Source organism: Megalobrama amblycephala, linkage group LG8 (assembly GCF_018812025.1).
Source record: "Megalobrama amblycephala isolate DHTTF-2021 linkage group LG8, ASM1881202v1, whole genome shotgun sequence".
Lineage (NCBI taxonomy): Eukaryota > Metazoa > Chordata > Actinopteri > Cypriniformes > Xenocyprididae > Megalobrama > Megalobrama amblycephala.
Window position 1 is genome coordinate 20,136,442 of NC_063051.1, and position 144,179 is coordinate 20,280,620.

Sequence of the window (144,179 nt, forward strand, 5' to 3'; positions counted from 1 at the left end):
TTGGATATCCTGACCTTACAAGCTCGGGTCCTCTCGGTATGATACAGCGGCCTCTGTCGAGCTCCGCCTCATGCCATTTCGGGAGTTAGCTCCCCTTTGCAAGTGTAACACATGGGTTCGACGGCTTCGGCCTTCTCACTTGTCCGCTGGTTCCCCTGCGGTGTCCAAGACAAGTTCAGTCGTTCCCTGCCGTGGCATGGCGCGGTTGAATTTATTCCCCATACACAGTACGAGTGAAGTATCAAAAGGGAACGTACTCGGTTACTAACGTAACCCCGGTTCCCTGAGATACGGAACGAGTACTGCGTTACTTGCCGTGCCACGAGGCTGCGGCTTCAGTGTCGTCGCTTCAGTCGAATGACCTGAAATCCCATGGTGAAATGCCCGCTTATATAGAGACACCACAAACATGAGGACAAAAAAAAAACCTAGATTTAACCGTTTTGCTCCTATAGTGTGTGGTTTGCCATGATGTGACAAACAATATAAACATGACATATGATAGGTAGGAAGAAATTGCGTTGATGGTGTTCTGAATGATTTTGGCATGTTTTACTGGACACTTTGTATAAACTTGTTCTGTTGCCACAAATTGACAAGCTGATCCTCAATCTCTGCTGTCCAAATCCATTTAACCTTGTGCTGTGCCATGACTGCATTTGTTATGATTCCGTCTGTCAGCTCGCTTTCTGATTGGATATTGTTTCGTTTCACATGATAATCTCCAGAGCGTGCGCACATTTGTCCTTGGAGTTACCCCCACACATCAGGACTTCTGATCGTAAATATTCAACATGTTGTATATTTACGATTCGCGATCGGGGCGGCTCCGACGATCTTCCAAGCAGATTCAGTCTCTCTTAACACACCTCACACCACAGGAAAATCTGATAAGATAATCTGAACCATCAAGATAATCGGGACATTACCTAGGATTGTCGGAAGGGAGAAATCGGCCCAAAATCAGCCCGATTATCTTGTGGTGTGTACCCAGCATAAGACATACTGCTGCTGCACAAATAGCAGATACAGGTGTCACCGGTAGGCTTGCAGGATTCAAACGCACGATGAAGGAGATATCTTCAAGAACATTTAATGGGGTAATCTGAACAAAGAACAGGGAAAATCACCAGGAAAGTAACCTACAAACACCAAACAAAGCTAGACAAAGGACAGACAAAAACTGAAGGCTTAAATACACAGCAAACATAAATTAACAAGACACACCTGAAATTAAGACACTAATCAGTAACCAAGGAGACAAACAGGCAGGCACACAAGGAGAACTGAAACAATTAAACTTATATATGAACAGAACAGGGAAACAGATCAAAAACCAACTCAAAACCAACTCAGGTGGATCTGGGATAGGTGAATTGTTTTTGGAAGCATGCTGCAAACTTCTACAGCAAACACTGACCAAGTATTTCAATGTTGAGCAGCAAACATTCAACTGCGGAATGTAGAGAGCAATGGTGGGATGAGTTAAGAACCTATCTGCCTGTGATATCTATAGTTTCATGACAGAACTTTGTGAATAATTAGCATATATATATATATATATATATATATATATATATATATATATATTGCCATGACATTCCCATATCATTTCTTCTTCCAGTGAAAGCTTGCATAATGTAATGCCTTTTATTGTACATCACAATTTCTCTGAGCACAGCAAAGGTCACTGATTTTGCTGATCATAAGCTGAGATACCTAACAGACATCAAACACTTCCTCCATTAATGTGCATGAAGAATAACTCCACAGATGAAGGAAGATGAAAGTCAAGAGACTAATAAAAGGAACTCATGCGTCAGTTTGTTGCACACTTCCCAATAAATGCTGACATCTTCTAACAGAAAAGTGCTGATTTTATGGTAATAGCACTCAGTGCATGTTTGAACTGTTAACAAAGTGAGAGATTTGAGAAGGTTTTTATAGGTGGCACATTCCACATATTTTACGGTTCTGAAAATGAGTTTAAATTGACAATGATGAGAACAGATCAAGGACGTCAATGGAAGAGATGTTTCTTTTGCGCTAGTATGTAGCCTGCTCACGAAGCCTCCACAACACTGGATATTTTTTGGGTGCTTTCCTTATTTACCATCTCTATTCAGGTTCACCATATCTAATAATCATCAGGTTCACCATAACGCAAACAGCTTAAAGGGATATTTCCCCCAAAAGAAAATTCTGTCATCATTTACTCCCCCCTCAAGTTGGATCCAGTGAAATCTGTTTGCTTCTCTTTAAGTAAAGATTTGTTCCGAAGCCTGGGCCAAGCCCCACTACAAGACATCGATACAGTTGTTGAGGTAACTGCCTATCTGCAATTTAAAACCTAATTTAAACTTAACTTAATAATCAACTCTGAGATGTTTGTCATCTTGTATGGGAAACAACATCTTCACTGTGTCCTGGTCCACCAAATCTCATGCAAAACATATTCTGGATCCTTCATATAATTTCTGATCTGCTTCAGGCCCATTGTACATCATTACAGTCATATTAAATTTATTGTTAGTGTTAAACTCTCTGTTCTTTTCGACATGCCTTTAACATTAGTTGACATTTTACACATACACATTTTTTTGTGTAAACATTCCCTTTCTTTAATGTAATTTAACTTTCAGTATATTTTTTCTCAGTTAAATCAATCAAATGTGCACCACTTGTGAGCCCAATAGGATACTGATAAATATCTGATCAATGCAATAAAGACCATTGACAGTGACCATTCACAGAAGTTATTGCGGGTTGGGTAACCGAGACTGGAAGGATGTTAACTTCAGTATTAACTAATCATTATTCAAATCACCATGTAAATATATATCCTTATTTTCAAAATACAATGTATAAGTTCAGATGTTTAACTTTCCTATTATCTTTTTTTCACATTTGAATGGGAACTAAATGGGAATTTAGGGTACAACGAGGTTAAGGTCAATCAATCAATCACAGGTGTTGATTGATTGATTGATTGATTGATTGATTGATTGATTGATTGATTGATTGATTGATTGATTGATTGATTGATTGATCGATCGATCAATCAACCTTAACCTCCAACCAACCAGTCAGTCAGTCAGTCAGTCAGTCTGTCTATTGAAATTTAGAAATGAAAGTGTATGCGTAAGTTCTACCAGAAAGACTCTAATGCCATGTCATTAATTCGCAATCTGGTGTAGCCAATCACAGCTCGACATCGAATATAAATAGACTGATCTTACCATACTACTTTGCTGCCCATAGGTGTCGTAGTGAAGTTCCCGCTTTATAGTACATCTCATACGCAGCCACTATGTCGCACAAAGCGATTGTAGACGTTGACCTTACCGATTCAGACGACAATCAAGTTCCGCCTTCTCCTCTGTCAGTGCGCCAGAGTACCCGTATTCAAACTCGGGAATCCCCCTGGTCCCAATGGCCCTCAGAGAAAATTGTTGCCATCCTGGAAGAGGCCGGTATTCCGGTCAGTAACGACATTTCAGGCAACGATCTCATCCTCCTGGCATTCAACACCCTGGGCAGCTCCGCTGTCACAACCACGGATGAAGGCAGGCAGGAAGCGGACCGCCAAAACTTCCCCACCAATTCAAGCTAAAAGGCCCAAGTTTCCTGTTGCAACGTCACTTTCGCCTACTCATGGAGCAGAAGCATTCAATGCACAGCTCCTTAAAGCTGTTCAAGGACTAACCGAAACCGTCAAAGGATTTGAAAGCAGACTAGGAGTGTTTAAGTCCGCTTTCGCCACGAATGCAGCAGGATTTTCCATGCCTTCAACGTCTTCCGGTCATTACACTAACCTCTCATCCTTTCCTGGCGTAGCTGATCTGTCTACGGAACCCTCTACATCCGTCGCTCCGGCCTTCGCTCCATCCATGGATCGAGCTTCACATCTAAAGGCTGCCACGTCAGCGTCTACGCAGCAATTTAATCTCTCTACGGCTACTCCAGCACAAAATTTCGGTAGGCGATTTGTTCCTCCTGCTGCAGTCTCAGTGTCTCCAAAAATGAGATCGGACATAATCTCAGGTAAGGATATTAATTTGGCTGCTTTACTGCTTCCATCGCCAGCAGTCGATAGGCAAATGGTTGACTCCGGTGACGTGGCAGTCTTCCTGAAAACCTCCGATCCCAGACTACAACATAACTTGTCGTTCGGCAAATTTGTCATCGCTTTTGGGATATATAGAGATATTTTGTGTCAATCCTTCCCCGACCGTAGGGGAGAATTAGATCTCTACCTGGTTATGCAGGCAGACTTTAATCAGCGTTACGGAGGCACGCTGTTCTACGAATATCACAAATCTCTCGCGGCAAAATCTGCTTCTTTCATTACACTGTACAATACTAGACTGGACTGGTCTGTGACCGATTCCGAACTTTTGATTCGTCACTTCGGGGGTCAACGAGCCTTGGCCTGCGTCGTGTGCAGCTCGCACGGGCACTCGGCCGCTTTCTGCCCTAAAAGCCTAGAAACACGGGAGTCGACCGCCGTCCATGGTGCTGATCCTGCACACGCCCCACTTGATGTAAAAGGTAGACCTATAATCGGTCTTCACGGCAATCCTCTGTGTAACAATTTTAACAAATCTGTATGTAATTATGCTAAGTGTAAGTTTTTGCATATTTGCAGTTTTCTGCAGAGACCCGCACCCCAAATCTGTCTGCCCACACCGCTTCAGACCAGCGTCCAGAGGAAGAGCACACCCTCAAAAAAAATTCTAAATGGTCACCCCTCTACTCCCATTCACATAGATATACTCTCTAGCTATCTTTCTTCTCACCCTGATTCTACTTTTGTCGATTATTTAATCACTGGGCTCTCTCAAGGATTTCGGGTCGGAGTTTGTTCCCCTCTTTCCACCCCTTACGTAGCTCAGAATCTGCAGTCTGCTCTAGCTGAACCTGACTTAGTCTCAAGCCTCCTTGATAAGGAGCTAAATAAAGGATATATTATCGGCCCTTTCAGCTCATCTCCTTTTTCCTTGCATCGAGTCAATTCCATCGGCATAGCTACACGCAAATATTCAGGGAAAAAGCACCTGATTTTTGACATGTCCTCACCCCATTCTAATAATCTCGCAAGCTTTAACGAATGCATTCCTCCAGAGTTTTTTTCGCTGTACTACGCTTTGGTAGACGATGCTATTCATCTAATTAAGATTGCAGGGTATGGCGCTCAGCTAGCCAAAGCAGACATCACAGATGCCTTTAAGATCATGCCCATTCATTCTTCCGATTGGCCTCTTTTCGGCGTTAAATGGAGAAATCTGCTCTATTTCGCAGTAAGACTCACTTTTGGGTGCAGAAGTAGTCCACGCATCTTTAATTGCTTATCAGAGGCCTTGTGTTGGATCCTGTTGAATGTCTGCAAGCTCCCCTTCGTGTTACATCTACTGGATGATTTTTTGCTAATAGATTTTCCCTCGTCCCAAAGCTCCGTACTCGAAACACTAAAATTCCTTTTTTTCGAGTTAGGCGTGCCCCTTTCAAACGAGAAAACTATGGGTCCGTCAACCTCACTCGAATTCCTTGGTATCGTTCTCGATTCTGTTCAGATGCAAGCTTCTCTTCCTAACAATAAACTTCTCAGAATAAGGTCGTTCTTAGATTCTTTTCTCGTAGCTCCTACAGTTTCTAAACGGGACATGCTCTCTCTACTCGGACATCTCAATTTCGCTATGCGAATTATCCCTCAAGGTCGCTCCTTCATTTCTCGTCTGCTTACACTGGCCCATTCCGTCAATAGCCTGATTGACTCGATTCACTTAGATGACGGGTGTTGATTAACAACTGCTTAACAACTGGAACGGCATTTCTTTTTTTTACAACAACGTTTTTGAATTATCAGCTGCACTCGAGTTATTTACTGGTGCAGCCCCTTCCATTGGTTTTGGGGGTTTCTTTCAAGGGCAATGGTTTGCAGAGAAATGGTCGGATGAGTTTACTTCCTCGTTCGCAAGTTCCTTCTCAACGGCTCTTTACGAACTATACCCCATCGTCGTAGCTAGTGTCCTCTTTTCGTTCAGAATCCCTATTCTCCCCATTTTAATTTCTACAATTTGTGCATTCGTAGTTCATTGTTTCGAATCCCGTAATCTGAAGATCGCTACAATATGTAAACTGCTGGCTGGCATTCAATTTCACGCGCGATTCCATAATCCCAACTATCCAAGTATTTTCTCAACGCCCGCTATTCGGCTTTTACTCAAAGGCGTAGAAAAATCTGCTCAAAAGACACCAGACAAACGTCTCCCCATTACGCTAAATCTTCTGCACAGACTTTTTTCTTCTCTAAGTAACAGTTCATTTTGCAAGTACGTAAACATTCTTCTTGAGGCAGTGTTTCTGTCACGGGTGCACAAGAACAAGATGTAACAGATCCAAGTGCAGCATAAGTATTTATTGGGGAGTCCAGAAACGTAATCCAAGGCAGGCAAGAGGTCAAAATCCAGGTAATCAGTCCACAAAACAACAAGCCAGAGATATAAACAGTGCACGTAACAAATACAACGAACCACAACCAGGGACAGACACAACTGAGATTAAATAGACAAACACTAATTAACAAACACAAAACAGCTGGGTGCAATGATGAATGGTAATTAGTCCAGGGAGTGTATATGGGAAATGTAGTTCATGAAATGAGTGAAACAATGAGTCCGGGAAGGAGTGCCCTCTAGAGGCTGAAGGCACTCTCACAGGTGATCGTGACATTACCCCCCCTCAAAGGAGCGGCTACCAGACGCTCCACCAGACAAAAAACAAAAACACAAAAAAAAAAAACTCAGGAGGGAGGTGGACAGGAGGAGGATCAGGGGGAGGGATGGTGGGCCATATCCAGGGTCCCCAACTGATAGCCAGGGTGGTGCTGGAGGAACTGACCAGGCTGGTTCCAGCGGTTCTAGAGTCCTGGCTGGATGCCAGGGTGGTGCTGGAGGAACTGACCAGGCTGGTGCCAGCGCCTCTGGAATCCTGGCTGAGTGCCAGGGCGGTGCTGGCGGAACTGACCAGGCGGGTTCCAACGGTTCCAACGGCCGGGGCAGTGGCAGCAGGGCAGGAAGCCTGGACGACGGTGGCAGGACAGACGGCTTGGTTGACGGCGGCAGGACAGAAGATCTGGGCGGTGGCGGCAGAGCAGAAGGCTTGGACGGCGGCAGGGCAGTAGGCCAAGGGTGCTTCATGGCCATATCAGAGAGAGCGGACAGCTCGGTGACGGCCTCCGTGGCCGTATCAGAGAGAGCGGACAGCTCGGTGACGGCCTCCGTGGCCGTATCAAGGGGAGCGGACAGCTCGGTAACGGTCTCCGTGGCCGTATCAGGGAGAGCGGAGGACTCAGGGACGGCAGCGGGCTCAGACTGGGGCTGCTCTGGGACGGCAGCGTGCCCAGGCTGGGGCTGCTCTGGGACGGCAGCGTGCTCTGTAGTAGACTCACTGGCTGGAGCGGGCTCTGTAGTAGACTCACTGGCTGGAGCGGGCTCTGTAGTAGACTCACTGGCTGGAGCGGGCTCTGTAGTAGACTCACTGGCTGGAGCGGGCTCTGGAGTGGACTCACTGGCTGGAGCGGGCTCAGTAGTAGAGCCACTGGCTGGAGCGGGCTCAGTAGTAGAGCCACTGGCTGGAGCGGGCTCAGTAGTAGAGCCACTGGCTGGAGCGGACTCACTGGCTGGAGCGGACTGGCTGGAGCGGACTCACTGGCTGGAGCGGGCTCTGGAGTGGACTCACTGACTGGAGCGGGCTCTGGAGTGGACTCACTGACTGGAGCGGGCTCTGGAGTGGACTCACTGACTGGAGCGGACTCACTGGCTGGAGCGGGCTCTGGAGTGGACTCACTGGCTGGAGCGGACTCACTGACTGAAGCGGGCTCTGGAATGGACTCACTGACTGAAGCGGGCTCTGGAATGGACTCACTGGCTGGAGTGGACTCACTGGCTGGAGTGGACTCACTGGCTGGAGTGGACTCACTGGCTGGAGTGGACTCACTGGCTGGAGTGGACTCACTGGCTGGAGTGGACTCACTGGCTGGAGTGGACTCACTGGCTGGAGTGGACTCACTGGCTGAAGCGGGCTCGGGCTGTTCTGAGTGCATCCTCCAGGCACGCAAGACAGCCAAAATATAAAAAGTGAAGACAGCCCTCCTGGCCATCACGGGACTGACAGGGAGAGCATGCGAGACTGGAGTGGACTCACTGGCTGGAGCGGGCTCTGGAGTGGACTCACTGGCTGGAGCGGGCTCTGGAGTGGACTCACTGGCTGGAGCGGGCTCTGGAGTGGACTCACTGGCTGGAGCGGGCTCTGGAGTGGACTCACTGGCTGGAGTGGACTCACTGGCTGGAGTGGACTCACTGGCTGGAGTGGACTCACTGGCTGGAGTGGACTCACTGGCTGGAGTGGACTCACTGGCTGAAGCGGGCTCGGGCTGTTCTGAGTGCATCCTCCAGGCACGCAAGACAGCCAAAATATAAAAAGTGAAGACAGCCCTCCTGGCCATCACGGGACTGACAGGGAGAGCATGCGAGACTGGAGTGGACTCACTGGCTGGAGCGGGCTCTGGAGTGGACTCACTGGCTGGAGCGGGCTCTGGAGTGGACTCACTGGCTGGAGCGGGCTCTGGAGTGGACTCACTGGCTGGAGCGGGCTCTGGAGTGGACTCACTGGCTGGAGCGGGCTCTGGAGTGGACTCACTGGCTGGAGCGGGCTCTGGAGTGGACTCACTGGCTGGAGCGGGCTCTGGAGTGGACTCACTGGCTGGAGCGGGCTCTGGAAAGGCCTCCGGGTTTTGGGGAATGGAAGCCTTCCTCCTCCTCTTCCTCCTTTTAGATGTGGGAAGCGGAGACTCAGTGCCAACCTCCTCTGAGGCCTCTGAAGCGGATTCACGGGCTGGGACGCACTCATGGACTGGAGCAGGCCTTGGAAAGGACACACGGGCTGGAGCGGGCACACGGGCTGGAGCGGGTGCTGGAGGTAGTCGAAGCGGCCCATTCCCACGCCGATGCAGGTAATTGGAGAAATTCCAAAAGTTTAACCCCCTTACCAGCTCCATCTCCCACTGCGGCAGAGGTCTATCCAGACAGTTATTAATAGTGTCTTTGAGGACCGTATCAGAGAGACCATACCCCTCCGCCCGTGACCAGAACTTCTGGACGAATGCCCGCACTCCCATTCTCCTCTGGCGGAGAGTCGCCAAAAGGGCCTGAGCCTCCTCAGCCCCCACTGATGACCGGAGTCTCCTGCTGCTGGATCCTTGCATGGTGGTGGTTCGTTCTGTCACGGGTGCACAAGAACAAGATGTAACAGATCCAAGTGCAGCATAAGTATTTATTGGGGAGTCCAGAAACGTAATCCAAGGCAGGCAAGAGGTCAAAATCCAGGTAATCAGTCCACAAAACAACAAGCCAGAGATATAAACAGTGCACGTAACAAATACAACGAACCACAACCAGGGACAGACACAACTGAGATTAAATAGACAAACACTAATTAACAAACACAAAACAGCTGGGTGCAATGATGAATGGTAATTAGTCCAGGGAGTGTATATGGGAAATGTAGTTCATGAAATGAGTGAAACAATGAGTCCGGGAAGGAGTGCCCTCTAGAGGCTGAAGGCACTCTCACAGGTGATCGTGACAGTTTCTATCTGCTTTTTATGGGTTTATGCGATTAGGGGAATTCACCTCTGATTCAAAAATCTTTAATTCTGCTCGCGGCTTATGTCTCTCCGATTTGCGTTTCTCTTCTTCTTTATTTAATTAATTTATTAAATATTCTAAAGCTGATTCTTCCGGTACAGGTGTCACAATTACTATCTCAAAAATTAATAATTTTTTTCTGCCCTTACACATCTATGGTCAGGTACCTCAAAGCACGTCCTCGCACTCCAAAAAATTCACCCCTATTTATATTGCCTTATAGACTCCCAATGACAAAGCAATGGTTTAGAACTCATCTAGCTTCCGTCTTAACACTTTCCGGTCTTTCTCCACATCTATACACCGGGCATTCCTTTCGCATCGGAGCTGCGACAACAGTAGCTGAATGCGGCGTTCCTGACTCGACCATCCAAATGTTAGGCAGATGGTCGTCCACGGCATACAAGATCTACATCAGATCCGACAAGCAAACTCTACTTAACGCTCAACAAGCTCTCTCAACCTACAATCAAGGTACCTTTTCGCTAGCTACTGGTGGTGGTTAACTGCAGCCTATTGCTTCTCACGTTGCATTTGCATCTTTCTCTTTTGTGCTGCGCGGCCCATCGGGGCTTTCGTCCTTATCCCAGCAATTCACTAAAGGAGCTCTGATCGTGAACTTTATGTCTCATGGCTAATCGTAGCCCAGGTCACGCCCCTCGCGGCATATGCTCTCACTCGCCTCTTATCAACTAACTGACTTCATAGTTTGTGATTTCGTCATGTTAATATATATTTTATTTTTATTATTTGTGACCCGGGTTTATTCATGCCTATCGTGGCTTAATTATCATGTTATATGGCTAATCGTAGCCAGTAATTTATGCCTATCGTGGCTTAATTATCACATTATATGGCTAATCGTAGCCAGTAATTTAAGCCTAACGTGGCTTTTATCTATCGTGTTTTTTTCATGGCTAATCGTAGCCAGTAATTTAAGCCTAACGTGGCTTTTATTTATCATGTTTGTTTCATGGCTAATCGTAGCCAGTAATTTAAGCCTAACGTGGCTTTTATTTATCATGTTACTTCATGGCTAATCGTAGCCAGTAATTTAAGCCTAACGTGGCTTTATTTATCATGTTTGTTTCATGGCTAATCGTAGCCAGTAATTTAAGCCTAACGTGGCTTTTATTTATCATGTTACTTCATTCATGGCTAATCGTAGCCAGTAATTTTAGCCTAACGTGGCTTTTATTCATCATGTTTGTTTCATGGCTAATCGAGCCAGTAATTTATGCCTAACGTGGCTTTATTTATCACCATACCATTCATAAGTTCATAACACAATGTCTATATCGTCTTACTCATTCAGCTCTTTCCACTTACAAACAGCTTCTTAGGTAAGCCTGGATTATTTCCCTTCTTTTGGGGGGTAGGCTCCACCCCTGCCTTTATCTTCAGGCAGGACCTACCAGCTAACTTCAAGACCTGGACGAAGGACGGGGGTCTACGCCAAAGAACTTTGAGACAGAGCTCGTCGAGGGTTTTTATTTTATTTTTTATTTTATTTTATTTATTTCATCTGATCTTGTACCAAATAAATCATTCATATTTAAATTCTCCCTCTGTGTCTTTTTGGTAGAAATGAAAGCGTATGCATAAGTTCTACCAGAAAGACTCTAATGCCACGTCATTAATTCGCAATCTGGTGTAGCCAATCACAGCTCGACATCGAATATAAATAGACTGATCTTACCATACTACTTTGCTGCCCGTAGGTGTCGTAGTGAAGTTCCCCTCCATCCTCCCCACCACCACCAGGATGGTCCCTGTCCACTCGTACGGGGGGGTATAGGCTCTGCCCCTGCCTTTATCTTCAGGCAGGACCTACCAGCTAACTTCAAGACCCGGACGAAGGACGGGGGCCTACGCCAAAGAACTTTGAGACAGAGCTCGTCGAGGGTTTTTATTTTATTTTTTATTTTATTTATTTCATCTGATCTTGTAACCAAATAAATCATTCATATTTAAATTCTTCCTCTGAGTCTTTTTGGTAGAAATGTCCTTTTCCTAAAAAATTGATATTTTTCTATATTTCCCCATTTTTGTTAATGTCACTATACTTTGGATTTTATGGAATCTTCAGATGAATGAGAATATTTTTTTTCTTCATGACTTTCACATTTTGGCTCTTAAACTCTGGAAAAGCCTTCCTGGTAATGTTCGAGGCTCAGGTGCACTCTCCCAGTTTAAAGACACATCTATTTAGCCAAGCATTCACATAATGCATCTCATAACCTTGCACTCCAGTTACTTCAGATCAAATGTGCATGACGTTCTATATCTTGAAATGTTATGATAATCAGGTTTGCTAATTATTTTCCCATTTGCTTTCTGTTTTTCGGGATTCTAACTAGAGATTACGCCAGCTCCGGTATGGATCCAGACTCTTACGAAGATTTCAGATGACGAAACACCTGTGAAGAGATGATTCCAACTCCTGCGAGGACTTCAGATGACGCCACCTCTGAATCAACATGCACCACTGCCAAATTTTCTATATATTGTAATTGTAATCATTATGATCACAACTTGTAATAATTGTTTTAATGAGCTCATTTTTTTCTGCATGAATGATGTTAGCTAACTACATGATTTGAATTATTTTAGAATTCTACATTTCTGACATATGGACATTACTTGGACACAGTCACCTCTGAATAACAGATTACTTTAAATTGTAGAAACGTGCATTTTTTGTAAAGCTGCTTTTCACAATATGTATTGTGAAAAGTGCTATACAAATAAATGTGAATTGAATTTAATTTAATTGACTGAGATGTGTTTGTTGTTTTGCTATATATAGAGAGTAAAGAACAAAAGAGTGCAGAGTGGGAGAGAGATTTTTCTGTTTGTCTATGAAAAAGTCTGAAAATTGCATCTGGCCATTAGTCAGAGAACTGAGTATTTATCACACAGCACAATGAATGTTTACCACATACTATTGGTCAGTATGTTTAAATCAGCTTTCCTTTGAGGACAGCTGTGGTGGGAATGAATGTTTATCTGCTCATCTGTTCTTAAAACTAATTCAATCTCTCACTTTTTCTCTCAGCATGACAAGGCAGCTGGAAGCAATGGGGGTCTGCTGTCCAGCTAAGAAAATGTTTTCCCTAGCTGGATAAAGACATCAAATACATATGCAAATTGTTATTTCCCTCAGGGACAGCCAAAGAAACACAGATGCTCAATTGTGACAAAGTTGACTTTTGATAGTCCCATCAGTTCATTAAAAATGCATAACGATCAGTCAAACAAGACGATCACAGTTTAACAATGAAATTTAAAAAGGCTAAATGAGGGTAATGAAAAGACCTGGGAACTAAAAAAGAAAAAATAATTTGGGTATGGGGAAAAACAATAGAGACTATCAATAAGAATAAAACTGTGAGAAGCATGCATAATTTATCACAATGTGAGCTCACATAATTAACTGACCAATTACTGAGATGAGGTGAAGGACTAATCTTTCATCTTTCTTGTTCCACCTCAAATTACAATAAATAAATAAATAAAAACTCTCACCAGAGCTTTTGTTATAAATTTGTGCTCTCATTGGTTTACTCCTCATATCGTTCATGAATTTTAAATTTGATCCAGACCTTGCAGTGCATCAACTTTGCACTGTAAACCCCAATAACTTGGCAAAACTAAAAAAAATTGAGGTAATCAGTTACATCAAAATGTTTAAGTTAAGAAATTCAAAGTTTAAGTAAGCAGAACTGGCAGATTATTTTGTACTCATACATTTTAATTGATCTTAACAATTTAACTTAACTTAAAATTATCATGTAATCTCAACCTAAATATTTTTAGTAGCAAAAACTTGGCTAGCTTTAATTAGCTAATTCAATAAATGCTAACTTGCTCATTGGTAACACAATGCTTTGATAGCATTAGCATAACATTTTCACACACGCACACACACACACACACAAAAACACTTAATTTTAGCATTTACTCTCCCTTTCGAGTGTTTCGAGAAATCCTAGCCCAGTTTCTATTAAATTTAAGTTTGTCTAAATTAAAATAAAAAAGTTCATAAAACTTAAAACAATGAAACAATTCAGATTACTTAAAATGTGTCAGTTTTGTGAAAAAGAAAGTTCTAATTACTCATAAAAGTTAAATGTCATTGTAAAAATGTAAATATTTACAGAACAAATTTTACAATTTTACAATTTAAAACTGTATTTTTTTTTTCACTGTAAATTGTTCTATTGTTTTTTAACTTAAAAAAATGTACATTTTACAGTTTTTTACTGTAAAATTTCACAAAATGTAAGGCTAGTACAGTTTCCGTATATAGTATGGAAACTTACTGTTAACCAATTAACAGTTTTTTACTGTCACATTTTTTACAGTCTTTTACAGTTAAAATTACAATAATTTTTTACAGTGTAAATATATTTTTTTTTATCTTCCACTGCTTGAAGGAAATCCCACAATAATTTATTATGGCTTTGCAGTAATAACAATAAATATGATATTTTATTTAATGATATGATTAAGCATATGTTTTGGGGGTTTTTATATGATAGTTTCATTATGGTGATTCTCTCTAATGTGGAATCCCAGCTTAATAAATGAATTTGAGTCATGACATGCCAACAAATGGAAAAGTTATTTTTACCAAAAATATCATACTTTTACATATTCTTCAGTTATTGAAAAACTGTTTAATTGAAAAACTGATTTAATTATAGGCCTACCTTGAACAAAATAATTAATAAGACCTTTGCCTCAAAATATATTCGTAATATTATCGATTCTCATTTGATAGATAAATCTATTGATTTTAAGAAAAAAAAAAAAAATTAAAGATTAGAATATAAAGAATTAGCACAGAATCAATTTTGTGTTGCTGCACGCGATATCCTCACGGATCGGCCCAATTTCAACGTGCATATTGAAAAGTGCTGCGATGAGTTTTTATGCCATCTAGTGGTTTAGAGGAGAATAAATTCAAATGTGCATCTTTCATATTTGTTCCAATCAACCATTCAGATTTAAAGGACAAGTTTGTTATGTCAAGTTTAGGTTTACAACCAAGGTTAAGTGCTTCTACATCAGTGTTAATCACCTATCATTTCCTTCTGATTTTATCATGGGAAGGGTTAGGTTTAGGGAAGTGGATATGTTTAAGATTAAATTTTCGATGGGATGTTGTTCCAGAATGAACAAAATATGTTTACCCAGGAACGCGTCTAACTCAGCAAAATCTAATAAATGACCTGTAGAAAATCAATAAATTGCATAAATGTCTAGGGCAGAGGTTGTCAGACCTCTTCTGGAGTATCACCAGCCCTGATCTATCACACCTAATTCAACTCATGAACTCATTAGAGTCTGCAAAACCTGAAACGGGAATGCCAGATAATATAGACATACAAAATGTGCAGGGTTGGTGGTAGTCCAAGACAGGTTTGAGAACCACTGGTCAAGGAAAATATATTTAACAATAGGCTATAAATAATAATATTTTACTCAGTTTAACTGTATTTGAGGAATTCATAATTTTAACTGGAGCTAGGCTACCTGCTGTGAGGTAACAGTTGGTCTACGCTCATTCTCTCGAGACCAGTTTGGCTGGTATTCGGTTAAAAACCTTTTGTTTTCTCTCAAACAGTTGTAATAAAAACCACTGGAAATCAAAGATTATCTAATGAGTTTAGTCACTAGCAGTTTAGCAAGCTGGCGAACTCATTTTTAGCGTAAAGGGGAGGCGCACCATGCCTTCATTTCGCCACGCGCGCCACTCTCCAGCCCAGTGTGTGCTGGGAAGTCACAGCGACAGGTTGTTTACGGGCTGTTATGAGGAAGAGACACATGATTCAATTACAATTATTGCGAGCTTTATAAGACATGTAGGACTGAGCGTTTGAGCTGAACGACAGCGCACAGTATGGTTGGAGACATCGAGACTTCTGGAAAACATCCAGAGATCTAACAGAGGCTTCTGCGTTATTTGGTTAGACAGTAACAAACTTCATTCTTTCCCATTATACCGGAGTCCTAATTATGTTTCCCTTCAGAACTTGGTCAACCATTAGACTGGTCGCGGTTTTACTGAGTTTGGGGATTCATCAGAGCATCTGGAAAGCAGTAAGTTATCTATGTGAGATCCTGTGTGCTTTGTACATTTAGCCTATACAAAATATTGTAATATTTTACTATAGTTATTGTTACCGTGCGCAATATACATTGTGCTTTTTAAATTGAGATGGGTGTTCAGTGTAGTGGTCGTGATTTTCTCATCTTTGATTATAGACTTAAATTAAGAAGTCAGAGCAATTTGATTAGCCTTTATACACTGTGGCCAGTGGATTCTGTTTTGGGCTAGAATAGAAAGAAAAAAAACTTCTAAATGTCAGAAATGAAATGATAGATGTTAAAAGATTTTTTTTTTTTTTTATGTCCCTGACATTAAAATACATTTGGCTTGTAGTTGCATAACATGTCCATGGTCTTTTTAATCAATAATAATGTATATAAAGTATAATGTTATAAGTTTTTCACCATCTTTTAATCACCTTTTGTGTGACAAATTAATTTTAAAAGTACAAATATTCGTAATTAATATAAGGTATTAAATGCTGTACGCATAACTGTAAGATAATTAAAACATATTGTTTTAATAACATGTCGACTTTCCTAACGTATTTCATGGCAAATTTTAGCATTTGCCTCCAGATTCAGGTGAGATTTCCTTGAGAGATATTTGCATATTTATTTTTGAAGGCACCACTTAGTGTATGCTGTTTGAATGACAGGTCACATTAAAAGTGTTTTATAATGGCCCTGACATTAAAGTTTATTGACATTTGCCTCCAGATTCATATGAGATTTTATTTTGAGAGAGATGGCACTGCACCACTGAATTAGACATAGTACATCGTATGCTGTTTGAGTTGCATGTTATAAAAGTTAAGAGTTTATAATACCTGATTTTTAATACCTGAGATTTCCTTGAGAAAGAATAAATATAAATAGATATACACAAAAGATACATTTATTTTAAAAGACATCATGCTGAGCTAATGATGTAGATGAAGTGTAATCCATGCCGTTTGATTGCCACTATTTTCTCTTGGGATCAGTCCAGTGCTATATTTAATGTGCTGATGTGTCACAGATGTTGATTTGATTAGCTGTACTGACCTGAGATCCTGGTCTCCTTTTAATGATGTTTTGATGACCATTTCCAGTACAGGAACATTGACATATTTTAACTCAAGTGGCCAAATCAGGTTCCCATCATGAAAATTAAGCACGCAATTTAATGCGACTTATTGGCCTTCTAAAAAAAAAGTCCAAGGTGGATTACTATTCCAATTTCTGAGGAGCACAGGCCACAAAGAAGAGTGCAAATCAATGTTGTAATTAAATGTAGTTGTTGTTTGGTACTCCCTCTAATGATATGGCTTTCCTTCCCTGAATGGATATTCATTTCCTATAATAATGATTCCATGTGTTCATGAGTCTCTTCCTGGGGGCCACTGGATGCTATTTGACTGATAACAGGATCCTTATCGGTCAGTTATTTTTCTTTCTTTATTTGTCCTCTCAACATGTTTAACATTTCTGATCAGGTCACCTGAGCAGTTTAGTGCAGAGGTTAGAGTGATTGAAGACAACAGGTGCCTATTTACCTAAGATATTTAGATATGCAGCCATAAAGACAGAGAGAACAAAAAGGGATTTTTTTAGCTTATTGCAGCATTTTTGGGCCAATAATATACACTTTATCAGTGCAAAAATGTAAATTTGTGGGGCGACATATGGAGGTGACCTTGAGCAGCCTTTATCGGCAGATGTGCCATAATTGGTTTTGGCAAGATAGGAGACTTGACTTTTTGGGGACCTTTAGTGCCAAATGGATGCAATCAAAAGTCCCATGGACAGTAGTTTAATTGAAGTGCTTTATTGCCCAGGTTTGTCACCAGTAGGGTGACAAACCTACTGTTTATTTGAGGTTGAGTACTTAATGACAGAACTTTAATTTTTGGGTGAACTAACCCTTTAAAATCACCTTTTCTGTGCGTGCACTCTGGATGTGTGTGCAGCACAGAAAATAGCGTATGGGTCTTCTTGCGCTTGAATGGTTTAGTCATTAAAATGCACACAAAGGCATAAGAGGAATCAAAATTTTAATTTTGTAACAAGTATCCTGACCTCAACCTACTGTTTATTTTAATGATTCAGATTCTGCTTATCAATTTAGATTCTTATCAGTTTCTAATTTTGAATCCAATAAAGTTAAAAAACAAAACAAATAATAATAATAATTAAAAAAAACAAACGAAGATATTCACATTTATTCTAAATCTTATTGCAAAACATTGCATTATTGCTGAATACCATGATCAAAAATCAACAGGCTAAAGAACACTTACACTTTTGCATATGGTTTAAAAATACCATAGCAAAAACTAGCCTAACCATTATAAATTTCAAGCAATATTAAAGACAAGTAAACTCAGTAATCAAAAATGAACAAATTAGCAATCGCACAAATAAATACAACTGAACAAAGATACGATTGAAATAGTGTTTTAAGGTATTCAGGTACAGAAACTGTGATCAAATGTAAAATAACACTGCACTTTATAAAGTATACATTACATATATAGTTACAAAAGTTATTCAGACAAATCAGCGAGTGAATTTTCTCTTTTCCTTTGTTTGTTTAATGTTATTATAGAGATGGCAACAGGAATATTAGGCTGCTGTCACTTTAAGAGCTGCATGGATCCAATATACTGTTGCACATGTTTTCTTTTTCAACTGTTTACGTTCACTTAAGAACTAACCGACTTTGTTTACGAGGATATTTTGACATTTTTGTGTGTATTTGTCTGTTCCACTGCAAAAAGACACGGAAGAGAACTCAGATCAATATCTTAGGAGGATCGCTCTCTGCTACTTATACTGAAATTAATACAAATACCTGTGTACCGTTTTGTTTTTGGCTTGAATTTAAATATTCACGTTCTTCATCTTATCGTTTGCAGGGAAGAGAAGGTATTTTATAGGGCTGAACCAGAATATTCAATTATTTGAATATTCGTTTGGTAGGTTGGTATTCGACTTTCAAATTTGAATATTCGTTTTCTTTTGTTGTTTTTTTTGCACACCTGGCATCCCCCTCGCGAAACGGTTCTCATTCGCGCTTGAATATGTTTACACTATAAAATCTGGTGAAATACAATACAGTATTTTTTTTTTTTTTTTTTTTTTTTTTTAGCCTAGCCATTTTTAATATTATGGACAGTTTAAGGAACCCAACCTTTTTATACTTACATATATTTGCTTCTTAGCCTACTGTGTGTTCCCTGCAACAAAATGTTTTAGCCTTTTTACGTGTTATTATCAATCTAAATGAATCTACTGCGAAATATAGGAGCTTGTTACAACTCAAACGTGAGATTTTACTGGTACAGCGTGTTCTTTATTTATTACCGTTCGTTCATTTATTTTTAGTTCTTTGTTTATTTAAATAGCCTATCCGTTACTGTGTCAGTAATTACTGTGCTGCTCATTTCTGATTTGGGAGTGATTTGTTTGTCAGAAAAACGTTAGGCTACCTTTTTAAAAGTATTGCTCTTGTCTTAACAGACCTGTGTTTTATATCACTAGTGCATGATTCCTAGTGTAGAGATTCCTGCTGTAACACGTTGTGTACGAAGCAAATAGGGATAGCTCACTTAGATTGAGTTATTGATACCAGGCAGACTTCACGTAGGCGATTGACATTTCACAACTGGCGCTTTATTCCCCATGAAACTTGTGTAAATGTCCGTCGCAAATGTTATGGCGTCCATTACTTAATAAAGAAAATAACTTTAAATGAGCAACAGAAAAACAGATAATTTTACAGTATGTTGTCACTGAAGTTTTTTAGAATTCTGTTCACAATGTACAGTATCTGGTTACCATGAAAACTGTGTCACACGCTGGGCGCTTACTGCTGCTTCAACCATCACATGGTAGAAATGTCCAAATAAAACTGTGTTCACAGAACACAGAAGTCGATCCATTTTGATCCAATGTTTAAGTGTAACTGAAGTTTTTTTGTTGTTATTGTTGTTGTTGTCATTGTAAATATTCATTTTCCCATGGCCACGGAAGGGAATCAGAGATTGTGGGACACACATTCAGTGGACAGACACTGACACACTATTTTTGTAAAAATATATTTATTTCAACAAATGACAACCAAAATCAAATTCCTAGAAGCTTGTGAACAGTTTTGCAGTGGCTGCAAGCAAGTTATGCTATAATTCATAAGCTAAGTGACAGTCGTACTCGCAAGGTAATGTTAATTATTAAACCAAACAAAATACAAAACACTCAGCAATGTGATTATTTTATTGAGTGATAGGCAGAGGGTATAATCAGTGACATTAATAGATTTGCTACTCACTCAGCATCTTCTTTCCTGCTTTCCTTGGTGTTTTTACATGTACAAAAGGCCAAAAAAAAAAAAAAGTCCAGTTTTCTCCCTGAACGATGATGTGAGTTACTATGGGAATTCTCGATGTAGCGGGAATGACTTACAATGAACTACAACAGTCAAAATCCTGCCCTAAACTCACTAGCAGAAAGATGGTGCAGTCCTCCCAATATGGCGTCTAAACAAGACCGTTACCCAGAACTCAACACGTGACATCGGCTTAATGTTCTCTATACACCTTACAGTGTTAGAGGCAGCTTAATGTGCACACGCTTTGGATGTGTGAGCAGTACAGAAAACAGTGTGAGTCTTCTTGCGCTTCAATGTTTAAAATCACATTTAAGGGTTAGTTCACCCAAAAATGAAATTTCTGTCATTAATTACCCTCATGTCATTCCACACCCGTAAAACCTTCTTTCATCTTCGGAACACAAATCAACATAAATTTCATTCAAGATCCAGAAAGGTATTAAAGACGTTGTCAAAATAATCAACTTGACTACAATGGTTTAACCTTATTGTTATGAAGCGATGAGAATACATTTTGTGCGCAAAAACAAAACAACGACTTTATTCAACAATTTCTTCTCTGCCCTGTCAGACTCGCACGCAGTTGACGCAGTGAATGCAGTTCAGTGTTTACGGCCGAACGCTGGCTCAGTATTGGCCAGCTCCTGCGTCAGCATCACACGCATGTGTTCGTGCTCCTCATGTGAACAGGCGTCGGCCAATACTGAGTCGGCATTCTGACATAGAACCTGGAAGTGCTGCAACAAAAATAGCATAGGAGAATGATAAGACAAATTTGTTGAATAAAGTTGTATTTTTCTTTTGTTTCGTGCACAAAGTATTCTCATCTCTTCATAACATTAAGGTCGCTATAGTCATGTTGACTATTTTAACAATGTTTTTACTACTTTTCTGAATCTTGAATGTGGTAATTTCATTGCTTTCTATTGAGAATAAAAAAATAACTCTTGGATTTCATCAAAAAATATCTTAATTTGACTTAGGAAGGAACAAATTTAATATACTTAATGACAGAACTTTAATTTTTGGGTGAACTAACCCTTTAAAATCACCTTTTCTGTGCATGCACTTTGGATGTGTGTGCAGCACAGAAAATAGCGTATGGGTCTTCTTGCGCTTGAATGGTTTAGTCATTAAAATGCACACAAAGGCACAAAGGCATAAGAGGAATCAAAATTTTAATTTTGTAACAAGTATCCTGACCTCAAGTAGCCGATTCCAGAATTAGAATCAATATTCGATTCCCAACCCTAGTCACCAGTGCTTCATTCTCACCCTGACACTCAAATGAAATTTGTTGTAGTGCATAGAGGCCTTTCCTCATTACTATTCCCCTCACAGTTTCTGTATGTCCAAGATGAGCCTTGGCCTTGATTTGAGCAAATGCCAGGGAAATTTGTAGTATCTGCTTGGGTTTAATATGATTACATGCAACTCTTTTACATTGTGTAGGCAAAGAGGTTATTGTGCATTCATTGGTGTAAAAAATTTCACTAACCGCAGCAGTTTATCTTGCCAAATTTTCCCACACAAATCTCCATCAGTCTTTTGAATATTCAGTCTCTTTTTACACATGCTTAGGCAAACTTGAAAACACAATGTATCTTTTTTTTTTTTTTTTTTCTCAAACCATTGCTTTTTTCAATGTCTTCACAAATACTCAACCATACAAATATACAAACAAGTCTCATTATGAAGTAAATTTTTTAGGAGAGATTTAAGAATTGCTAAAATTGAAAGTGCAACTTTATTGTGTGGTGTTTAAATGCAAAAACTTATAGTTTATTCCTTAACAGCCAAAAGTCCAAATTGACCAAGTACTTTCTTCTAATGCAAATGATATTTTTCTAGAACGCAAATGTAAAAATATAAAGGTAAATTTTATACATTCAAATTATAATTTGTTTTATATCTGAGCAATGCATCTCAGTCTAGCTATTTTTATCCTATACAGTACCACCAAATGTTACTCTAGTGCCGTATTCAGCTCATATCAGAGTAATCGATTCGTTTACCCACGGATAGGCCTTTTTGGGTTTATCATTAGCCAAGAATAAACTTTTAGGGTTTATGATTTACTCACCCTCATGTTGGTGAAACCCTGTCTTCTATGGAACACAAAAGGATCTAAAATAACAAAAGCAGTCCATTCTAATGTGCAACACATTTCAAGAATTCCAAAGCCATATGATACGTTTGTGAGGAACAAATTTAAGTTGTTAATCCTTGAAAATGTTCCTTTCTGACACCGCATTCAAATCTCATTTAAAAACTTTCTCCAAGTTTGATGTTAATGACATAAAATTCCTTTGACACTCATGTACAATGTCTTGTGACCAATAGCAACACGTTTGAATGTACTTTCGCTGTGCTTTCAAATGACTTAATAGGAATAGGATTGGAAAGGACTACTTTTACTTTGCTTTTTTTTTTTAATCATTATTGGTTTAAATGATTGACTGTATACATTAATCTATATAACATATTTATATTGTGTACAATGGTTAGATGCTGAAAAATCCATCTAATATAATTGGTGGAAAATCACCCCAGCAGTGTTTTACATAGATAATTCATTCAGATATTAAGTCCTTTCAAAGCATCAGCCAATAATATTCTTTAAATTTATGCTCCGATAACAGCACTAAATTGCATAATGTTATTATTTAAATAGTTTTTCTGCTTTATAAGATGGGTGTTTAGGCTAGGTATTTGAAAGCAGTTTTCCATCCTGAAGATTCAAATTCAGCTTGAAATGTGCAAGACATGTTTGTGAGAGTCTTTTCTTTTGTTGTACAAATGCACTCTAACTAAACCTGAGAAAACTTCCCGAACTCATTCACGATGTCTCCTCTCTTATCTTGCCTGCCAGCATGCGACAGAGGTCACTGAAACCAACAGTGCAACCATCTGTTCTGGTTTTGAATTTGGAGAGAACATAAGCACTAACAAGCACTTGCAGGCAAATAGACAAGCAAACACGCAGATTTTTCTAAACACACTCACACTGGCGTTCTCACTCATTGCATCAACTCGTGTCCTGATAACATTCATTTCTGCTTGTTAGCCCAGTGAAAGGGACATACACAACGTCAACCACTGGATGAATAATAGTCAACATAGCTGGAATGTTTACCTTGATTTTCATACTGACGTCATACTATTGATTTGATTTACACATAGAGGATGACTGATATGACACACAGACCCCTGAGGCGTCCCTCTAGAATAAATACAAGAATTCACGTTTTCTAGTATTGTTGTGATTCACCATCTCTATTTTCCTTTGGAGATGCGTAGTCTGTTTCAGGAACTCTTGGATCTGTTTCTACTGCTCGTTCCACTATAACCTCAGGCTTAATCGGATCATTAACATTCACCCACCTCTGACTCTCTCTCATTCCTCTCAGGAATAAGTGGGTGGCCATTACAGGTCTTTTTATGCAGCAAAGAGGTGAAACAGAAGCAACTTTTCCTTTTTATGTTGTCGATGAGACAACATCCCACACCTCTTATAATATAGTCATTCTCTCTTTATTTCTCGCTCCATCTCTAATGCATTTAATTGTAGTAAATGTTGGCATAAGAGGCTCAAATGGGTTCAATGGCTGCTTCAGATATAATGAGATTTTATAGACAAATTTTGGTTTGTGGCTGGGGCTGATTGATGAGATCTTTCTAAGTCTCAGTCTGATAAATATTTAGATCCTCTAAATAGATAGGGTATACAATGTATTTTGAATCTTTTAACCCGAAAAATAACTTTCCTCCTTTTGTCTTTTCAAACGCATGTGATCTTTATTCTGTGGAACACAATTGGAGTCTAAACAAATGTCCAAGCTGTTAGCAAATAATGTTTGAAACAAATGATTTTTCCTGATTTCATTGTCAATTTGACTGAATTGCAAGTGACTTAAATTATGAAATTGCTTTTTCACCATCTTTCTGTAATGGGCTCAGCATGTTTATGCGGTTTCTTAATATGTACTGCAGTTTGTAATTTCATTTGCCTCACACTTTTTTTTTCTTTTATCAACATTCACAGGTGGAAACGATTCATCCAGCATGTGCTCTGGTGGCTGAGCATATGAAGGCTCAAGAGCAATGCATTCGCACACAAAGGCAAGAGGCCCACAACAGCAACAATATCACAGGTGAGCCCACCCATCTGAACTACTTCATTCCTTACTACTTTACATCTCCTTATGTCCTTAATATCTATCCATTTGCTCATTGGTAATAAGACACTTTTTGAGGTGAACATGATTTAAAAGAATCTCAGACTAAGAGTGTTTCTGATTGGATGCTGAAAACTAGGTTTACAATTTTAAGCATTACACTTTCCTATATGGGTCAGGTCAGGCAAGGTAATTATAGGATGCAATCAAGTGTAGAGATTTAGGAGATTAAAGGCAGTAACTCAAACAGAAGCTGTTCGATTCTGGCTGCTGATGAAGGGTGAGGATCAGGAGAAGGGATCAATACAACTCCTTTCATTGTACTTTCATTGTCAGAGATCAAGGGATAATGAATCATATTTTAAGCATAATTCTATTCACTAAGGTTTTTAGATACATCATATGTAATATTTGTAGACAGTGGCTCACTGTTTTTCAGAGGTATTGAGTTTTTGTATTTTCCTAACAGCCTAGTCAACTTTGTCATTTTTAAGGTTCTTCATGGATAAGCATACTTGTTTATTTATTTATTGTCATATTTATAAATACAAACCTGATTCCAAAAAAGTTGGGACACTGTACAAATTGTGAATAAAAAAGGAATGCAATAATTTACAAATCTCATAAATGTTTATTTTATTCACAATAGAATATAGATAAAATATCAAATGTTGAAAGTGAGACATTTTGAAATGTCATGCCAAATATTGCCTCATTTTGGATTTCATGAGAGCTGCACATTCCAAAAAAGTTGGGACAAGTAGCAATAAGAGGCCGGAAAAGTTAAATGTACATATAAGGAACAGCTGGAGGACCAATATACAACTTATTAGGTCAATTGGCAACATGATTGGGTATAAAAAGAGCCTCTCAGAGTGGCAGTGTCTCTCAAAAGTCAAGATGGGCAGAGGATCACCAATTCCCCCAATGCTGCGGCGAAAAATAGTGGAGTAATATCAGAAAGGAGTTTCTCAGAGAAAAATTGCAAAGAGTTTGACGTTATCATCATCTACAGTGCATAATGTCATCCAAAGATTCAGAGAATCTGGAACAATCTCTGTGCGTAAGAGTCAAGGCCAGAAAACCATACTGGATGCCCGTGATCTTCGGGCCCTTAGACAGCACTGCATCACATACAGGAATGCTGCTGTAATGGAAATCACAACATGGGCTCAGGAATACTTCCAGAAAACATTGTCGGTGAACACAATCCACCGTGCATTGCGTTGCCGGTAAAATTCTATAGGTAAAAAAGAGCCAATCTAAACATGATCCAGAAGTGCAGGCGTTTTCTCTGGGCTCATTTAAAATGGACTGTGGCAAATGGAAAACTGTTCTGTGGTCAGACAAATCAAAATTTGAAACTTTTTGGAAGATGGGACGCCATGTCATCGGACTAAAGAGGACAAGGACAACAAAGTTGTTACAGCGCTCAGTTCAGAAGCCTGCACCTGATGGTGGGGTTGCATGAGTGCGTGTGGCATGGGCAGCTTATACATCTGGAAAGGCACCATCAATGCTGAAAGGTATATCCAAGTTCTAGAACAACATATGCTCCCATCCAGACGTCATCTCTTTCAGGGAAGACCTTGCGTTTTCCAACATGACAATGCCAGACCATATACTGCATCAATTACAACATCATGGCTGCGTAGAAGAAGGATCCGGGTACTGAAATGGCCACCCTGCAGTCCAGATCTTTCACCCATAGAAAACATTTGGCGCATCATAAAGAGGAAGATGTGACAAAGAAGACCTAAGACAGTTGAGCAACTAGAAGCCTGTATTAGACATTCCTATTCCTAAACTTGAGCAACTTGTCTTCTCAGTCCCCAGACGTTTGCAGACTGTTATAAACAGAAGAGGGGATGCCACACAGTGGTAAACATGGCCTTGTCCCAACTTTATTGAGATGTGTTGATGCCATGAAATTTAAAATCAACTTATTTTTCCTTTAAAATGATACATTTTCTCAGTTTAAACATTTGATATGTCATCTATGTTGTATTCTGAATAAAATATTGAAATTTGAAACTTCCACATCATTGCATTCTGTTTTTATTCACAATTTGTACAGTGTCCCAACTTTTTTGGAATTGGGTTTGTAGGTTATCAGATTAATGTTGTAAGTTTTGTTTAAGATTTAACCTCTTTTGTTAATCTTATTTTAGTAAACTTAATGACCACTGTCTTCTTGCACTTGACTGTTAGAAGATTTATTTTTTTCTATTTAATTTTTTTTTCAAATTTGCCAGCATGTAGTTTTGCTTTTTTTTTTTTTTTTTTTGGTTTTCATTGTTTAACAAAACAAAAATCTGTTAATCTGTTACGAAACAGATGTTAGACAAACAGAAAAAAAATCCAATCAATCAATCAGAAAATGTAGGTAGAAACATCAAACATCGAAGTCATGGGTGTAGTACAAATTTTTAAAGTAACATTATCAATTTAATTCTCAATTTTCTAAATATTTATCATTTCCAGTCACATTTGAAAAGCTTATGAATTTAGCCTTTACTTTGTTGTCCCTTCCATTGTTGGACAAAACTGATAAGAGTACAAAGAATATTTCTTTCATTCCAAGTGAATATTCGATGCTGCTTAATATTTAGTTTTGTTTATTAAATATAAACACTGTAGACCCACTGGACACAGCCTTCTATTGTATGTAAATAAAACTCTTGTCCGCTGAGTGGCTTTAAAGTCTGAAAGGATTTGAGACTAACAATAACTTATTATGCTAAACCATTATAAATCCTCATATTAGCCACATGCTGCGCTTGTATGCTCTGAGTAACCTAATTGTGTAGACTTCAAGCAGAATTTCATTATCATTTCTCTCTGTTGGCATTGAAACTATATTTAGCATATATAGTCTCATATAAAAGATTCTGAATTGCTCTGAAAACGGATGTGCCTAGGGAATGTCTTTCCAGTAATTTTCACTACCACAATCTGTCTTTAAAGATCTGTGATTTTAATGCAACAAAATTGATTTTTCTAAAACATCAACTGTGTATCTTATAGTTTCTCAAGAGACACTATTTGGCAGAGTAAGAAGTGACCCAGTTGCTGTCTCATACCTGCAAATAAAAGTGAACAAATGAGAATGCAGCCTCTGTGGGCATGACAAATGTCAATGAGACAAATTCCTTTCTTAAGTTAGTGGAGCAAACATAATATAAGAAATTTAAATGGATATCGTTACGAGTTTCCAATATAAAATCAATCAAATAAACTGAATATTTGAAGTTTAACATATATTATATATAGTATTTTACAACAATATTTGAAGTGATATAAATGGTGAAACAGTTCCTGTGGTAATACTGGTATAATATATTTCATGGCTGGAAATACCTCTCAGCCAATCATCGAGGACCAGAAGTAACAGTAGTAAGTAAATATAAATGTATATATTTCTGTTTTGCTAAAGCATACTTTCCATGGATGATCATTAGAAAAGTATCTGTGTATTCTAAAGAAATAAATTTATTTAATGATTAAAATTATTTATATAACACATTATTCATTTCATATCTTATATAACATTAAAGAAGACCTATTATTCCCCTTTTCCCAAGATGTAATATAAGTCTCTGGTCTCCCCGTTTTTGTGTGTCCCTTTAAATGCAAATGAGCTGCTACTCCCAGCCTCCTTTCCAGAAGAGAGTGGAGCTTTAACAGCTCATGCTTCGGATACTCAACAATATCCGACTGTAATGAAGAGACTCAGGAAAAAGTTACAACTTTTAGAATGCAACTGGATGTTCCTGTTAGGCTGGCCACACACTTGGGAGATTTTAAGCCCGATTTGCATCCCAAACAGTCTGGGGGGGGGCGTGGCCCAATTTGAGGCTTGTCGCAAATTGATTTTTTGTCCAAAAAATCCTCTATTGTATGGTGTCATTACGATTAGTTAACTGCTCCCGATCGAGACAGAGCATCCCCTATCTCAAATTGTAAATATCAAACATGTTTGATATTTACGACTCTTGATTAGGTTGCCTCTGACGTGATACCCACAATAGCCAATGAGAGTGAGCAAGCGTCACTTACTGGATGGTTCGTGCTTCTTTAGCTGAAACTTGACAGCCACAAACATGCCACGAAAGTGATTGAGAAAGATCACCCATACTCTTTTTTTTTTTTTTTTTTTTTTTTTTTTTTCTGTTTTGTTTTTCACTGTAAAGCAGAATGTGGCAGGAAAGCCTGCTGACAATGTCGATTGTCCTCCATTTGTTTTTCTTCTCAAGTCATGTTTGATCTCGCGAGTCTCTGTGAGATCTCGTGTCACTGAATTTTGTGGGTAGAATTTTACCATTATAGGCTGGTTGTTTACCCACCCTGTGGACAAACATCTGTGGATTCAAACTACTTATAAAAATTGAATTTTGTATAATAGGTCCCCTTTAATATTTTTATAATATTATAGTATATAATATGTTTTAGAGGGCTCTTAAAAGTGTAAAATGGACTTATATTTTCCTTATATTCTCCTGCTGGACTATGAACTTTCTTGTGGTATCATCAGCCAATTAACGTTGTGATTACTAAATTTCCTGCGGTGGAGTAATTAATCAAATCTATGGTTCAGACGATTGGCTCAAAACAAGCTGGGTGAAGAACTGATAGGGATGAGATGAATGTGAATACTAATGGATAGCTTTCTTCAGGTATTAGACCTCCCTGGCCTGATGAGCCAGTATTGGCATCTTGTTTCCATCTTGACTGAGTTTGTAGAGCATTGTCGAGTTCAGACATATTGAGAGGTTTTTAGAAGTCAGTACCGGAATCAGTGCAGGTGTAAATGTTGTCCTTGAGTCCCTAATAGAAACCCACGTTGCTCTACTTCCTGCTCCACATAGACTTTAATTAACACTGAGCTTACAGAGGGGAGGAGGGCAGGCGCCATGTCCCTCTTTTGATGTATTACAGTGCGGACTGAGCTTGACACTAAGTTAGAGAAGAAAGCGGCAGGGCAGGACTCAATGGCAACTGCTTAAAGGTCAGGTGGGTGTTCAGTCAATATGTTCCCCTGTATGAAATTACTGTCTATAAAGAATAATACAGAATAAAAATAATGAAAAAATTATACCAAGAAAATGTTTGAAGAAACTGTAAAAAAATGAAATTGAAATTTTCTACACTCTTAGAAAAAAGGATTTTATATAGAACCTTAAAGGATTCTGTCAGATGCTTCCGATAGAACCATCATGTGATGGATTTAGTTCCCCTTTTTAAAGTAGAATTTTGATGCTGCGTCATGGAGTTGATGCTATGGGGAACGGCATCAGCAAGACAGGTGTCTGAAGCATGTGTGCTTGAGTATAAAAGGGTGCCTGCAACACACATCTTCATCTTTTTTTTTTTTTTTTGTCTTCTGTGCTTTTGTGGCTGTATAGGGCTGAGGCCTGGCCCACAAAGGGAGGAAGGCATAACAGCCGAGACTTCCCCTGCTTTAGGGCATAGAAGCTCAGGGATCTTTTCTATTGGAATTATTGGCTTAGGGAGTAGTGCCACTATATGACTCACATGTGATGCACCCATGGAGTTGACACACTTCTGACTCCGGTTGAGTAATTTGTAGTGTCATACCAACTATATCCACTATGTTTATGCATATTCAGAGCTTAGTGAGGCAGCATGGTGTAGTGGGTATTGGTTCCCCATAGCGTCAACTCCCCCTTCTCAGGGAACCGGGTTGCATACGTATGTAACCTGAGATGTTTTAAAGGGCACCTATTATGCCCCTTTTTACAAGATGTAATATTGGTCTTGGGTGTCCCCAGAATGTATTTGTGAAGTTTCAGCACAAAATACCCCACAGTTAATTTATTATAACCATTTGAAAATGTCATTTTTGGGGCCTGTTTTAAAAAGAGCTGTTTTGGTGTGTACCACCTTAAATATAAATGAGCTGCATATCCCCGCCCTGCCTTTGGATGAGGGCGTAACTTGCATACCTATGGCAATAAACAGTCGTTAGAAGCAGAATGGCTGAGAGTGAGAGACCCGCTGTTTTGAATTTTAATCGCGTCCCCTTTGCAATTATGGATGTGCAACACACACACACACACACACACACACACACACACACACACACACACACACACACACACACACACACACACACACTGTGATAACTACAAACTACAAACACAAATACTGTGATAACGTTTGCTAAGTAAACATACACAGTTTTTAATACAATATCTTTAAAAAATATATATATATACGTGTGGATACACACTATACAAACAAGGTTTAAATTATATACACAGACATTCTATGACGACGACAACAACTTTAGACGCATTTGTTATTGAATTGGCTGACATCGACTGAAATGACTATTTGCTCAAAAAACATTAAATACACTTACTTCTTCTGGAGGTGACGTTGGATCGCGAACAGTAGGCAACGATCCACACTTGAGGATTAACTTTGAAGCAAGACCTGCTTTGAATTGACCCTCGTTCTCAAAACAGTCAGTCAAAAAATGATTCGCGCAAACATAAACGTATTTTGGAATTTTGAGTGGCGCCTTTCCTTCGTAAATAAAATCCATCCACTGCGTTTTCAGTGGCTCTGATGTCGGAAGTAAGTGAAAACTACTATGTTCATTATTACATCCCACAACAGAACACTTTACCACATTAAAGTGAGACAGAGACATTACCGGCTGTCGTTGAAACAATGGAGGATGGTTGACCGATCACCAAGGGCGGGGTCTATGCCAAAACCAGATTGTCAATCAAACCACGTGGGTGGGGCTTAGCGCAATTCTACGTCACAGTGAGAGCAATCTTAGAACAGGGCGTTCTGAGACAGTGCTTATGAATTATTGAGATTGTAAAAAAACCACTGGGTGGATTTTTCTCATTCTAGGGTGGTTTTGCTCACACACTGCCAACACACATTTATGGTCAAACACCATGTAAAAGTGAATTTTGCATAATAGGTGCCCTTTAATAAATTAAGTTTAATAAATTTTTAATTAATAATGAAATTTTATAAATTAAGCAGTACATTTTATGAATTAAACATACTTTATCACTAGAAACATGAGAGTATTATGCAATTTTTTTTAAAGACATTTCTCTTACATAGAACTTAAAAGTGTTCTTTAAAATTGAGTCAAGAACCCAGGGCATCCATGTAGCGTGGGCGTCCTTTTTTTGAGTGTTGTGATATTTCAAATGTCCTAATTGAATTTCTGAACTGACTTCTATCATTTGTGGCAACAGTCTGTTAACTTTGGCTCAATCAGAAATTATATTTTGAGAATTTAATTGACCAAACTGTTGCAGTAGCAATCATTTATTTTTCACTGTCTCAAAAGTTAAAATGTATTGACAAACAAATACATTAAACAAAATATAGACCACATTGAGTTGACATATCACATAACTTTATTAACACAGAAACTCCAACACAGGATATTTAAAGGGGGGGTGCAATGCTATTTCATGCATTCTGACTTATTTACACTGTTGAAGAGTTGGATTTTCATGCTAAACATGGCCAAAGTTTCAAAACACGAGTTGGACGTGTGACTGAGTATTTCTGTGCCAAATGACTACTTCTGATTTCGGTACAGGTTTCAGAGAGTTTTTTTCTAGTATGGCCCTTTATCACGTAATAAAGGGCAGAATTCCTTGTATAGGCACTTCTCCCTGATAAGCGTGCGCACACACATCACCCAGAACAAGAGCAAGAGCACACCCATCAACGTGTTTCGTTCATGATACAGAAGCCGAGAGATTTTTCAACAATGGCTGTGTCCCAATTCAGGGGCTGCACCCTTTGAAGGCTGCACCCATCATCGAGGCAGTCTCATTTAAGAAAAATAACCCCTAGATTGCAACATAAGAAAGAAATTACAGTATTTTACACCTCACAATGAATATCAGTCAATTTTATTACAGTTACTTTTCTTAAATATGATATCCTTGATGAAGTATTCAGCCTTCAAATGTGACCTCTGGAGGACGCAGCCTCCGAAATGAGACGCAGCTCCTGTCACCAAAGGAGTGTGTTTTTGGTTGTGAGGGAAAGATGACATTTTTCAGCTTCCCAAAGAACCCAGCGTTTAGGGAACAGAGGATGACGTTTATTTTTCCAGGGCAGCAACAGAGTTGTGCACGTATGTTTGTTTGTTCCCGGGATTTCGGTGATGAATACTTTATAAACAAGTCCCAGTTCGGCGCTGGATTTGCAGATCACGGGTGGTGAGTAAAGCTGCATCAGATGTCTGTGTTTTGTTGGCAATCGGTGCGCAAGTGCATAATAATGTAAACAACACGAATGTTTTTGTTCCTTTTTTTTATTTATAATGATGTCACAGCTAGCATGCGATCTCTACACAGAAGCTGCACGCGCTCATGACTCTTTAGCTCCGCCCACGGCACTGACGGCAGGCACGCCTCCAGGATCTCTGTTTTTTTCCGGAAAGACTCGGTTTAGCGTGTCTATCTTTTATAAACATGACAAAACTAAAGACTTTTTGGAGATATGAAGGATGCAGAAACTGTGTGTGATACTCCCCCTTTAATGAAAATACTTTATTTAAATAAAGGAAAACACTGAATACATTCAAGAAGTTCTCTGAATGTAGAGTGAACTCCTTCAGAGAGAAAAATAAAATAGAAAGACCTGCACTTTGAAAGTATTTTGTTATAAAATATCAAAAATCATTCTGCTGATTGATGTAACAGCTAATGATTGGTTCAGTGATCTGTTGTAGCATATTTCTCCAAATATCCCATGCTTCTCCTTGATTTATCATTCATGTTTGAATACACTTACACTTTCGTGACTTTGCAGAAGGCCATGTTCATTGCTAATATCATTCTTTCAAGCTTTTAAAGACAAGAATACTTGATGATTTGAGTGAAGGTAATATGAGAGTTCAGCAGAAATGCCATATTTCATAAGGACCAATACAGTATATTGCAGATTTAGAGTGCACTCACATTTATCCTTGAGATTATGTTGATTTGTAGCTCTGTTACACAACTAAGTTTGATTGAGTTCCAATAATGCATCCAATCTGTACATGTTGGAGTTTTAGTAGGGCTGGACGATTAATCGAAAAGTAATCGAAACCGAAATTCAGAACCTCTAACCGACGTAATTTTCCCATGTCGGTTATTTCGGTTTTTTAATCCTGTTAATACTTCCCCCTTAAAAACATAACTGCGTGTGTAGCCACGTGACTCCGCCCCGTCCAGTCAGTGGCATAAAAGCAAAACACGGAGGTGAACGCCGGTTCAACACATAGTGATGGCGCGCGAGCGGTGAGCCTTGCGTCTTGCGTCTTCAGTCTTCACTAAACTTTGTCAGTTGTATTTGTTTTATGGTTTGGACATTCAAGCGATTAGACGATCGGATGTGTATTATTATATTGAGCTACCGCGCTCGCAGTCTATGATATATACAAACATCTATGCCGCGCTCGCGCAGCTGCATGTGGCACGAACACTCATACAAACAGCTGCGCAAAACGTGAAGATCGCGCGCACACAGAGGAACGCAGAAACTTGTTGTCAGCGCTGTCCTGTGATTTATCACTAAAATAGCTTAGAAACTCAAAAGTTATAGCATCTATTTTTTCTACTTTTGAAGGAACTATTTACAACCCACAGCTTCACAATTAATAGAGAGACGGTATGACTAATTCACACACGCAATCACTACTACTGGTACTGTGCTAATTTATCTTTATCTGATTTACAACGAGCAAAAACCTGTAAGAAATGTTACAAACCATAGATAAAATAACTGCTGATAGTGAGCTATGATGTCAGATCACTCTTTCAACAGGAAAAAAAATATCCCACCTTAATAGTCAATCATAGGCTATTTACAGTGCAAACCTTGTCAGTGAAAAAAAAAAATCAGAAATAAAATAATCGTTCATTAATCGTAATCGAGGTAAAATGCTCAATTAATCGAGGTTTTGATTTTAGGCCATAATCGTCCAGCCCTAAGTTTTAGATATACATTATAGATACCCAGAACCTTCTATAACAGCAGAATCCATATTAAAGGGTGTTTTTTGTTTGTTTTGTTTTTGTTTTTTTATAAAGGTCTTCATATATTTAACAATCATCTTACAACTGTACTCAAAAAGTCTATGTACAATTTTCATATTTCATAAATCATATTTGATAAATCTCTACTTGTCCTGGCAACACAGGCAGTCAGATGGCCTGCCCATAAAAAATAAATGTGTAGCTTTTTTCAGTGGTGCTTTGATAATACTTACATTTAATGAGGTGGCATCAGGCCTTCAAAGTCTTTCTCATTCCTGTGGGGGCCAGCCCAAGATTCCATAAATGTCTGTGTATGCCAGAGAGTTTCACACTCATTCTCCTATACTTTCCCAGCTCTCACTATGATGTACAGTCTTATCTCTCTCTCTCTCTTAAATATTTCTCCATTACTTCAAAGGATGTTGTTGGCTGGCTGATGTCAGGTGTTGTTATGGACTGATTGTGATCTTTTTTTTCTTGAATGTGATCAGTGAATAAATTATTTTAATAACGGTAAGACATTTTTACTCTATAACAGTTTTCCAGATTAATTTATATTATCTGGAAGCAACAGTTTTTATTGAGCTTGAATCTGTTTTCCAATGAAATGCCTCTCATGTCAGCAGGTGTACAGTAGGTCAGTGTTATTTTAGTATTCATATACTATTATAGTACATATTTAAATTAGCTTTTATTTTTATATTTTCATTTTATGTTTTAGTAACTTTGTGATACTAACTTTGTGATACTTATTTTTTTAAATATTTCTATTTAGATTTAGTTTATTATGTTTATAATTTCAATATTAGTGATTTTATTTTATTTTGTTTCAATTCATTACTTTTTTTTTTTTTTTTTTTTTTTTAGTTTTAGTTTTAGTTAGTACATGCACACGTACACCAGTGTTGTTATTGAGTATATAGATCTACGAGCAGTGGAAATAAGATCCGTGGCTTAGACATGGCAGTCATATTTATGACCAAATATGATCCCTGTGGCTCTCATTATGCTCAAAGTCTTCTTCGTTCATTCAGCTTCGGTTTCCACTGTTCTTAGATTCCTCAGACAGATGCTCACCCGTGAACAGTGGAGATGCTTATCTAACCCTTTTTATAAATTCTATGCGAGAGAGTGTCTATGCTCTATGTCTGTATGTCTGTCTAACGGGGAACATTCTTACAGTTCTGGAAAGGTTATTTATACATAATTCATGGGACTTTTTTGGACATTCATTTAATGTTTTTTAAATGTTATATTTGTTTCTGAATTTTCAGAGAACATTCAAAAGTAACGCTCCCATTGTCATATTTAGTTTATAGACTTCTGTTTCAAGGACTCTTATTTTGATTTTCATTTCGCTCTTTGGTTCCTGTGTTCTTAGGGTACATTTACACGACTCACAACGTTACATGGAGATGATAACGGTATCGTTTTCAAAAACTTGCACTTTGAAACTGATTTTCAGAAGTTTGCATTTTCAGGCCCTCAAAATGGCATTGTCGTATAAATGTACGGACAAAACTCATAAGACGTTTTCAGTTGAAAATGGTGTTGTGTAAATGCCTGTGTGTGTATGTGTTTAGTTCCTGTTTTGTCATATGTGCTCATTTGTTGCTATAGTTACCATTTTAGTTCACCTGTGTCTTATTTAGTTGCTTGTTTATACCATATATCAGAGATGGGCACTCGAGTTAGAGACTCGGACTCGAGTCGCATTTTAACAGACTTCAGACTCTGACTCGGACTCGACCTGAAATGACTTCAGACCTGACTCGACTCGGCACAAAAGACTCTGAATATTTTAAAAACGACTCAAGTCTTTTACCCATAACTACTGATATAATAAATAAAGAATTTGTGTTGTGTTTAAATGGTTTTATAATATCTGCGTCACATATATTTCCTTACGTGTCGTGGTAGATTGGACTCTTGCCATAGAATTTGATTACGTATGTCCGTGCGCATAAACTCGCATAAAATAATAAGAGTCCTATGCAACATTACTAGAGCCACCGTACCATATGTTCTTTCGTTTGGGTTTATTATCACGTCAGATCAGCTAGACGCACAGAATATTGGAAAACAATTAATGACACCGGAACAACATCATCAAATTTTATGAGACATCGCATCCACAAACATTAACTCACAAAACTAGCTATTACTCTGTGGTGTAGCTGCATGGCTCATTTGAATTGCCAGCCTGGTAAAATATGAACAAAAAAAATCTAGCCTTAAAACCTAGCACTACGTTTTATCAAATCTTCGTATTATTTGCAGCTTTTCTATTTCTTAGTTTCTTCTTCTGTGTGTCCATAAGAGAGGGAGATAGAGATGTTACTTAAAGCTCATATTTTAATGTATCACATTCAGCATGTGTAGAGTTTTCAATTGACATTCTTAAACATTCCGAGGTTTGATATTTTCTGATAATGACTGTTGTCAATAACAACGAAGCTGTATAACAAACTGCTGTATAACAAACTGTAGGCGTTTCTCAATGTCAAGGAAGGATCCAAGGAAGCCAGAATTCCGAGGATGCTATGTCATCGACATCCGTCGAAGGACTGTTCCAATGTCGAGGATCCTCGGAATTTCAAACAAGGACTGAGTCCTTCGTTCGAAAAATATCCCATATACAGGAAAGGATGCATATGTGTAGCCTTCGTGCTCTTCGCGCTCTAAAATCACCCACAATCCTATGTGCGCAGCTTTGCGATCTTGTTCAAAAAAAAAAAAAAAAAAATGTTGGACGTTAGCGGGCAATATGCTTTCAAACGTAAGTATATTTACGTTACCAAACATTTGTTATAACTGTAGTAAATATGTCAGATAAATAAAGTTTAACTTTTAAATGCCAGTACAAATTACTACCATATTGATATTATAAATTATACAAATACAAATTACGTTATTAATGGCTAACTGAACCGGACCGTCCTTTAAAAATTGTTAGCTTGGTTGCCGTCACCGGCATTTCTTTTACCTTTTCACTGACCGACGTAATGATGCAATGACGTGCACTTGCTAGTCTGTTCCATTTACGTGTTCTCCGAATGCTAAAGAGGAGCCTCGCCTAGCCTCTGAAGGAAGTGACTTGGAAGGACCAGTCCTGCCAAGGAAGTATCCTTGACATTGAGAAACGCCTCGTGACTCACAGGCGCCATCTTGTGTCCGTTTAGCGACTGTATTGAAAATGACTACTCGTTGCCAGGACAACTGTTTTGTACATTGTAATGGATTATAAAGCAACAAACTGGATGTACATTATCCCTTACATCATAGGACCTTAATTTTAAATAAAACAGATTATAGAAAGATCATATAATTTTGTCTATATATTACAAATAGGATAAAACATAGGATTTGATTATGAGATTTTTTTTTTTTTTTTTTTTGAATGATTCGAGACTCGACTCGGACTCGTGACAAAAGACTCCAGACTTGACTCAGACTCCAGTGATAAAGACTTCAGACTTGACTCGGACTCCAGATAAAACACTCGTGAACATCTCTGCCATATATAGCCCTCTGTTCTTTGAGTTGTCGGTTGTCTGTGCGCTAGCTGTTTCATTTACTTTGACTTTTTGGATTATCATCTTCAAGTGTAATATTCTTGCACCCACAAGGTTAGCCAAATGATAAAATGGAATGTTCTCTTAATGTTTGTATAATCATTAACCAAGATTTTTTTTTTTTTTTTTTTTTTTTAACGTTTAAAAAAACTGGACGTTTTGAACATTCAGAGAATATTCGGAAATAATGTTTTCATAACTTAATGGTAGCAAAACGTTCTTAAATGTTTTTTTTTTGTCCATTCATCTTCCTCATAATTACAAAAATATCTCCCAGAACACCATTTTGAGATTACTATGTTTTGAAAATATTTGATGTATCTGCTTCTTAGTTATTCATTGTTGTGTATCTCAGGATGTAGTACCAACTGGGATGAACTCTGGTGCTGGTACAGGGCAGAAGTTGGACAGGTAGTCAACGTTTCCTGTTCCGAAGTGTCTCAGCTGTTTGCACCCAATCATGGTAAGCTACTCTTATCCTCTTTTATTATTATTTAGTATGGCTGTTACCAAATGTCAATGAGAAACACAATGTTAGATGAACAAAGTTAATTTTTAAGACTGAATGTCATTTTAAACCACTGCCAAAAATCATGCACGTTTCATGCCAGATCATACCCTTTTGGTTGGTCTCTTGCGTGCACTCAAGCACGGCAAACAGTCTTTACTGACACATCAACCCAGGGCAATAAAAGTGACAAGGCAAACGTACACAGAGAAACATCATGAGTGCTCTGTAAATTCATAGCTAGAGCTCTGAATATCCGGATATCATAAACTCTGTTAATAGTTGCTTAGGGACACCGAGTGTATTTGTTTTCACGGGTTGAGTAGATTGCAGTTATTTCTCAATATGTCTTAGCAACATGTGAGCAAGAAAATTGTACTCATGATGGACTTTAAGTGTTGTCAAAATTGGTACCAATTTTTTACACATTACAATTCTTAACTTGTTTCATTCAGGAGGACATTATCAGTCACAAGATGACAAATGTTTCCCATCCTGAACTCAAAACGTTACACAATCACCACCGATCTAAAGATATTTGATGGTTAATGTAAGTTATGAGAAGAGGGATTTTGGGTCAATGAGGTTTGGTGGGCAGGGATACCCAGAGGACAATAAGGTTAACTTTTGTAATCTTATTTTGTTGCCTCTGTAATGACACACTAAAAAAAGTGGAATGACTGTCATTTATTTATGATCTAATAGAAAATCAAGGTTTCCAGTTTAAATCTGTTTTGTTCAGTTTGACTAAAAGCAAATAACACTCCCAATTGAAAATAATAAATGAAACAAATAAATATTCGTTTGAAGTTGTCTTTATATTAAATAAACTAAATTAAAAAGTCATATTATAGTTAATTTAGCTTTTGTTTTTATGGTGAAATGAAGTTGTAAAAAATAAACTATTAACCATTTGACGCACACGATCACACCGGTGTGATCAGTCTTGGCTGGTCCCTGGAGCGAACGACCACACTGGTGTGATTAGAACGTTCAGTGTGTCACGTGATCAACCGCTAAATTCAAATGTGATTGCCTGCTTTGGCTGGCGCTAAACCAAGATGCTCTCAGCGCTTGTCAGATATCACAAATATGCAGTGTTTTCAACCACATAATGCTTATTTTAATTTAAATATACATAAGTACTAAAAAAACAATACATTTAGAGTATGTAAAATACACACTGATGTCTATGAAAGCAGCAATAATCCTTTCCATTATAATAGATGACGTGTTTTATTCATATCAGATACACATAGTGTAAGTGACTGTAAAGTTTACTCTATTCTTCTCCCAGTTCACGGCAACTTACTTTCATGCATTTTAAGGGAAGTGGATGAATAAAAGCACAGTCACACAGCGGAACTGTGGCAATGATGCATTGCCATGGAAACAATAAAGTGACACGTTCTAAATAACAGTCACCTTGACAAACTCACGCTGGGGGCTCAACCAGAATATTTTAAACTTATGTTTGAAAGGGTTAAGTAATAGGGCTGGGACAATACGTGGATTCTCGATTTGCGATACAATGATTCTGGATTGATTCTGATATTTTCTCTCTAAATGATTCTGAGCTTAGTTGTAACAACAAATGGCGCGCTCTGCTAGTTTTTAACCGCACACTCAAATGCTCACGAAGAAGAGTGCTGGACAGCGATCGTGTTCGGCTGAGTCATGTAAGTGGTTAAAGCGTTTGTGTTTTGGGAAAAGTGGGAGACTTGATAGTGTTTACTGTTCAGTTTTGCTGGGATTTAGATCAGCTTCAACTACACTGGATACATAAAGAATATGTCTTTGATGCTTTCCTTAAGGACCAGACTTAGCATTTAGCATGCTAATTTCTGCTATTGCTCAATAACACTTACAATTCAGTTCTGTGCATGCCTTGTGCAGAAGAACATTGCTTTTGTTCTCAAGCTATTATAAGATGTGTCAGAATGGTTTTCGCAGGAAATTGTGTACATATGTACACGCGTGACGTATGTACACAATTTCCCGCGAAAACCATTCCGACACATCTTATAATAGGCTATCATAGTGAATCATGGTAAGACCAAACACTTTTTGTTTTGTTAAGTTTTATTATAGGGCTGGGACAATACTATCCATGCATCACGATTTGTGGGTAATTTCTGATAATTTCCAAATGCATCGTAAATCGATTCTGAGCTTAGCTGAGCAGATGGCGATCTAGGCTATTTTTTTAACCGCATGCTCAAATGCTCACGAAGAAGACCGCTCGTGCGTTCTACTGAGTCTGGCAATGTATTTGCACCTCAGAATGCTTTTATGACGCAAGATTAATGTAAACCGCCCAAATGCAAACACCCTTGTAATTCACTTCAACCTTTTCGAACTTTATGAAAGATTATTTTATAGAAGGTTCAAGTAGTGTGTGTAAGGAATTGGAAGGAAGCAGAGTATGTCTGTTTCTAAAGCACGCTGTGCCATCTGCTATTGAAAACTAAGCTCAAAATCGATTCAAGAGAGAATTGCGATACATATATCCGAATCATTTCTCGATTTGTGATGCATTGATGTATTGTCCTAGCCCTTTTTATTACATGGTGAACCTTTACAATCAAAATGTAAGGTTTAAACCAAACCATAAGGAAAAACTAATACATTTGGCTATAACAAATTAGAGTATTTTTCAGTGCACCATAGGAAATGGGAGATGCACATTGGCACTGAAAAACATTTAAAAATCATGAACCCAGAAAAACTACTCCAGGGCTTCTGAGAAATCGATGTAGAGGCTAAAAAAAATCAACACACTCATGACACAACGGCTATCTGCATCATGCCGTTTTTCCATCCCCCCACACACCTCTGTGAATACATAAGTACACAATGGACCTGAAGATATCTACAGTGCTCTGCTCCAAATTTTGCTGAAAATGTGCCAAGGAAATAATAAAAATATTAAAAATCAAAGAGGGTTAAAGCAGGCATTATAGCAGTAGCTTTTAGCACTGGTTGTTCCATCTCTTCAATCCCCCTAGGCCAGTGCCTGACATCTCCACCACAGAAAGCAGCAGCGGTCAGGTCCTCACTACTCTGTCTTCCCCCACTGTGGCTTCAGGGAGAGAGACTTGCAGTACATGGTGAACTCTGCTTTATGGTAATGCTAGAAACAGCGGGTGGAAATAAATCCCATTGGAAAGCTAGCACTGAACCACCCACTTAGCAGGCCTTCAGAATGGCCAAGATAAGTGTAGGTGAGGAGACAGAAGGTTATAGGTTAGCTGTAATGTCAAGTCTTACGGAGTTAACTGAGGCTTAGTCTAAATGAAGTGCATCATGCAAATGCATACAGAAATATGAGCTTATTTTTAGGCTATTTTATTCATTTTCTATATTTTCTATCGATCCTCGTTAATCTTTTCTTTTTTTTCTTGCAAACATTTTTAAATGGACAGCTCACCCAAAAAAATAATCATGCCGTCTATGATGTATATGATTTTCTTTCTTCAGATAAATACAAACAAAGATTTTATCTATGAGTCCGTATAATGCCGTTTAATGTCTGCTGCTGCTTCCATATGTTTGGAAAAATCACACAGCAAGCAACAACCCCGATGGATGAATCAATGTCTTTTGAAGCATAATGATTGGTGTTTGTAGGAAAGCGTTCATGTTGTGATGTGAATGCAAGGTGAAGTTCATGTGAGAAGTAGTGGTCCTTTGTTCTTCTGCATTACATTAGCGCAATGCGCTTATCACGTGTCACAACGTCCTTCTCATGAGTGCTCATATGACAGAGGACTGTACGTAGTGATTTATAGTTTAATATAGTATATATTTATATTTTAAAGCAAGAAGATGAAGTTTATTTCTTCAAAATGGGAGAAATGTCTTGCAGGGCAGTTGGTCCATATTATAGTAGTGTCATATCCTTAATTTAGGATCTTTCATAATTACTTGATGAAATAAATGCAAATTCTATAAAATATTCTCTATAGATTAATTCAGTTTACAATTAGAATGCTTAGCAACACAACTAATTAAATTACTTGCTGGCCAAAGTTTTAGGCCGAATGTTTTCTGAATAAATGAGCAAAAAACAAAATGTGTTTCGATTATTCCTGCTCTCTTCTACTATGTAAAAAAACATGTCTTATTCTTTTCAAATGTGCCCTGAGTCCAAATGTGATCAGCATTGTTTGATTTAACCTTGTGGGCAACAGTAAATCAATATTGCATTTGTTTGACATTTTTCCAACTTGCGTAGCTGGCACGAGGCATGGAGATGATTACATTATAACAGAATATTCATTTTTGGGTTATTTTAAGGTGCACTCTGTAATTGCCCTCTCATTAAAAAGTCTTATTTTTAAAGAAATAAATAGCATTTTTGAAAAATGTTTAAGAGCATGTATGCTCACAAATCAGTAATCACCCCATATTTGCTGATGAGTTGAGATTGCATGACCAATACATTTTTCACTTCTCTCAGTAACCTCTCTGTAATTGGACACTGCACTCACTGAATAAATGAATCATGGATGACTGGGCATTTCTACAACTTAAACAATGACATAACCTCCTTGTTCACAAGGACTCAGTGTAATCAGATTTATATGGTTGACCAGGTTTTTACTGTATGTGTGTCCTAGTGGCAGGTGGCCTCACTACTTCAAGTCCTATTTTAAAGGGGACCTATTATGCCCCTTTTTACAAGATGTAATATCACCAAAGTCTCTGGTGTCCCCATATTGTTTCTGTGAAGTTTTGCCCCTATTTGGGTCTGAGCAATAACATGCTGTTTTCGTGTGTGTACCTTTAAATGCAAATCATCTGCTGCTCCCTGTCTCCCTTCAAGAAGAGGGCAGAGCCTTTACAGCTTGTGCTTCGGATACTCCGGTAACAGTGTCTCAGGTTACGCATGTAACCATGGTTCCCTGAGAGGGGAACGAGACGTTGCATCCAATGACAACACTTTGGGGAATGCCTCTGTGTGACTCTGTCTGAAGCATGTGTGCAACTAGCCCAACTTGATTGGTGCTGCGTCACCTCTTGACTTGTGATGGCGTAAGGCGGAAGCTACAAAGGGAAGCCTGCAATACAGCAGTGTCAGCTTCTGATAGGCTGAAGCAATCTGCTCCCAGGCATGCAGGAAGTATGGCAAAGGGACGCAGCACTTCGTTCCCCTCTCAGGGAACATCTAGGTTACTAATGTAACCCCATTCCCTGAAGGAGAGAACGGAGACGTTACGTCGGACTGACATCATGGGGTCTCACCTGGGAGCCCAATCACCTCCAAGAGGTAACAAAACAAGCCAATGAACACAGGGCAGTGAGATTTCCATGTCGAGTCACACCTACCTGTACCTATGGGTATAAATAGGACTGGCATTACTCACTTCATTCATGCTTTGCTGAGGAGCCGAGACAGAATCCCGGCCATTCAGCTGTGTTTCAGGGCTGTGGTAGGGACATAACGTCTCCATTCCCTCTTTCAGGGAACAGGGATTACATTAGTAACCTAAACGTTCCCATTCAGTCAGACTGACTTCATGGAGTCCCTATAGAATGTGCCATAGCTACTGAACTGTTTTGATTTTTTGGAGATGCAGATGCTGGCAAGCTATGGAGTGCTTCTTCACAACTGCTCTCACAAATGCCGTAACCTACCCAGCACCCCAAGTAAGCCAGAGGTAAAGTCCTCCATGCTGAAAGGGATGGAAGGGACAGGATTTACTGTGGGGGCGGTCGAAGCTGCTGTTCCTACCCCAGAGATGAGTCCTGTTCTGAATCTGAATCACCTCAGAGAACAGTTCAAGTGACGCAGATCTATAATGTGACGCAAACCTTGCCCCTACTGTGATTTCACATTAGATGGAAGTCTGGAACAGAGCATTTTCAGACCCTGCTTCTGATTTATGGAGATTATAAAAAAAAAAAAAAAAAAAAAAGGAGTAGGTGGATTTTTACCATCATAGGCTGGTTGTTTGCACACACTGTGGACATGTATCAGTGTTCAAACACCATGTAAAAGTAATTCTTTTCTTTAATACTCTGAACACCGCTTGATAGTCCAATCAAAAGTCAAAAAAATTCCTCATGTTAGAGTATTTTGCAATCAGAGAGAGAACATCTGATTCTCAGTAATCCTCAATGCTCAAATGGATCATTTTGCTTAAATTGACTATCTCACACCGAGAATGATAGAAAAGAAGAGAGCATTCGTCTTTGGAGCACATGATTAACTCCCTTGGCACACAGTGTATTAGGGTTTGAGTGGGCTTTAGAACCCAGAAGCTGTAATGTGCAGTAACAAGGTTCTCAAGAGAAAGAGGTCTTTGCTGCTTACATTGAACCCTATTTGCTTTTCTGAACAATCAAATAGGTGCTTCCTTACTGATTTGGGTTTAAGTGCTTTAGTCAAAGAGAGTGCTGTTTTTCAGTGATGATATTCAGTCAGACCAATAACACAACTGTGAATGTGATGTTGTTTTTTGTAAAAACAATATATTAAGTAATATTTAGTAGCTTACATGTTGGTATATTTTACATAATAGGCCTAATACAGTTAGTTCTCCATAAACCGAAACGGTACCAAACAGTAGTTAGGTTTTGTTCCTAAACAAATAAGCGTTTTTGAATTAATCGTTTATGTGAATGATTTGTTGACTCATTAAAAAAAGACAACCACTTGTTTTGTTGCTGAATGAATTGTTTTGAATGAATCGTTTCAGTTAATAACTCAATAATGACTAAATCATAAAGGCCTGCAGAAAGAGTCTAAAACCTACTGCCTTCTAATTTTTTCTTATTTTATCTTTTCCTTTTTTACTTGTTTTTCTTAATGCATATTTAAAAAAAAAAAAAAAAAAAACTCTATAGCACATTTCATTTAAATTTCAGGGACAAAGTTATCACAGCTGTATTGTTGATTCTAATTGCAGTTTCAAATACTGATTTTGTAGCTGTCTATTTTACTTTGTCTCCATAGCCTTCGGGGATAATCTCATCTCTTTTTACTGTGACGTGTGTGTCATACAGTAAACCCCATGCTGGAGCAAGCTGATAAAAATTGTGTATAAACCTGACTGGTTTGAGAAATTCATCTGAGTTCTCAATCCACACATCTATATATGATCAAATATAACAAAAGGTATAAGCAAACTAATAAAAACATAATCCCTTTATTGTCAAATGCTACAGCGAAGGACCTGTGGATTACTGTAGCATAGACAGTGTCATCCTGGTATTTAAGGTTATTTGAGTTGAGCTTATACAGTAGCTTCATAGAACATTTCATATAATGTGGGTTAAAATCTAGGACAAATGAAACATCTGTTTTGATTTTGTGAATAATTCCACTGAAAAGTACTAGGTGTATCTGTCACAGGGAATATTATGAGCAGCTGTTATTATTTGGAGTTTTATCAGTTTCTTTTTGCCAAATGATGTATTAAGATGTTGCCTATACAGTGTTACAAGCTGATCATTATGTTTAACATTATTTTAATGCAGGTTTCATACTTAGGAATTGCACCAAGAATGGCTGGACAGATATCTACCCATCCTATGGGAATGCTTGTGAGATTGTGGAGGACGTGGAATCAGAAACAGAGGTGAAAACTTACTCATTTAATTCAATGTGTTACTTGCCATTTCTTTGTAATTGTTTGTGAAATTTACTATCAATTTCTGAGTGAAAATGATTTCTATACCAATTTTTCTTTTTCAGTGTTAGACATCCTCAAAGAATCTTCCCCATAACCATTCTGTATTTGTACTTGTTAAAGTACTTGTTAAAGTAGAAATACAAAACAAATGCTGTGATCTTATTGCTCCAAAAAGTGGGGCTTCTGGGTTTTGGTTTGCTCAAGTTTTCCATCAAATGTAGTTATATACAGTATGTAGTTATTTTTACCCTAATTTCAGTTGGTGTTCACTGGCACGGAAGCAAGCAGGGGCATTGTTACGTTTCCAAGATCCTGTCCTGGATTTTTCGCTTCTTATTTGCATAACGTTGAGTGTTTCTTAGCTTTTAAAACATTGTCTAAAAGGGGCTTTGCACTGTCATGGCTTCACATTCTTCCACGAAAGCATTTACGCAGCTCCCATAGAGAATTGAGAAAACGCCCGTTCACCTGGCACCATACATGGACACGTTCAGTCAAGCTTATTTGTTGAGCAACTTGAAAGACTACTTTGCTTTTGTTAAAGAGTTGATGGGATCGAATTAAAAATGATTTACTCACCTCGAAGCATAAATATCCCCTCTTCTGCCTGGCAATTCCTTTATATTATCTCTTTCTCTTTTTGAAATGGTAATGAGAATAGAGACACTACTTTGAATAAAACAGATGAGAGTGTTCCTAATGTGAACAAACCAATTAACGGTTGTTGAATTAGTCCGATAAGAACATAATACTCTCTCTCTCCTGAGTGCTAAATTTAATCTCTACTACTTTAACTCTATATTCATAATGACTTTCAGCTGTGCCTGCATCAGGGGAAGTAGCAATGGGGTTATAGATGCACCTGAAGTATAATTAGTTGCATATGCTCTAATCCCAGAACAAGCTGACCTGCTTTTAATATTGGCTTTGTCTCAAGACTTAAAAAATGCAGGATTCAGAGGTAGGAATGTTTGCATATCATCTTGTCTATTAAGATGCCTTTATCTGTTTTTGAATTTTGAAGACAGCATTATAAGCATTTCCCCAGCGAACAAAAATGTGTTTCCTATTATTAACATTCCTATTAAGTTATAAAACATTATTTCTGAATGTTCTCTCAACATTCAAAACATCCAGCCCCGGTTTCACAGACAAGGCTTAAGCTAGCCCCGGACTAAAATGCAATGTTTGAGCCATTTGAACTGAAAGTAACTTGCACTGACATACCTTAAAATATGTCAGAGCCTTTGTTTTGTCTCAAGATGCTCACCAGTAATGTGTTTTTCCAGGGTACGTTTATAAAAGCTACTTAAATACCCTAATTAAACTAAGGTCTAATCCTGGCTTAGGCTAAGCCCTGTCTCTGAAACCGGGCCCCATTTTTTTAAAAATGTTTTAAAAATTTCATTTTATCATTTTGTATTATAGGAACGTTACTATTTAATGTTCTTTGAATGTTCTGAAACTTTAGTTAAATGTCCAACTAAAACATAACTAAAACTAAAACCATAATGTTTTTGTGTTAATGTTTTTAGAACATTATATAAGAGCAGATAACTGAAAGAAAGCTCAATTAATGTTAATGGAAGAATGTTTGCTCATAACTTTGAGAGAACCTTCCAAGAACACTAGCCAAAGTTCTGGGAATGTTCTTTGTTAGCTGGGCCTTTTCTGTCTAAGATATCCCACAATCTTCTGCTTGCAGTTCACAGGTTGGTAACAATAAAAATGGCCTCTGATGGAGTGCTACATTTATTCATAAGTTTCCATTTTTCCATGAATATGTTTAAATAATTTAAAATAATATATTTGACTTTTTATATATATTCTTTTTTCAACATAACTATTTATATTTGATTGGCAGCTGCGTTGAGGTTGTGGCATAAATAACAAACAACAGAAGAAATGAAGAAATGTTATTATTTTATCATTAATTTTTAATTCATTTTGCTGCACACTATCATTGGTTGAATATAACATCTATTATAAGTATATTTCAGACCTTATGGTGAGACTCTTCTCCATTCACCCTCATACCCTCTATGATTCATGGAAATCTACATGTTTAGAATTATTAAAATTGAATTGAAATTATTAAAATGTAATTTTCAAATTGTCACATTCAGTACAGTGGGACAGTATATGTAAGAATAGATTTTCCGAACAATCTACACTGAAATCTGTTCTACTTGTGTTCCAATAATAAAGTCAGATAACAACAAATATTAGCTTTGTTGTTAAAAATATGTTGATGTGCACCAATCAAATTGAAAAGACTTTTTCATAATTTTATAATTGTTCTTTTTATGTTTTATTTTTTCCCTTGTATTCCAGACCACATATTACTCCACTTTCAGGCAGGTGTACACTGCGGGCTACGCTACCTCTCTGATTTCCCTCATCTCCGCCATCTTTGTGTTTACAGCCTTCAGGTACTGTAAGAATCCTCACTAAACTCATGTAACCTCACAAAGATCAGTAGCAGTTTTAATCAGTAAGGTTTTTGTGACAATTTGTTGAATAATCTGGCAATCAATTTTACCCTGCCCAAAACAGGAAGTTCCACTGCACCAGAAACTACATTCACATCAATCTGTTCGCCTCCTTCATCCTGCGAGCCAGTGCAATCTTCATCAAAGATGCAGTTCTCTTTGCCGACGAGAATCTGGACCACTGCTTCATGTCAACAGTGAGACTTGCCAACTGTCACGGGCTCATGCAGATTTTATATATATATATATATATATATATATATATATATATATATATATATATATATATATATATATATATATTATACGCATGAGCTACTGCATGCGATTCAACATTTCAAAGCTTATGTTCCCGTCAGCCTTGCGGTCAGTAGTGAACATATTAGGTCACAATGCATGATACTACAGCATCCATCTGGAACAGTTAAAAATGTACAAAGCTTTATGCCAGTTTCTGTCAGCATAATGACACTAACTTCACATTTTTTTGCATCCATTTTTCTGCCCGTCAGTATCAGCCGACTCATCTGTGCCTTAAAGGCACACTTTTCAAGATCTGCCTCCGCTAGAACTCAAACACCTTCTTTGAAGTATAAAAAACACTTCTTGCATAGCTAACACTTTTCTTCCCCCCAGCTCTACGATGGTATTTGTGCTGTTTCTTATCAGCACTGCTTAATTTCTCATCCCTAACATTATGCTGTGTTGAAATGTCTGAGCACTACAACAATATCATACTTTAATTTGATATTGGAGGTCTCAGAGGTCTTTATAATTTGCTACATGCTGTGGCAAATTTCTAGGGTCTTGTATCTTCTGTGGAAAGATATGTAGTCTAAGAACATAAAGTACATATTGACAGAACAATTACACTCTCTAATACTGTCTTCCTCTTCAGACCTCTTGCAAGGCAGCGGTGGCTTTCTTCCAGTTCAGTATCCTGGCTAACTACTTTTGGCTGCTGGTGGAGGGGATGTATCTACAGACTCTTCTAGCTCTAACTTTTGTCTCACAGAAGAAGTATTTCTGGTGGTACATACTTATTGGCTGGGGTAAGTGGGTACTATAGTAGGTACTTGAGAACATGTTGTTATATAATATGATTAAAAATGACTAATTTAGACTGCATTAAATTGAAAGTGACAGTAAAGACATTTTATAATGTTACAAAAGATTTCTATTTCAAATTAAATCTATTCTTTTGAACCACATATCAGAATGATTTCTGAAGGATCATGTGACACTGAAAACTGGAGTAATGGCTGCTGAAAATTGCATTAATGTGATAAATTACATTTGAAAATATATCAAAATAGAAAAATTTTAAATTTTTGTAATATTTCACAACATCACTGTTTTTACTGTATTATAATCAAATAAATACAGATTTGGCAAGCATAAGGTTCTTTTTTCAAAAACATCAAATAAAATCTTAATTCCAAACATTTGAATCGTAGTGTATATCGTTATATGTGACCCTGGACCACAAAACCAGACATAAGTTGCACGGGTATATTTGTAGCAATAACCAATGTATACAACAGTACATTGTATGGGTCAAAATTATTGATTTTTCTTTTATGCCAAAAATCATTAGGATATTAAGTAAAGATCATGTTCCATGAAGATATTTTGTAAATTTCCTACTGTAAATATATGAAATTTATTTTTGTGAGTGGATATGCATTGCTAAGGACTTCATTTGGACAACTTTAAAGGGGATTTTCTCAACATTTTGAGGGTGTTTTTTTTTTTTTTTTTTTTTTTTTTGCACCCTCAGATTCCAGATTTTCAAATAGTTGTATCTCGGCCAATGTAATTGTCCTATCTTTACAAACCATACATCAGCTTATTTATTCAGCTTTCAGATGTATAATGATGTATAAATCTAAATTTCAAAAAATTGACCCTTATGATTGGTTTTGTGGTCCAGGGTCACATATAATATTTATTTCTCAAGAATGTTTTTTTTTTTTTTTCCCTATTCTGTAGTGTAGTGTAGTTGCATGATAGTGTGGCCTTGTGTATTGTGTTCCATTGGTGACACCTGTAGGCATCAGATGGAAAAAAAAAAAAGAGACTTTTTTTTATAGGAAATTCTGATATTTTCCCAAGAAATCTCAATCACGATACGAAACCTACTCTTGATAACGTTTCAGCAGAGTAACAAACATGTTTTACAATTTGATGACATTTTGTTTATTCAATTCCTCTGTCTGTATCCTCTAGGTCTACCAACACTAATACTGACCATCTGGGTTCTAGCAAGGAATTTTTTTGATAACAGAGGGTAAGTCCAGATTGATCTAAACTCATATAGACAAACTTCACGTTTCTGACAGTAACACTAGTGTGTGATACTGATTATTTAATTTATAGTGCGCTGATTGTGAAAGTGCAGATTCCATACAGATGTACTCATAAATAATCATTGCAGGTGCTGGGATGACACAGATGTTGCTTACTTTTGGTGGATTATCAAAGGACCGATCACAGTATCTCTCCTGGTATGAGTAACCATAAAACACAGCTGATTTGATCATATATATGAGGCCACATCTGGAATACAGTGGAGAACAATACTGTATTATGAATGTATTTTTCATGTGCCATGAGCACTACACTAAAATTACATATAATATCAAAATGACACACTTTTTCTTTTGCCCTAGTCATCGTGATTTTTTTCTTGGATACAAGTATCTATTTGAACATAGCGCGTTGATGTGTACTGTATGAGCTTTTTTATTCATCTATTACACAGAGATGCATTCTTGCTTTTTTATTTTTTAATCTAGATCAATTTCTTCATCTTCATAAATGTGATCCGGATTCTTGTGCAGAAGCTGAAGTCTCCGGGAATGGGTGGCAATGATACAAACCACTTCATGTAAGGCCTGAAATGCACACTCAAAGCAAAGAGCAGCAATTTAAAATAAAAGTGACAATGTTTGATTCATAAACAATTGTCCAATACTTGTGAATCAGCTGTGCACATGCTACTGAAATAATGCATTATTGTCATGTTGAAATTTATGAGTTGCAAGTATCTGTTTTTTTTTTTTTTTTTTTTTTTGACATCATGAACAATTTTTTACTCGCACACGCAGGCTGTTTTCAGGCTGCTTTTATTTACAGCCATCACAGTTGATGATCTTTATGTATACTTGTAGGAGACTGGCCAAGTCTACTCTTTTCCTGATTCCTCTGTTTGGCATGCACTACATGGTATTTGCCTTCCTGCCAGAGAACACTGGAGAAAATGCTCGTCACTTTCTTGAACTTGGCCTGGGCCCGTTTCAGGTGCGCACAACCAACCATCTATGAAATTCACATACCAATGCTCATCACATGTGGAACTGTCTAATGTACAATGTTATGTGATTACATTATATACATTATATATTAAAGGGTTAGTTCACCCAAAAATGAAAATTCTGTCATTAATTACTCACCCTTGTGCTGTTTTACACCCGTAAGACCTTTGTTTACCTTCTGAACACAAATTATGATATTTGGTTGAAATCCGATGACTCAGTGAGGCCTCCATAGCCAGCAATGACATTTCCTCTCTCAAGATCCATTAATGTACTAAAAACATATTTAAATCAGTTCATGTGAGTACAGTGCTTCAATATTAATATTATAAAGCGACGAGAATATTTTTGGTGTGCCAAAAAAACCAAAATAACGACTTATTTAGTGATGGCTGATTTCAAAACAGTGCTTCAGAAAGATTTGGAGCATAATGAATCAGTGTGTCGAATCATGATTCTGATCGCGTGTCAAACCGCCGAACTGCTAAAATCACGTGACTTCAGCGCTCCGAACTGCGGATTCGACACACTAATTCATTATGCTCCAAAGCTTCCTGAAGGTGTGTTTTGAAATCGGCCATCACTAAATAATTTATTTTGGTTTTTGTTGGTGCACCAAAAATATTCTCGTCGCTTTATAATATTAATATTGAACCACTGTACTCACATGAACTGATTTAAATATGTTTTAAGTACCTTCATGGATCTTAAGAGAGGAAATGTCATTGCTCCCTATGCAGGCCTCACGGAGCCATCAGATTTCAACAAAAATATCTCAATTTGCGTTCTGAAGATTAACCAGGTTTTACAGGTCTGGAACGGCATGAGCGTAAGTAATAAATGACAGAATTTTAATTTTTGGGTGAACTAACCCTTTAAAGTGCACCTATAATGTTTTTAAGGTTCCTAATTTTGTTTTGGAGGAATCCTACAAAAGGTTTACAATATGCATCAAGGGTCAAAAAACACATTTTCTCATAATATACCTTGCAGCATCACCTCTTTTCTCACAGTGTCTGAAACGGTTCAATAAAGCAGAAGTTTCCAACACTGGTCCAAAACCACCTCAAGCGAGTGTGCAAACTTTTTTGCAAATTAAGGGACTTTTAATAGAAATTTTCATCACTCGTCTCTGATGCGATACTTCAAAACACGCATAAAAGCAGGCTGATGGAAACAGCTACTGACGTATGCGGCCCAAATGAAACACAGCTTCTATCTTTCCAAGAGCCTAATCTGCTTTGATTGGTCAGATGGCCCAGTCTGTTGTGAATGGTCTACTGCTTGCATTGTGTGTTCGAAAACGAAATGCTCATTTCCTTAATTTCAGCTCTGGAGGCTTCCTCAGCACTTGTAGACGCAGTGATAAAGAACAGTAACAATGTCATTGGTTTTACTGTATCAATTTCGAGCCTCAGCCCTCATCCTTTGGAAGTGCATGCAAAGTGGATTTGTCAACAAAATGAACCAAACTCTTCCAGGCCTCAGCTACAACTACAGTGTTTGAAGGCAGGTCAAAGTTCATGTTGTTCACTTTTTCAAAATGTGAGAGACCACAATCATGACGATAAGAAATCCGATTTAACCGTTTTGTTCCTCAAGTGCAGGGGTCTCCAAACTCAACGGAAGGGTCACTGTCCTGCAGAGTTTATTACCCTATTTAAACACACCTGAACCAGCTAATCAAGGTCTAATTAGGCATTCTAGAAACTTCCAGGCAGGTGTGTTGAGGCAAGTTGGAGCTAAGCTCTGCAGGACAGTGGTCCTAACAGATTCCATTCACAAATAACCAGAGTCCCAACTGTGAACACATGAAATCTTGCAAAATCTCTCACAGTCAAACGTGACTTTAGAGTAAACAAACATGGCGGATTACGAGCAAGAAGAATTGGTGATATTAGTGTTTAGACTGCTTTTTACAGAAAATTTGCGAGGGGAAAAAAAAAAGAAGGTTTGAATGAAGTTGTTATACTTCCATCAGCTTGCTTTTTGAATTGGTATCATTTCGTCTACAGAGTGCGTGTGCACTTGTCCTTTGGGTTCACCCCACACAACTGGATTTCTGATCGTAAATATTCAACATGTTGAATATTTACAATATGAGATAGGTGTGGCCCCAACGTTCTTCCGAGCAGATTCAATCACTCTTAACACGTGTCACGGTAGAACCATAATCAGGAAAGATTTTTGGAAGGGCAGAATTGAGCCCAAAATTGGCCCAGTTATCTTTTACTGTGTGGCTAGCTTAAGGAAGGAATTACGGATGACTTGTTTCAGGCAGTTCAGAATGGGTTCTTTCTTTTGGGAGACAATAACTCCATTTATCATGCACTTTGATCTTTGAAACTTTGCAGACCTTTTACATTCACAAACAGATATATTACATACCACATGCAAGGTAAAAAAGCATAATAAGGGCACTTTAAAATATGTTAGCAACATATATAATGTATATTACATAATATTATGTCATAAATTATATATAGTAAACAGTATAAAATATGGGAAATAAATATTGAATAATGTCAACTTATAGCTGCAAAGGTTTTTATTTTATTTTATTAGTATTATTAGTATTATTATTGTTGTTTTTAAATTGAGCCGTTCTGTGATGTTAATTCACTCTTACTGACCGACTGTAATATTGTGTTTCTGTATATCTCAGGGTTTTGTTGTGGCTCTGTTATACTGTTTTCTCAATGGAGAGGTAAGCCACAAGTTTTTCCTAGTTGTAAATGTGTGTAAAACAGGAAACACATGCTGATTTTAAAATGCACATTAATTTGTTTCCATTTCAGGTACAAGCAGAAATAAAGAAGAGACTGTGGAAGTGGCAGACACAAAATTATTTGAGATACAGTAAGAGAAGACGAACCCTCTTTACTGAGAGCAGCACAGTCACACAAATCTCAGTTTTAGAGAAATCCAGCCCTAAGGAGCTGCCCTTAACTGAGTCCCATAACAGTGTGTCAACCGTCTGAAAACAAATCTTTACAATTCACCTCATTCCCCTTTTCTCTTTTTCTTTCATGAAACCTTTTAACCAGGGTTCTTCAACTCTGGTCCTTGAGGTTCACTGTCTTGCATGTGTTAGTTTTTAAACCTGATCAAACTCAACTGGCTGTAATTTTCCAGTAATCCTGAAGATCTTGATTAGCAGGTGTGTTTGATTGGTTGGAGGTTGGAGTTAAAGGAGGGCCAGAGTTGAAGAACCCTGCTCTATGCTATAAGACACAAGGTAAAATTAATTGAAAATGTTAAAATTCAAGCAAATTCAAGCATTGTGATAAGGTTATAAAATGGTTGCTTAAACAATCCAAAGATATACTTCTTTTTTCTACACATCATTGAGACAAGAATTCAACTCTATACTGATAAAAATATAATTTATTTATAACCCAAAAAGCCTTTCCCCTACTACTCATTTAAATAAGATGGTTGGTACTGACTATTTACAGAGAAAATTCCAATACAGGGCAGTTCAACCAAAAACTCATTTTGTGATCCCCAACAACTTTCATATATGGAAAAGAGCAGCTTGCTTTTTGTGGTTTAACTTTGTTAAATGTGTTGCTCTGTAATTTGTATTTATCACTCCATTGTTTGTCATTTGAGACTTTTGGTCTGCCTGCCTTGAAAGTTGAGATTGCATAATGTGTAAATGTTGAATACAGCTATTTGCCTTACAGTAAACAGACCTCATTTTGGATTCTTCACAAATAATAGCTATCAATTAAAAAAGAAGGTATTTTTACATTCATAAAGGCATTCATATTCTTAATCTTTTATTTTGTAAATTGTGTTTCAAGGCACCATATTGCACAGTGCGCTGGCCCTGTATGTGTAAATAAATATAAAATTTCTACAGGGCTTAAGTATTTTTCTTAAATAGCAGGTATTTTCAAAATGTTTTATTCATTACAAGTCAAACTGATTTGTTTTAATTAAATAAACCATTGGGATTTATTGAGAAGAAAAAATATTCATAAAACACTAATCAATCTTAGTACAATGAGACCTTACAAAGTAGATACAAATTATAAAGATGATTAATAATCATGAGAGTCATTCTACGAAAAGGGTGCCATTTGGGTCCGCAACATTTGATCAGATGCATAAGGCACAAAAAATGTCCCAAAGTCTGTTTCCAAAGCTTAGTTATCAATTCAAGTGTTCTTTTTAACATGATATATGATAAAATGCTTTTTTTGAAGATTAGCACACTATTTTTAATCATTTTTCATTATTACATAGCCAATTTCACATGTCCGTGTTAACCAACATGACATTTGCATCTAAAATATCACCAAATAAGTTTTTTTTTTTTTTTTCAAACATATGCTATTTTCAGGATTATATGTATGTCCCTGTTTACACAAAATATATTTATTCACAATAAACCTTATTTTTGTTCTAAATATTTTATGATTTGTGCACGTCCCTCAGTTTGACTTACCACCCCGTCACACTAACTTGTTTTATCAATAAATAATGCTCTGTTCCTTTAAATGACATCACAAAGCCTAAGTAACACAATTTGAGCCTTATAGCCACCAAGAACAAAAGCAGGCAACTATGTAATTTTTTTTTACATTGTTTATTTGTTGCTTTTTCATGTTAGGCAGGGCCATCAAGCTTAAACTTACCACCCCGTCATGCAAAATAGATAGGGAAAACTGTTTTTTATTATTATGAATTTATTGAATCTATTGACTTTTTAGTCAATTTGAAGGTCTCCCCTCCCCAGTTTTTAAAGTTTAAAACCAGCAGATCATATAGAGAAACACTTCGTCCATACCACCCCATCACATCAGTTACCACCCCGTCACAGGGTCATTTTGTTAAAGGTTTATGGAAAGAAAATGAAATATTACATAAATTAATGTTGAATGATGTTCTTGTTGGGTGGACTGATCAGATAAATGTAACTTTATTTGTATTTTTTTAAGTAAATTCATTTTTTCATTACAAACAATGAGGCCATTGAAAGGTCAAATTCATGTTTCAAGATTAAAAATCTAAAAATAAAAAAATATATATTAAATTACAGACTTTCTATTGATGGTTTCTAAAAAAGGGACATTTTTCTATTAGGAAAACATTAGATTTTAAAAATCTATTTCTTGTTTTACTACTCCAATGGCATACATATTGTCCGTGACGGGGTGGTACAAGAATGGCTTCCTTGTCTGAATAAAAAGGATAATATTAATAAAGATTTTGTGCCTGAGGTGGGAAAATGTTTTTTGGAGGATTAACATATCTTTCAATTTGTAGGTTTGTTTAAAAAAATGTTTGTTCATAATGAACATTTTGAAAAATACAAAGTGGAAATGGCACCCGTTTTGTAGAATTACTCATGATATTATGAGCAGTTATAAGTATTGCAATGAATAATACTATTTTGAAAATGGTCTATTTAAGAATTCTTTGCAGTGCACACATCTGGAGCACTAGACTGTAAAGTTTCTTGTTTGGTAAAAATGTTATCTGGTTTCAAGGTGTTGTTGTTGCTGAATGTATTTGTAAATATCCTTGCTGTATGTAGTAGATTTTACGTGATGTATACTATGTTTGCAGACATTTGTGCTCAGTTATTTGGTGGATTATAAATATAGTTTCATTAATATTAGTGTTTATTACCATTAATAATAATTATAACACACCACTAGTACTTTTATCACAATATATAAGATAAATTTTATTTTGCAACATCAGTTTATGTGAAAGTCAAAGGGTTAGTTCACCCAAAAATGAAAATTATCCCATGATTTACTCACTCTCAATCCATCCTAGGTGTATCTTCTTTCAGACGAACAGACGATGGGTTTTTGTAAGAAAAATATCATATTTAAAACTTTATGAAGTAAAATAACTAGCTTACGGCCGACGACCATATGCATCATTTTGCAGCGGAGTGAACTCTGACCTGACGCATGCCCAAGATGAACGCGGACGCGCAGAGGATAGAACAAAACACCGGTCACGAGTTGGAAGTCTAAAATGAGAAACTTTCAAGAGATTTGTCGGAGGATTACGATATAAGAAGAGGAGCTTCAGTTTGTTGCACAGCCCTATTTGTTTGAACTGCAAGAGGTGTCTAAGCTTACGATACTCCTACATCCTGCGTCATACCAAAGCCACTGGAAGGCAAGCCTGCAACCTTTAGCCAAAAAATCATAACGGCTAATGCTCCGGCTCTGGTGGTACACATAGGCTGTACCAAAGTCCCTTTAAGACAAGTCATTTCACTCGGCGGCCGTCTTTGAAACGCCTCTCGGGCATCCTGGGCATCATGCAGCTCCAAAGCTGTTTGCCAAGCTTTCAATTAAATTTCATATTTGAAATCACCAATGAAATCTGACAAAAACTGTCTCATAATTTTTTTTCCAAACGCTCGAATCATAACAAAAAAAAAAAAAAAAACTGATGCTGGATCAAGCTAATGCGCATGCGAAGACCTAAATGCGCGTTTCTTGTGCCTCATTTCTGAGGCGCGCGTCTGACTGTTTCTATAGAAACCGGTGCTTCTAACGGCCGCTGCAGTGATGCGATGACTTTACCAGTCGGCGATTGACTCTTATTTAGAAGGCGGGACTTATTCCGCCATATTGCGCGTTACACTTTCTCCCATTCAAAACAGTACGAGTGACACGTCTTGTGTTATTCTATAGTCTTTGGCTGTACGCAGGGAAGGAGTTTTGAACGGCGGGTACTGATGTCACTGCCATTACACAATAAGCTGAGAGGTGCTGCACGTGATTAAGTTAGCCATTACTCTTTCTCCAATGGTAAGAGATTCAGACCCTCTCATCTCACTATAATATACAATCTCTGGTCATACATCACTTCGAGTTTATTCATTTGGCACAAGTCGACTTGCGCAGTATGTGTAAGGTAGTTTGGTGGAAGCTAGTTATTTTAGATCATAAAGTTTCAAATATGGATATTTTTCTTACAGAAACCCATCGCCTCGCTTTAGAAGGCCTTTATTAACCCCCTAAAGCCATATGGATTATATTTATGAGGTATGGATGCATTTATTTTGGGCTTCAATACACGCCCCCCATTCACTACCATTATAAATCTTTGGAGAGCAAGGTTATTTTTGAATATATCTCTGATTGTGTTCGTCTGAAAGAAGGTAGTCATATACACCTAGGATCGCTTGAGGGTGAGTAAATCATGGGTGTTTTTCATTTTTTGGTGAACTAATGTTCATTTTCAGTCTTTTGTGAGTCTGGAAAGAACATATGTAAGCTATACACGCACACATACAGTATATAGGCTGTATAAAGTTTGAATATACTACAGTAATGTCAGTGTCATAGAAATGTGCAATAGTGTTATTTTTTTCAATTGCTAGCATACTTTTATCTGTTCCAATTCTGTAATCACATTTTCAAAACTCTAAACACATTAGCACAACATCCGTCTGTTGTAACCATACCATTAACACAGTTCATGTCATTTTCATGCAAAATGCAGTCAGTTAACGTGTTTCTAAAATATTTAAATTTTCTTTTCCTACAAGCTTACCCAAGAAATGAAGACCTAATGTTCCATTCTTTAAATATAGTATAAAACCTCTACTTCTGCAACAAAAGCAACTTAAAAGTATTGAAAAACTGCTCCAAAAAATTAAAGGAACACTTTTTAATCAGAGAATAGTATCAAGTCATTTAAACTCCTTTGATATTGATCCGGTCAGTTAAGTAGCAGAGGGGGTTGTTCATCAGTTTCAGCTGCTTTTGTGTTAATGAAATTAACAACACGTGCACCAAATGGGCAACAATGAGACGACCTGCAAAGGTTGCACAGGCAGTCGAACTCGTCCAGGATGGCACATCAATATGTGCCATTGCCAGAAGGTTTGCTGTGTCTCCCAGCACAGTCTCAAGAGCATTGAGGAGATTCCAGGAGACAGGCAGTTACTCTAGGAGAGCTGGACAGTGCCATAGAAGGTCCATACCCCATCAGCAGGACCAGTATCTGCTCCTTTGTGCAAGGAGGAACAGGATGAGCACTACCAGAGCCCTACAAAATGACCTCCAGCAGGCCACTGGTGTGAATGTCTCTGACCAAACAATCAGAAACAGACTTCATGAGGGTGGTCTGAGGGCCCGACATCCTCTAGTGGGCCCTGTGCTCACTGCCCGGCACCGTGGAGCTCGATTGGCATTTGCCATTGAACACCAGAATTGGCAGGTCTGCCACTGGTGCCCTGTTCTTTTCACAGATGAGAGCAGGTTCACCCTGAGCACATGTGGCAGACATGAAGTGTCTGGAGAATCCGTGGAGAATGTTATGCTGCCTGTAACATCGTTTCAGCATGACTGGTTTGGCTCAATGATGGTCTGGGGAGGCATATCCATGGAGGGACGCACAGACCTCTACAGGCTAGACAACGGCACCCTGACTGTGCCCTGACTGTGAAATCTTTGGACCCATTGCCAGACCTTACACTGGTGCAGTGGGTCCTGGATTCGACAATGCCTGAGAGTATGAAGGCAGTTCCTGGAGAATGAAGGAATTGATACCATTGAATGTCCCCCATGCTCGCCTGACCTAAATCCAGTAGAACACCTCTAGGACATTATGTTTTGGTGGACGCCGCTAGGTTGCACCTTAGACTGTCCAGGAGCTTAGGGATGCCCTGGTCCAGTTCTGGGAGGAAATACCTCAGGACACCATCCGTCGTCTCATTAGGAGCATGTCCTGATGTTGTCAGGCATGCATACAAGGGGCCATACAAACTACTGAGTACCATTTTAAATTGCTGCAATGAAATTTCAGCAAAATGGACTAGCCTGCTGCATCATTTTTTTTTACTTTTATTTTCCGGGTGTCTTTGAATTCAGTCCTCTGTAGGCTGATAATTTTCACTTCCATCAAACAATGTAGCGTCTTTTCGTTCCTAACACATCATATCAGTATAGATATCCAGTATGATGTTTTTCCCCATTGAGATCTGATGTTTTTTCAAAGTGTTCATTTAATTTTTTTTTGAGCAGTGTATATAAAACATATACTAAAACAACTGATAAGTATTTTTAAGTATCAGATCACTGAAATATTAAGAAATGGCAGATTCCAGTCTCAGTTGGAGGCATAGTCAGGTGTTGAAGTTATTTTCTATACACTGACATACAGTAAAATAGGACTCTTTGAATTGTGTTTGTTCAGTGTGGATGCAGAACAACACAGAGAGAGAAAAAATACGTGAAAAATTTGTGCTGGATTGTGCATCTCTATGCTTTTCCCCCTCAAACATGTGGAATCTATGAAAGCTTATTTCTGCCATGAATAGAAAATAAATAAATTAAAGTAATTGTCTTTTTATCTCACAATTATTTTTTTCCCCTCTCTTAATTCCTAGTTTATATATCACAATTCTTAGGGAAAAAAGTAAGCAATTGTGAGATGTAAACTCAGTTGCAAGAAAAAAAAATTAGAATTGTGAGATGAAAAGTCACAATTACCTTTTATACTTTTTTTATTCTGTGGTGGGAAAAAAAGCTTCCATAGTAAAGGCCATGTATGTTGGATTTGTTGTTGATCAATGGCAGCAATTTCATTTTCATTTCAGTAAAAGCTTCATGTAAAGCTTTTACTACAACAATTCCACTACCACTGTTCCATATATGTGGTCTGCGTAGGGCACTAACTACCAAGGGGATACCATCCTACGCTTTGTGGGAGAACCATCAACACCCCACCCCACTCCAACCCCAGAAAGCAATTTCAATGGAGGTGACCACTGAAGTTCTGCATAGGGGACCCATTTGACCAGTGGCTGCCCTGAGCAATTCAGTTACTTTCTTGTTCTTTTTCTTTTTTTTTTCTACCATACATTCTATAAAGTAATGACTTGTATGGTGCTATGTTGCCAAGAATGCACATATTCAACACTCAACCAAAAATGTAGAATGGCTTACATGTAAGCATTCTACTTTAACTGCAGTAAAAGGAAATTGAATTATAAAAACAATGGATTTCATATTTTCTGCAGGTAGAACTGAAACCTAAGTAATACAGTTTTCATAATGCCATCAACTTTTTACTGTTATTTTGACATTTATTGCACAATGATTGACTATATGTGCATGTTGGATAGAAAACTAGTGCTAGTGTTTTGACAGAATGACTCAAATTTGAATCTGGTTTGCTATGTTTTGATAGTATATGTAGAAAAATATTTTGCATTTTGAAATGTAAATTTTGTATTTATTTAACAAAATATGGTTTGGGGCAGAAAATTAACTATTTGGCTAATTGTGTGATGTACAGGTAGGTGTGCTGCTGTGTTAAGAGTTTAGAAAAAGTACTTTAAGTATTGGTAAATGCTTGTTAGCAATTGTAAAAACCATCAAATTACAAAAAAGACTGTGAATCAGGAATAGACCTGTCACTTTCTGACATTATGATTATAGCATATGCTATGCTAAAATGTATTTATTTTTAAATATTGTATTGTATATTGTCTTTCTCTGCTTGTCAAAACATTACGGATTCCCGTTCCGATAACTTCTGTAAGTTCTGTTGTCTTAAATGTAAGTATTGTTGCTACATTCACCAACCTGCCTTAACGTATTCAGTTATCAGATGTGTATTAGTTTTGTTAAATGTTAAATGTGTGGAGTAAATATCTTTATTTTGTGCTTTGTGACATTGTATTATTATATGTAAATGGGCACCCAGTTACCATAGGCACTGGTAATGGAACTTTGATTGGAAATTTAGGGTACATTAACACAATAACAATGTACTAAAAACGGAAACGTTTTCCTTTGCATTTTTGCGTACAGATGACAACGTTGTCAAAACTATGCACGTTCACACAGACCCGAGAAAATGATTAAAGATGCTGTATTATGCATGCCAGGCCAGTAGTTGGCCATGTCACTTTGTAAAGGAACATTACGCGCATATGGACTGAACACATAATATGCATGCACACGGTCACTTTTTTCACAAATTTGCATTTTTGTAGTTTACACAGACGATAATGGTATTGTTTTTAAAAAATTGTACTTTGAAACACGTTTTTTTTTTTTTTTTTTTCAGTTTGTGTTTTCAGGCCCCCAAAACGCTGTTGCCGTGTAAATGAATGGCCAAAATCCATAAAAAGTTTGTAGTTTTGTTAAAAATATTGTCATGTAAATGACCCCTTAAACTGCAACAATTTTGCAGCATTTCTCCTTTAATTGATCAAAGCAGATGCACTTGTTACTATATATTTCCTCAATGTTTACATTGTATAAAAAAAATCATAATCATTCATAGTCTTTAAAGACACATTAATACATTTTAACATCTACATTTACTGCCTTCATATTTACTTTATGGATAGGGATGATTTTTAGAAAATTGCAATGTCAACTTTACTTGTCAAAAACATTTAATGATGTTTCAAAATCAATGTACAAAAATTTACCATACATACATCCAACAAAACAATTTTACATCACAATCAGTGACATAAAATATGCACAATGAAAAAGAAAAGCATAAAAAGTAAGCAACTGTCCACAAAAGCAAGTTTAGCTGCATTTAACATCATCTAGAACATTCAATAAATCTACTGTCATTACAAGTCTCCAAAACCACTTTAATATTAGTATTCTAAATACTGTATTTCTCTTTTCTGTGATATGTTTGAGTTTAAAGTAAGAAACACTCAGTTTCCACATGTAGTTTGTGTGAAGTGACATTAAGTGTACTATACCCCTCTATTACAAATCAAATCTCTTAAAACAACATTTTATATATTACATCTAAATCCATAGCTTATTCTACCTACCATATTATTTATCATACATTTTCACACAATTTGAATTCACAAGAAAGGAAAAAAAAAATCAAATGCAATTTCTGTGTCGTAAAATATAAAACCCCACACATTTTCATCTCTATACCCGTGTAACGCTGACAGTTTACTTCATTTACCATCAGCCTGTTTTTATGTATATTCTGGTCATCAGTAGTGGAAATCTGCAGTGATATTTGCAGACACATGTGCTGAAAGGTCAATAGATTCTGTTGAATGTTGTAAGAGGTATAAAATGTGCAGATTTTCTAGTTATGGGTAAGTTTGTGGAGAATCTGTGCCAGCACTGCAATCCCACTACTGTAAATGCGAGGTATTAGAGAGCTGTTACAGCAAAGTATGCCATTGAAAATGGTCTTAATATATTATACAAAAATCACTGTAATAATTAACAGGATATATTAAAAATAGTCATGATGTGTTTTCAAGAAAGTGCACATGCTTGTTGGCCCTATAGGTACAGTAACACTCACTTATTTTTGTCATTGTGGTATTCTCTTGAAACGACAATATTGCTGTACATCAGAATAATAAGCCACCCACTTTCTTTGTATGCTTTAGCAGACACTAGATAACAGGAAATGCATGCATCGTTTAAGAGGAATAGGCAGCGATGCTGAGAACGACACGTTTAAACAACATTATCAGCAAGAGCTCTTTAGTAGCAATTCAACTGAAAACTAAATATAAAATTCTCAATTTTAAAATAAAACTTCTGCGTAGCCTACATTCTGTGAAATGACACGCAATTTTGACATTTACACTAAAAAAGTATTACAGATTATTTCTCTACTTTAAAGTGTCCAAAATGTACAGTATTGCTGAAGCTTGTTTACTCGATGTGACAGCACTGAGCAGAGTGTAATGCTAACACACTGATCATGTCACGGAATTAGAGGTACACTATGTAACATTTTTTTTTTCCAAACTTAACAAAATTTTAATCAATACACCATCAGTTCTTCTTCCAAAATGTGTTTTTGTTTTACTTTGGTAAGCTTATTGTAAGTGTTTATATTATAGACTTGTCTGGATGGTTTTCGCGAGAAATTGCGTACATACGTCACTCGCCCATGCGTGTCTCGTTATATCGGTAAATAGAAAAAAAGTTGCTCTGACTCCTTGTGGGAGTGGTATGAGGTGGGAGTGGCATTTGTTTGGCCTTTGTATTCACGCACTCATCGGATATGTCTGTGATTGGCCACAATTATCAACCCACGGGAGCATTTGAACGCACATGGAGATATTTGAATTTGAAAGCATTTTGAAAGTGGAAGCAGGACCAGTCCACTGATAGATGCCTGCTTTCAAACGCTCCCATGTGTATCTGTGCAAGTGCTCAGTGAAGAGCATCACTGATGTCTATTTTCAACACATTTTTGAAGCGTTGATGTGTGTGTGTGTGTTGAGCATGTGAACACAATGGCCAATCAGAGGTGTTTACGAATCCGCTCAACAATGCTCATATTTTTAAAATTTCGTGGTCAGTACTTTTGACAGCACTACTTCTAACCGCTTAACAGACAAGAGTCTGCTGGCAAAAAGAGAATGCGACAGAGCTTGTAATAAAACAAGAATCAACATTGGCTTTGCTTTTAAGAGATGACGAGAACTGGGGGATTTGAAATGTTGTAAAACCGACTCTGAGATGGCGTTTTTATTACTCAGGTGGGTAAGGTGTTTTATTGAACAGATAAATTGCCATATGTAGCTCTCTAACAGTTCATTTTAAAGCATTATCTATAGTGAAGGGTCATATTCATCCGCACAGTCACACAGTCGGAGCACAACCAAAACAATATTCTGCAAAATGCATGCAGTTTTGTTAAAAGTTACATAGTATACCTTTAAAGATACAGTGTTTAAACATTTTTACAGTGTTTAAATTGAATATAAAGATTTTTTTTTTTTTTTTTTTTTTTAACAATTATTAGGTTTATTGTTGGCTACTCACAATTCTTTGCCATATGCTAAAATTACATTTATTGGAATCAAAGTCATTCCATCTTAGAAAAAGTTCCCACTTATATCTAAATTATGTCAGGTTAGAATTCAACCTATCACATTTAAATAATTACTATTATTATTATTATTAACACTAAAATTTCCACTTAGTTAAATTCAAATGCTAAATAATTATAATCTATAATACAGTATATTGTTATATATAATAAATATTGATCATATAAAACATTAAATTATTTTTGACTTTGTGTGCATTTTCTTTTTGCAGTTATTTGAAAAACAAGAAATTCTTTTGTTATAGATCAGTTTAAACACCAATAAAAATGCTTCACAAAGGGAGAATATATATGTGTGTAAACAGTTTCATAAATTGGGGAGGAAAAACTGTAATGTATCATAATCATGTATGCAAGATGTTTGTTTGCTTCCCAAATTCCCCAAATCAGCTTTTCTCCGTTTTTGGAATTGGTTTTTCATATCAAAATAACATGACATGAACTTTGATTTTCTTTTTGTAATGCTAAAAAACAAAAGGCCTGTAGAAAGTTATGCTAAAGGGGGGAAAAAAAGCTAGCTTGAATTCTCTGAAGGCCTCTTGGTTTGCTCAAGCATAATAAAAGCACTTTCACAGAGGGATGAAACTATATGTTGCAGTTTGTTGTTTTAAAACCAAACAATTGTCTCTTTTGTGCAACAAAAAGGCACTTTGAAGAAGAAAAAAACATCTTCGTATGCAGTGACATCAGTTGCAAAAAACTGCAAACTAGTACGGCAAATGACGTCTTAAGGGGTCAAATATCCAAAAATTAATCTTTGGAATCTTAAAAGTGCTCTATTTGCAAATGTGTTTATAAAATGAAATTACAAAATGAACAAAATATCAAATATTATGAGTCAGAATAGCTATAAGACAATTATCAACTTTCAAACAGTAATGTAAGAGAAATTTAGCGTAAAAAGTAAAAATGAATTTATTCATTGATATGAGTGTAAAGATTCATAATTATTTGCTGTAAAATCACTCTGACACCTGATAGTCAGAAAAGTGGGGAGATATGGGGGGGATATGACAAAACTATACCAATATTACCCAGTTATATTTTAATATGCCAAACATTGTGGCATGAGCTTTGTTGCATTGTTATATTCTAATTGACATTTTCTGTATAGCGGCTGTTAAAAAAAAAAAAAAATAGAAGCACATGAAGTACAAGGGGAATCCACTCATGAAAACAAGTTGAGTTACTGTTTTAAGGAGGTTTTAAATGCTAGTTCTGCTTTGCGAATGTTAGTTTTGTAAATAAGTCACATGACTGTGTAAAAGATTTCAGCACTGCCCAAGAACCGTCCACAATGCATGTCCACCAAATAAAGTGTGTCATTGTTTGTCTTGATTTTTTTTTTTTTTTTTTTTTTTTTTTTGCAATCCTTCATTCTACAGTTCCAACTTATGAAAATATTTACATATTAAATTAGTATTGGGAACTGGGACTCAGTTACTGATTAAGCTCCTGTGGGAAATGTGGTTTCTTCTTCAAAAAATTACTTTTTCATGTCGCACATCCCGGTGACTGTCGTCATCCTGTTCAACTGATATATTTTTTTGTCAATGAAATACTGAGAATCTCGAACTGCCACAAATCTTCACAGACAGAGAAAAGAAAACATGAGAGACTCTTGTAATATTGATTTGTACAATGTATCCACCTTGTTCAAGACCTTCAGCTTGCTGGATGGAAAACTCCTAACACTGGATTGCTATGGACTCATTGCCTCCCCTTGGCCTGTAATTCCTTTCAGTTCAGATCAAATCCAATACGGCCGCAACAAAAGCATCCATGTTTGCTTGGCACACAATAGATCATTGGTTGTGAGCTCCTCAGAGTACCACAGCAAGAGCCTGTCATCTATGGACGGTTGACAGGTATTACAGCTTCAACCGACACAATACAGACTTTAATGTAGATGAAACAGGACTTGGATGTTGACGTAGATTATTGTGTAGCTTTAGTTCTGAGGAGTTTGGTCTTCAGTCCTCATGTGGCTGGTGTTTCAGCCTGCAGGCTGGACATGCGGATCTGTGAGCTGCTCTTGCTGAGGATCGAGAGCTGCGTGCCCCCATTCACACCACTGCTCGCCAGGGACGGATGCCTGTGCTTCATATCCACGGCAAAATAGCGGTTCACCGTCCAGCTGCGCCATTTTCGCTTGATTTCTGACTGCACCTTTGGGGAGAAACTTCAGTGGGTTATTAAACTGATTGGATCCTACAGGAGAACATCTGCAGATCTCTTTCTATGCTGGTCATGGACAAGCCAGAATTTTAAATCATCTGGTTAATAATTTACACACAAGGCTGGTGTAATGAGCACAGCAATGAGAAAGGGCATCCAGAGACATTTCTTTATACAAACAGAATGCATTTTTTTTATTAGAAATCATAACCAAATTAATATTTTATAATAATTATATAATAAAATAATTATTAATAATTCAATAAAATATTTTTGCAATTAAAATATACATTTATGCATTTCACAGACACCTTTATACAAAACGGCTTACAACAGAGTAAAATATTGTTTTATATACAATTTCTTATTCTAGTTATTGAAAATATTCCAGTTATTCATATATATACATATATATATATATATATATATATATATATATATATATATACACAAAATGTTTTACCAACTATCCCCCCGCCTAATGTGAGGAAAAGTATTGGGATGGTTTAACTTAAAGTAAATGTAAAAGTGTAAAAGTTAATGTTTAGTTGTAAATCCCTTGCAAGTAATCACAGGAACAAGTCTGTGACCGATAGACATCACCAGACTCTTGGTTTCACACTTTGAAATGCTTTTCCAGGCCTTTAATGCAGCCATTTTCAACATTTGCTTGTTTTAGGGAGTTTCTGCCTTTAGTCTCCTCTTCAGCTATTGAAATGCTTGTTAAATAGGATTTAAATCTGGAGATTTGGCCAATCTAAGACCCAGCATTTCTTTACCATGATAATCTCCTTGATTGTGTTGCCAGTGTGTTTTAAGTCATTGTCCTGTTGCCATATGGAGCACTTCTCAGTGTGTCTGGTGACATTTTCTTGAACACTGGTAGGCAAGATTCTTTTGTGCACTTCTGAATTCACTCTTCTGCTGCCATCACTGAATAAGTCATCAGTAAAGATGAGTGAGCCTGTTCCAGAGGCAGACATGCATGCCCATGACATGACACTACCTCCACCATACAAAGTGCCACTCATTTGCAGTTTTTTTTTTCCCTCCAAGCTTGTGCTTTCCCACTTTAATAAAGGTTAATATTTGTTTCATCTGTCCATAAAACACTGTTCTAAAACTCTACTCTATCAGATGTTTGATCTTGCTGTGTATCCTCTGTAGTTCTGTTGTAAGTCTCCTGTGTGAGACCATCACCCCAGCTTTCTGGAGGTTGCTGGTGATTTTACTGACAGTTATTTTACTGAGGTTTTTTTCATAGCATTTGTCATTTGTCTATCATCAACTGCTGTTGATTTTCTCAGCTGACCTGGGGTGTGTTTCCCGAAAGCATCGTTAGTCAACTATGGTCGTAAGTCCCATTGAACTCTTATAACGACAGGACTTGTGACCATAGTTCGCTTTGGGAAACACACCACTGGTCGTTGTCGGTTACTGAAGCCTGCCAGTGGTCTGTCTTTTTCAGGACATTCCAAACGAGACATTTCAAGTCAATCTCCAGATTTAAATCCTATTTAACATGCATTTCACCAGCTGAAGAGGAGACTAAAGGCAGAAACTCCCCAAAACTGTTGAAAATGGCTGCATTTAAGGCCTGAAAAAGCATTTCCAAGTGAGAAACCAAGAGTCTGGTGATGTTTATGGGTCACAGACTCGCTCCTGTGATTGCTTGCAAGGGATTTACGATAAAATATTAGCTTTTACACTTTTACATTTGCTTAAAGTTAAACCGTCCCAATACTTAAGCTCGCATTAGGCAGAGGGATGAAACTCTAAAAGTGCTGTACTTTGTTGGTAAAACATTTTGTGTTGAAACAGCCAATAATAAAATGTGACATTCTGTATTTCTGCCTCATATTAATCTTTTAATCATTTTTTGAAGAAAAATCTATTGGATGTGTATCTTCATTTTTCCAATAGGAATCCATTAGTAAGTGTGGTAACCGGAATTCCCCCCCCCCCCATGCTAAACCAGAATGAGATGTTGCCAACATAGCATTTTATAAAGGACTTACCTCTCCATTGAGAAAGCAGTAAAGAACAGCTACAACAAAACCCTGAGAAGAAAGAAATGAAAATAGTTTTTAAAATAACTTAAAACAGTAAAATTCTTTATCCAGTTTTAATTTTGTTTAATCTAATAATAAGTTGAAAAATGAATACTTTTTTCAGTTCAAACTTCAGACTGACTTTGACCTTACAAATAATTAAAATACAAATCTAATATTAACCATCAGACTACACAATACAGTGTACAAATCAAAAATGTTGCCAGTCAGTGCAATATTTGAAATGTCATATCTGAGAGAGCAAAATACCTGAAAAGAACCAAGACCAAGTTCAAACACGAGTCTTTCTCTCTTGCTGACATCTTCTGGTGTGAACGCAAATATGGTATAGTGGATTCCAAATAGGGGAATGAGGAGAAGAGTGGAGCGGGCTAGACGCCTGTCAATCACAAAACACACCAATCATGTGATTCCACAACTGAATGTAATGGTGTTAATCTTAGGAATGGGAATAAAAACAATATGTATATGACTAACAGATAAATGCTGGACTCATTTCCTCCAATATCTGGAGACTGCAGCTTCTGCACCAGGATTATAATGATGCCAATAAAGAGTATAAAGTTGATCTGTGAGGAAAAAAGACAAGAGATATGCTGTATATTTAGTTCTGTCCTGTTGAATCAATACAATACTGCAGTAGCAAAAGTCTTTTGAGATCGAATATTTACTAGCCGTACCATGATAGAAGCGAGAACAGGACCCTTGATCACCCACCAGATGGCAGCATTGTCATTAATATCCCAGCAACTGCAGGCAATGTCAGATGTTTATCCAATATGACCTTTTTTTCTCCATTGATTTATTTACTAAATAACATTAGATAGTATAACATAGATAGTATAAATAAATCCTTCATCTTACCCAATGTTATCAAAATGAGCTCTTAAGACAGCCCAGACTGCCACACATATTGTTGGAGTACCTGGAAAACATGGGCAAATGAAATAAACTTCAGTCATTTCACTTGCAAACACTTGCATATATGTGTTAATGGGTGTAATTTTGGGTCGTACCCCATCCAATAATGGTGTACCAGTAGAAATATCTCTTCTCAGGAAAGAACGTCTCAACAAGTAGTGTAAAGAGATATAAGCCCTCGATGAACAGCCAGAAGTAGTTTGACAAAACACAATAATGAAAAAATACCATAACCGCCTTACACTCCACCTGCAGAAAGAAAAAACTTAGAGTGAACTATCCCTTTAAAAATGGGAGAGCACAGGGAAACATTCAAAGCACATTTAGCTAGTTGGCCATGCAAAAAGCAACTGTGAGGTGACTACAGAGAACTCATTATCTGAAGCAAATTAAAGCACATAACAGCAACACAACTGTGTCATTCTGAGACTAATTCCTTCCACAAAGAAATGACATGGGCAACCCGGGATGTTAATGGGCCCTTCACCATGACTGCTAGGGTATTTGTGTGCGATGTGAAGGGGAGAGAGACTGAGACTCACAGTGTGTGTAAAGCAATGGTTGCTGTCCTCCTCTGCATATAAAATGCCGTCTTTAATGAAGACTGAGACGGCCCTCAGGATGAAGGACACAAACAAGTTCATATGAATGAAATTCCTGGTGCAATGTAGCTTCCTGAGGGTAAAGACATTCACAATAAAGAAATATTACATTAAAATGTAATAAAAATACACTGCCATTCAAACGTTTGGGGTTTGCAAGTTTTTTTTTTTAAATGTTTTTGAAAGAAAACTCTTAAAGGGATAATTCACCCAAAAATGAAAATTCTGTCATCATTTACTCCCCCTCAAGTTGTTCCAAACCTGTATAAATGTCTTTGTTCTGCTGAACACAAAGGAAGATATTTGGAAATTTATACAGGTTTGAAACAACTTGAGAGGAAGTAAATGATGACAAAATTTCATTTTTGGGTGAACTATCCTTTTAAGCTCACCAAGGCTGCATTTATGGCTGATCAAAATATATTACAATTTTATATAATGGTTTTCTATTATAATATTTATTCCTGTGATGGCAAAGCTGCATTTTCAGCATCATTACTCCAGTCTGCAGTGTCACATGATCCTTCAGAAATCATTCTGATATGCTGATTTAGTGCTCAATAGCTTAGCTTATTAAATAATTATGCCCCAAATATAATTTACAATTGTGAATCAAAATGACTGTTAGTGAAACCTCACTTTTACTGATATGCAGGTGTTTTTTTCTAAACACGTAACACTAAGACACATTCTCTAGTTTCCTCTGAAGCTTGAGAATAAAACGAAGGCTCATAACCTTTTTCTGACCTCTCACCTGAACCTGCAGAGAATGACCATGGCAGTGGTGAGAGACACCAGCGAGGTGCTGTAGCCCACAGTGTACAGAGCCTTTACAGACACATAGTACATGTCCTGCGAACGAAGAGAAGAAATGCTAATTACCGTCAGCTAATTGAAACATGATACACTAAATTGTAAAGCCCATCTCTCAATAATGAACATACTTTACACTAAATACAGTAAAAAAATATTTAGAGATTTCTTTAGAGGCTGAGAGGGTTAGGAAAGGTGAAGGATACTTACTGGACTTGTTCCATTTTCATTAAAAGGGCAAACATCAACGTAGTGAGGGAACATCTCCGACCAGCCATCCTCAGTGCAGTTACGACTCACCTTTCCAAACTCTACAAAAGATGCAAAAAAAATCCAATGCATTTCTTAGAGAAAATTAGACCAAATAAACATCGTTAACAAGCAGTGTTGTTATTTCGCTGATCGACGCTCAAATAAATATAGATGAAAAATGTAAACTTAAAATGCAAATTAGAAATGTTGCTCTGGCAACTAACTGAAATAAAATAAGTTTACTGTAAGTTGAAGTACTAAAATTACTAAACTAGAACTGAAATAAAAATAAAGCTAAATAGGAATATAAAAAGCAAATAAAAATGGCAAAAGCACATAACAACTGAAAATATAAAAATGATAAATTTAACTAATTCAAAACATTAAAGGTGCCCTAGATTCAAAAATTGAATTTACCTCGGCATAGTTAAATAACGAGTTCAGTACATGGAAATGACATACAGTGAGTCTCAAACTCCATTGTTTCCTCCTTCTTATATAAATCTCATTTGTTTAAACGACCTCCGAAAAACAGGCGAATCTCAACATAACACCGACTGTTACGTAACAGTCGGGGTGTACGCCCCAATATTTGCATAATGCCAGCCCATGTTTAAGAGATTACACAAGCCAGTAACGTCTGGATCTGTGCACAGATGAAGAATCAGACTAGGTAAGCAAGCAAGAACAATAGAGAAAAATGGCAGATGGAGCAATAATAACTGACATGATCCATGATAACATGATATTTTTAGTGATATTTGTAAATTGTCTTTCTAAATGTTTCGTTAGCATGTTGCTAATGTACTGTTAAATGTGGTTAAAGTCACCATCGTTTATTACTGTATTCACGGAGACAAGAGCCGTCGCTATTTTCATTTTTAAACACTTGCAGTCTGTATAATGCATAAACACAACTTCATTCTTTATAAATCTCTCCAACAATGTAGCATTAGCCGTTAGCCACAGAGCATATAGCCTCAAATTCACTCAGAATAAAACGTTAACATCCAAATAAATACTTTACTCACATAATTCGAAGCATGCATACAGCGTGCATGACGAACATCTTGTAAAGATCCATTTGAGGGTTATATTAGCTGTGTGAACTTTGTAAATGCACTGTAATATAGTCGAGAGCTTGTTTGGCAGGGAGCGTGAGCATTTAAAGGGGCGGCGTCGAGTGTTAATGATGCCCCAAAATAGGCAGTTAAAAAAATTAATTTAAAAAATCTATGGGGTATTTTGAGCTGAAACTTCACAGACACATTCATGAGACACCTTAGATTTATATTACATCTTGTGAAAAAGCATTCTTGGGCACCTTTAATAAATAATAAATAAATAGTACTAAAATAACTGTTAAATGGATTGTCCACCCAAAAAATTCATTTATTTACCCTCATGACGTTTCAAACCTGTATGACTTTCGTTCTTCTGTGGGACACAAAAGTAGATCTTCGTTGGTTTCTCAACATTTTCGGTTACCATTGACTATTGTATGCAATGGAAGTGGGGAACCGAAACCTTGTTTATCAGCATTCTTCCGAATATATTCTTATGTGTTCAGCATACTTATAGGCTTGGAACAATATGAAGGTGAGTAAATGATGACAGAATTTTAATTTCATGACATCTGGATTTTTATTTTTCTGAAGAAAAATGCTGAGGTGATTTCCAAAGTGGTAGCTAAAGTATTCTGAGTTGTTTCTAGTGCATCACAGCGTTGCTAGGGTGTTTTGGATGGTTCCTTACTAGCCAAGTCAAAAGAGGCCAACCCTTGATCTTTATGATATTCTGGTCTCTAGATAAGGCCTGATTCCCTCCTTCAGTGTATGATTTTATGTCCCATTTTATTTTAACAGGCAAAAAACCTCAGTCTGATTATTCAAACACACAACTCTTCTCAATATGCCCCTCAATTTGAGGTTTCATTCATGTACTCACCGTCATTTTCTTCACTCATGACTTCAAATAGCTCAGGACAGGGCATCCAGACCACTTGACCAATTTTTGCTGGCTGCCAGCAAGTAAGGTTGTCCCACATCCATCGGCAAACTAGAGGATTAAAAAAGAAGACATGGAGCAACATCATAACTATACAGGGAGTGCAGAATTATTAGGCAAGTTGATTTTCTGATCATATTTTTTTCCCAAGCACATTTTACCAATTCCAATCCACATCAATCTTAATAACTACTATTAATATTGTTTTTAATCATTTATAAGTGATATATAATTGTTCATGAAGGCTGGAAATGAAAAATGCCTTATATTCAGGTGTGCAGAATTATTAGGCAAGTTTTCTTTTACAGGCAAAATGAGCCAAAAAAGAGATTTAACTCAGACTGAAAAGTCAAAAATTATTAAATACTCATGAGAAGGACGCAATACTAATGCAATACTAGAAATTGCAAAGTTAAAGCATGACCAAGGGACAGCAAAATGCTCATTGGGTCAGCGGGGTCAGACAAAAACAGGTGGAAAAGAAAAGACACGTTAACTGCAAAATAATTAAGAATTATGTGTGAAACCATCAGGAACCCTTTAGTCTCCAGCGCCACCATTTTCCAGAACTGCAACCTACCTGGAGTCTCCAGAAGTGCAAGGTGTCAGGATCTCAGAGACTTAGGTTAGCTAAAGAATCCTAAAAAATGACCTGCACTTGATAAGAATCACAAGCTGAAGTGTTATAAAATACATGAAGACTGGGTTTTAATAGGGCTTATAGACAGACAGCTTGAGAATGACTCCTGATGGACCAGCACCACATCCTCTTGTACCACTGTTTGAAGAATTTATCCAGAATCTGGCAGTAAGGTGTTTGAGTTCACTTTTAGTCCATCTCTTATCCTGAAATGTCTGTCTTGCAGAGATGGACTAAAAATGATCTTCCAAAACTTACTGCCAGATTCTGGAAGATAAATTCTTCAAACAGTGGTACAAGAGGATGTGGTGCTGGTCCTTCAGGAGTCACTCTCAAGCTGTCTGTTTATAAGGCCTATAAAAACCCAGTCTTCATGTATTTTATAACACTTCAGCTTGTGATTCTTATCAAGTGCGGGTCATTTTTTAGGATTCTTTAGCTAACCTAAGTCTCTGAGATCCTGAGACCTTGCACTTCTGGAGACTCCAGGTAGGTTGCAGTTCTGGAAAATGGTGGCGCTGGAGACTAAAGGGTTCCTGATGGTTTCACACATAATTCTTAATTATTTTGCAGTTAACGTGTCTTTTCTTTTCCACCTGTTTTTTGTCTGACCCCGCTGACCCAATGAGCATTTTGCTGTCCCTTGGTCATGCTTTAACTTTGCAATTTCTAGTATTGCATTAGTATTGCATCCTTCTCATGAGTATTTAATAATTTTTGACTTTTCAGTCTGAGTTAAATCTCTTTTTTGGCTCATTTTGCCTGTAAAAGAAAACTTGCCTAATAATTCTGCACACCTGAATATAAGGCATTTTTCATTTCCAGCCTTCATGAACAATTATATATCACTTATAAATGATTAAAAACAATATTAATAGTAGTTATTAAGATTGATGTGGATTGGAATTGGTAAAATGTGCTTGGGAAAAAAATATGATCAGAAAATCAACTTGCCTAATAATTCTGCACTCCCTGTAGTTGAAATCTCTGCCTAATTAAATAAAAGTAGTATAATTAAATAAATAAATAAGTGCTGGGCTCGAATCACAATATTACGTTTTTTTCAATAATTATTGAAAAAAAAAAAACACATTTCTCAATACACACATTTCTCAATACTTGGGTCACTTTTTCAAAACTCTTTACACAGTGAGCACAACATCAGTCTATGCTTATCACTTCTTTGGCACAAAATACATTCAATGACGACATCTTTCAAATTACATTAATACAGTTCTCAGACAAACACCAACACAACTCTATGTACCTACAGGTCAATTTGCACGTTTACATACTCTTTTCAAAACTGTTTATCTGAATTTCAAATCCTAGCATAATGCAAAATTGAATAAGACAGCAATTTACTACATTAAGTGTGAAATTAACTGCTGTGCCGAGCTAAAAGTTAGGAGAGCTGTGTGAGGAGTTTAAAAAAGTGACCTAAGTATTGAGAAATTTGTCCTAGCAGTTGTATAAAAAACACTGTAAAGTTTTGTGGTAACTCTGCTTCTGAACCAGTTTTTATTGGGGTATTTACGGCACCTGAGAATAGAACAGCCTAGTTTAAGATATATTTAGGTGTGCTACTTGACAGCCATTCTTATGATTCAGTGAAAATCAGCGCAAATGACACGCGACAAAAATAGACTTCCATCTGCTCCAATAAGGGGATAGATTGTAGGAATTCAATCAAAACAATGCCACAGCATTTTAGCATGCATACAATATAAAATAGTGTATATGAGGTCTATAATGTTGAAGAAAAGGCTCAAATTTTGTAAATGCATATAATTTTTTTTTTCGATAATTAAATAATTTGTTTTTCTAATTAAATGCCAGAAAAATGAGAAACTTTAGCCATGTTAATCTCTGTTATTTTTTTTTTACTCCCTTTTTCTCTCTCTCTCTTTTTACACATAATCTAATGACGTCAGCATCACTCTGTGATGCGTTTTTATTGTGTGTTTGTGTATATGAGCATGCTTATTTATTTATCCCTTTATCTATTTTTACTTTGGCAATGTTCTTCAATAAATCCCTCTTCATTGAGGGGGAAAAGAGAGTTTAGCAGTGAACCATGTGATGCTAAAGCATCTTATCGTCTCCATCAAGGATTAAGTATCCAAAGAGAAATAGTAAAGAGACCGTGTGTGTGTGTGTGTGTGTGTGTGTGTGTGTGTGTGTGTGTTGACTGCTGATCCTGATTCACATGGACAGGACAGCATCTGCCAGCTGTGTTTTTCCTCTGCTGCAAATATTAGAATGTTTTCATAGTGCTTTCAAAATATTACCCAGACATTCTTGCAAAGACTTCATTAAAATCTAGTCATTTTACAGCTATTTACAGTATTGCCAATTTTCTGTTTCCATTCCATTTCCATCCGTACATTCTTTTTAGTAAAGCTTACACACAACAGCTTTCACTGCAGCCTAATAAACTGCCCAAGTGTTTACTCTAAATTACATGCATAAATTCAAACAACGCAAGGTTGACATTTGCTTCTTGGTGGTCTGCGTAAATGTCAAACATTTATAATAACAAAAGGCCAAGCAAGTGTTTTAAACACTCTGCTTCTCAAGCCAAGCACTCAAACATTTTGTCTTATGAATTATTATAGTCTGCAACTAAGCTACCCAACAATACTTACAACACTTAATTTCTTCAGGGGTTTTTTGTAGTTCCATAAAAGGAAAATTCTAGAATGTTAAGGATGGATTTTTCTATTCCAAAGCCTTTAGCGTCATTTCATTTAAAACATGGGTTCAATTGTTAATCTTTTTCAAGCATAGGACCTTTTGGTGCAGCAGTTCTCAGCCTTTCTGACTCCGAGGGCCTTCGTTGTAAAAGATGATATTTGAAGGCCCCTCAAGACATTTCTGATATTTCTACTGTAATAATAACTGTGCTTTTATTTACAGAATTTTATTTTAGTTCAATTAAATATGTATATAAAAGTTAAATATTATTTTTTTTTAACACTAATGTTTAATAATATTGAATTCTGGAAGTTTTACCTGAATGTTTTTCAAGGTTTATTACCAATGAATTTACATGACTTTTCTGGTCATTTGTGATTAGAGTTTTGCAAGACCATGAGAACTTTGGTTCATGAATAAAACTAGAAGTTGTTGAAGGAATGCATTAAAATAAAAAATATAACACTTAAATCTTGAATTTTAGTTTTTTTTTTTTTTTAAAGCTTATTTTAAAACATGTTTACTCTTATTTTAAATCATTTTAAGCCATCTATTGACAAAATTGGAACTGTGTCGAGGCTCTCTAGTGGGTCTCGGCCCTATGGTTGAGAATCACTTTAGTGGATTGAAGATGGACCCCCTGTTAGATATTGTACTTTAAGCCATATGCATAATAGCATGCACCACCTATTATCATATTATTGTATTTTTATACTTTGTCATGATATTTACACTGCAGAGCCATTGAAAGATTTATAAGAAATGCACATTTTGCCGTTTAGCTTTGATTGTGTCACGATCCCTGTGTTGTCTTGTGTTTTGTAGGACTTTTATGTTGAAGTGTAATCTTGGTTTTCTTTGTTTCAATCTTTATTTCCTGTGTTTTGGTTCCTGTTTTGCCTTGTACCTTGGGCACGTTCAAGCTCAAACCAGTGCACAACGTTTTGCTAAGTTTTCCAGGTTGAACGACATGTTTCCTGGAAACGGTGTGCAACAGGTTTGAGATACGTTTTCTGTTGTTTGGTGGGTGTGTCAGAAATGTCAGCCCAATCAGCGGCAAGATGTATATAAACCATGCGGTATTAAAGAGACAGCTTGCACAATGGGTATTAATGAAACATAAAAATACTATACTTATATATTTTGCTGTTGTATTGTGAAGTGACACTTTAATAAACTTTTCTATACTCCTCTGATTATATAATGGTAAATATTACAATATCATAGCACAACAGTGATCAGCAATAATGATAAGCCTAATACTCACAATAAATATAATATAGATCAACACAGTCTCGGAGGTAAGAAATGGATTATCCTTCACCTGAAATGTTTGTCTTTTCATGCTGAATTGCAAGGCAAGTGTATCACAATAATTAGAAGTTTCCACAGATCCCTTCACTCGATTGGGATGTTATTTATTCTGGACAGCAAGGGCAGTGACTGTAATATTGAGCGTATTTTGCAGTATTAAACATGTATTTATACCGACTTCATCAGGCTCCGAAAATTCTTCAAAAAGAACACAAAGAATGGCCTTCTCAGCTGCCATAGTTGCAGCTCCTGTGTCATCAGAACAGGGTGTTCAACGCACCTCCGTTTTCGTTTAAAAAACGTTTTGCAACGGTTTGTCGGGGCTGAACTAGCCCTGGTGTGTCGTTATAGTTACCCTCATTAGTTACCATGACATCATATCACCAACACCTGTCCCTTATCAGCCCATTGTTAACGTGTCTATTTAAACCTTTATGCTTCAATTGTTGTTTGTTGGTTGTTGCGTTTGTGAGTGTGTTCTTGCCGTTGCTCTCGTCTGCTATCTGTGAATTACTCCTGTTTATGGAATACCTTTTTGTTATTAAATGTTGGTGCTTGCATTTGGATTCTCACTCTGTTTCATGCCTGTGCAATCGTAACAGATTGATTGATATTAAAAATGAATTTTTGTAAATAATTGATAGACCCCCAGCATTATCATCTCATTGCTTAAAACAAATTGATGTGTATCACTCAAGAGCTGGCACTGAGAAGCCATTAAAGACCGACAACTGTCAAACAATCTTTATTGTCTATCCTGTTGGGTATCTATACAGTATAATTTTCTTTGTAGCAGTGCCAAACACAGACCCAAAGGAGAAACTGGTTAAGCCCATTTAAAATGGCTGAATAAAGGAAATTGATGAAAAATGGTCCAAAATTATATTCCAATGCCATAAGCACAGTCCCAAGATGAAAAGCATATTTAATGTAAGATACTGCTGGGAGATTATCCTATAAACATACAGTTTATATTTTTATGGTTTAAGAAATTAATGTAAATAAGCATTATATCCATGTGAACACAAACAAGCACAGTTCAATTCTTTGGGGATGCAAGGATTAAATTTTTCTTCCAGGAATAAAATGCTCACGCAAAATGACAAATCATGATTTCTCTCCTGAGGCCATCTTTAATTACTTGTGTAAATTAGACACAGATGCGTGATTAGATAAAAGACAGGGCTGTTTATCTTTGTTCTCCAGAATCTTCCAGAAATACAACACATCGCATATATTCCATATTGTAGGAGAATTTCCGACTACTTATGAAATAAATATATGATACAAAGAGCCAATGATCCAATCAGTGCTTATTTTCAGCAGCTAAAAATAGGTAAAGTAAATGACTAAATTAGGCAAAATAATGGGATAAAGATGTGTGAATAAGCTATTGTAGCCCACACAAACCACCAACATTATGTGCTTTATGCATTTATTTTCTTTGTAGCACTCCGTTCCCTAAGTTTCAGCTTATAGCCTAAAACTGTGGGTAGCTCTAGTTACATGTTAATGCATGAATCCATTCCCTAAGGACAGCTCCTTGTCAAATCAAAATGTCAGTATTTCATTACTGACTGTGATTGTGACTGTCTAAAGGATTATGATCAATGCCACATGCAGACAGCACTGGAGGGGTGTCAGAGTCAGATCTGGAAGAGCTCTGAGCTTATGATCTCCCCCCCACTTCCTGCGAACCGTCACAGTGTCTTAAATTCTTCAGCTTAGTCTGACAGCATTAGGTTTAATTCCGTCACCCATTTATTTCAGATCACTTGTTAAATCCCTAATCTAAATTGAAACTCATTTTAAAACTAATTTTAAATGTTTATTATTATAGCTATGAATAACTGCAAGCATGCTATATTTAGATGACTAAAACAGCAGTTTCTGGTTTATATATCGCTTTAATTTACAGCCAAACACTAATAGCTTTGCACTGCATAGCAAAACAGAAACATGCAGCATTTATGTGTGGCTCTTAAATACAACTGAAAAATGTGTTGATCGAAATAGTGAATATGCATAATGTACATACAGTCCACATAAACACAAGCACATCACCAAGACACACACAGACTCACACAATTGTTTGTTTTTCGATCATGTTGAGGATTGTTTTATTAGAAAATGTATACTAATTTATTATAAATATGGGCAAACCCTTACATTTTTTCTAATTAAAAATGTCCCTGAGTGACTTCTTGAGAATTTTTTTTCTCTAGTCTGAAATATTGCTAGGTAAATGCACATACACATACTGTACATTTAAATGTTTGAAGTTCTTACCTAATTCAGGTTTACTGCTGGGGTCATCCATGGCCATCCTTTCCATGCACTTCTCTTTTTCTAACTGAATGACACAGTCTGGATGCATGCAGTAGATCTGAAAGATGTTTAAAACACAAGTGAAATGTGAGTGAGTGAGAGAGTGAGTGAAAACACAACAGCTGTTCAGTGTGTGCATCCTATATAGAACATACTTTTAAATGGTCACAAAGTGTTTATTCAGAAGTAATACCTACTCAGAGAGAATGCGATTTCAGATGCAGATGTTGCTCCCTGAGAAGGGAACTCGCGCTGCGTCATAGTATTAATGCTTTTGGAAAGACTCTGCATGATTGCATTTGAAGCACGTGTGTGAAATCAGTCTAATGGCGAAACAGAACATCATGGGCGGGTGATACTATTATATTCTAGATAAATCCGCACTTAGTATTCGTATTTTCTAATGGTCTTGTGGTAGAATTTTTGTTAATAGCGTCAGAGGTTCAGCCGTGTTCTAATTTTCATGGGTTCGAATCTGCCCTCATATAGTTTTTTTTCTCATTAAGTTTAAAGAAGTTCATTAATGTTTGTATATCAAGAGCAGGGACATGTTTGTGTGCATTTTGTGCATTCCCTGGAAAGAAGAGTCAAGCGATAGATTGACGCGCATGTCTGAAGACACGAGCCACAACGTTCCTCAGCATGATTTCAAAAACAACACATTTCAGCTCTAGTTCGCTTCTTCTTTAACTCAAATTAATGTCAGCTAAATGTTTCATTTGCATTATATCCGTGCAGCGAGGTGACAATTTCGACCCAAAAGAACATTCTTTTCATGAGTGTTGTCGCGAGTAATGCTCTCGCTGATATCTGATGCAAGGAGAGTTTGAGTTTGAGCGCGCGCATGTATCTGATCGAGAGCAGAGCCATTTGTGCTCGCGCTTCACTTGGATGCGCTCTCGACGTTTGCCATTAAAATATCGCCATAGAAACAGCCTTAAATGAACTATAAAAAAGGGTGAAGAACGTGTCTGAAAGCTCCAATCGATTTTTTATTGGTTAAAATCAATGGAGAATATCTCGTATTTTTCCGTGGGTGCTCGACCATTTCCGTGGGTGCTCCAGCCCCCAAACACCCATGGGATCGGCGCCTATGCTCTCAGCCGAAGCCTCCTAAGCAGAAAACGGATCAGAGTGCCGTCATTCTTGCATAGAAGGCTTCAGCAAAGTGGCGTCAGACTTCTGAGGGCAGGCCCTTCTGGGGTTCACACCTGAGGTTCACAACTCAGCAAGAAGTGCCCATTCCTCCTCTGTGCCCTCAGGAGACCATTCTACCAACTCTGCCACCCTCGGTGCTTCGGGTCACAGTGATTTCCAGTGAGCTTATGTCTCAGTGTCTGCCACAAGACATTGCGTCAATGGGACGCTTACATCCTCCAAGGAGGATACTTGAGCAGTCAGTTCGGTTGTTCCCTGCCAGCTTGCTTCAGGGCACCAGGGGGACTACTCAGATTACACCAGAGGCCAGTCTCGAGATACTGGTCCCCTTAGTAGACCATCTGACAGTGTGGGAACTTCTGCCAAATGTGTCACAATGGGTCCTGCAGACTATAAAAAGAGGCTACAGAATCCAATTTGGGTCTCGGCCGCCTCGGTTCAACAGGGTTCTGTTCACAGTGGTAGACCCTGAGCAGGCTCTGGTAATGGAAAAGGAAATAAAAACTCTCCTGGGCAAGGAGGCCATAGAACCATAAGATAGGCCAAAAGAGAGTCAGAGTTCTACAGCCGGTACTTCATTATTCCAAAGAAGTGTGGGGGGTTGCATCCGGTATTAGATCTGCTCTATCTGAATCGTTCAGTCAAGTAGCTCAAGTTAAAAATGTTGACTTCAAAGCAGAACGTGACTCAAATCAGATCCGAAGACTGGTTTGTCACGATAGATTTCAAGGACACATACTTCCATATATTTATCCTTCCACAACAAAGGAAGTTCCTGAGGTTCACTTTCGGGAGTGAAGTGAACCTCACGACCGTGAATGGTATAAAGATAGGCCAGTCACTCGCTGTCAAACAGTTTCAGAGACTGTTAGGTCTGATGGCAGCTGTGTCCAACGTGATACCATTTGGTGTGCTGAACATGAGACCCCTGTAGTGGTGGCTCAAGACCAAGGGGTTTTCAACCCACTCCACATGATCAAGGTTATAATCAGGTGCCTTCGTACCTTGGTGATGTGGAAGAAACCTTGGCTTTCCCTTGGAGATTCCAATCAGGAGGGACATTCTTTCTCAGGCAGGGACAGAATCCTTCACCCCCACCCAGAGTTGTGGAAGCTGTGGGTTTGCCCAGACTCTGGCCTCTCAACTGTGGTTGTTTAGACCATACTTCTATCCCTCCACAAGGAAACTGTACACATTTTCACTTCATGGTGCGGAAGTTAACTGCCCGGTTGGTACAGTGCTGGAGTTGCTGCAGGATTGGTTTTCCACAGGGTTATCCCCTGCATAAGGTGTACGTGGCGACCATAGATGCATACTACTTTCCTTTTGGGTGGTGTATCCCTGGGGAGAAACCCATTGGTGACAGGTTTCCTCTGTGGTGCTTTGAGGCTAAGGCCTAATTGAAATGGTGTCGTATAAATGGCCCCTAAGAAAGGACTTCCAGCATCCAAACAGACATTAACCCTTTCACAGGTAAGTTTAAAATATTCTGGTTGAGCGACTGTTATTGAGGCGACCGTTATTTAGAATGTATCACTTTATTGTCATTGCTAGTCATGTGACACTGCAGCCACAATAGTGGTCTATGACTGATGTTTTGCTATTATTTCATTTTTCCTTTGTTATTCAAAATATTCACAAACTTGTTATCTATACCATGAAATTTGTTAGTTGAGCTATATGTGCAATGGGCACATGTCATGTTAGTTTGCGCCGCAGTTCAGAGAATCGCATCTGTTGGATTTACAACACATGAATTCATTCACTTCTCTTGAAATGCATGAAAGTAAGTGGCCAGTGAACTGGGAGAAGAATAGAGTAAACTTTACAGTTACTTACACTAAGAGTATCTGATATGAACAAAACACGTCATCTAATTATAATGGAAAGGATTATTATTGTTGCTTCCATAGACATCAGTGTGTATTTTACAAACTCTAAATGTATTGTTTTGTTAGTATTATGTGTATTTAAATGTCTGAAACCTAAAATAAACATTATGTGGTTGAAAACACTGCATATTTTTTGATATTAGACAAGCACTGAACGTGTCTGTCTCTGGCCCATCGCCAGCCAAACTACAAAAGCACATTTGAATTTAGCGGTTAATCACATGATGCACTGAACATTCTAATAATTGTATGCGTCAAAAGATTAAGTAAATGGATAGTCGAGGCTACCTCTCTTGCTTATAAGGTCTCTGCTCAGCCCTCACCTTTGGCTGTCAGAGCTCATTCAACTAGATGTATGGTGGCCTCTAAGGCCTTATTGTCAGGGGTGTCCCTGCAAGATGTGCGTGATGTGGTGGGCTGGTCCTCTTCAGTCACATTCATAAGATTTTATGTTTTGGACCTGGGCCCTGCTCCAAGTTCACAGGTGCTCTTGACTTAAGACGTGCTCGCAGTATTCACAAAGACAGGCACTTGTAAGCATGGCGGGTTGGGTATTATCGTTCCCAAAGTGTCAATACTCTGACACAGCAAAGGGAACATCTTGGGTAGCGATTGTAACCCTTGTTCTCTCAGAAGGGAACCGTTCACACAGCAGGGGACAGCTGAGAAATATGGTTGTGATTGTGAGTCTGAAAAATGTACAGGTATGAGTTTACATATGTGGTTGTCACTCTCATAAATAACTGAACTGTGCGTGTCCGTAAAGGTATTCAGCACTCAAATGCAGGGCTGACAACTGTATTCTGCTGCTGTGTGAACGTGGCCAGGTTTTAGGCTCTTTGAGATCATAAATGTACAATTTGTAACAAGGCTACTAGAGATGATGCAAAACTCTTACATCCTAAACAGTCCCAGTGTTATTCAAAAACTGTTAAATGCACATCATTTTGCCTGGCAATCACTCACTTGCCCTTGTCAGGGCAATGAACAGATAAAGCTTAAGGATTCTGACAGTACTAGATCGCAGTTTGATGAGCTCAACATTGACTTATTACCCTGGATCAAAATTAGACTTGACAGCCATACGGAGGCACCACTATTACATCGTGTGAGAGTTGTGACTTAGAAACCTAAAACATAAACACATAAATCTAAAACACATAAAACAATGAGATTTTTCAACACAATCACAGACATGGCAACTTTTTCTTTTCTTTTCTTTTTTTTTTTTTTTTTGGAGGGTGCATCTGTGGCAAAAAATACTACACTATTTAAAATATTATCTGGACAGAAACTACTTATTAATAATTCTTTTTAATAAAGTTATTTTAATAAAATAATTATTAATTAATTATTTTAATAAATTAATTTGTTATTTATCTCACAATTTCTGACAAGTGTTTAAAAAAGCAGTATAAAAGAGCAATAATATCATTTTTTAAAACTATTTTTTCTGGTTTTTCCACAAAGCACCCCTTGCGGGCCCCTGACTCATATTAGATTAATGTCTAAACCTCTGTAAAGCAACACTTCATCCGTCAAGAGTTCTTGTATCCTTACAAGGTTACTAAATAAATAATGACAGCAGTCCAACAGCAACCAAACACAGTATATACAAATAATAAATTCAATGCAATTATTCCATTCTAAATTACCATATGTTTAAACATGCTTCAAAATTCCAGACAATAAACATCATTCCACTCTAAGTGTTACATGCATTTATGAGACAGCATTCATTATAAACACAGTTTAAGTTCTAGATCTTTTAGAAGAGCTGAGGGAAAATAGACACATTAAAGGATTAGTCCACTTTCAAATAAAATTTTCCTGATAATTTATTCACCCCCATGTCATCCAGATTGTTCATGTCTTTCTTTCTTCAGTCGAAAAGAAATTAAGGCTTTTGATGAAAACATTCCAGGATTTTTCTCCATATAGTGGACTTCAATGGAGCCCAAATGGTTAAAGGTCAAAATTACTCAATTACAAAGTTTTATTGCAGCTTCAAAGCATTCTTACACGATCCCAGATGAGGAATAAGTGTCTTATCTAGATAAACTATCGCTCATTTCCAAAAAAAAAAAAAAAAAAAAAAAAATACATATATATATATATATATATATATATATATATATATATATATTAGTTAGATATATTAGTTTTATTATTGTATATATACAGTATATTAGTTTTACCAATAAATGCTCATCTTGAGCTAGCTCTCTTCATCTCTGTTTGAATTCCAGCAGTGTAGACACTGCTAAGTGTATTACTGCCCTCCACAGGTTAAAGTTTGAACTAATTGTTATATACTTTCACTAGCGTATTGTATATGACAATTTAGTTCAAACTTTGACCTGTGGATGGCAGTAATTCACTTAGCAGTGTCCACAAATTGGAATTCAAATAGAGAAGAAGAAGAGATCTAGTTCAAGATGAGCATTTATGGTTAAAACGTATACAATTTTTATAAAAAAAAAAAAAAAAAAAATGAGCGATGGTTTCTCTAGATAAGACCCTTATTTCTCATCTGGGATCGCTGTAAACTATAATTTTGACCTTCAACCGTTTGGGCTCCATTGAAGTCCACTATATGGAGAAAAATCCTGGAATGTTTTCATCACAAACCTTAATTTCAGACATGAACATCTTGGATGACATGGGGGTGAGTAAATTATCAGGAAATTTTAATTTGAAAGTGAACTAATCCTTTAACTGCTTTGAATATAATTATTAATCTTCCATTGCTGCTGCAATGTTTTCTCACAACTATTTTTTAATTTTATGTAAGGAGAAAAAAATTATATTCATATAAACTGCCCACTCCTAGCAGTTCTTGAATATTGCTTCAGGCCAGGGTCATTCTGAGGTAATGACATTCTGAGCCAATCCAAATGTGTGCTCCTTCTTATCTCTCCCACTCAGTGTATGCTTTAAGAAATCACTCCTTCCTGCTTCATGTATTACCAGGCCATTCATCTTATATCTTTGTTGAAAACAAAATTAAGCAATGTTCCACAGTAGGCCATACTTTTCTTCACATAGAAGTTAGTGGTCTCCATCCAGTTGAACATTTGCCACAAATACAAATTCATTTTGACTAAATACTGTTGTCAGTTAGAGTGCATCTTGACACACACGTATCCAAACTTTGCTGATGGATATGTGCGCAGCCTTGTTTGTTGTTGTCAACTAGGTTACAGTTGTCCATTTACAATCGTAGTTAAGGCCTAGGTTTACAAATGTTTATGTATTAGAGGTATTGTTTGACTTTGGGATAACATTAAAGGCCAAAGCAAAATTTGAGCGAAAATGAGTGGTGAGGACACAAGTTACATGACTTGACTCAAGTTTGACTTGATCTGCAAATTTAAGGACTTGTGACTTGCTTGACTAAATTAAGGAAATGTTTTGACTTTGACTTGAGAACCGATACTCGAGACTCTACTTGGACTTGAACTGCATGACCCAACAATGACTTTATAACCACTGTAAATTATTATTATTTTAGCAACAAAAATAGTTAATCAAAGCTAAATTGATAAAATGTGACCCATGCTGGCAAAATTAGTCAGAATGTGCACGGGCTATTTACAATTTACAGGCAAAACAAGTCAAAAATGTTGATTTTGGTCAAATTTGAAATTTTCACAAAAATTAGTTGATTAAGACCTCGTCTAGCGATCCATATGCTTCAAATAGCAATTAAACATCTAAAAGCATCTTTATTTGTATGTTTTCTGACAGAAGTACCTTTCATGAAAAATGCAGTTTTTCTCTGCTCGCTTCACCACTCGCGCTTCCCCTCGGCACAAGTTTGGTATCATTTTAAAGCGCAGCATTACAATTTTGTGAATATTCATAGCAAATTTTTGATGGCATGAGTCTGAACCAAATGTGATTTTCAAACTCATGCTGATGTAAAACAAATCGATCTTACTTGCTCTGAATGATAGATCCGAAGCGTGCGCACAAAGACACCTCAGACAGCGTGCGATCCATATATAGACATATAAACAGAATTATACTTAAAAAAATTAAAGTAAAATATTGAAAAAAAAGTTGAATATATATTTTTCCAATAGATATTTGGTTTTGACGAGGTGTGTGCGCCAAATTAGGTGTTATTAACAGGGATTTTAATGATTTTAGTGATTTTGATTTGAAACCTTCAGAAAACTTTAATTCGATTTTTTTCAAAATTGACTGACTCTATTTAATGGAGATTATGAAAATAACTATAACTCACTTTTGAAGGTTTGCTCATTGCGACTCATTTTGCCAGAACGGGTCACAAGTTATCCCATGATGGGAACCCCTAAAAGGTTTTATATATGAAGGGCCTGACAGAACCCTTTAAAAGTGCCATCGAATTGAAAATTGAATTTACCTCGGCATAGTTGAATAACAAGAGTTCAGTACATGGAAATGGCATACAGTGAGTCTCAAACTCCATTGTTTCCTCCTTCTTATATAAATCTCATTTGTTTAAAAGACCTCCGAAGAACAGGCGAATCTCAACATAACACCGACTGTTACGTAACAGTCGGGGTGTACGCCCCAAATATTTGCATATGCCAGCCCATGTTCACAACATTATGAAAGGCATTACACAAGGGCAGCCAGTATTAACGTCTGGATGTGCAGAGCTGAATCAACAGACTAGGTAAGCAAGCAAGGACAATAGCGAAAAATGGCAGATGGAGCAATAATAACTGACATAATCCATGATATCATGATATTTTTTGTGATATTTGTAAATTGTCTTTCTAAATGTTTCGTTAGCATGTTGCTAATGTACTGTTAAATGTGGTTAAAGTTACCATCGTTTATTACTGTATTCACGGAGACAAGAGCCGTCGCTATTTTCATTTTTAAACACTTGCAGTCTGTATAATTCATAAACACAACTTCATTCTTTATAAATCTCTCCAACAGTGTAGCATTAGCCGTTAGCCATGGAGCATACTATCAAACTCATTCAGAATCAAATGTAAACATCCAAATAAATACCATACTTACGCGATTAGACATGTTGCATGATAAACACTTTGTAAAGATCCATTTTGAGGGTTATATAGCTGTGTAAACTTTGTTTATGCTGTTTAAGGCAAGCGCAAGCTCCGTGGGCGGGGAGCATGAGCTTTTAAAGGGGCCGCAGCATGAATCGGCTCATATTTAATGATGCCCCAAAATAGGCAGTTAAAAAAATTTATTAAAAAAAATCTATGGGGTATTTTGAGCTGAAACTTCACAGACACATTCAGTGGACACCTTAGACTTATATTACATCTTCTAAAAAAACGTTCGATGGCACCTTTAAGGTTCTATATAGAACCTTTTCTTCTTAGAGTGAGATCAATCCATTTTTATATAAACTGTCAATGTATGTGAACAGAGGACTCTAATACAGAGAGTTTGCGAACAGACTTTATTAAAACACTTTAGGAAAACAACCTCCAAAGTGAAGTGATACACATGGGAAAAAATATAATGGACAGTATGGGAGCTCTCAATACAATCACCAGCGGACACACAGACTGTGGAGACCACCCAAGATGCAGCGCCCAATGGGATGGGGATCGAGATGAGACAGTGAACAGCGAGAGAACAACCTGCTGAGTTACTCTTCATCTAAGCATCCTGGGCACAGTAGCAATTAATGGTGAGACACAAATCACACAGAACAGTCCAAACAACTCAAGAGGCAGACACAGCAGGGAATATAAGGGAAAAGGGAACAAGCGACAGGTGAGGGCAATCAGCCCGTCATCCACACACACCCGCACTGCTAAGTCAGCGCTGATTGCCCAGGCCATGCGTTGTAGAAATTGACAGGAAAGACAACAGGGGAAGCCAATAATGCACCCTGAACCATGACAATAAACACTTCAAAATTGATCATACAATCTCCAACATAAATAATTCCAAACAAAACAAAAGAGTTAAGTATCTCCGAGCAACACACAGTGGTGTTTCGTTACTGAATGAATCTGGGGTTTTGAACAAATCAGTTCAGTGATTCAGTGACCCATTCATGAACACAGGCTGCATCAGAAATCACATAACTCCTACAGGTAGTCTTGGGTTCAGTACTCCAGGGGTGCGTTTCCCAAAAGCATCATTAGCCAACTAACATCGCAAGTTCCGTCGTTACTTACATAGTTCAAAGATTTGGTGTTTCCCGAAAGCATAGTTCAAACATGTCTGTAATTTATAGCAGAAATTCTAGCATTAATTTGGCTCAAACGGATTCATTTAAAGAAATTATTACTCCACCACCTGCGTGACGTCATTCACCAACGTGGTTGAACGTCAAGTTTGCGACAATACGGTTTCGTGACTAGCTAGTTGATTTGTTCAACGATGCATCGTACTATAAGAATTTCAGCAGCGAGTTACATCGTTGTTCGGGAAACGCACCCCAGTGCGGTTCCAGGTCCGCATTACAGTTTTCACATTACCAATTTTTCATGCGATCCTTGCCTCGTTTTGAACTAAACTGCCAGTATAAAAGCACCACTAAAAAGTGTTTATACATAACATTTTTCATCATGCATGCATGACCCCATTTCAAAGGGATTTTTGTATTTATGAAAAACCATGACAGATCCCCATGTTTTAAAAAAAAAAATAATAATCCTTCATCAACAACTGGGTACAATACACTTTAGATTTAACAGAATATGAAATTAAGTTATGGTACATAATAAACTAATCACTGTTGAAACCCTCCCTAATACTGCTGATTTTAAACCCCAGAGATTGTAGTTAGTGTGATAACTGGTCTCAGAGCACCATGCTCCTTGAAAACATGAGCAAAATTTAATAAACTTGAGCACCTGCATTAATATTCATGAGGACCGTGCGTGTAAGTTCTCACCCCTCACCCTGGCTGCAACACAGAGCTGATTTCCATCATAAAGAGACTACACAATTCACTCCTACATCATGACAGCACCACAAAAATTCATAGAAATAAGCAAATCCATAAAACGAGTTCATTCTCAGTAAGCTTCTTTCTTTCTTTTTTACTCCTGCTCTTTTTGCTGTCAAACTGTACTTTTTCTTTCTCTTTTTTGTCCACTCTCCTTCTGCACTACAAAAGAACACATTCATTCTTATGGAACTGAAATTTGTTTATGTTTTGGAAGTGAATTTTTTTGGAAAGTGTGTGAAATTAACTTATTCTCTGTGTGTGTTCTTCAGTATGGCTGTGGCTGTCGGGGAAATAACACGCCACATGTACACTCAGGTAAATGAAAAAATATATATATAGTTGTCTTATTCATCTATAATTTATAGTTATTTCTGCATATTGAGGGATATAAGTTAATAGGAGGTGTTTAACATACATATTTCAGCTTTAATAAAACGCCATGTCATTTCATGCTGGAAACATGTAGAGAGAAATAGAAGAGAAGAGGAGATACTCAATACAAGTTTTATTTGTTTTTCTCCTATAACAATAATCCCATACATTGTATCACCTCAGTAATCCCCAGATTAACTGGAATTGGAAGGAAAAACTGACTGTACTGTAGGATTATTTGATGTCTGTAGGAAAACTCTTTTCTTTTAAGATTAGATTATCATGTGTATTAACATAAACAAGGGAATCAAAATCAAACCTAAAACCTTTTAAATCTGCATTTTAGAATTTTTTATACAAAAATTATATGTATACGGGGAAAGTGTTATTAGTTCCTAGTTACTAATGATAAATGACTTGAAAAAATAATTCCTTTAAAAATAAATGCTTTGGATCACTTGATCTTTGACTCAATTATTGAATAAAACAGACTTTATATTTTAGATTACTTAACATTTAACGTTTTTCCAAAATTACTAGCCACTCAGCATTTTCACTGACCACAATTTTGCTGTTGGAAAATTACATTTTAAATGATTAAAGTTGACTTTGGCTTGCTAAAATTACTTGATTTTAAATCATTTTACTTGATTAGCTAGATTTAAAACCCTTTCAAACTTTCAAATGCAGATTGACCACCCAAATCAAGACTAGGCCTACATGGTATATCAGCTGGTTTGCACAAGTGGGCAAGGGGTGGGTGATATGACCATAATATGATACATTTTATAATTTTATAAGTTATTTTTATTAGGCTATATAAAAAGAACAAAGAAGCTAATTAGCAAATCACAAATACAATAGTAAATTCAATAGCCTCTTTTTTTTCAGATACAGTAGGTTTATTTAACATCTTTTGTTGTTTGATTAACATTAATGACAGATAGATATTTTATTGGGCTGCTGAATGCATGTACATAATATACTGACATATCCAGTTATTACCCACCTGTTTACATCCTCTTAAGCCATAACCGACTGTATTCATGTGAGATACTCCATGCGATGGACATTTTGACATCTGTGTGCGTGTGTTTGACTATTCTGGCGCAAGGAGATCTGATCGCGCGAGCAACAGAGAGAGAGAGTGCTTCTGTTGTGTGTCATTCAGCGCGATTCCGCCTATCCCGCCTTCACTAACTGCAAGTTAATAGATAACGAAGTGTGATCGGATTGTAATTTTTTGCTACAACGAGCTTGGCTACCTTTGATTAGGCTGTAGGCTGAAATTATATTCAACCCGCCAAAGTGGCTAGTGGTAGTGGCTGTCTTACCCACCACGGCTGAAATCTACCCGCATTTGGCGGGTTGGTGGGTGTTAATGTCAAGCCCTGTATATATATATATATATATATATATATATATATATATATATATATATATATATATATAGAAGTAACATTGTTCATCCTGTAATGGTCATTTTTAAAATGGCTAACTGACACAGAACAGCAGTATAACCTTTTGCAAATGTTCCATTGCAATGTCACTGCCAGCTTTTAGTGTTAACATAAAGTGAAATAAAACAGCATGGCCTTTGTTGCTTGAGGTACTCACTGTACCATAACTGTTTTGGCCCTTGGACAGTTTACATTTGGCCTGTCTGGTGCCAGTGATCATTGGATGCCAGGAAGCATCTAAGTGCCAGTGTGTATGTGACGTAAATTGCCCTTGGACATTTGTTTCTCCTCAGCTGGAGGCACAGACAGTAGACCAAAGAGAGAATGGCTCTTCATGTAAACAAAGATGGCACCTCTCCCCTCAGTTACAAGAGGATACCATGTGTATGAAACGAGCAGTCATCCAGGAAACAATAAATGCAGTTACATTTGACAGATTGCATGTGGATTATTTACAGAAAGAGGATGAAAAAGGATGTGCAGGGGTCTCTTTTTCTCCCTCAGACCCCAGCCTGTTATAAATTTCTCTCTATTCCTCCTTCTCCCACACGGTCTCTGTCTCGTTCAAACCTTTCCTATTCTGTTCTTCAGAATATTTCTTCTCTCTTAGGCTTGTTTGTCTTCATTTTAAAATTAGGAATGTATTGTGCTTTTCAATTCCATCATCATTTACTTTCATTCAATTCAGGTCTATTAATAAAATGCATCCGCCTTGATTATATAAGATAAAATATGCACATAGCTTACCAAAGGGATAAGGATGAGTGCTAAAAACAGGTGCTGACATTTTCTCACTGTGGAAGCCATTTTGTTTGGATCACTGATGCTATTATATCCGTCGATCAGCAGCAGCAGAGGGGAACAACAAAGTGCTGGATGGTAAACAGGTTCACTGGAAAACTGCTGCAGTTCTTCAAATCATCATCAGATCTGAAAAAAAAAAAGTTTTAGATGAGATGCAAGTGAGAATTTAGTTCCTGCTTAATCAAGTTTATGCGGCATTCAATCAAACTGTGTCAAAATGTCAAACCTTAAGAGCTTTGTAACCTTGCGTGGACCTAGAGATAACAGTTCACTTATGTGAGGTTTTCCTCACTAGTGAAAGTAATTTCAGACTAATCTGCTAACCAAGACACGGGTAATAAAATGCTATTAAACTAAAAAGAAAGAGCAGCTCTGGGTGTTTCTTCAACAACGGACAATGTCCCAGGGACTAACAGATTCAGTTTGAAGGTAATTAAAATTGTCTTAGAAACTTTTTTCCATGGTCTTTATGCTGCCTTCACAGGCTATCAGAAATTTGATAATTCCCTCTTCTGAAGTTGTGATTACAAGCTCATTGCATTCAAGTTTCAAAATGTGCAATTTTTAACCAGAAAACTCGTATTTACGATAATTCCGAGAGCGTGTGAAGGAGCTTCAAATGCTTTATTTTCAAATGCTTTTTATGTATTGTTTTACACTACCTGTATTTCCAGACAGGTTTTCAAAAGGCCATAATCATATTACATTTAAAAAAACAGTGATCATGCAAACATCAAGTAAAACAATTCTACACAATTTCATTATAATTTATATCCATTTACAAACAATTAAGGGTAAAATTTAAATCATCATTTCCATCAAAATCAACAGTTTTGCCAATAAACAAAATTAAATCCAGAGCAATTAACAAATTACCAAGGAGACACAAATCAAGCGTAGCTTTAGTTCTGGCAGGTCACGTCAGCCAAGCTCGCATCAGCTGACTCTCAGGTGACTCATGTTTACCTATAGGAATACGACGCCTATTGCAGCATCCATATATAAGCTCCTTCAACATTATCAGCAGCTATCTTGTTTCTCAGGAGCTAATTACCCTCCTCCATCCCCAGCTCCACCTCCTCATCCAGTCAGGATTTGGCTTTCTGATTCCCCTTTGAATCAGACAAATTTTTTGAACAGGTTGTACATAAAAATATTGACATTAAAGGTGCCCAAGAACGTTCTTTCACAAGATGTAATATAAGTCTAAGGTGTCTCCTGAATGTGTCTGTGAAGTTTCAGCTCAAAATACCCCATAGATTTTTTTTAATAAATTTTTTTAACTGCCTATTTTGGGGCATCATTAACAATGCACTGATTTACACTTGGCGCCGCCCCCTTAAATCGCGTGCTCCCTGCCACACCAGCTGTCGACTATATTACAGCGCATTTACAAAGTTCACACAGCTAATATAACCCTCAAATGGATCTTTACAAGATGTTCGTCATGCACGCTGTATGCATGCTTCGAATTATGTGAGTAAAGTATTTATTTGGATGTTAAAGTTTTATTCTGAGAGAATTTGAGGCTGTCCTCCGTGGCTAACGGCTATTGCTACACTGTTGGAGAGATTTATAAAGAATGAAGTTGTGTTTGTGCATTATACAGACTGCAAGTGTTTAAAAAATGAAAATAGCGACGGCTCTTGTCTCCGTGAATACAGTAAGAAATGATGGTAACTTTAACCTCATTTAACAGTACATTAGCAACATGCTAACGAAACATTTAGAAAGACAATTTACAAATATCAGTAAAAATATCATGTTATCATGGATTATGTCAGTTATTATTGCTCCATCTGCCATTTTTCGCTGTTGTTCTTGCTTACCTAGTCTGATGATTCGGCTGTGTGCAGCTCCAGACGTTAACTGGCTGCCCTTGTCTAATGCCTTTTATAATGTTGGGAACATCATGGGCTGGCATTATGCAAATATTGGGGCGTACACCCCGACTGTTACGTAACAGTCGGTGTTATGTTGAGATTCGCCTGTTCTTCGGAGGTCGTTTAAACAAATGAGATTTATATAAGAAGGAGGAAACAATGGGGTTTGAGACTCACTGTATGTCTTTTCCATGTACTGAACTTTTGTTATTTAACTATGCCAAGGTAAATTCAATTTTTGAATCAAGGGCACCTTTAATGATATCTGCAATACATTTATGTTGTAAATACTCTTATTCATGCAAAGCTGCATGGATGCGCAGGGAGTTCTTGCCCAGAACGGAACCATAACGCCAATCCAAACTCTATGCAATTGTCAATCATCTTGGTCCTGACAGAAGTATTAGTGAAGTACCTCTGTTTCATGAGGTACCTTCATGCGCAAACGCTGCCTGCAAAGTCAATGCCTAATAGGGCAGTAAAACAACAAGTAACCTAATAAGTCTAATAAGCTTTCGGACACAGCCTTTGTAGAATCTCATACCATTTCATACTGTCTGCTAACGCCCCACTGATGGTTTAGGGATGGAGTAGTTTTTAATAAAAAAAATTGTACGTTTAGACATGAATCACTTTATATGAATTCATACTAAATCACCACCTTGTAAAATAGTTATGTTTTCTCATGAGGTCGGGTTGGTTTTTTAACAACTATAGATACTGTATATTACACCACACATGTGACCAACTACACTGACCACATAAAGTATATGTGTGGACTGTGGAGCGGAAAAGATAGGGCATGTGATTGTTGTTAAGTTGTTTATCCAAAAGGCCTGTATCATAGAGCACAGCCTTATGACGCAACTCAGACAACTGCACGGTATTGTTTAGGGATAATTGCTGATTCAATTCTGTTCAGCACAAGCACCAATCTTATGAAGGCAGGGGGAGGAAGGAGCTATAGGGGAGACTTTGGTACACTCAGATGGGAGAATGAAAGAGATAAAGAGAGCATAAGTGTGATGGATGGTTGGATGGATACGTAGCTGAACGGAGGGCTAGAGGGAGATAGGGAAGAACGAGTGGAACAGCTGCTCTGGAAACTGCTCTTGCTGTAATTAGTGGGTATAATGAAGCTGACTGGCTGAGAACTCCCCCAGCGATGCCTCAAGATCACACTGAGCCATTCTAGACGAGGAGGTTTGCAAAAACAAACATGCACACATGCACAAAAAAGTGACATTTATAGTACGTTTCCGATTACAGAATAACCTTTCATGCTCGCCAAAAATAATAACATGCTCGTATAAGGGCAAACTTGGGTTTTCTTACCCCATTCATTGAGTAACGAGGGTAAAGAAAGTAAAGAAAAAATCTTTTTTACAATGAATGTCATCTCTAGGAATGTGTGTGCATGTGTTTCCACTGCCTTTGAAGTGTGACTATGGGACTCAGTGGGTGATAGTATGGCAGTATTTGCACGTGTGTGTGTCAACATTCCAGAGTGTGTGCTCAAGCTATCAGAGGCCACAGAAAGGCTGCATGTCTAAACACTTTCCCTTTGCACACTCCCGAGGGCACATTTACCACAGCAAATCTTCTCCACAAAAGGGCATGCCTTCACAATTAGGTACAATTAATTCTACTGACAGGACAACATATGGGAAGTGGGCCATATATATATCCCTCATATATATATCACTCTCCAACGGCAAGTTGACACACAAACCCTCCTCCCCTTTCTCACTTATTTAATTTGTATTGGATGAATATTGTCGGTGTTACAGGGCTTGAATTCTGTGTGGGACTGCACAAATTGCGCATAATTTTACTCATTCCTGCAGATTTTGTGCTCAGACCCAATAAGTGTGCGCACATAAAGCCACCTCTCAGTACTAAATTGAGTTTTTTTTCCTGCTTATTGCATGTAAACAGTCAAATACACACAAAATACTGTCAAAATGCCAGTCTTGTCAGGTATTCGCATAAATACAGTCAGTTAAGTTTTAAGTGAACACAAAACAGTTGTGAAAGAAAATGCATGTGTAACAATATAATGGATCCATGCGTCAGGTCTTAAAGTGGCAGTAGCCTAATATATATACATATATATTATGTATTTATGCGAATACCTGGCAAGACTGGCATTTTGACAGTATTTTGTGTGTATTTGACTGTTTACATGCAATAAGCAGGAAAAAAAACTCAATTTAGTACTGAGAGGTGGCTTTATGTGCGCACACTTATTGGGTCTGACACACAGTCAAACCAAAATTTATTCAGACAACTTGAACATTTCATTCATTAATACAGTTTATTCACTATGGTTTAAAAAAATGGTAATAAAAAAATGACAAGATCTCAGAATTTAACTGTGTCAGAAAAAACATCTTAATTATGTCATATAACACTTAAGCAAAACATGGTCAGGTCAAAGTGTCTGAATAAATTTTGGTTCCAAATTGTTATCAGTTTTACTGGTAGTCCACTATATGAAGAATTTTTGGGTATAATATGTCACATTTTACTTTATTTTGCTATCCTCAATTACATAAATTAACTATAGTGTCCTGCACCCACTAGTAAAAATATATCAAAAATATTAGAAATGTCTGAATACTTTTTGGTTTGACTGTATATACATATATATTGAATTGCATTGCATTTTTTACTTTTTGACAAAATATTATGCTGAGTGTTACCATTTAGAGGTCAAACACTGCTTCTGACAGCTTGGCTAGCTGAAGGACATACTTCAGGGACAGGTGGCACTTCATAGCCTACAGTATGTGACAGATTTAGAGCCATGCCTGAAGCATTTTTCTGGCTTTCAGGTCTATGACATCCAATGCAATTTTACTCAATTCTGGGGCAAAATCTGATTTATTTTCACATACCATTGCAGAAGTAATGACATTTGATTTTGTGTTAATAACCTGTTATTAACCTCTCTTATTTGGTACACATTCTGTTTTGAAATTATTTTAAATATGTTGAATTAATGCACTATATCATTCACTGAATACATCATTTAAAAAACGGGGGTTGGGAAGATTTTTATTTATTTATTTATTTATTTTTGAAAGAAGTCTCTTATGCTCACCCAGGCTGGGCTGCATTTATTTGATCAAAAATAAAGTAAAACAGTAATTTTGTGTATTAATATTACAATTTAAAACAACTGTATATATGTTAGATAACTTATCCTGTGATGGTATAGCTGAATTTTCAGCAGCCATTACTGCTGTCCTCAGTGTCACATGATCCTTCAAAAAACATTCTAATATGCTTATTTGTTGCTCAAGAATTATTTCTTATTATTATAAATGTTGAAAACAAAAATGTGATACATTTTTTATTTATTTGAAATGTAAATATTTTTTATATTTTTTTATTGTGATGAATTTTTAAACTAATCATAATTAATTATGAACTAATATTTCTTTTTCCTACAGGCCTAACAAGTTAAGTGTTAAGTGTTGTAACAGTGGAAAATGTTGCTGTGCTGGCTAGACCGCATCCCTTCAGACATAAAAAGTCTATAAAAATGTTTTGACCTATTTGAGTAATCAGTGAACTAACCCGGTAATTTTTGATGACTATGTGATTCAGTTGTTCTAACCTAAATTTACTCTGCAAGTAAGCGTGGCAGAGGAAGTATGTTGTTTTTCTCGAATCTGAACCAGTCATATTAAGACTCAAGGCCAGTTGTCGACCTGTAGACGCAGAGCTATATAGTATAAAGTTGATTGAGTGTCCTCAGTAGACGCTCGGTGGTGTCGACTAGGAGACGCCCCAGTTAAACTTAAGTCAGGTGCGAAGGGGAAAATCTACCACAGCATATTTAAATATAATGTGCAAAAGTATTTACTGTCACTTGTGGTCAAATTAATGCATAAGTGAATAAAAGTATTTGTTTCTTTCAGAAGAAAAAAAGAAAAACATACTGACCCCAAACTTTTGAACAGTACATACACATATGGAAGGAAGGCTGGAAGTCACTATTTTAATGTTTGAAAAAAAACATTAAAAATCCAGAACTTCAAGAACAAAATTATTGCGCTACATTTCATGTTGGTGTAAACAAAAACAAGTCAATCCAACTCTCCCCAAGCTCCTGAGGCCAATGGTCCAGCTATTACCACACTCCAAATGACTTTGCAGAGGTAATAAGGCATGTCAGTCAGACCAGCTGACAACCCTGGTTTTCACTCCCCACAATAATATCTATAAAACGCACCCACTGCGCAAAGACACCACAATGTTGCAATGTTCCCATATTACTGTATAGCTATATTAGATCTGCCCTGCTCCACTTGCTAGTGGTCATTGGAAGCTAAAATAATTTGTCACGCCGCCACTCACAATATGTCCAGACAGGTCATACTGTTTACGAGGTAAGGATTTAGTGTGTGGAAAGAAAGAAAGAAAGAAAGAAAGAAAGAAAGAAAGAAAGAAAGAAAGAAAGAAAGAAAGAAAGAAAGAAAGAAAGAAAGAAAGAAAGAAAGAAAGAATATGGAGGGAAAAGAAAGGGGATATGCAGTGGATATATCCATTTTCATCCTGGGGGATGGATGAAATCTGTCTCACATGCATAATAAGATGGATCTCTGGCCTCATTTCTGCACTGAATATTCCTCATAAATCTCATTAGAGTGTGTTAATGCCACACTAGGCTGACCAATCGTGAACTAAGTCACTAAAGTCTGCACAGCTTAGATTGTCAATGCTTGTTTGAAAAGGAAGGAGGAGGATTACCATTAGCATATAGACACATTTCTTTCTTTAAAATATATACATTGCGTAAATCAGGAATTAGGGAATTTTGAATCTCTCTTTCTCCCTTTCTGCTTTTCTCTCAGTACAAATCACAAGGGATTGCATGGGGTGACTTCAATTACTGTGCCATGAGCCCTCAGGTAACAAAGTGATTTGTTATTATCAAAGCAGCACTGTAGTGTATGTGTGTATGTGCACAAATCATTTAAACAGGGTGTCAGCAGCTGACAACAGGCCAGGAAAATGTGATTGTAGAATTTATGTCCAATGTCAAAAAATGCTGAACACACAGAAAACGGTGAGGTCAACAAAGCTGGCCTGTCACAAAAGTAAACTAAATGTGTGTGTGTGTGTGTGTGTGTGTGTAATTTTATATGTATATGTATGTATATATGTGTGTATATATATGTGTGTGTGTTCAGAATATACATATTTTGAGCTGCACATTTTTACAATGATGAACATGCACAAAGAAGCAATGGGGGAAAAAACGAATGCATGCAGTGTTTCATAAAATTATAGGCGTTTTTATTGAGGCGAACTGTATGCAGAAAATATAGACCAATCTTTCATGTAGTCTAAAAGTGATGCCATAATCAATTAAAATTTCAATTTGTCTTAAATGTCACATTGACTGTAGCTCAGAAAGTCCTGCTGTGCTAATACCCTGCCTCTTTTTGGGACGTGTTTAACTGGAGTCTCAACTAAATATCAAACACACATATAAACCTGTTCGTCTTCAATTCTTATATCATTAGAGGTGAGTGTAATATGTGGTGTAATTTTTAATAGTGCACTAGCAGAAGCACACAGAACTAAACTGAGTGTAAAACTGTAAAACATTTCATTTGTACACATGCAATGTAATAACTTTACGGTTTCAAAAGACATCCAAGACAAACTAGAATGAAAATGAATCCCGATTTACCAGTTACAGAAGCTTTGCAATGGATATTTTTTTATTCTCTAACACAAACGTCGAGAGGAAAGAGGAAGGGAGGAGACAGAGAGAGACTAATCTCCTATTCACTCCAGTCAAATCAAAGGTTTGTTTATGCAGAGTTCATTATTTATTTATTTATTTTACGCCTTTATTTATTTATTTTATGTAATAAGGACTTAAAAACATTTTTAAAAAGTTGATTTAAAGATGTAAAGGTGATGTCCATGTGTAAAAGGTGACTTCACACAATGGCAAATTAATTCTGACAAGAAAAAAGAAAAAGTATATAATAATAATAACATGGAAGATGATTTTGTTTTAAAATATTTAAATATGTTTTATATAGTAAGAACAATAAACACAAGATTGTCTTACTTAAATGTTTTAAATTTAGATATTTTACTGGAAAATGCAGAAAATACTGCCTTACTGTATTGCTCAGGCAATATAAATTAAAAATACATAAATATAAAGGCAAAACAAATTCAACACAGTGAATGCAATATTTCAAGTGTTGTAGCCTACATTAACAGTTTCTGCAATATCTGCATTACATGAAATGGACATAAACTAATAGGACTATATTCTGCTATAAATTGGTGCCATTTTATGGCATAATCATCGCACTGTTGGGTGTGGCGTGTGCATAGCAATAAGGCTTCAACATGTATAATTTATGTAGAATGAATATAGTCAAAGTATTGTAAGTCATTGACTATAAATGCAGCATTAACGTGCAAAATAAATCATCACAATACGGTGGACGAATTTTGATCTGTTGAACTGTATTTATTGGCTAATGACGCTGTAAGTTGTGTTAATCATGCAAGCTCTCTTACTAACGTGTTTAAATAACAACATGTGCAGCGATGTGTCCTTAAAACGGTGCGATGTTGGAAGCTGATTTTTCTTTTTCCTTTTTGTGCTTTTAATGCTTTTGCCTTGATTATAAGGAATGCACACTGCTCTAAAACGGTAACTGTTCAAATGAACAATTCGTGCAAACCGAACTCCCGGCTGGCTACTTGAAACATGGGCTACAGTAAACCGCAGACCGTCTACAACCCACTGTCCAACCCACCCCATTAAATAGCACTTCAACCACCGATTCCACAATAAAATGCATGATATAAAAACTGACATATAATATGGCTGTATTTCCTCCATAATTCTTCCATTCGAGAGCTATTGATCCGTAGGCTACTGTACATTCCATTTCATTACAAGCCAGACAACTAGATAAGGAATTCATTTCAATAGAAAATTTACTATAATGGTCACTGCAGGAATGGATAGCAGGCTATACAATGAATCATGAATCTTACCGTTCCAGTAAGCAGGAGGTCTCGCAAAAAGACTTAACGCGATGCAGAATGCAGAGTGTCTCGCGCTGTCAGTCACAGGCGTTCTAACTGCTGCGGCGCGCGTTGGTGCACAAACATTCCCTCAAGACGCCCCGAAAAACTTCTACGGACAAGTAGTCTCTCTTTCTTTCTCTCTCTCTCTCTCTCTCTCTGGCATAAACGAGGGAGCGGTTACTTCTCTTACAGACGTCTAATTAAGGCAATGAATGCAAAAGAAAGCACATACATACAAAGCCAAGGTTTGAAGTAAAGGATGTGGTCTGGATATAACTCGCTGCTCTCTATATTGTGTTGTAACACTCCGCTGCCGAGCGGTTATCCGCGCAGACTCACAATGATCCCTGATATGCGCTGCGCATTTAGATGAACCCCCTCAAACACCCCAACTCTCTCTCTCTCTCTCTCTCTCTCTCTCTCTCTCCTGTTTTAAGGCTACAATAAGTCGTGTAAGTCGTATAAATCGAGGTCAAAGGAAGTCAAAGGTGTGAGTAGATCTTGAAAGTATTATTTTTACACGCATATACATATAGGCCTAAATATTTCAACAAGTCTGAGCAGTTTGAAAACGAGAACAAGTTCGCGTGAGGAGGTAACCATAGCAACCATTCGTGAGATTCGCGCCGGAACGCTTTCTTTTGCATCGATCGATGGTCTGACCAAACGATATGTAATAATTATTTATGTTTATTATAAATAAACCTCATAAAATGATAAATACATAAAAATGCTTTACTACGAAGTATTTTTTTTTTTAAAAAGAAAGAAAGTAATTTGGTATTTTGTTTAAAAATACCAATACAGCATTAACCTTTGTTCTGTGCACTCTGTTCGGTGAGGTAAAGGATTTCACTATTCAGCTCATGCTTGACCCATATCCGGAGACAGCCGCGCTGCAGTACAGCTACTCCAGAAAACGCCTCAGGACCCTGGACAGCGGCCGACCAAACATTTCATCGATCATGTTACGTCACTCACAGCCTTAAAATATCCTGTGGTTAATAAAATTCCCAACATTTCAGACATTTTAAGATTTTTATGTTGTGTAAAATACAGTGTGCTGCAAGTTACTCTCAAAGACTTCCAGATTCAGCAGACCAAACTTAAAAATAATATAGGCTAGGGTTCATTTGCAGATGTGAAATCTAAATAGTCTATAGCAGTGGTTCCCAAACCTGTCCTGGAGGACCCCCAGCCCTGCACATTTTGTATGTCTCCCTCATCTATCACACCTGATTCAACTCATGAGCTCATTAGTAGAAACTGCAAGACCTGAAATAGGTAGGCCTATGTCAGAAATAGGGAGACATACAAAATGTGCAGGGCTGGGGGTCCTCCAGGACAGGTTTGGGAAGCACTGGTCTATAGACCTTATGTAGCCCCGCCCCTTTTCAGCGTTGCGCTCGTTGTCTTTTGACTTCCGGTTTGTATTTCCACAGCGATATTACATTTATGAATGAACTGCTCGTTTTAAAATCTTCCCGATCTACTGACATTTGTTTAGACATCTGCTTTAAACATAACAATGCTCATGATAACTTTCATTAACTCTACAACAAGTAAATCCACTTAACCAACTAATTATTCTTTGACAGCGATGCCATAGAGCTACCGCAAAACGGAAGTTCAAAGACAATTTTATAAAGATGGCGGCGCGCTTGTTTCTCTGGTAAATAAGGTCTATAGCCGCATTTTTTCGAACTCAATTTTCTTTAGTAAGACTAGTTAAATTCTAAGTTATCAAAAAAGTTGTACGAACAGATTGTAGTTTGTAACTTTAGCACCTTTATATAAGGTTTATAAACCTTATATAGCCTATATAAACCTTATATAAGGTTTTCATGTATATATGTATATATATATATATATAAGGTTTTCAACATCTGAAAGTCTACATATCAGATTTGCTTTAGGAAGGAAAGATATGGAATTAAAAAAAAAAAAAAACATAGGCCTAGGATAGGCAGTAAGACCCAAAAAAATAAAAAAACATATAAAGACAAAAAAATCTCAACAGAAAGACTGGGAAAGCTATTTGCACTCAGATTTGACACCATTCTTTTCTTCTCTATCATGTCTCAATCTCTATTTTTCATGAGTGTCCCCTTCTGTCTTGTCCTCCTACACAGCCAACTAGTGATGAGTCAATCTCCAGTTGCTTATATGAGAGACAAAAGTGAAGTCATGGCACATAGCAAAAAAGAGGTTGTCTCCTCAGTGCATAGATGAAGCTGTCTCTGCCTCTGGGTGACAGGGTGACAGGGATGCCTGACCTGCTCTGAGAGGGTGGACGTCTGAACAGAACCAACAATGCAGCAGACAGTTCCTGGAAAGCTGTCTCTGCCTCTCAGAGTGACATACTGTAGCTGCCAGAGATGGGCGTAAATACATGGAAATGTATTTAAAATACAAATACAAAATACTGTGTGGAAAAATGTATTTAAATACAAATACAAAATACTGTGTGGGAAAATGTATTTAAATACAAATACAGTATTTTGTATTTTGAAAATACACAAAATACATGTGAAATTGAAGATTCAGTGCAGGTATCCCTATTAGGCTGAAATCTATCTGGGCCTATTCTGAATGCCAAAAAGCATTTAGATGTGTGCAACTACTTAGAAACTTTCTTTTTAATTTTATATACCTCTTCCCTTCCCCTGCCCTGTAGGAAATAAAAAACTACAAAAAAAAAACAAATTTTTAACTTTTATTATGTTTTATCACCAGAAAGCTAAAGAGAAAGCGGGAAGTCCTATCTATGTAAACGATTTAGGAAAAGTTACATCGATTCACAATTTATATCATCGCTACGAATCTACGATATTGTCATATGATATCACCCATCCAACATGCAGTAAGGTTAATGCTTCAAACACATTTGACAAGCTACTTTAATCAACAAGTAGCACATCCTCACCTTATTCCAGAAAAGTTGCCGATCCAAGGCTGGGTTGTACAGCTGCGGCTCACGTGCATGAATGTTGGGGTTGGGAGGGAGGGGCGTGTCTGGTCTGAACTAGTTGATGTATGAAAACAACACCCTGATAAAGAGGTTGACTATCACAAAGTATTTTGAGTATTTTGAAAATACAAAAATACTCATCTACATTAGATTTTTTCCAAAGGCTTTAAAATACAAAATAGTATTTTGTATTTCAAATACGTATTTTAAATACATGTATCTGAAATACTGCCCATCCCTGGTAGCTGCTCAGTTTGGAGAGTGCAACATTTTCTGTCACCCTCTGCCATCTTCTATTGTTACTCTTAATTTATCAACATTAGCCATGACTCATTCTCTACATGTCAATATAATGCTCCCATCTTAACTTATTTTGCTAAAATTAGCTCCAGTATCACATTTTCTTGTACCCCATTGAAGTCCACTATATGGAGAAAAATCCTGGAATGTTTTCCTCAAAAACCTTAATTTCTTTTCGACTGAAGAAAGAAAGGCATAAACATGATGACATGAGGGTGAGTAAATTATTAGGAAATTTGAATTCTGAAGTGAACTAATCCTTTAATGAGCAACTGTGTCTAATCTTAACCTCTTTTTTGTTTTTTCATTGGTGCGACCAGTAAATGGCATTTTTGATATTTAAAAGACAATTAATTTAGAAACATTCTTTTAGCATTTATTTATATATGTATATAAGTTTGGTTTCTTTTTTTCCTTTTTTTTTCAGTGTAACATGACCAGGCCTGACCCTGAATTTTATTGAATTAACCATCAATGTTAATCATCACTTGTGTATTTGTTTTATTATTATTAATTATTTATTGCCTACTACAGTATGTAACATTTTTACAACTCATCAAATCCATGCTACTAAATTAGTAACATCAATTAGTGTTAGTTAGCAATGCCTTTGAACATGACATTTCATAACTTTCAAGAATATTTTCAATCCTCAGCTATATATGTGTATTTGCTCCTTTGATGCTTGCCTTAAATTTTTTTCTCTTTTTTCCTTCATTTAATGGTTCTTATTCTGAGCGTGGATGCTTTTTTGAAAATTCATATCTGCAATGTGGATATCTCTCTATGATGCCTCTTTGAAAGGTGGGAAATATTATGGTACCGTGTGGTTACCACGGTAACAGGCATTTTGGATGTGAAGAAGCAGAGATAGCTGAGTAGTGTGGGAAAAGGAGAGGGACTGAGAGACAAGCGGTGTGTGCTTGTGAATGCGAGTTTATGAAAGCAACGGCAGTAGTCAAAAGAGAGTGCTGCTGGGTTCACAGAAAGCATGTTTAAGTATTTTGCCTTCATGACCTTAAAAAGAACGAGAGGTCCTAGATGATAACATTATGTTACATTAGTGAACTTCATGGCTGATCTTTTTCATGTGTGATGCTGTCATTGCAGCAGCTGTTTGAACGGAAGCCTCTTCTAGTCTAATAGCTGGTGGCTAGAGTTCATTCAAGCCCTGTTTCTTGGCCCTCAAACAGCCTTTGATTCCTGCAGTAAGGCCCCTCAGGCTTTGAAGTTCACTCAGGATCCAAATGGATTTGAAGTGGACACTTCGTCAGCAGGGCAATCTTAGAGAGTGGCAGTGGCCAAATGGCCTCTGTCTTATTGGTACTTTGTATGCTTCTCCTTCCCTCTCTTTATAATGTCACAGTTGAGCACTGTTGTGTTTGAATTTTGCTTTTAAAAGAAGATTTATGGTTGTGAACACTATGTTTTAAACACATAGTGCTCAAGGCAATATGTTTGTTTCATAACCTTAGACTCTATGATAGTTCAGTGGATGCCAGTAAATGATGCAAGTAAATGTCCATTATCGTTATATAATTATTTATATATTACTATAATTATATTTGATTTATTATTATTATTATTATTATTATTACAATAAATATTGATTAATATAAAAAATAATACAATTTTAAAAATTTTCATTTGGATTATACATATACAAGTGCATATGGTGACAAGTAACTGTCTTTTGTCTGTTTTTGATTCATTCACTCAACTAATTCGTTCAAAACACTGATTTATTCAGGCCTTAATGGGTGCTTCTCAAATGGAAGGCTGCATCCTAGTGAGGCTGCGTCCTTACTAGTCCAGTCCTTTCTCAGACTTGTAGGCTAGAGTCACCCTCGGCATTAAATGCTAGAATGAGATGGTTTAGTAAGTGCACATGGCAAGGATCCTTCAGTCACCCACAATCCTTTGCACACATTCCAATTTACGAAAAAGAACTGACGGAAAAAAGTCTGCACTGAGCTTGTCTGAGTTTATTATGAAATGGAAGACAAAAATGTTTTCGGAGATTAAGGAATACATTTTATCTTTTCTTTTGGTGTAAATTAATCAGGATCATCATTTATCCAAAATTAGGTTTGTGTGACTGTGGGAACATGTGTTGACGTAGCCATGTGCACTTATACCCTTACAAAAAATAAGTATACGTCAAGTTCATTTTAAGTATACTTAAGTAAAGATGAAGTATATTTTTAAGTATACTATGTAGTAAGTATACTAATATCATATACAATTAGTTTAAAAATAGTTTACAATTACGTTTTTTGTTTGTACTGCAACTATTCTACAAGTGCCCTTTTATAGGTATACTAGTAGCACTTTATTTTACAGTCCTGTTCCACATGTACATATATATACTTATTGTAGTAATTACACTAACTGGGTAATAAGTTGGTACTAGTCCTTCTTAACCTAATCTGAATGTTCAATGCAAACGGAGATATTGTCTTTTAAAGTTATGGCAGTTTAATGCCTACAACTACGGACTCTAGCCTACAAGCCTGAGAAGGACTGGACTAGGAAGCAGCCGCACTTGGATGCAGCCTTGAGAAGCACCCTCAGGGGGGTGCAAAACGCCACAGGCCCACAGCCCTGCAGAGTTTAGCTTCAACCATAATTAAATGTACCTAATCCAGCTAATCAAGTCCTTTAGGCTAATTTGAAAACTACAGGTTTGTGTTGGAGCAAGGTTGGAACTAACTCTGCTTGGCTTTGGCCCTGCACTCGATGGATCCTTCAAAGTGAGCTGAACGAAGGACGCAAAAAAAAAAAAAAGGCTACCTTTCAAGGATCCTTCGGCAGCGCTTGAGAAGCACCCAATGAGTGATTCATTGAATCATTCACTTGATTGATCAGTTCAACAACACCGATCAATTCAAGAACAAATCACCACTACTGTACTGCTCAGAGAGACACAATTTTGATTTCCCTTGATGCTGTTTGAAAGTATTTTCGTTGGCGGAGCTAAAAGACACAACAGAGACTAGCTGGTAATATTGTGTCTAAAGTGTAGGTTACTTGACATCAAATTCTTGTTTATTGAACCGCTGTATATAAGCAATGTTACTCGCATTCATTAGCTTGGCTCTGATTACCTGTGGCACAAGTCCGGAACGGTGCAGCAAATCTCTTGCTCACGAAATATTGATCTGTATATTAACAAATTAGGGCTGTCAAAACAAAGCATTCATTTTTGTCTTGAATATTTTGTTACATTTTTTAATGCTATTAACATAGCATCCATTTTTTAATCTGGTCTCAGGCATCCTTTAGCTAGTGTTACAGTAGCCTATATGATAACACGATCTGGGTTTCGCTCACCAGTTCCACAAAGCTAGAGAGAGCTAGGCTGGTCTTATGATCAGCCAGTCAATCATTCAAGTGCTTTTAAACCATTCAAGCATGATAAGACACTCAAATGTCCAAATGAAATTATTAAACCTTTGAAGCCATTGTTAGTAACTTAGGTTCTATTCTGTCACTTTTTTTGTCTATCCTCCCAGGATGAGTGTTGTCAGAAAACAATGGCTTTCACATTGACTTATGTTCTGTGAGACTCTCAGCAGCCGAGCTGAATTCTGAAGATATAAAACATTTCTTTACATGTATATTTATGTGTGCTCCAGAGAGAGACAGAGAGGGAGAGAGAGAGGAAATCGGGTATAAATACTACACTACATACTACTAGTAGTATAAATAATACTAGTTTCTGTAGATAGAAGTGGCTTAGATGGAAACCATATGTAGCGGACAGAGACTACTTATGTTTAAACATGCAAAAATAAGCATCTTAGTTCTCTGAGACTATTGGCGTTGTCATGGAAACAGATTCCACCTTAAAGCTGGGTTGTGTAGAGTGAGGGGGAAAAAAACAGAAAATGGTGGAAACCTGATTTTGCCAAGAGAGGTTTATATAGAACTGATGAGAAACATTACAGTACAGGGATCAGGAAGAGAAAGTAAAGAGGTATTTTTATAGTGTAATGGACATCATATAACACCATATTATTTAATTAGGGAAGTGGAAGTATTGCTTAATGTTGCTTTTAGCTACTATCATCTTTATTTTTCTGTGTTCATAAAACAGACAGAGTTAGAAAAAAATCAATGGTGCCCTGGGCCTGTTTGGTTACCGACATTCTTCAAAATATCTTCTTTTGTGTTACATATTAATTTTAACATATCAGCAAAAGAACAAAGGAAACGTTGAGCTAATTTAAATGAAAATTTGACTGTTTTTAATTTATTAATTTTTACTTCTACTTGATTAATGACATGCATGTCATTTTGTTTTGTATATTGTGTGTGTGTGTGTGGGGGGGGGGGGGGGGGGTAATAGACAAGAATATCCTGGATGAATCTGGCCAGAAATCATTACAAGTGTAGTACAGACCTGAGAAAGAGAAGAAAGAATGCAAGTGTGCATTTTAGAGGTGGGCAGGATGCATGTCAGCAGGAAAGAGATTAGACAGAAACACCTGACATCAGTCCACATAGAAACTCTATTTTTATTCTTTCTTACAGCGATCTATTTAATCTGTAATATTACTACCAATATCAGCTCAAAAATATGTAACAGTTGAAGGAGAAATATAAGATTATTGTAATGTAAAGTGCAACCCTCAAACCAAAATTTACAAGACATTTTTACTTAAATCACTCAAAAGGATGTTTTAAAAATATCTGTATTGATTGTTACTGAAAGCATCCGTTATTTTAGGAGAAGGCCGAATTCTGCATGCACATACTAAACCTGATATGACCATGGTGAATTGTGCATTAAATTATTACTGATGTTACATTTATTGAGTGATACAAATTATCCCTGCTCTCTCCTACTGTTTATTTAAGGGGCTTCTAGGTACAGTAGATCATAAAGAGATGATCATTTACTCAGGTATGCGTTTTTGTTTTGACTATGTATAGGGAAAACATTTCTGCATCAACATAAATGGTTCACTTTATTTTACAGTGTCCTTGTTACAGTGTAATTATACATTTAAGTATTGAGTATATGTACTTACTATAGGGTTAGGATCAGGGTTTTATATTGGGTTGTTTGCATGTAATTATGCATAATTTACTGTTATTATTACTATAGTAAGTACATGTAACATTTGTAACAAGGACACTGTAAAACAGTTTTCCCAAAACATTTTACCAAGTAAATAATAAAAATAAAACTCAATTAAATACATGTCACGGATCCCTTGTCCCCAGAACTCCATTTCCCATGATCCTCGTGTTTCTTCACCTGCACTCATTTCCCTCGTCAGCTCCTCATCATCACTCATCACCTGCACCTGGACTCTATTGTCAGCACACCCTTTATATTGGACTCACTCCCTTCACTCCTTGTCCGTTCTGAATGTTAGTTTATGTGAGTTAGTTGTATCTGTCTCCTGGATTACAATAACGTTATTTTGTGGATATCCTTGCACTGCCTCGTCTTCAGCAACACCTCACGTAACAATACATTTATAGTATCCCTATATTGCAATTTGCAAAAGATATGAAATACGAAGTTCTGTCATGAAACCTTTAACTCAACCTGCTTCGTAATCACATCATTATCTATAGGACACAGCTGATTGGTTCCTGCTGTATCAGTAGACATGAGCTTGCATGCTCAACCTTCAAATACATGGGTAGCATTTGCCTTAGCAGTGAGGCACACTTTCAGAAACCCTCCACCTTCCCCAGCTCCACCTGTATAGATCTGCTATGGGTAATTCATGTACACTATATTATACAGCAGCAGCATGTCTTACTTGCTCACAGCAGTGTGTCGTCTATGTGTTGGCAGTAGCAAGTCCCGTACTTGCTCTGCAGCAGCAGCGTAGCAGGTCTATTCCGCCAAGACCAAACATATCAACATGTCATACACATTACCATGCTAAACACTCAGAGAGTTGCCATGACAGAAATTATTTTATTGGTGGACCCTTGTGCGATGACCCAATGTGCTCTTGTTCTTTTATTACTGTAAAAGGGTTACATGAAAGTGAATATATTGCTTGAAAACTTTTATTGATGAAGTCAATTGTTTGTATTGACCCTGCTTAATTGACCCTAAAAACTGACACAGTTTCTCATTCTCTTGTAGACACACACACACACACACACACACACACACACACACACACACACACACACACACCAAATTACATTAGTGAGGCCACTGTGACCTCCTCACATACATACATACAAGTAACTGCTTTTTGAGAGGAAGTCAGAAATATTTCCATCTGTATCCCTCCTTCCTGTTTTTCTTCCTTCTCTCCCACCTCCTCATTTTGATTAAAATTCAGGCTCCCAGTCCCCATAGAAACTCAGCTTTACAAATACATTCAATTTCTTATTTCACTTGTCCCTGGAAAAAAATGATCATGGGGTGATGATCTTGGAGGGATGCCAGGGGATATTTTGAATCTGACAGATTGAACAATGCAACTCTGACCCACCAGACCTCAGCTTGTCACAGCAAAGGCTGTTTGGAACAAGTGAGCTGCCATCCTAATGTCTGCGTGTCTCAGTCTGTGATGCAGAAATGAACAGTGAGCGAAAACAAAGTAAAAAATTGAACACAAGAAGAAGGGCAATAGATGACAACATAACATTTCTTTTTTAATAAAAACCAGACTCATTTAGTAAGAAATTATCTTTTTAGAGAGATGTCTGGTTGAATGCACTTACTGTTTTGACAGCAAGGTTGCAAATGAGGGTGAAAGAAAGGACAATTGCGTAATGCCATTGAGATTGTAAAATGAGGAAAAATATTACTTCTTGCATGTTAATGACTAACAAATCATTTATCCTGTATTTTTATGGTGTCTTGTAGTCATCAATACACATTTTATCTGAAGCGTAATACAATAGCCTACTTTAGTTTGCTGAATAGCTGCCCTGGAGCACGCCGGCATAAGGCAGCTGGCTCAAGGGCACGAATTGGACATAGGTCAGAAGTGGAATCAGTAATAAGCTCCTGAGGATGTGTGAAGTAGGGCTCGGTATCTCCTTCATATGGTCTGTGCTCGTAGGGACAGTTAAGACTTTATTTCTTCTGCAGAACACACAAAAATATATATTTTAGAATAAAGTTTCAACTGTTTTTGTCTGTGAAAACAGTGGGGACCAAAGCAATGCTAGACCCCATAAAAAGACCAATTCAAAATAGCACTGTACACATTTCTCAGTCTGACAGTATACAATTACGACACAATTACAGTGATTATTCTGTGATAAAGGCTGGAATTTCGCCTGAGATTTCTACACAAAACACAGTACACACGATGCACTGCATAATGAAAATGAATACTGAATAATGATGTGCATAAAATTAATATATATTTTTAATGAAGCCAGAGATAAATTCCTTTCAGAGAATTCAATTATTTCTGAAGAGATCTCAATTTTACAAAATATTTCAGTGAAATTTTCAGTGAAAACTTTGAGTCATCCATAAAAGACAAAAGAAGATATTTTGAAAAATATGTTTTTCTCCTCTGGTCCAAATGCCACAGCACTGTTATTGCACATTAAACATTAAGTAAAACATATTACATTTACATTTGGTTGCATCTGCACATACATACCCTGTAAAATTGTTCTTCAAATTGCCATTAACATGCACTGGAGAAGACAGGAAAATATTTCACAGCTATAATAGTTTACACTTGAGGGTTTCAGAGACCACTTTTGTTTCCTAATTTGGATTTTTCAGTAGTAAAAGCATTGCAGCTATGTCCAATTATTGGTCCATTTGTGCTTACAGGAGGTTGTTTATTGTCTTGTACAGTGTTAGGGCCATGTACAGGTAATAAAAACAATGTATTTATTAAGAAGTTCATCAGGAGAGACAAAGGATTGTTTGGCAGTCTTCTATTTGAAATGCACATTTTTGTTGCTTTACTTGGTCTTCTGTGCTTTAATGTGAGCCTGTTGTGATCTCATTATCCAGTTCTTTGAACAACACAAAATCAATTTCCTCTCCAGGATTTTGGAGAACTCATTCATGGGTCTCCCCTACAAACAAAAGGTCAATCATGAAAGCATACTTAGGGAAAAGCACAGCAGTAATAGATTAGATGTGTAGTAGAATGTATGTGGACTCACAGTTGTTGCAAATGTTTCAGTGATCTAAAATACAGAGAAACACTCATCCAATCAAAGGGACATTAAGAAGTAATTTCCCTGTGCGCAGAAGATCAACTCTATGAGATTTGCCTTGAGTACAAGAGGAAATGATAATCAATGTCTCTGTTAAAATATAAATCGTTATATGGGGATTTCAAAAGATGAAGCAAGCATCTAATAGCATTAAGATGAATCATAAGATGTTGAGGATCAGAAGATGCTGCATAGTGAATGCACAAGCTTTTTCCATGTTGTTGCCATGGAGATGTTCCTTGAACACCGTTCTTTGCCTGTATATTGATTAGTTGCCCTATCGGTGCCCTTGTTGCAATGTGAATAGGACAGTTTTTCTTGCACCATTCTATAATTCTTGCTGTATAATTCAATTGTAAAGAATATTGTGGCATATAATCATGGTTTAAGAATACTATACAGCTGGCTGACTATCAGTGTTGTTTTGGCAAGCTCAGGGCTGCAGAGAGAAATGCACTTTTGATAGGTCATAAAGTATAGCTACACTGTAAAATGTAATTAGTTGAGTTTACTTAGAAAGCTTAATTAAACTGTTGGGTTTACATAAAAAACTTAAGGAAACCGATTGCCTTAAATTTAGCAAGTAAGTTAACTCATCATTTTGAATTGATAAAACTAGCTACCACACAGTACAGAGTACTTAGAAATCTTGAGGATTGGTAATTCAATTTTACACATTGAGTACTTAGTTCAGTCATGTTAAAAATCTTGTTCACATTATGTAGAAACTGCCTTAAATTTCTCAAGCATTTTTTACTCAAAGTTGCAACAATGGACCATACATTTATTTGTATTTATTAAACTGGAGATACTGTTGAAAATAATGAAGTTTGATGTCACCATCATGGTGGAAAGTGTTTGCTTTAGTTGGGCTCTTGACCTTGACTTTTAACATTAGTGTTTCTCTGGCTGTCGTAACTCAGTGTTTGTAAGACACAGCTGTTATGGTGGAACAGCTGTTACATTGTTACATTTTACAGTGTACTATCAGAACATGAGGAGGGCAGTAATTACTTTTTGGTGTACTTAATTGTCCCCCTCAATGTCTATGGTGGATACGGCCCTGCTGCGTATTAGAATGCAATGTCATGCGCGAGATGCTGCAAAATCACGAGATGTTAGCGCAATATAGAGCATGTTCATAGAAAAACAATAGAAAAGAAGTGCAGTGGAATGTAAAAATGCCCCTAAATGCCCGTTCACACCTGAATATAAAAGAATAGCAGTCCACAACACAAATAAAGGTACAGAGAAATGATACTATCTTTGGAAACACTTTTGAGAACTTTTTTTTTTCCAGCTGATGAACGATAAAAACAATGACAGCCAATCAGAATCCATCCTGCTATAAAGAGCTGGAGCATTTAAAGGTGCAGTAAGTGATTTTTGAAAAACGTTGTTGAAATGTGGATCGGACTGAGCACCAAAACACGCTTAAGGGGCGTATACACTCATGATGGGGGAGGAGAGAGAGCTCAGAAGAAGAAAAAGAAGAAAAAGCCAGTGGAATATAACTTTAAAAAGAAGGGTTGCGTTAGGCAAGAGGTAGGACCCACATTAATATTGGAGAAGCTTTCCTGCACTGGACAGACCTTAAGGAACAGGAAGTCCTGAAAACAGATGGCGAGATTGCTTTATTTCTTCTCAATATGAGAGGTTTTGCTGTGTTTCACAGAACTATCTTGTCTTTTGCTTGAATATACTCATGTGTCATCTTCGCTTGTTTGTTCATTTGCATTATTATTATTATTATTATTATTATTATCGGAACGTCTAAACCTCCTCCACCGCCCTTTTCACACATTGGCTCCCAAAGTGTGTCCGAGAAGTGAGATAACATGCTCCTAATATATGTTTTTTCTTTTGGTTCCCCTTTTAGTGGTCGCTATAACCCCTTTATCTTGTCACATTTGTAATTACTTGAACTATTGTGTTATGTAGCTATTCATGAAAACAGTACCATCGAAGGAGTAGAGGAGCTAAATAACAATTAGACATTCAACCTGAATTATCATAGTAACACAAAATGCTTTCACTTATTGATGACTTATTTACTTATCATACCCTTGGGCGACATGCACAGCAGATTCCGCCAGAATCGTTGCCTGAGTAGCATATGTAGTGGCGGAGGCATCAAGATAGGGGTGTGATCCTTTTGGGTAAGGGCGTTTTTATTTTGCTGATTTCAAATATCAACAGCGTTTACCAGAAATCGCTTACTGTACCTTTAAAGCTGCAGATGACAAAACTGCAGCAGGCTCATAATAAATAGAACAATATTGTGCACTGGCATGAAGGCTATTATATTTATCATTATAGTTATATCTTTATAGTTATAATCCTACTAAAAATAGTGTTTTTCACACTTGTCCTGCCTTCAAACTCTGCTCTCAGACATTCCAGAGATCATATTAACCCTGAAAATCGTTTTGTGAACATTTGTGATTCCGTGTGACACAGTCCACTTACTAATTAGCCAGTAATTGACCTTAGTCTCACAATAGTGCCCCCATTACTTGGGCCCCACATCAGGGACAGGGGGTGTTAAGGGCTACAGACAAGATCTGCACTGGCAGAGGAGGCCCTGGCATTTGGATAATTGCTGTCAAATCTAATTAAAGTTTCTCGTTTGGACGATGTAGAACCACACAGGGGATTTTGCAACTATTTCAGCTCTATTGCCCACTTAAACACTTACACAAAGTAGGTTTGTTTGTGTGGTGTATTCTTTGAATTTCCTTGATCAGAGGAAATAGTCGAGGAAAATGCATTGCATTGGAATGAATCCAATTGTTATAATGGACAACAGTAGGTCCATTTGAGGGCTGAATCCAGCATGCTTGCTTTTCTAATTGGCCATCACTATCCATATGAATAAGAGAAGTAAAGTGATTACTATGTGCATTAGAGTTTCCTTTCTGAGCAGCTTAGAGTTTATTGAGATACATGGACCCTTGACTTGACAACACTGACTAAAAGTCTCACAAAAGAAGAAGAAAAAAAGTCTGGAAATTTGAGATTCTGCTGAAAAGGTCAGGAAATGAATTTTGATTGACTGAAAGGGAAGCAACTCTGTGGTTGTCTATTTACATAGTACAATTGGATTAACAACTACAGACAGCCCTGCTGAAAAAAACTGCGTATGCTAGTTAGGTATGTTTTGAAGCATGGAAGCTGGTTTGAGTTGGTTTAAGCTGGCCAAGTGCTGGTCCTAAGCAACTAGCTCCAGCTCAGGACCAGCTTAAACTAGCTCATGACCAACTAAGGACCAGCATAAACCAGCTCAAACCAGCTGCCATGCTTCAAAACATACCTAACCAGCATATGCTAGTTTTTTCAACAGGGAGCTGGCACCACACACTCTTAACAATAATATTGCAGGAATTTCCATTCACCTGAAATGTAATGAAGTAATTAGTAGGTAGAATTATGGGACTCAGGCAATGATTTCTGTGTAATTGTGTGAAGCACTTAAAAAGGTTAAAGCACAATTGTGCCAATAAGACTAATAGAAACACTGTCATAGAAATGAACTCTTCCTGTTAATGACTGTTTTAATCAAGAGCCATTCGTGAAATGCTAAAACCATATAACTGTTACCATTAATTGTACCAGTCTAAACATTCACACCTACACATTTTCCATAAAGTCAAAAAGAGTGTGGTGCACATTATTTAAAATAGAAACCAATGACCAGGAATGTGGTAATTAAGAAACTGATGAGTGTGAATGTGACAGAGCCTAGAAGACACAAATAAAGCAACTAACGACACGACGTGTCATCTGTATCGCTTACTGCATGTTCCTGTGGACACGGACATGACCTCTTGCCATCAGAAAATTGTTGCCATTAACAATGTGTTGCCCTGAGCAACACTGGCAAGTGAACACGGGCCATTTATCTAGTCTCTAGAGACAATGCAGCAATGAGATGTGCTAAGTCGTGTGTTACAAAAGCGAGGACATGACAAGTGGCTCTGTTACAGAGTCAGGAGTGAATATAGAGACATATGCATATTAGACATCAAAGGGATAGTTCACCCAAAAATGAAAATTTGATGTTTATCTGCTTATGCCCAGCGCATCCAAGATGTAGATGACTTTGTTTCTTCAGTAGAACACAAATGATGATTTTTAACTCCAACCATTGCCATCTGTCAGCAGTATAATGCAAGTCAGTGGGAACTTCGTCTATAAGAGTAAAAAAAAAACGGATTTGCAAAGACAAATCCAAATTAAAACCGTTCTGACCTCACTAACCGGATGTTAAGGGCAGTTGGACATAGAGGTGTTTTAGAGGTAAAAAATGATATACAAAAGTATTCAGACCACCTTAAATTTTTCACTCTTTGTTATATTGCAGCCATTTGCTAAAATCATTTTTTTTCCTCATTAATGTACACACAGAACCCCATATTGACAGAAAAACACAGAATTGTTGACATTTTTGCAGATTTATTAAAAAAGAAAAACTGAAATATCATGGTCCTAAGTATTCAGACCCTTTGCTGTGACACTCATATTTAACTCAGGTGCTGTCCATTTCTTCATTTCTTCTTCATCCTTGAGATGGTTCTACACCTTCATTTGAGTCCAGCTGTGTTTGATTATACTGATTCGGACTTGATTAGGAAAGCCACACACCTGTCTATATAAGACCTTACAGCTCACAGTGCATGTCAGAGCAAATGAGAATCATGAGGTCAAAGGAACTGCCTGAAGAGCTCAGAGACAGAATTGTGGCAAGGCACAGATCTGGCCAAGGTTACAAAAAAATTTCTGCTGCACTTAAGGTTCCTAAGAGCACAGTGGCCTCCATAATCCTTAAATGGAAGACGCTTGGGACGACCAGAACCCTTCCTAGAGCTGGTCGCCCGGCCAAACTGAGGTATCGGGGGAGAAGAGCCTTGGTGAGAGAGGTAAAGAAGAACCTAAAGATCACTGTGGCTGAGCTCCAGAGATGCAGTCGGGAGATGGGAGAAAGTTGTAGAAAGTCAACCATCACTGCAGCCCTCCACCAGTTGTTGCTTTATGGCAGAGTGGTCCGACGGAAGCCTCTCCTCAGTGCAAGACACATTTTTTGGCCTTAATTCTAAGCGGTATGTGTGGAGAAAACCAGGCACTTCTCATCACCTGTCCAATACAGTCCCAACAGTGAACCATGGTGGTGGCAGCATCATGCTGTGGGGGTGTTTTTCAGCTGCAGGGACAGGACGACTGGTTGCAATCGAGGGAAAGATGAATGCGGCCAAGTACAGGGATATTCTGGACGAAAACCTTCTCCAGAGTGCTCAGGACCTCAGACTGGGCCGAAGGTTTACCTTCCAACAAGACAATGACCCTAAGCACACAGCTAAAATAACGAAGGAGTGGCTTCACAACAACTCTGTGACTGTTCTTGAATGGCCCAGCCAGAGCCCTGACTTAAACCCAATTGAGCATCTCTGGAGAGACCTAAAAAATGGCTGTCCAACAACAATTACCATCCAACCTGACAGAACTGGAGAGGATCCCCAAATCCAGGTGTGAAAAACTTGTTGCATCTTTCCCAAAAAGACTCATGGCTGTATTAGATCAAAAGGGTGCTTCTACTAAATACTGAGCAAAGGGTCTGAATACTTAGGACCATGTGATATTTCAGTTTTTCTTTTTTAATAAATCTGCAAAAATGTCAACAATTCTGTGTTTTTCTGTTAATATGGGGTGCTGTGTGTACATTAATGAGGAAAAAAATGAACTTAAATGATTTTTAGCAAATGGCTGCAATATAACAAAAAGTGAAAAATTTAAGGGGGTCTGAATACTTTCTGTACCCATTGTAAATACTGTTCGGTTTCTCGCACAAACCGAACGTTTCATGTCTTAGGACATCAATGTGTCGTCACGTGCCGCAGGGTTTAATTTGGATTGCACAGTTTTTTACTCTTATAGACAAAGTTCCCACTGACTTCCATTATACGACTGACAGACCACAACGGTTAAAAATCATCATTTGTGTTCTACTGAAGAAACAAAGTCACCTACATCTTGGATGCCATGGGGGTAAGCAGATAAACTTCAAATTTTCATTTTTGGGTGAACTATCCCTTTAATATTATACAAATTCAAGAATTAAAGGGTTAGTTCACCCAAAAATCTAAATTCTTTCATTAATTACTCACCCTCGTGTTGTTTCACACCCGTAAGACCTTCGTTCATCTTTGGAACACAAATTAAGATATTTTTGATGAAATCCAATGGCTCAGTGAGGCCTGCTCAAAATCTGATTTCATCAAAAATATCTTAATTTGTGTTCCAAAGATGAACAAAGGTTTTATGGGTGTGGAACGACATGAGGGTGAGTACTTAATGACAGAATTTTCATTTTTGGGTTAACTAACCCTTTAATGTCTAGAAATGAAGATGTTTAATATGCAGTTGAATTTAGCCTATGTATTTCTTTTTCATAATTTGAACTAAGAATTAGAGGAACTAATTAGTAACTATGGAAACTAATAATGACCAGGAATGCAGGCAAAACGGGAACAGGGAAGATTAATTATTCTATAGTATTTTGGTGTTGTGGGGCCGTAAACATTTATGACATAGTCATGCACACTTACTGGACCATCTCACATAGTGTTTAATGCTGGGAAGGACTCTAGCCTACAATCCTCTGAGGACCATGTTAACATGAATATAGTCATATATATTTCATACAAACAGATAAACTATACTTGACATAAGACTTGTTTAGAAAACTGGTTTAGAAAATGGCAGGAGAAAATGTATTCAGAGTCCTTATGTCAGGACAGCTTAAATCTTTAAAATGCAGCTCACACTTAAGCTTACTGCAAAATTGAAAGAAGAAATGGAGTATCGCAGGTAACACTAGAGGTGTGAAGAGAATGGGATGGAAATAATATAAAGTGATGAAAAGGGAAAGAAAATTAAAGGGTAGAAAGGAATGCTCAACAGACACACACACGCTGTGACGGTGATGTGAAGTTACTGCTCAGGCTCATTGTGAATTGTGTTGGTCATGCCTCATAATTCACTTCAGCCTGTCTAAAGCTCAGAGAGTCAGAGCTCAGAGAGTCAGAGGCAGCTTAATAGATGCAGGGCAGCAGGGAAGGCACCATTCATCTTCCCAGATTACCAATGAGAACGTTGCATTTACACGTCCTCTCCCTTCTCCAGCCCTGCTCAACAAATGTAGGTCTTGTCTTATAGTATATAGGTATAATAATAACAGAGCAAAAACATGTGACTAGAATGAAAATGCTGACTGCACCAAACAGTATTCTGTAAAAAAAAAAAAAAAATAAGCAAAAGGGTAAGTAAACATTAAATTACTGCATTTTATTTTGTTTTGTTTTATTATTTAATTTTATTATAGTGTTTTGTTTTATTTCCCTGCAACCCTGCATTGGACAGAATATTTAGAGCCAAAGCCCTAAAGGGGCGAAAGGGCCCCATCATTTTTTTTTATTTTATTTATTTATTTTTTTTAACTTCTGGGCACTTTTAGGTCCTTTAACATGCTCAAAAACTTTTGAAACTTTGCACACACTTTGGAACCGTCAGCCATCAGGGCAGGGCACAAGTTGTCATGGGGGGGTTCTGTGGCACATCCTTTTATATGGTTGTATTTGAGGGGCTCTGTAGCACACCCATTTTCACCTACAGTAACAAATTCATACAGTTATAGATATCATCGGGCTGAACAACTTTTACACTCTAAGACAAGTCATACGCCAGCCCAACAGGAAGTTGGCTATTATGGGTGTTTGAAAAACACATGCTCTGGAATTTGAAATACTTCTCCTCTACTTCATCCGATCGCAACAAAACTCAGTCAGCATGAAGTCAAGACATTAAGGATGCTAAATTGCAAGCAGATTTTTGATATCTTGAACTATTTGGTCGTGACGAGGCAACAAATTTAAGGCAAAAAAAGAGAAACAGGAAGTCTGTTATAACGTGTGCATACATTGACTGATTTTGATGAAACAGCTGTGTGTTTGTTGTAGGAGGCTGATCACATGAATGTGACTATTGTGAGTCAAAGTCATAGCGCCCCCAACTGGCAGAAGGAAGTGTGTCACTTTCAAAATGCTTTGAAATCGGCCTCTTATTTTTACCTGATTTGCTTCAATCTTCAAGAATAATGTCAAGACACTGCAGATGTACACCTGTGTAAGGATTCTTGATATCTTAAATACTGTTGTCATGGCAACACGTCAAACTTTAATATTCTTTTTGGGTGTTTTTGAGATTCTTAGCATACTTCAAATTGCATGAAGCTCGAAACACACATCAGAGTTGTCAGCTAGAAGACATGGGCAAAGCCTTAATTAAAATTGGGAATGGAGGATGGGCTCTATAGCGCCAACGTTTTGTCTAAAGCTGGGTGTTAGTTTTACCTACAGTCACCAAACTTGGTACATATATTGTTCTTATCGAGACAGACAACTTTTTAATTTACAGACAACATTAGCTCCAACCAACAGGAAGTCAGCTATTTTTGTTTGAATGTGGATTTTTTTTAACCAAGCTTTAAATTTTTAACTAAGGCCATCATACAATTCACAACAAACTTTCTCAACATGAGGCCATATATTGAAGATGCTAAATTGTGAATAGATATTGGATATCTTAAACAGTGTTGCCATGGCAAGGGATTAAAGTAATGACAAAAATGGAAATTTTATTTCATATTTGATTATTTAGACATTATCAAAGACTAATTTCTGTCACAGTATAGGTTTTTTTGTTGTTGTAGTTGTTGAACCTTCTGACTTAAAGGGGTGGTATAATGCCACCTCATTAAAGATGTAAAATAAGTCTTTGATGTCCCCAGAGTGTGTATGTGAAGTTTTAGCTTAAAATACCCTACAGATCATTTTTTATAGCATGTTAAATAAGTCACTTTTTGAGGGTGTCCCTTTAATGCAAATGAGCTGCTGCTCTCAAAAGGGGGCGGAGTTTCAGGAGCTCGTGTTAGCATTTAGCAGCTCCAATTAATGTTACCTCACTAAAAATGCCAGAAACTGTTCAGCCTTTTATGTTCAAAACGGAGTGGCAATGATGGAGAGAATCAAGATGAAGTGACAACATGTAGAATGCAACAGGACGCTTCAGAACGGTTAGTTGATGAATTTATGTAGCTGATGTGTAACTATCTTAAAGTCACTGATTAGCATATTCTGTCATGATAATCTATAAATCGCTCCTGTGGGAACAAGATGCTTATAGAGCCAGAGAATGTATGCTGCATGAAGATAGAACAGGTATAATGAGGTTATAACTTGTCATTTTGTTACCTTGCTTTTACAACATGCTATTGCATTTGTGTTACATACTGTAATGCTTATACACCCGCTTTGTTGCGTGTTCTCGGGGGCAGGGTTTATGTAAATTTTAGGGTTAGTGATGTCACCAACCTGGGAAGAAGCTAGTTGTAGTCCCTACTAGCCATTTATTGTAGTCCTTAAACAGAGAATTCTTTAAAAGACAATATCTCTGTTTGCATTGAACTTTCAGTGCTGTAACTTTGCAGATGTTATTTATGCTCAAGCAGCAACATTACACACTAACTAAAGTTGAAAAAATGAAATCGCAACTGGTAACTGGTAAAAAAAGTCTCTCCAACTGATCATTTGATCTCACTCTGCCTCTGTATGTGTGTGTGTGTGTGTGTGTGTGTGTGTCAGTTACTCGTGATGGTTTAGATCAGGGGTAGGCAAGTTCGGTCCAAGAGAGCCGCTGTCCTGCTGAGTTTAGCTCCAACCTTAATCAAACACACCTGAACAAGCTAATCAAGCTCTTCAGGATTACTAAGGCTATAGGCAGCTGAAGGTTTTTTTTCAGGGTAAACTCTGCAGGACAGTGGCTGTTACGTAACAGTCGGGATCATTAATATGTACACCCCAATATTTGCATATGCCAGTCCATGATCAAGGCATTAGACAAGGCAGGCAGTATTAACGTCTGGAGCTGTGCACAGCTGAATCATCAGACTAGGTAAGCAAGCAAGGACAACAGCGAAAAATGGCAGATGGAGCAATAATAACTGACATGATAACATGATATTTTTAGTGATATTTGTAAATTGTCTTTCTAAATGTTTCATTAGCATGTTGCTAATGTACTCTTAAATGTGGTTAAGTTACCATCGTTTCTTACTGTATTCAAGGAGACAAGAGCCGTCATTATTTTCATTTTTAAACACTTGCAGTCTGTATAATTCATAAACACATCTTCATTCTTAAATAAATCTCTCCAACAGTGTAGCATTAGCCCATTAGCCACGGAGCACTATCAAACTCATTCAGAATCAAATGTAAACATCCAAATAAATACTATACTCACATGATCCGATCCATGCATGCAGCATGCATGACGAACATTTTGTAAAGATCCATTTGAGGGTTATATTAGCTGTGTGAACTTTGTTTATGCATTCTTTTATAGTCGAGAGCTCGGGGGGGTAGGGAGCGAGAGATTTAAAGGGGCCGCAGCCTGAATCAGTGTATATTTAATGATGCCCCAAAATAGGCAGTTAAAAAAATTTATTAAAAAAAATCTATGGGATATTTTGAGCTGAAACTTCACAGACACATTCAGGGGACACCTTAGACTTATATTACATCTTGTGAAAGAACGTTCTAGGGCACCTTTAATTTCTGTGTGCTTTTGCCTGCATTAAAGTATAAGAAATCCCTTAGGCCTTGAATTTTTCTATACACGTTTGAATAGCAAAATAAAGGCATAGAAACAGTTGATTTGTAGGGCACTGACAAAGATCAAAGATAGGTTAACTAGGTAGGTTAATAATTGGCTTAATAAAAATATTTAAAAAACCCTTGAGATAAATACTAGACTTCTGGACTTACAAACTTTTGAGCTGCAAAATATAACTTTGCACTCATTTGAAAGTGACCTATGACATTCTATGACACGATATTCATCTACATTTAAGTGATCTCATGAATGTGGCTGTTGTGGCTTGGGGTCAAAGTGGGACCAGCTTGCTGCAGAAAATGTGGCATATTCAAACGACTTTGATATAGTCTTTTTACATTTACCCAGATGAAATGCCTATTGCCTCATGCACAGTTTCCCTTCAGCTACCAGGGTGACGGTTGCGCCGGGGCTTGGACCCGTCATCACTGCTTGCAGCTATATTTTTGTTTTGTTTTGTTTTCCTGCCATAACACCACATTGGAGAGGCAGTATAGATGTTTTTTTGATTGTGTTTTGTTTTGTTTTGTTTTGTTTTGTTTTGTTTTGTTTTGTTTTGTTTTGCTTTGCTTTGCTTTGCTTTGCTTTGCTTTGTTTTGTTTTGTTTTGTTTTGTTTTGTTTTGTTTTTTTGTTTTGTTTTGTTTTGTTTTGTTTTGTTTGAAGTGATGTGTTCTGACACCGTGAGCCTATCACATGGCAGGAAAAAAAAGATTCTTATGAAACGTCACAGTATCCATGAAATCTGGTCGCTATTACTGAGCTGTCACCACTCAGTTCAGCTATGGTGTTTATAAAACACTGTCTAAATATTTTAACTGGTGTGAGAGGAGGCTTATGGTTACCATTGAAAACTCTATGTGGGTTTACATTGGACATGTTATCTTAATTGCTCTACAGAAAGCTCAGATCAATCTCACTATTTGTGTATGTTTTTGCTACTCCTTTGACAGCTCGCACTGACAGCCAGAGGTCATTAGGTCACTGTCCTGTTGGTCACTAGTAGTAACATAATTGGTGGACTGTATAACTGGCCATAGTTTTTTCACAAATTAGAATTAGATGCATTTAGATGTGAGAAGAAAAAAAAAATAGCAGCAGATCATAATGCATCATATTAATTCTGACCATTACTAATATGAATTTCCATTTATTTTTGTATTTTATTGCTGTATGCGGACAGACATACTGTCATGATCACAGTCTGCTCCTGTCAGTTCCCGGACTACACTTCCCATAATCCTCCCTGCCAGTCACATGTTCACTTCACACCAATCACCTGTTGCCACATCCACCCTAGCACACCACACTGATTACCACACCCAGCTGCAGCTCATTAACAGGACTATAAAGGACTTCCAAACACACCACCTCACCGCGAAGTATTGTTAACATCCTGTTGCAATTTCCGAGCGTTTATTCCCTGTTTGCCTGTCTGTTCTCGACCTTGTCTGTTCTCGACCTTGTCTGTTCTCGACCTTGTCTGTTCTCGACCTTGTCTGTTCCTGTTTATTGATCCGTTGCTGCCTGTCCTGATCCTTGCCTTGCATACTGTTCTGTGAGTGATATCTGCCTGCCTTTTGACCTACCGCCTGTACTCTGACTACGACCCTGCCTGTCCTTTGCTGCTCCTGTTTGTTCCTGATTGACTCTGCCTGTACGACCATTCTCACTGTAAATAAAACGCTGCACTTGGATCTCCAGCCTGAGCTTCCCATTCATGACAGAATACTTCGCCATCTACGATCCAGCAGCTTCCACAAGCGTTTCCAGCCTCAGCATGGACCCAGCCATATGTCTTGTCAGCCTTCGTCAAGGTAACTGTACCCTGGAGGCACATATTCAAAAGTTTCTGGATATTGCCCACCTATCTGATCTACCTGACTGTGCCCTCATTGACTTTTTTATTTATGGATTAAACGAACCACTTAAGGACTATGTATTCACCAATGGTCCACGAGGGTCGTTCGTGGAGTTCTTGGACTTTGCCCTGCTCACAGCTGGTTCAACTTTTACTGTGGGGGTCGCGGAGGAACGCGACACCACGCTGAACCACATAATGGCGGCCGCTACAGACTGTGCACATAAAATGGCGGATGCTACAACGCCCCATCATGTCTCCGCTGATCGCCCAGAGCAACGTCACGCCTTCGCTGATCGCCCAGAGCAACGTCACGCTTTCGCAGATCGCCCAGAGCAACGTCACGCCTTCGCTGATCGCCCAGAGCAATGTCACGTCGCCGCTGATCGCCCAGAGCCACGTCACGTCTCTGGATCAGTCAGAGAACGGCGAGGATTACGTTCCAGTGTGGTTGATCCACCGCTGATTTCAACGCGTGCGGCTGGAATTCCTAAGCATCAGTCGGCCGCTTCGCTCTCAAGCCCGGTGGCCGCTTCGCTCTCAAGTCAGCCGGCCGCTTCGCTCTCAAGTCAGCCGGCCGCTTCGCCCTCAAGCCCGGCGGCCGCTTCGCACTCAAGCCCGGCGGCCGCCTCGCTCTCAAGCACGTCGGTTGCAACGCTCTCAAGCACGTCGGTTGCAACGCTCTCAAGCTCGCCGGTTGCAACGCTCTCAAGCTCGCTGGTTGCAACGCTCTCAAGCTCGCCGGTTGCAACCCTCTCAAGTTCGCCGGTTGCGACGCGTTCAAACGCTCTGGACACGATGGACAAAAGGGCTGCTTTGCCAGTGCCCTCGGGCAAGATGGCCACCCCTGCGGTGCGTAAGGATGCAGGGGGCGCTCCAGCCACTGAGTCCGCTCCAGAATCCGCTCCAACCAGTGAACCATCGCCTCACCCTCAGAAGAGGAGGAGGAGGAGGAGGAAGAAGGCGTCCTCCTCTCCTCAAGACACAGACGCCCTTCAAGAGGCCGCTGTGGGCCTGGAGACCATTCCAGAGGTCTCTCCTGCTCCGCCCAAGCGCCTTGCCCTGCCGGCGCCACCCGTGCTTCTTGCCCTGCCGGCGCCACCCGTGCTTCTTGCCCTGCCGGCGCCACCCGTGCTTCTTGCCCTGCCGGCGCCACCCGTGCTTCTCGCCCTGCCGGCGCCTCCCGTGCTTCTCGCCCTGCCGGCGCCACCCGAGCTCCTCGCCCTGCCGGCGCCACCCGAGCTCCTCGGCCTGCCGGCGCCACCCGAGCTCCTCGCCCTGCCGGCGCCACCCGAGCTCCTCGCCCTGCCGGCGCCACCCGAGCCCCTCGCCCTGCCGGCGCCACCCGAGCCCCTCGCCCTGCCGGCGCCACCTGAGCTCCTCGCCCTGCCGGCGCCACCTGAGCTCCTCGCCCTGCCGGCGCCACCTGAGCTCCTCGCCCTGCCGGCGCCACTTGAGCTCCTCGCCCTGCCGGCGCCGCCCGAACGCCTTGCCCTGCCGGCGTCGTCCAAGCTCCTTGCCCATCAACCCGCTACACACTCCGTTGATTTCCCTAAGAACTTTTTGGGGGGGGGCAGTATACCTAGGGGTGGGGAGCTTGTGGGTGGGGACCCTGCTCAACCATGGCCTTTAAGGGCCTCTGAACTACTATGGCCATTCATGGACTGTAGGCCACTAGGGCCATGTATGGACTCTGTCCTGCCGTGGCCGTCCAAGCCACCTGACCTGCCGTGGCTGTCCGAACCACCTGACCTGCCGTGGCCGCCCAGGCCACCTGACCTGCCGTGGCCGCCCGAACCACCTGACCCACCATGGCTGCCTGAGTCCCTGGGGCTGCATTGGAGATCCCGTTCCCCGCTGCTGTTAGATCTCCAATGCACCCACCCCCCCCTCCCTAGCTGTTTCTTTACGTCGCGAGGACGCGCCTTCCGGGAGGGGGGCGTTATGTCATGATCACAGTCTGCTCCTGTCAGTTCCCGGACTACACTTCCCATAATCCTCCCTGCCAGTCACATGTTCACTTCACACCAATCACCTGTTGCCACATCCACCCTAGCACACCACACTGATTACCACACCCAGCTGCAGCTCATTAACAGGACTATAAAGGACTTCCAAACACACCACCTCACCGCGAAGTATTGTTAACATCCTGTTGCAATTTCCGAGCGTTTATTCCCTGTTTGCCTGTCTGTTCTCGACCTTGTCTGTTCTCGACCTTGTCTGTTCTCGACCTTGTCTGTTCCTGTTTATTGATCCGTTGCTGCCTGTCCTGATCCTTGCCTTGCATACTGTTCTGTGAGTGATATCTGCCTGCCTTTTGACCTACCGCCTGTACTCTGACTACGACCCTGCCTGTCCTTTGCTGCTCCTGTTTGTTCCTGATTGACTCTGCCTGTACGACCATTCTCACTGTAAATAAAACGCTGCACTTGGATCTCCAGCCTGAGCTTCCCATTCATGACACATACAGTATTATACTGTATACAGTGAAATCACTTAGTAACATTATCATCTCCATTTTGTCTACATTTAATTACAACACCAGATCACAGTGCCAGAGCTCCATTGATTTCACTTGCCTTATTAAGGCGTGCATTTGCATAAAGTTTAACTTTTTTCAAATTTCTCGTATTGCTTGCATTGCCCACATTGTATCTTATGTCAACAGAAACCGTCTATTAGGTAGTGTATATAGGGTAATCTAGTAAAAACACAAACTTCTTTTCATGTTAATGGGTTTTGTTGTATTTTGGGATTTCACCAGTCCTCCGAGACCTTTGCTAATTGAGAGTCTGATGTTTAGGGTACAACAGGGCTAAAGGCACACCATAAGAAAAATGTGCTTTCACTACTCCCACAGTGTATGATTGCATAATATATTTTTTAAACTAATGAAGCAACAGATTTTGTGTGAAAATAAATCATAAAAGTGGTTTGTTTGTTTGTTTGTTTGTTTAAAAATCTTATAAATGTATGAGGTGCCAAGGTGGGCCTTTTACCCCACATGGGATAAAAGTGGGGTAAAAGGTTACCCCACACTCAATTTGTTTACGACGACGAACTGCAGTCAGGTCGAGACCCCGATGAGGACGACGAGCATGCAGATGAGCTTCCCTGAGACGGTTTCTGACAGTTTGTGCAGAAATTCTTTGGTTATGCAAACCGATTGTTGTAGCAGCTGGTCTCAGACGATCTTGGAGGTGAAGATGCTGGATGTGGTGGTCCTGGGCTGGTGTGGTTACACGTGGTCTGCGGTTGTGAGGCCGGTTGGATGTACTGCCAAATTCTCTGAAAATCCTTTAAAGACAGCTTATGGTAGAGAAATGAACATTCAATTCACGGGCAACAGCTCTGGTGGACATTCCTGCAGTCAGCATGCCAATTGCATGCTCCCTCAAAACTTGCGACATCTGTGGCATTGTGCTATGTAATAAAACTGCACATTTTAGAGTGGCCTTTTATTGTGGCCAGCCTAAGGCACACCTGTGCAATAGTCATGCTGTCTAATCAGCATCTTGATATGCCACACCTGTGAGGTGGATGGATTATCTCGGCAAAGGAGAAGTGCTCACTAACACAGATTTAGTTAGATTTGTGAACAATATTTGAGAGAAATAGGCCTTTTGTGCACATAGAAAAAGTCTTAGATCTTTGAGTTCAGCTCATGAAAAATGGGAGGAAAAACGAAAGTGTTGCATTTATAATTTTGTTCAGTGTGTGTCTATATATATATATATGCGAAAATAATTACAGCCATTGCGATGCAATAATCACACTAAGCCAAATCGCGATTTCGGTTCGATTTCGATTAATCGCGCATCACTAATAAGCAGACATTAATGGTCATTATAATGTAGTTAAAACATAATTTATCAGAACAATTGAGCCAATGGCATCGCTTGGGGTCCTAATGGAGACCCAATTTCGAGGAGGACACGATTCTTCGCCACACTGGCAAGAATAAAACAGGACAATCTCACGTACTGAAAATGTCAGAAACTGTCAGTAGCAGAGTTCAGCCTTATATGTTCAAACCAGAGTTGGACAATGATGGAGAGACTAAAAAAGAAGTGACAACATGTAGAATGCAACAGGACATTTCTGAATTCTTACTTGATGAATTTATGTAATTGCTGTGGAATTAACTATCTTCATTTAGCATCGATTAGCATGTTCTGTCATGATAATCTATAAATCGCTGTGCTCGTGTGGGAACTGTTGTAACTGTTGTTCTCACACACTGCTGACACACATTGGTGTTCAAACACCTTACAAAAGTGAATTTTGCATAATAGATCCCTTTTAATATATGATATTTTCCATCTGAATCTAACCATATGTCATGTCAACAAATGGAAAAATCAGCCAGCTATTTAACTCCAACAGCAGGAGTGCTTTTTACCCCAAATACCATACTTTAACAAATTTTTCTGTTATTGAAAAATCATTAATAAGACGTTTGTCTCAAAATATATTGAATAATTTTAGTGATTCTCATTTGCTACTTATATCTACAACATTTTTAACAACATCAAATATTCAATCAGATTAGCACTGAATCAAATTTGCACTAGGCTACTGTTCACGACCGCGTCAAAGACCAGCCAAATTTCCACGTGCATCGATTGGCATCTTGAAAAGCGGATGTTTTGGAAAGTGCTGTGGCAATTTTTTGTGCTATCTAGTGGTTTTTATTGGAGAATAAAACCAAATGCGCCTTTTACGCTGGTGTGCCTTTAACCTCGTTGTACCCTATTACTTATTTTTGTACATTTCACAAGTTACTAATGGAGGAAGTTCAGTAATTACCACAATTGGTTAGTGCAACATTACAGAAAGAAGACAACAAACTCACATCATCAGAATATGTTTATGTTTAATAAGGAATGTACCAGTGACTCCCAATAGAGAATTAAATCCTCAGTTTCAGTCTAACAATTAATTGTCTCTCTTTTCTAGAAAGCATATTTTATTCATCCCATGATAGTGCCTCTTCCCTCCTTATCTCTTTGTTCCTCTTTCAATGTCCTTGAAACCACTCATAATGCAGAAATGTCATTGACCACGTATAATCAGGAGAGAAGTGGTCTCTCATATACACAGCACATTAACTCCACTGAAAAGAGTATGGGAAGGAGAAGAAACAAGATGATTAGAAAGATTCTACTGGATGGGCAGAAATAAGGGGAGGGTGAATGAAAGAGGTGGGAGAGTAGTCTGTGGAATCCCGTCTAATAAACACACACACAAACACAGTCTAATGAGGCAGCATCCGATGCGTGCCGGCTGGTTATGGGTCAACATCAGTTTGCATACATTCCACCAGTCTACACACTACATGAGTGCCCAAAAAGGCTAGAAATGAATAGCTCCATTTACGGTAAAACAAAGACATGAAGGACAACACTTATAGCCCTTTTATACCAGGGGCCCCAATGCTGTTTAGAGTAATTGTTTGTTTGTTTGCATGCTACAATTAACGCCTCTCATTTGCTGCCTAAACTTCATGGTAAGTTTCTAGAATAATGGATATCAATGTTATTTACCAGGTAACAAGTAAAGAGAATTAAAGGTGCAGTATGTAGGATTTCTGTCCTCTAGAGGTTGCTAGAGGCCTGTTCAAAACAAAGGCGTAGCTTGATGATGCCAAGTTTGAGCGTGGAATCTTGGGACATGTGGTCTTCACCTCAACGGACGGTGCAAAAGAATAGGGATAGGACTCGGGAAGAAGTCATGTTCATAGATGCGATTATTAACGTTATTGTAGTATGGCGCAGAGCAGGACCGAGTGTTGTGGGAGCTGAACAAGGCCGCTGGAGCGATTGCGCAACACACGCCTCGCGAGCAGCGGAACTTTTATTATGCCACATTTTTCCGGCGCCGCTTCCACTTTTCTGGTCATGAGTATGAGGTAACACAGCTTTGTTTATCATATTAGATACATTTGCGTGTGTTGAAAATGATGTTATAACGTTACTCTGTGCGTTCGCTCGGCGGTTGCTGTGAGACACTTGTTTGAGCCACACAAGATAGATCGATTTTAGAATATCATGTTAAATGCTGGATGGCTTGTGTTGATAAATGGCATGCAATTCATTTTAAAACATATTGTATGATGGAGAAAATTCTGTATTACTGTTACTAAAAATAAAGCTGCATCTGATTATGCTATGTTAGCTACTTCACAAAATAGTGTTTTTCTCTGAGGCATGGTAAAGCATGGTACTCGCAAAAAATCAAGAAAATTGGATTTAAACAGTAAGACTAAACGTGTTGAGCTATATAACAACAATTAGTTTTCCGTCTATAAATATATCAAAACAGTTGTTCCCTTGTCTATTAAAATGTATAATATATTAAAGCGTCTTTGGTGTTTCCATGGTTTCTACAAAATAAAACCGGAAACCGAGGCAGACCGAGGGTTAACGCGGGTATGACGCAATTGACAGGCGACTCCTCACACATCCCAGAGCCTTGGTTAAAATTGCAATTTTCTCACGATTTACAAATAGTTGGAAACATTTGGGATATTGTAAGTACTCAAGTGAACAAAATATATAACACTGGCCTAGTGGTTTTTGGATATTTTACTGCAAAAATCTTACAATATTGCACCTTTAAGCACTAATTTGTGGATAGGGAAATGACAAAGGATAGAATTATATATACAAATGCAGATGAAGGTGTCAGAGATGAGCTGTTCATGCACATGCTCCAATGTGTTTAGAGGTAATATAAAGTAGACCATATACAGTCCATAGATAAAGTGGCATTGAGGATATAGGGGAATTTTGCAATTAAAAAAAACAAAAAACATTTTGTTTGAAACATTGTGATCAGATGTAATGTGGGATGTTTCAGAAACAAGGGAGAGTCGGATCCAAATGCAACAAAAGACATTTGACATACAAAATACAAAATCCAGGCACATGGACACACAGGCAAAAACAGATTAGATCCAGACAGGAGGCAAAACAGTAAATCCCAAGGCAAGCAAACAGCCCTGACCACAACACACACATAAACATCCATATAAAGGACAACACCAGACTAAAACAGGGGTTTAAATACACAGGATAACCAGGGGCTAACAAGGGACAGGTGTGGGTAATGAACTGCTATAGAAACTAACGAGAGTAACTATGGAAACAAACAAAAGGCAGCTAAGAAAACAAACTAGGGAAGTGGAAGTGAACACCAGGACATATGAACAGAAAATACATAGAAAAGCACAAAACAGGTGAAATGAGACAAGAATTTTATAGATGCTCCACAAACAGAAACATGAGTCCAGGAGGGTGGAGCTGAGGTGGACCAGGAAAGGGATGGAGGACTTGGAAGTGCTGAGAACACTGGATTTGGGACCACTGGACTAGGAGGCGCTGAGACCACCAGAAAAGCTTTCAGTGCTGCTTGAACCGACATCAACAGTGGGTCCAAAACCTTTGCCGCTGAAACCAATTGTCTTTGCTTCCCATACTGTGTTATTGCACGCTCCAGGACCACCGGGCTGGAATGCGCTGAGACCGCCAGTCTTGAGAGTTCATTGAGTACAACCATTGTTCATTTTTGTCAGGAACCATTTTTGTTTGGCGGAGAAAAATTAGACAAAGTTACAGGCAATATTGCGTCTAAAATTTAACTTACTCAATAATAGTACCTTCTTGTTTAATGAGCAGTTGTATAAAAGCAGTGCTTACAACTGCTTGTGTTATGTTGCTTAAATAGATAATGACATAAAATGTTCTGTATGGTATGAGTCCAACAATAATAGAAGCTTAAATTTCCAATTTTCAAGCCAACCATTGGAATAAAACCATTTGTACTATTTTGAGTCAGTCCAAGTACTGGGGTTTTGCACAGCTTGTCACAGAGGTAGAGGACTCCTGCTCAGAGGCCATATGTACGGTTCTGGAGCGTGGTAGAGTGCTCACTGTTGGTGGCACTGTTTGAAACGTAACTGGATGAGGGGAGACCAAAGCATCATGAAATTATTGCCTATACTGTACTGACATCAGCATGTTCATACAGTATACCTCAGCCTCAGTCACTCAATTGCTCAGTGCATAGATCACCATGGCAACTTCAGCAAAGTCTCGCCTGTCTCTCACCTGTCGGGAATGTGAACAGAAGGCTCTAAAATGGAGCACTCATCATGATATAGCTGTTACCAACCTCAGTCCCGGTAAGCATGAAAGCAACACATTTGATGTTCTCAAAGACTTTATAAGGAAAAGTGTCCTTTTTTAAATATCAATGCACTAATGTAGTTGAATTTACTTATATAAGCTTCTGTTTTGTTTGCTATAAACTATTAAGCTATTATCATAATAAAAACTTAAATCTCTATAGTCAACATGAATTAAAAATTGATTCCATTTGCTATCTTAAGACATTTTCCTGGTCTTATTGGTGTATTATTCACCAGTGCATGTTATTCTAAAGAAAAAGACAAACTATTGAACATGATATTCAGATTTATTGAATTGAGCACTCTAACACAAGTAATCCTGCTTTTAAAAAACAACAGGAAAAACAGAAAAATCTCTGATCAAGTCTCTTGACTGGCAATCATGGTTGAAATGTAGAAACTGTAAAGTGCCTCAGGGGAGGAATTATGTGAAAGTGACTCCACATTTCGGTCTAGTTGAGATGTCCTCCGAGGTTGGTGTATTTGTGTAATTGCATTTGCACATGGACAAATGACCCCTTGTCCAAAGACATTTGAAAATTCAGTGTTGTGGTATAGCCCTATCATCGTTATAGCTACACTGTAAACCCGAATAAGTTGGCTCAAACAAATTGAGGTAATTGGTTACATCAAAATTTAAGAAATGTAAAGTTTAAGTAAGCAGAACTAGCATTTTAATTGTTCTTAAACTGAAATATTTGAGTAAACTAATTCATACATTTAACTTAAAATTATTATGTAATCTCAAGATAAACATTTTATTAGTGGAAACTTAGCTAGCTATAACTAGATAATACAGAAAATGCTAACTTGCTAATATGCTAACATGTCAGCAATAGCATGGTATAGCACATGCACCACTTGTCACTCTCCAAAAACCCATATTAACAGAAACTCTTCTAAATTACTATAACAAAACATTAATAACTTCTAAATCTCACACTTAACATGAATCTTGCACAAAAAAAAAAAAACATTATTTAACAACACATAATTTTAGCATTTACTCTCCCTTTTAAGTGCCATGGGCAAAGCATGCTGGGAAACAGATATCCCAGCCTAGTTTCAGTTAAACTTAAGTTTGTCTAAATTAAAAGAAATTAGTTCATAAAACTTAAAGCAATGGAACGGCTCAGTTTACTTAACATATATCAGTTCTGTGAACTCAAAAGAAAAAGAAAGTGCTAAATACTCATAAAAGTTCATTTGACTAAACTAATTTGTTTAATTTAAGTGTGTCCTACTAAAACCAATTAATTATTTTGATCATTACGGTTTACAGTGAACAAAATCAAATAAAGGATACATTGATATTAACATAAACTAATAAATACTTTATAAGTATTTTTAACTGCACTAATGTTGTTAACTAATGTTAACAACATTAGTTTGCTAATGTTAACTAATGTTAACTAATGTTAACAAACTGAACCTTAAGCATGCATGCCTCTTTAGAATTTTGCGGTAGCTCTGTATATTTCTATGGCATCACTGTCGAAGAGCATTTAGCTGGTGAAGTGGATTAACTTATTGTGAGGTTAATGAAAGTTATCATGAGCATTGCATTGTTTTAAAGGTGATAGAGAGGATTTTTTTTCGTTGACTGAGAATCCAAAGACTGTTACTGAGTTTTTGAAATGAGCGCATGCGTAAGAACAGCCCCCCTCCTTCACAGCTCATTTTAAAGGAACGCCTCCCAAAACTCGTGGACGAGTATTGGAACACAAGTGTTTACCACCGGCATTCGCTGTGTCGTGTTTTTTGGATTCATTATGTCGGACTCACCGCAGGTAACTCATAATCTACAGTTGTTATTCCTGTCTCCTGACAAAAACATTGCATGCAGCGCCTGTGGAGTGTGGAAAGTTACTGGAGTGCGCAGCCGCACATGTCTCTCACAAGGAACGTCACGGCAGTGATTGACAAGCCAGAGGGCCAATCTGCGCACGTCTCTCACAAGGAACGTCACGCAGTGATTGACAAACCAGAGGGCCAATCGTTTACGGGATGATCGCGTAAACGATTGGCTGATGTTTTTAAGGCCCTACCTTGTGCACAGATTATGTATATTAATATTATTACTTTCAGTGCACCTAATAAATAGTCTTTTATCAGTTAGTAAAGACAGTTTCAAGTAATATTGCAAAAATGTATAAAACAAAACATCCTCTTTAGCACCTTTAAGTGAATTTCATAACAAATGTCAGTAGACCGAGGAGATTTTAGAATGAGTGATTCATTCATATTCATTCCGTAAGATTTTACCTTCATGCAGCTTTGGAAATAAACTAAACTAATACAAACCGGAAGACAGAACAGAACACAACACAACACGACGAGCGCAACACTGAAACGGGGTGGGGCTACATCTATATTGTAAAGTTTTGCCATTTTTTTATTTCTGTTAACATTTATTTTATTTCAACTAACATTTTTATGGTTTTAGTTTTAGTTAACTATAATAACTCTGTTGTGAACATGGCACAATATAATCAGCCATATTGACTATGCACATACTGTATAGGCCTACCATAATTAAAAAAAAAGAAAAAAAAAAGTAATGACATATGCAAATACATTTGTTAAGGCTTGCTGGTCCTATGAGAGAGCAAAGTTAAGAGAGCAAATGCTGTAAACACTTATTCTGCTTTTAGCCACAGTGTCAGTGTGGCAGCATTTTGCCCTTCGACCTGCGTCTCCAAGGTGCCTCTCTTGAAACTGCCAGTCACTAGCAAGAGAAGCCAGGCAGGGCACTGTAGCGGTCAGACCCCCTCCCTCACCAGCAGCTGATCGTCTGTCAGCCAGCAGCATGCTAAAATGCAAGTGCAAGAGAGCGCGAGGAAGGGAGAGAGAGGAAGATCAAAGAGATATTAGAGGTCCTGATGAATAAAAAAAGACACTTTATTTCAAACATATGCGAAACCAATGCTGTTTGTTTTTTTTCTTTTTTTGCGCCAAATGCTAAATATTGCTGTAGGCCTACCTTATAGCTAAAGAAAAATTTAAATTATTTAAAAAAAAATGCAGAACTCATTAAGCTACTATATAAACTACAATATAATGAATGCATATAATGCAGACTCTAACAAAGAATTTTCAATTTTCACTATCCTTTATTTGATTTTGTTAAAACCAAAACAAACATATTTTCTCCAAATAACATCATCAGGGTTAGCATTCTTTAGTTTTTCTTTTTTAAAAATAGTGGGTTATTTTATTTATTCATTTGATTTGATTTGACTTTAATATAATGGGCGAATTGGTGTTCAAGAAATACATTAGGATAATGTGAAGACATGCTGCCCTCTAGTGTTACTTTGGGAAATATTTGACTCCTGGTAACAGAAATGTTAAAACTGAAATGTATATCATTATCATCATATCCCAGCTTAATAAGCAAACACAGTCACAATTATTTATTAATTTAAACTTTTGGTGATAATACTGGCTCCAGTTTATGTATGTATGTTTGTATATATCCTATGTTTCCTTTTATTTATGTTTGGTGATTTTATTCGCTCTGATTTTTATTTATTTATTTACTTACATACTTACTTCAAATCCAGTTTCCTGTACATAGTAAACCAGCCAAGTATAGCATAGAAATGTACTTCTCTGTCAGGTCCTTCAAGGCCTGGAGCATGTACACTAAAAGTCTGTTTGTGATGGGCCAGACAAAAACCAGGACGTGCGATCCTTGAGGTGACAGCTCCAGGAACATTACTTGAGATTACATTTTCGTTTCACTTCCCCTTTGCCAAGAGCTGCTCTGGAGAACAGTGTCTATGATGGTGACAATGTGTAAAACATGCCTGAAATCCCACTGTACTGAAACAAAAGGTCCTATCCAGGGACACACTACTGCCATTTTGTAAAAAATAAAATAAATAAATAATAAAAATACAGAATTGTCTTTTGAGCACACTTTACAGGGATGCCATTCCATCTACCAGGGTGGACATTTAACCTATGGTCATCTTGGATTGCAAGGTATTTTTCTGTTTTGTGTGCATTATTTTACATTGTCTACTCTGTACAGAGAAATGCTCAGCATTTGTGTGTAGAAGTTCTGAAATATCAATATATAGGATAAATTAGTCAACATTAGTTAGCACATTAGGTATTATGAACTACCATTGACCATTTTTCACAACATTTATCATCTTGGTTAATTATAATTTATAAATATACAACAGTTCATTGTTAATTGATCTGGATGGAGCCTCCCCAGCATCTAGCCTGTTGAGTTAGCATCATTTACTGAGCAGTGAAGGGAAAAGTGCTCACCCCTGAAGTGCTGTCTGCTGTTAAGCCAGATCTCCAGACAGGCAGGGGGCATGTCTGAGTGAGAGGACAGAAGGTTAGAGGTGGGGGAGTAGGAATGAATTATTCTAAATAGCTACCCATGCTGGGAGAATCTCAATTTCGATACTAATCTTACTACATACTGTACTGTCACATTAGGTTTTGTGCATGCAGACATGGTGCCTCACAATGCTTTTGTGCCAGGTTTGACATCATTAATACCAAACCACATTGGATCTCTTTGTGATCCTTTGAGAAGAGATGCATTTTGTTGCGACTTAAAAGCTTTAAAAGACTTAAAATATAGTGAATGAGTTGTATGGACTACTTTATTTTTGGAGCAGTATGAATCACTCCATTTTTATTGTTTTTAAGAAGTTTAGCCAAATATAATGTAAAAGTAAATTGTACAATTTGCATTTGTTTAATAAGTTCAAGGAGTTTAAAAATCTGAAAAGCATAAATTTGATCAGTTTGATTGTCTAAAATGGCCATGTATAATCTTTGAACTGAAAACAGACTGAAGAACATATTAAAATGGATTTATTTATAATACAATTTCAAGTAATACATTTTGCAATAAAGTACACAAAACTTAGTTTTGAAATGAGGAACATTTTAAAATGCATTGACATCACATGATAGTTCACAAGATAAATCATTATTTTGTTAGCATATTTTCCAGTGCATATTAAATTGCTTATAATACATTAAAATGTCCTTTTAAAATGTTAATCATTTTAAAATATCTATATTTTTATTTTATATATATATATATATATATATATATATATATATATATATATTTTTTTTTTTTTTTTTTTTTTTTTATATTACCTAAAAGTATTTTAGCACACCAAAATGCACTTTTTTATGATGGTAAGACTGACATTAAACAGTTTATCAAATGTCACAATGTCAACATTAAAAACATTAGCATTTTCAGTCAATTTTTTGATTAATGATTCATCTCTGTTATTCATTATTTATCTTTTTATTTGTTTAAATAAATATTTTTTATGTCAATACTGCATTATAAAATAACTCTACAAATTCTACAAAAACATGTTCATTACCAGCTTGCCTGGCATCCTTTGCAGAAGACCTTCTGCAATTCTCACATGTTAATTTCACATGTTAATGAATCACTCAAAAATACAAATCAATTGTCATTCTGCAATTAAAAACAGCTGACGTAAATATTCCTTAAAGACCTCTGACCCTTATCCAAAACTGATGATAACAAGCATATTCATATTCAACTGAAAACACTTCCATATGCTATTAAAATCAGTTTTGCCCATGACTCACCATATAAAGCACAGTCACTGTTTTCTGTCTTCAAAAATATAGTGTGTATCTGATAACGTCCACATTTGGAATGTGGAATGTTCAGCTGCCAGAATTTTGTTACTTGTCCAACAAATTGTCCATCTCCATCCAGGGAAGATCCCACTGGATTTCAGTCACATCCTGCTTGGTTTTAGGCATTTCCTGCTGGACTCTTTCCCTTCTAAATGCCCCATTTGGACAGACACACAATTTCTCCCTGAAAAGCATGCATAAACATTGCAGATATTTGATACAGAGAGCAATGTGACACAAAAGTAGTCAATAATATTAATATCATAGACTAATTTACAGAAACTACTGTACTAATTAGTACTTTACGAATTAGTAACTACTAATTCTCAAGGTTTGCAATGGCATAAGGGTGAATAAATATTGACACAATTTTCATTTTTTCATTGAACTGTTCCCTTATGGGTGTATCACCATTATTTTATCCAGTCTCAAAAGTAAACAACTATTTTACAAGTCTGTGATCTTGTACAGTATGAGTTTGTATGGTTTTATTTGTACGAACATGTAGGAATTCATACAAATTCACCACCAATTTGGTATAGCCTACCTGAAACCTGGAATAAGCAGCCAGAGCAAAGGAAGAAGCACCAGAAGAAACAAGATGATACAGAGCCCTGACAGCCAGACCAAAGATCCTGCATAACAGAATTTATTAGTATGGCTATAGCATAGACATTTAAATCCAATCACAGATATCCTGGATCTCATACCTGTATATGGCTTTTCATCTTCTGAATCAGCTGTGGAGTTCTCTAAAGACACAAAGTGACTGAACTGATAAAATTATTCACAGTATGTAAACACAGTGACTAAAAGACATAAAGATCTCACACATCTAACTGAAAACCAGTATATCTACACAGCCAGGTTTTGCACTGCAGAGTAACTCACTCACCTTTCATCACTGGGTGAACTGTGCTCAAGAGTATCATTTTACCATCTGGGAACAGAGATTATATGTATAGATATATGCTTATATATACATCAAAGTGTATTGCTTTGCAATATACTGAAGTATCCTTTTATGATTTTAATGAGCATTTTAAATCAAATTTCTTGAAAGCATACTTTCAGTATTTCTCAGTATTCACTTTTTTACAAAGGTAATATTGACATTAAACAGTTTATCAAATGTCACAATACAATTGTGATGATATACGATTGTAATGTATCTCCCAGCTATTCATAAATCACATATTAATAAAAAACTATTATCTTGAAATGAGTGATTTGAATCTATATTATTGCCACTGATGTTCTTACAGACCACGGTGATGTTGATGGTGTTGCTTGTCTTGTTTTCAGCAGTATTCTCACACCAGTAAAGTCCACTGTTCTTACTGTCAATGTCAATGAAATTACATTCTTCAGGCTTGTCTTTAGATTCTTTGCCATTCAACTGCAAACATCCAGATATATTTTTAGCTCCTTGATGCCTCCTCAGTATCCAGCCTGTTGAATTACCACCATTTACCGAGCAGCGAAGGGTGAAATTTCCCCCCATGAGGTGTTGTCTGTTGTCAGGCCGGACTTCTAGAGAAGCGTCTGAGTGGGAATCTTTGACTGATTCAAACTGATTCATACTTTCAAATGCTCCATGTGTGAACAAGGAAGAAAGCAGCACTGAAAAGTTATATAATGCAACAACAATATGTTAACATTTGTTTCTCCATCTAAATGAATGTATTGTTGACTTTATAAATTAATCCAGGCTTAGGACTTTTAGGATAAATTCTGACAAAACAGATCAGTGACATTTAGATCTGATTCTTGAGCAGTCAAACAATTGAGCAGTCAATTGTATTTTAATAAGAAGAGTTCATACAAGAGTTTATATTAAGAAGAAAAAGCTCACCTAAGTAACCAGCAGCTGACAGAAGTCTCATGTTTTCCTGTAGCGCTAGGTCTTTTTGAAGAGAAAAAGTGTGCATGAGAGACATAATGGCAGTGCAACACCCAAGCAAACATTTAAAGGCATTTATTTACCCCACCTTTTCCGCTGGCTAGAGATGATCTGATAAATCTGTTCACACAGTTTGTAAACTGGGAACTGGGCATTTCTTCTTTGCACTTTAAGCAGTGAAATTATAGTGACGGAAAAAGAAATGCACCCTGAAATGCATATCTGTTTGACTAAAATACAACATAAATAGCTGAAAACATAAACACCCATAGGCTATTGAAACTTCTGGAATATGTCAATAATTCTATAAATTAATGTTTTTGTTATGCTCTTTCAACCCCTCCCCACAAATCAGTTGAAACATTATTTGTTCATTTTTTTGCTAAGTTTTGTTTAGAATTTTGTCATTTGACATTTTACAAAGCCATTTATTTTTCAAATAATTAAGTCATTTTAAGCTGTTAATAATTTGTTTTGTTTTTCATAACATAAAAGTGCCTGTTAGGCCTACAGTATACAGTAATCTATTTGTTCTTTAAATGGTTATTTTTAAGCCAAATGTCACTCCTTTCAGCTAATTCTCATAATTTCCTTATTTTAATTTCATATTTTCAAACATTTCGTGGTTCTATACTTATACATTTTATTTTTAAGTGTTTTTTTTTAAAGAACTTTAATTGAGAACTTTTAGCAGGACAACAAAATAATAATTAGGGGCTTTTATTTTGAAAAGCATACAAGTGGCGCTGTCCTGCATTCTGGCTTCACAAAGCTCATTACCTGCATATGGCCAAACGTTATTAGACCCGACATTAACTAAATTACATTTATATTTTCAGGGGAGGCGGGACGTCGTTTCCGTTCAACATAACATGCTGCTGAGGTAAATGATCACTAGCCTTTATTCTGTAAAGCTTTACAATCGACAGAAATGTCAATGTCAACAGAAATGAAAGATTTGAAAGAATTTCAGCTGTTGTGCTTAGATAGCTAACGTTACCTCAGCATCTGTTTGCAAGTCACTATTAATAATTCGGTATTCATAACGTCAGGTCGTGCACATGCACGAAATGTTACTAATGCAGTTTAGCATTGCTTTTTTAGCTGCTCATCAAGCATTTGTGGTAACCTACATTGAAATTGTGCCTCCTGCATCATAT

General features: G+C 37.6%; 4 protein-coding genes across 5 annotated transcripts in view; 2 read left to right on the plus strand and 2 right to left on the minus strand.

The window, feature by feature from the left end:
• The first annotated feature begins 15,221 nt into the window (after window positions 1-15,221).
• ghrhrb (growth hormone releasing hormone receptor b) lies at window positions 15,222-55,639 on the plus strand. Its single transcript, XM_048199963.1, has 13 exons — window positions 15,222-15,815; window positions 24,242-24,350; window positions 38,345-38,452; window positions 45,983-46,083; window positions 48,472-48,569; window positions 48,694-48,826; window positions 49,528-49,681; window positions 50,859-50,919; window positions 51,067-51,136; window positions 51,428-51,519; window positions 51,803-51,932; window positions 54,612-54,653; window positions 54,745-55,639. Exons 1-13 carry the CDS (start codon window positions 15,732-15,734, stop codon window positions 54,925-54,927), a joined length of 1,365 nt encoding a protein of 454 aa, XP_048055920.1. The 5' UTR covers window positions 15,222-15,731; the 3' UTR covers window positions 54,928-55,639.
• Window positions 55,640-63,329: 7,690 nt separating this feature from the next.
• On the minus strand, window positions 63,330-103,827 carry adcyap1r1b (adenylate cyclase activating polypeptide 1b (pituitary) receptor type I). Its single transcript, XM_048199964.1, has 14 exons — window positions 103,184-103,827; window positions 94,194-94,376; window positions 81,583-81,679; window positions 74,583-74,693; window positions 72,594-72,694; window positions 72,325-72,422; window positions 71,511-71,643; window positions 71,064-71,217; window positions 70,912-70,972; window positions 70,728-70,797; window positions 70,525-70,616; window positions 70,297-70,426; window positions 69,994-70,035; window positions 63,330-67,966 (listed from the first exon to the last, which is right to left on the minus strand). The coding sequence occupies exons 2-14, from the start codon at window positions 94,251-94,253 to the stop codon at window positions 67,778-67,780; spliced, it is 1,338 nt and encodes a 445-aa protein (XP_048055921.1). The 5' UTR covers window positions 94,254-94,376; window positions 103,184-103,827; the 3' UTR covers window positions 63,330-67,777.
• Window positions 103,828-138,388: 34,561 nt separating this feature from the next.
• LOC125273995 lies at window positions 138,389-143,612 on the minus strand. Of its 2 annotated transcripts, XR_007186167.1 has the most exons (8): window positions 143,108-143,612; window positions 142,972-143,022; window positions 142,380-142,739; window positions 142,012-142,056; window positions 141,827-141,868; window positions 141,664-141,751; window positions 141,063-141,300; window positions 138,389-139,787 (listed from the first exon to the last, which is right to left on the minus strand). XR_007186167.1 is itself a non-coding variant. In XM_048199966.1 (7 exons), the coding sequence occupies exons 1-7, from the start codon at window positions 143,172-143,174 to the stop codon at window positions 141,162-141,164; spliced, it is 792 nt and encodes a 263-aa protein (XP_048055923.1). In that variant the 5' UTR covers window positions 143,175-143,612; the 3' UTR covers window positions 140,584-141,161. The 2 variants fall into 2 exon arrangements, 1 of the variants encoding a protein (XP_048055923.1); XM_048199966.1 differs by lacking the exon at window positions 138,389-139,787 and having other exon boundaries at window positions 140,584-141,300.
• Window positions 143,613-143,760: 148 nt separating this feature from the next.
• Window positions 143,761-144,179, plus strand: part of pomgnt1 (protein O-linked mannose N-acetylglucosaminyltransferase 1 (beta 1,2-)) — a 14,396-nt gene continuing 13,977 nt past the window's right edge. The window contains exon 1 of the mRNA XM_048199965.1: window positions 143,761-143,902. The gene's annotated coding sequence lies outside the window, so the exon portion shown is untranslated. The remainder of the gene's footprint in view (window positions 143,903-144,179) is intronic.

What these genes read in the sequence shown, in the direction of transcription:
- ghrhrb (XM_048199963.1), top strand. Translation starts at nt 15,732, where the DNA reads ATGTTTCCCTTCAGAACTTGGTCAACCATTAGACTGGTCGCGGTTTTA. An exon ending in ACGTGGAATCAGAAACAGAG is followed by an intron (nt 46,084 to 48,471) that starts GTGAAAACTTAC and finishes CTTGTATTCCAG; the next exon opens with ACCACATATTACTCCACTTT. An exon ending in TTGGCCTGGGCCCGTTTCAG is followed by an intron (nt 51,933 to 54,611) that starts GTGCGCACAACC and finishes TGTATATCTCAG; the next exon opens with GGTTTTGTTGTGGCTCTGTT.
- adcyap1r1b (XM_048199964.1), bottom strand. Translation starts at nt 94,253, where the DNA reads ATGGCTTCCACAGTGAGAAAATGTCAGCACCTGTTTTTAGCACTCATC. An exon ending in CAGCAGTAAACCTGAATTAG is followed by an intron (nt 74,694 to 81,582) that starts GTAAGAACTTCA and finishes TTAATCCTCTAG; the next exon opens with TTTGCCGATGGATGTGGGAC. An exon ending in ACTGCTTTCTCAATGGAGAG is followed by an intron (nt 67,967 to 69,993) that starts GTAAGTCCTTTA and finishes TTCTCCCCAAAG; the next exon opens with GTGCAGTCAGAAATCAAGCG.
- LOC125273995 (XM_048199966.1), bottom strand. Translation starts at nt 143,174, where the DNA reads ATGCCCAGTTCCCAGTTTACAAACTGTGTGAACAGATTTATCAGATCA. An exon ending in CATCAACATCACCGTGGTCT is followed by an intron (nt 142,057 to 142,379) that starts GTAAGAACATCA and finishes CTCTGTTCCCAG; the next exon opens with ATGGTAAAATGATACTCTTG. An exon ending in AGTTCACCCAGTGATGAAAG is followed by an intron (nt 141,869 to 142,011) that starts GTGAGTGAGTTA and finishes TTGTGTCTTTAG; the next exon opens with AGAACTCCACAGCTGATTCA.